The sequence below is a fragment of the Panulirus ornatus genome, chromosome 4, assembly GCF_036320965.1.
Source record: "Panulirus ornatus isolate Po-2019 chromosome 4, ASM3632096v1, whole genome shotgun sequence".
In the NCBI taxonomy this organism is placed as follows: Eukaryota; Metazoa; Arthropoda; class Malacostraca; order Decapoda; family Palinuridae; genus Panulirus; species Panulirus ornatus.
The window spans coordinates 74,550,127-74,662,883 of record NC_092227.1 but is presented as its reverse complement, the minus strand read 5'-3'; the positions used below and the strand labels follow the sequence as shown (position 1 = coordinate 74,662,883).

The 112,757-nt window shown below is 39.3% G+C and overlaps 1 protein-coding gene across 8 annotated transcripts; it reads right to left on the bottom strand.

Moving 5' to 3' along the window:
* Positions 1 to 9,894: 9,894 nt before the first annotated feature.
* On the bottom strand, positions 9,895 to 109,422 carry LOC139767500 (enoyl-CoA delta isomerase 2-like). 8 transcript variants are annotated; one of them, XM_071696983.1, is made up of 9 exons: positions 109,402 to 109,422; positions 98,492 to 98,621; positions 89,393 to 89,479; positions 84,945 to 85,063; positions 76,541 to 76,636; positions 47,137 to 47,254; positions 27,522 to 27,641; positions 17,712 to 17,879; positions 9,895 to 11,974 (listed from the first exon to the last, which is right to left on the bottom strand). In XM_071696983.1, exons 2-9 carry the CDS (start codon positions 98,516 to 98,518, stop codon positions 11,876 to 11,878), a joined length of 834 nt encoding a protein of 277 aa, XP_071553084.1. In that variant the 5' UTR covers positions 98,519 to 98,621; positions 109,402 to 109,422; the 3' UTR covers positions 9,895 to 11,875. The 8 variants fall into 8 exon arrangements, with proteins under 8 accessions (XP_071553084.1, XP_071553029.1, XP_071553079.1 ...); XM_071696928.1 differs by having other exon boundaries at positions 109,277 to 109,414; XM_071696978.1 differs by lacking the exon at positions 109,402 to 109,422 and adding an exon at positions 109,126 to 109,259.
* Between the last annotated feature and the right edge of the window lie 3,335 nt (positions 109,423 to 112,757).

Genomic DNA, 112,757 nt, shown 5'->3' with positions numbered 1-112,757 from the left:
ACAAAACATGAACGATTAAAGATGAAACCAATTGGCTCATACCTAAGTGAAGCATACTCGAAATGTATCCCTGTGCAAGCGGGCTGACACATGTGGATCTTTTGGAGATATTTTGTGCTGAGCCTGGATGGTAGCTGAGGTGGCAGTGAGCCATAATTTCTCCCCACAGTCGGTCATCCTCCAGTCATGCCAATGACAGCAGCTTTTCATGAGTTTCCTAAGAAAGTAATTGACTGGTGTTCATCTAACTTAGAGACCCAGGTAGATGATCTTGAATCTCTTCATAATGATGATCTAATCAAATCGTGTGAAGATAGATTTTATCAGTAATAAAGCTATCCAATTTGGGCAGCATTATTGTTGACAAAATCTGTAAATGGTTCCCTTTTCTTGTCCACAATAAATTTTGATACGCTTGTTACCAAGACTTGAAAGCACCCGACCTCCATTCGGGTAGTTACTTGTTTACCAAATGGAGCAATAGATAAGTCTTTTCATTGTACATCAAATGACATACTTCTTTCTTGTATCTCCCCTGATGATGCTATCATTACACGAAAGAGCACTTGGGAACTTATCGTGGTTTATTTCCCTGTGGGTAAAAAAGGAATTTAGTTGATCACGCGCTCAAATGTGATTTTTCCAATATATATATATATATATATATATATATATATATATATATATATATATATATATACATATATATATTTTTTTGCTTTGTCGCTGTCTCCCGCGTTTGCGAGGTAGCGCAAGGAAACAGACGAAAGAAATGGCCCAACCCACCCCCATACACATGTATATACATACGTCCACACACGCAAAATACACATACCTACACAGCTTTCCATGGTTTACCCCAGACGCTTCACATGCCCCGATTCAATCCACTGACAGCACGTCAACCCCGGTATACCACATCGCTCCAATTCACTCTATTCCTTGCCCTCCTTTCACCCTCCTGCATGTTCAGGCCCCGATCACACAAAATCTTTTTCACTCCATCTTTCCACCTCCAATTTGGTCTCCCTCTTCTCCTCGTTCCCTCCACCTCCGACACATATATCCTCTTGGTCAATCTTTCCTCACTCATTCTCTCCATGTGCCCAAACCATTTCAAAACACCCTCTTCTGCTCTCTCAACCACGCTCTTTTTATTTCCACACATCTCTCTTACCCTTACGTTACTTACTCAATCAAACCACCTCACACCACACATTGTCCTCAAACATCTCATTTCCAGCATATCCATCCTCCTGCGCACAAGTCTATCCATAGCCCACGCCTCGCAACCATACAACATTGTTGGAACCACTATTCCTTCAAACATACTCACTTTTGCTTTCCGAGATAATGTTCTCGACTTCCACACATTCTTCAAGGCTCCCAGAATTTTCGCCCCCTCCCCCACCCCATGATCCACTTCCGCTTCCATGGTTCCATCCGCTGCCAGATCCACTCCCAGATATCTAAAACACTTCACTTCCTCCAGTTTTTCTCCATTCAAACTCACCTCCCAATTGACTTGACCCTCAACCCTACTGTACCTAATAACCTTGCTCTTATTCACATTTACTCTTAACTTTCTTCTTTCACACACTTTACCAAACTCAGTCACCAGCTTCTGCAGTTTCTCACATGAATCAGCCACCAGCGTTGTATCATCAGCGAACAACAACTGACTCACTTCCCAAGCTCTCTCATCCCCAACAGACTTCATACTTGCCCCTCTTTCCAAAACTCTTGCATTCACCTCCCGAACAACCCCATCAACAACCCCCCCCATAAACAAATTAAACAACCATGGAGACATCACACACCCCTGCCGCAAACCTACATTCACTGAAAACCAATCACTTTCCTCTCTTCCTACATGTACACATGCCTTACATCCTCGATAAAAACTTTTCACTGCTTCTAACAACTTGCCTCCCACACCATATATTCTTAATACCTTCCACAGAGCATCTCTATCAACTCTATCATATGCCTTCTCCAGATCCATAAATGCTACATACAAATCCATTTGCTTTTCTAAGTATTTCTCACATACATTCTTCAAAGCAAACACCTGATCCACACATCCTCTACCACTTCTGAAACCACACTGCTCTTCCCCAATCTGATGCTCTGTACATGCTTTCACCCTCTCAATCAATACCCTCCCATATATATATATATATATATATATATATATATATATATATATATATATATGGGGCGGGAAGTTATCAGTTAGTGCAACCCCGGATAAAAACGAGGCACCTTTAAAGAACAATATTTATCCCGGCATTTTTTTGACAGACAAAACCATCAACAGCATCTTATTCAGTATCACTTGCGTTCTAAAATTACCGACTCAAACAGCAGTGGACAGCCCTCCTTGGCGTGACTCGTCCCCGTCCTCACTCTACTACAAAGGTAAGCTGAAGCATCCTGCTCTGGGAACCAAATTCTCCCGGGCGACGCCAAGCGTCTCGAACGAACATGAGAGCATAAAGGTCCGTCTGTCCCTCCATTATTGTTCTCCCACAGGGTTCTTTACACATTATATATTCTATAGATGCATTTCCCTACAAAAACACACACACACACACACAGACACACACACACACACACACACAGCGACAAAGCAAAATAAATAAATAAATAAACATAAAATTGAATACGACAGCATATTCACAGTTATTAATCTTTTTTATGTTCTCTAATTTTTCTCAGTATTATTCTCCCATTAGGTGGATGCTCAAACACCTATCTAATGATAGAATAATACTGAGAAAATCAGAGAACATAAGAAAACAGTAATAACTAAAAATGCTGTTGTATTCATTGCTATTTGCATTTGAAAAAACGTGCTCCTAGGTTATACACACACACACACACATATATATATATGAACATGCAGGAGGGTGAAAGGAGGGCAAGGAATAGAGTGAATTGGAGCGATGTGGTATACCGGGGTTGACGTGCTGTCAGTGGATTGAATCAAGGCATGTGAGGCGTCTGGGGTAAACCATGGAAAGCTGTGTAGGTATGTATATTTGCGTGTGTGGACGTATGTATATACATGTGTATGGGGGTGGGTTGGGCCATTTCTTTCGTCTGTTTCCTTGCGCTACCTCGCAAACGCGGGAGACAGCGACAAAGCAAAAAAAAAAAAAAAAAAAAAAAAAAAAAAAAAATATATATATATATATATATTTTTTTTTTTTTTTTTATACTTTGTCGCTGTCTCCCGCGTTTGCGAGGTAGCGCAAGGAAACAGACCAAAGAAATGGCCCAACCCCCCCCCCCCATACACATGTACATACACACGTCCACACACGCAAATATACATACCTACACAGCTTTCCATGGTTTACCCCAGACGCTTCACATGCCTTGCTTCAATCCACTGACAGCACGTCAACCCCTGTATACCACATGACTCCAATTCACTCTATTTCTTGCCCTCCTTTCACCCTCCTGCATGTTCAGGCCCCGATCACACAAAATCTTTTTCACTCCATCTTTCCACCTCCAATTTGGTCTCCCTCTTCTCCTCGTTCCCTCCACCTCCGACACATATATCCTCTTGGTCAATCTCTCCTCACTCATTCTCTCCATGTGCCCAAACCATTTCAAAACACCCTCTTCTGCTCTCTCAACCACGCTCTTTTTATTTCCACACATCTCTCTTACCCTTACGTTACTTACTCGATCAAACCACCTCACACCACACATTGTCCTCAAACATCTCATTTCCAGCACATCCATCCTCCTGCGCACATCTCTATCCATAGCCCACGCCTCGCAACCATACAGCATTGTTGGAACCACTATTCCCTCAAACATACCCATTTTTGCTTTCCGAGATAATGTTCTCGACTTCCACACATTTTTCAAGGCTCCCAAAATTTTCGCCCCCTCCCCCACCCTATGATCCACTTCCGCTTCCATGGTTCCATCCGCTGACAGATCCACTCCCAGATATCTAAAACACTTCACTTCCTCCAGTTTTTCTCCATTCAAACTCACCTCCCAATTGACTTGACCCTCACCCCTACTGTACCTAATAACCTTGCTCTTATTCACATTTACTCTCAACTTTCTTCTTCCACACACTTTACCAAACTCAGTCACCAGCTTCTGCAGTTTCTCACATGAATCAGCCACCAGCGCTGTATCATCAGCGAACAACAATTGACTCACTTCCCAAGCTCTCTCATCCCCAACAGACTTCATACTTGCCCCTCTTTCCAGGACTCTTGCATTTACCTCCCTTACAACCCCATCCATAAACATATATATATATATATATATATATATATATATATATATATATATATATATATATATATATATGCCCTAGGCTGAGCCAGGCACCCATTTTATCCACCAACTTCGTGGGATGGATGAACAGCCGAGTTGACTGTGGACCGACTGCCGCAACCAGAATGTAAATCTATGCGCTCAACCATGGGTGACCCGGGAATGCGTCACGGGCAGGAACATTAACCACTACACCAGAGTGTGAGGCTAATGTCAAGTATGGTCTCTGCAGTGAACACTCATTACTGGGTTTTCTGGATACTGTGGAGGGACTCGCACTGCTTGGTCCCTAGGGAGTCCCAAAAGGTGTGGATAGAAACCCAAAGTAGACCAGCATCAGCAGTCTTGCAATAGCACTGATGACATGATCAATCAGGCCATGAAGCTACTTATACTCAATGACACAGAGTTTCCTTTTTTTTTTTTTTTTAGGGAGAATATCTTTGGCAAGGCACAAAAGCAGTGCTTTGGGGAGCTGTAAACCAAAGATACAACAGAAGGATAGTGGTGTGGTGAGGTGCACACCCAAGGTTACCAACTGTGGTTACCATTTACTCAACTGACTCTGTACAACAATAGTATACTCATCCCAGAAACACTCGGGTACAATCAGGCATGCTTCTTGATAGTCTGTGACCCAACTGATGATACTGGAAACTTACATTGTGAGGTATGATGTATCCATGGAGCTCCAATACGATTATGATGTGAAATGCAGGAAGTATTTCGATATTTGGTCTCTTCTGTAACCTAATGAATTCATTGAATGATTCCCTGGTAGTTAGTATTAAAATGATGTCACAGTATTCAACTAGAACTGGTGCTAATACTGATGTCATAAAAGGATCCTCTGAAATTGGCTTAGGCAAATGTTTTTCTCATGGGATACTGAGCAGTCCCATTTCAATTCTGGTCTTTCATATAAATATTTCAGTATTCCCTTTGCTTCATGTTTTTTTCTACATTCTGGTTCTCTTGTTATCTCCTTTCATTATGCATTGTAGTATTGTGTATTATCTACTGAACTTGTATACCCTACGTGAATCCTCTATATGTATCTGAGGTTGCAACTATCATTACTGTAATGCAAGTACTTGACCATATTGTGGATGGATTCCCTTTTCTCTTGTGAATAATTTTTCAAAATCTAAAAGTCCTCTACCCAAAATCCTAGTTATCTCACCAGTTAGGAAGTCTTGCCTTTGCAAGTACCCATCTGAGTACTTGATGTCTGATCATCTCTAACCATGTTTTACAGTCTGCACTTGTTAAAAGGACTAGTCTAAAAAGTTCAGGTCAGTTTTTTGACCATTTGTTTTTTAGAGAGATACATGACATTTGCTCTCCTCCACTCCTTTGGCACTATGGCTTTCTCAGCTGTTCCACTATATAATATTTCAAGTGGCTTAGCAAGCATCTATGCACATTCACTGTGCACTTAAAAAGAGTTCATGAGGACCATCAGCCTTATATGATGGAAGGTTTTAATAGTCTAGTCATTTTTAGCCTTCTGCTACATCCTCATACTTTCTTTCTGGTGTCATGCCAATAGTGTCCAACACTAAAAATAGGTCATCCCTCTGAATGCCTTAGCTGGATTGTCTTTTGTCTTGCTTTTTTTTTTTTTCTTTTTTACAAAGTTTCTTTGCTCCCTTCACCTTGTCCTACAATACTCGTTTCTTACTTTCTGGCTTTTCAAATGCTGACTGGCTACACTGTCATCTACATCTCCATGGTATACATCCAAGTTCTTTCAATTCTTTGCATTTTTATTAAAATAATTTCTAAACATTCCTTGCTTCTTTTTCCTCTAGTTATACCAAATGGTACCAAAGTGTTAATTTGTAATTGTTGATTCCAAAGAAATCTTTTAAAGTCTTGGTTTACTTATTATAATACTCCCTCTCCCAGTATATTCTCAAGGAACTTATTAATTTCTACTCAGTTGCCATGTTTAAATCTCATCTCTCAATCTTGTCTTCCCTCATGTGTCCTCTTTAACCACAAAGTCAAGGTCAAGCAATACATGATCACTTTTTCAAACTGGTGTATCATATTTGATATATTCAGCTTCCATGTTACTATACAGATGGTGCATCATCCCATATGGTCCTCACAAGGTCTTTGACATACTGTTAGAGGAAGTTCTCCCAAAAATAGTTCAGGAATTTGTGTCTCCAGAGATTACTATAACTCCATAAGAGTCTACATTATCTCAGTCTCTTTGCTTTAGCTGAAATCCCTCGTTATCTGAACTTTATAGTTTACAAAGAGCGAGCGTCTTCCTTACTATCCTCACCATCCTGATTGCTCCTTCATTGTTCACTGTGCAGTTCTTCTAGGTCACTGTAGTTCCTTAGAGAATTGTAAACTAACAGTAAAATTATGTACTTCTTTTCTAGTGATGAAACACTGGTTGAATGAGCTATCCATCAGTATTTCCTAAAATCTAAGTGATAGTTGAGGGCGATCCCCTCCTATTCTATCTTCCCAATCAGTCAGTCAGACAGTCCTCTCGTTTTGCCTTTTGTTTAGTTTTTCTAGCTCTCTCTCTCACGATAAACATTCCTTTGAACTCGTTAGCATGGTGTGCATAATACTTGTGCTAAACCATTCAAGTGGAACAACATTTTATACACAAAATGTAAACTACTGTATTGATACATATGCTTACAATAAACTCAGTCATAGCAAGGGAAATTTACTTAGTCTTTTAGCATAATATAACAGACTACTGCACATCTGTCAATGCATTTTCTCTTCTAAGTCAAGCTATAAAGCTAGCCTATTTTGTTACCACCTTTACCGAGACTAATTCTTGCAAATGGGGAGCAAAGGAGTAAGGAGCATTCTTTCAACCATTTCCTCTGGAGATAAGAATACTAAAAATGTGAAGCATGGCACTATGTTCAGCATAAAAAAAAATTGTGACTAGTATCACCCTTGTGGAGGTGAAGGTGAAGATTTGTAGAGGTTTTCGGAAAAGAGGAGAAAATGTTGGGGAGAAGACAGTGGCAAGAGTAAGTGAGCTTGGAAAGGAGAATTGTGCGAGGAAGTAATAGGAGAGACTGAGTGTGGAAAAGCAAAAGGTGAGAGCAAATGAGATAAGAGGAGTGGGGGTAGAATGGGATGTATTTAGGGAAGCAGTGATGGTTTGCACAAAAGATGCATGTGGCATGAGAAAGGTAAGCAGATTAGAAAGGGTAGCGTGTGGTGGGATGAAGAAGTAAGATTGTTAGTGAAAGAGAAGAGAGAGGTGTTTGGATGATTTCTGCAGAAAAGTAGTGCAAATGACTGGCATATGTATAAAAGAAAGTGGTAGGAGGTCAAGAGAAAGGTGCAAGAGGTGAAAAAGAGAGCAAATGAGAGTTGGGGTGAGAGAGTATTACTAAATTTTCGTCTGTTTCCTTGCGCTACCTCGCAAACGCGGGAGACAGCGACAAAGTATAAAAAAAAAAAAAAAAAAAAAAAAAAAAATGTCATGGAAGGAGGTAGAGTGCGTAAGACAAGGGAACAAATGGGAACCTCAGTGAAGGGGGATAATGGGGAGGTGATAACAAGTAGTGATGAAGTGAGGAGATGGACTGAGTATTTTGAAGGTTTGTTGAATGTGTTTGATGACAGAGTGGCAGATGTAGGGCATTTTGGTTGGGGTGGTGTGCAAAGTGAGAGGGTCAGGGAGAATGGTTTGGTAAAAATAGAAGAGGTAGTGAAAGCTTTGCGGAAGGTGAAAGCCGGCAAGGCGGTGGGTTTGGATAGTATTGCTATGGAATTTATTAAAAAAAGGGGGTGACTGTGTTGTTGATTGGTTGGTAAGGATATTCAATGTATGTACGGATCATGGCAAAGTGCCTGAGGATAGGTGGAATGCATGCATAATGCAACTGTACAAAGGCAAAGGGGATAAAGGTGAGTGTTCAAATTACAGAGGCATAAGTTTGTTGATTATTCCTGGGAAATTATATGGGAGGGTATTGATTGAGAGGGTAAATACATATATAGAGCATCAGATTTGGGAAGAGCAGTGTGGTTTCAAAAGTGGTAGAGGATGTGTAGATCAGGTGTTTGCTTTGAAGATGTATATGAGAAATACTTTGAAAAACAGATGGATTTGTATGTAGCATTTATGAATCTAGAGAAGGCATATGGCAGGGTTGATAGAGATGCTTTGTGGAAGGTCTTAAGAGGTAAGCAGCTAGATGCAGTGAAAAGTTTTTATCAAGGATGTAAGGCATGTGTACGAGTAGGATGTGAGGAAAATTATTGGTTCCCAGTGAATGCTAGTTTGCGACAGGGGTGCGTGATGTCTCCATGCTTGTTAAATTTGTTTATGGATGGGATGGTTAGGGAGGTGAATGCAAGAGTTTTGGAGAGAGGAGCAAGTATGAAGTCTGTTAGGGATGAGATGGTTTGGGAAGCGAGTCAGTTGTTGTTCGTTGATGATACAGCATTGGTGGCTGATTCGGGTGAGAAACTGCAGAAGTTGGTGATTGAGTCTGGTAAAGTCTGTGAAAGAAGAAAGTTGAGAGTAAATGTGAATAAGAGCAAGGTTATTAGGTTCAGTAGGGTTGAGGGACGAGTTAATTGGGAGGTAAGTTTGAATTGAGAAAAACTTGAAGTGAAGTGTTTTAGAGATCTGGGAGTGGACTTAGCAAAGGATGGAACAAAGGAAGCAGAAGTGAGTCACACAGCAGGGGAGGGGGCAAAGGTTCTGGGAGCACTGAAGAATGTGTGGAAGGCAAGAACGTTATCTCGGAGAGCAAAAGTGGGTATGTTAGAAAGAATAGTGGTTCCAACAATGTTATATGGTTATGAGGCATGGGCTATAGATAGAGTTGTGCGAAGGAGGGTGGAGGTGGTTTGATCCAGTAAGTAATGAAAGGCTAAGAGATGTGCAGTAATAAAAAGAGTGTGGCTGAGAGAGCAGACAACGGTGTGTTGAAATGGTTTGGACACATGGAAAGAATGAGTGAGGGAAGATTGACAAAGAAGATATATGTGTCATAGGTGGAGGGAAGAAGGAGACTAAATTGGAGGTGGGAGGACAGATTGAAAAAGATTGTGAGCGATCGGGGCCTGAAGATACAGGAGGGTGAGGCGTGTATGGAATAGAGTGAATTGGAACGATGTGGTATACTGGGGTTGATGTGCTGTCAATGAACTGAACCAGGGCATGTGAAATGTCTGGAGTAAACCATGGAAAGGTCTGTGGGGTCTGGATGTGGAAAGGGAACTGTGGTTTAAGTGCATTACACATGACAGCTAGAGACTGAGTGTAAACGAATGTGGCCTTTTTGACTTTTCCTGGCACTACCTCGCTGGTAGGGGAGGGGGGGGATGTTATTTCATATGTGGTGGGGTGGTGACGGGAATGGATGAAGGCAGCAAGTATGAATATGTACATGTGTCTGTGTATGTATATGTTATGTATACGTTGAAATGTATATTCATGTATATATGCATGTATGGGTGTTTGTGTGTATATATGTGTACATGGGTGGGTTGGGCCATTCCTCGTCTGTTTCCTTGCACTACCTTGCTGATGCAGGAGACGCGATTAAGTATAATAAATAAACAAAATTAAATCACCCTTTCATTGCAGAGCAAATCCTTATACAATTCATTAATCCTAAAACTAAATAAAGGTTATAATATTTACAATATGTTGAGCAAAAAAGAACAAATCCTATGCATAACTGTGCTCTTTACAAATATTTGCCCTGAAATTAGTTACATGGGTGAGAAAGACTTGTCATAACCCACAAACTACCAAACTCACTCCCTAAGTATGGTCACATAACAAGACTCTTGTATTTCTTTGATATACAATATAACTAAAACTAAGGCAATATTTCTTTGATATACAACAAAACTATACAAACTAATCAAAATGTGATACAAACATACAAATCATTAACAAAGCTAAGAAAAATTTATCTCTATAACAAATGTATTAATGGATAAACGGTATTACAGATTTGCAAAAGGTGGTCCATAAATATCGTTACTCTGCTACAAGCGAGAAGAGGGCTCAGGTAGTAGTTTACTTGCCCATTCCAATACCCTAGCTAACTCGAGGATTATCCCATCCTTCGAGCAATCCATTAGGTAGTAGGCTGTTGACAGCAGCCACCCAAGGTGGTACTACTATACTGAATGATGAGCATTAAAGTGGTGCCTGAAACCATCTTACACTCTCTATGTTAGGATTGCTGGTCTTGCTTTCTGTCTCATCAAAATGGGACTACCAAGATAGTCCTGCCATCTTCTCCTTACAAGCACCATACACTTAACCCTCACTTGCTTTTTCACTCATGTACTCTAGCCGGTTCCTGTTTACCAGAATGATTTTAAGCATAATCATGATAGAGTCCAACAAATCTATGGCCCCTAGTCTCTGGCCTCATTGGCTGCTAAGAGTCTCTGGGTTTCTGTCCGAGTCTACTGCCAATGAGATGGAAGGCTCAGACAGTAGCAGTTGCAATATAACCGAGGCTGTATGAAAGGACTGTCCTAATGAGTCCTGACAGAGGTAATAAGAGGTTGTGTAGGAACAGCACAGAGGAGTGTGTGAAAGATGTCACAACCTGGGAGGGCAAAAACGAGATGTGAAGGTATCGTAGTCCCACTGGTGTTGTATGGATGCAAAGCATGCACTGCAAAGGAGAATGTGTTGGATATGAAATGTCTGAGGACAGTATGTGGTGTGACAATGGTTGACTGATTAAGTAATGACTGGATAAGAAAGAGGTACGGTAATAAAAAAAAAAGTATAGTTTGGAGAGCTGAAGAGGGAGTGCTGAAATGGTTTGGAAATACAGAGACAATGAGAGAGGAAAGTACAACAAAAAGGTTGTGTGTGTCGAAAATGAAAGGGACGAGGAAAAGGAGGAAACCAAACTGGAGATAGAGGGATGGAGTAAATAAGATTTTAAGAACTCAGGGCTTGAACAGACAGGAGGGTGAAAGATGTACATGGAATAGAGTGAATTGGAGTGATGTGGAATACAGGGGGAAATGTGTGGTCAATAGATTTAATCACAACACATGACACAGAGAAAAACCACGGAAAGTTTGTTGGGGCATGGTTGTCTGTAGGGGGCTGTGGTTTCAGTGTGTAACACGACAGCAAGAGAATGAATGCGAGCAAATGAAGCATTTTCTTCCTTTGTTTGAGGCAAAGTATGAAAAGAGGAAAGAAAGAACATATCACATACCCAATACATCAACCAATTCCATGGGTGAGGTTAAACAGCTGAGTGGACTGTGGACCAACTACTGAAACAAGATTTGAACCAGTGAGCCAGGCCTATGGTGGCTCACTTGTATGTCACAGTCAGTAATGATAAATGCTGCATCACGGAGGTCCAGTAATTATAGGTAAACAGGCTTTCTATATCTGTAAAAATCCACTGTGAACAATTATAATGCACATTAACAAAACAGTACCACTGTTACCTTTAACAAACATTTAACACCACGTACACTGCAAATTCCTGCATGAAATAACTTTGTTGGAGTAAAATATGCATTTCACTCTCTGCATTACAGCTGATGTTCCTTAAAGCTTTGACTTCTGACTGAAGAATTTCATCATGGCAGCAAAGAATTCACCATCTTGGATTCTTTCTACAAGGTGATCACATTCCATTGTATTGACCTGAAAAAATAAAAGTTTTAAAATGTAGGTTTTGAAATAAAAGATTTTTTTCTCTGGGGAGGTGTCCTGTGAGCCTAGAGAGACTCTAGGATCTCAAAGATTTAGAATTGTGTTTATCACCTGCCTTCTGGTGAAATAAATGCCTCTCACCCCTCGCTGTCTATCTTGTACTAGTGACCTAATGTGTCAGCCCAATCCTACTCACTATCCATTAGCAACTTCCTTTTGATGATGGCAACATTATTGCATACAGTAACCCAATAGTGGTCACCATTTCTGAAGACAAAGGTTTTATGAAACAGAAATTTTAATGGGAAATAATCTGGAAAATTGCTAACACATTAACATCCCAGAGTGAATGGTGTTTCATGCCTCTTAGCCTACAATTCTCTGCAGGGTCGGATCACCCTGTGATCCTTAAGATCATACCAATATGGAGGAGGAGGGTTATACAAAAAGTATCTCAAAAAGACACAGACACTACCTTAAGAGTTGTTAGGCACAACAGGGTCCATCTGCCCCAAAGGAGGTAACCTCAGCATTACGAAAGGCTAATCCTCAACACCCAGAGTAAGGCATCATAAGCAGATATATCTGGTTCCCAGTTAACACTGGAGATATATCTTCATTAATCATGATTTAATAACAGCACTAGGTATTGGATCACATTTTTTCATAGCATTCAAAGGGATAATGGTGGTCTACATTCCTTGGGCAGATTTCTTAAGCTAGTTTGCACACAAAAGTTGAATAAAATGCCTAAAAACATAGAATAATGCTGGTTTATCATAAATCTCAGTACCTAAATACAGAATAGAAGCTTAAAGGTGGGGTGAATAAGTGTCAACAAACTTAAGGGAGGATAAGAAAATGTTTTGAAAGGAGGTTAATAGAGTGAGGAAAACAGAATGGAAAGCTGTAACAGGCATGGTGTAGAGGAGATGGAGTATTTTGCAGAATAACAGAATGTGATTGATGATAGGATAGCAGGTGTAGGTTGTTTGCATTGAGTAGGTACTTTAGGAGAGAGATTCATGGCAGAGTTGAAGGAGTGGATGGTACTGTAGCCAAATTTCTCAAGAAAGGAGGTGACCGTATTGACTGTTAGGATTTTCAATGTATGTATGGCTTATGGTAAGGCACCTGAAATGGCAGAATGCTTGTACCTATGTCACCACATAAAGAGAGGAGGGACACAAGTGAATGTTCAAATTATAGAGGTATAAGTTTGCTTAGTTTACCTTGGTTTACCTTGCAAGTTGTATGAAAGAGTGGTGATCGAGAAGGTAGAGGCATGAACAAATCTTCAGATGGATGTAACAGTGTGGCTTCTGGGGTGGTAGATGATTTGTGAATCAGGCATTTCCTTTGAAGAATGTGCAAGAAAAACTTACAGAAAATGAGGGATTTATATGTGGCATTTATGAATCTAATGAAAGAATATGACAGGGTTGACAGAGATGCTCTATAGAAGTATTTCCAATATACAGTGTAATAAGAAAGCTGCTAAAAAGAGTTTATCAAGCCAGATGTGTGTGTGTAAGTATGAAGAGTAAAGGGTGGGTGGTTCCAGGTGAAGGTGGGTATGCAGTAGGGGCATGTGATTTCACTATAGCTACTCAATTTGTTTATGGATGGGATGGAGATGAACGTAAAGGTATTGGAGAGCAGAGCAGGTCTGCAGTGTCAGGGATGGGGGGAGAGAGAGATGAATCAGTTGTGTGCTGATAACACAGCAATGGTGGCAGATTGAAATGAGAAACTGCAGAAGTTGGTGCCTGAGTCTGAGAGAGTGTGAGAATGGAGAAAGTTGAGAGTAAATGTAAATAAAGGAATATTTATTATATTAAGCAGCATAAACAGTTTAGAAAGGTTAGATGAAGTGCGAGTTTGAATGGAGTGAACCAGGAGGAAGTGGAATGTTTTAGATACCTGGAAATGGACGTGACACCAAATGGAACTGTGGAAACTGAAGTAAGTCAAAGGGTGGATGAGTGGGGCTAAGGTCCTGGATGCAGTTAGAGTGTGGAAAGAGTTGTCATTGTTGGTGAGGGCAAAGACAGGCATTTTTGATGTAGTCCCGGCAGTGCTGTATGGATGTGCAGGGGGGTGGACTCTAGATGAGAAAGTTTGGAAGAAGGTGAATGTGTTGGAGATGCAATGTTCAAGGACAATTATGAGGTGTAAGGAGGGTTGTTCATATAAGAAGTGATAGGATAAGAGAGAAGTGTGGTAATAAGAAGAGTAAGGTAGAGAGTTCAAGATCATGTGCTGAAATGGTTTGGACATATGGAGAAGATGAGTGAGGAGATGTTGATAGACAGGGTATGTGTCAGAAGTAGAGGAAACAAGGAGAATGTCTAAACTGAATTGGAGATGGGCTTATGGAGTGAAAAAGATTATTAGTGCTTGGGGCATGAACATGCAAGTAGGGTAGAAGGTGTGAAGGGATAGAGTGGTCTGGAACAAAGTGGTATACAGGGGACAATGTGCTGTCCATGGACTGAACCGGGACACATGAAACAGTCAGGAAAAACCATGGAAAAGTCTTTAGGGCATGGTTGTGGATATGGGGCTATGGTTTAAGTGTTAAAAAATTGATATCAACAAAGTGAATGGGGTAATTTCGTTTGTTTGTTCCTAGTGCTACCTTGCTGATGTAACAAAGATGAAAGAGAATGAAAATAATGCTCTAGAAATAGCACTTGGGTGAAGTTGCTCTGGATCTGATAAGTGGAGGCTCTGGTGATAATAACACTAAACTCATCAGCATTTAAAAGTTACAAAATATCTAGTTTTACCTCTACATATAATAGTTTTCTTGCTCTTCTTCCTAAAGAGACAAGACTCACTGGGTGTATTTCTACAGGTTATCATGCAATATACATTGTAAATAATCCAGTCTGTATGTCCACCATAACACATGTAATTTACATCAGACTGGTTGCCCCAAGGATGGAACCAATTGCTAGTAAAGCATTACTCATCAGAGTGATCACTTGTTATTGCTATGAACTGTACTATTTTCTAAACTTATTCTAAACTATTACTTACTTGATCAAACCCCTTCACACAACATATTGTCCTCTACCAAACATGAAATTTCCAACTCGTACACCCTTCTCTACACATTCTCATCTATAGCCCATGCCTTGAAACCATACAACAACGTTGGGACCACTATGCCTCCAAACATACCTATTTTTGCCGTCCCACATATTTCTCAACACTCCCAGATCCTTTGCCCCTTCACCCATCCTATGACCTACCTTTGCTTAACTGGGTCCATTTGCTTCCTTGTCCACTCCTAGGTATCTATCACACTCCACTTTTCTTTTTTAAACTTGATCACTGTTTCCTGCATTAGCGAGGGAATGCCAGGAACAGACGAAGAAAGGCCACATCTGCCCACATCCATTCTCTAGCTTTCATGTGTAATGCATCAAAATCACAGCTCCCTATCCATGACCAGGTCCCACAAACCTTTTCATGGTTTGCCCAGGATGCTTCATACTCCCTAGTTCAGTCCACAGACAGGATGTCAACCCCCAGTATATGACACTGTTCCAATTCACTCTATCCATTGTTCCAATTCATTCTATCCTGTGCATGCCTTTCATCTTCCTGCATGTTCAAGACTGATTGCTCAAAATCTGTTTCACTCCATCCCTCTATCTCCAATTGGGTCTCTCAGTCCTCCTTGTTCACTAAATTATTTTGTGTGTACCAAAATGTTTCATTTCATCCTTACATCGCACAGTCTTCATATTCACTGGCACATGTATACATACTCATGCATACTTCACAATTCCAGTCTTTCACCCACAACATTCTGGATCCATTCTATCCACTCTTAGTAACACCCTCTCTGTAACAGCATAATTTCAATTCCTTCTTAAACTCATGAAAAATCTTACTGCTTCTGGAAGCTTTCCACCTTATCATATGCTTTCTCCAATTCCATAAATGTTTATACAAATCCATTTGTTTCTCCAAGTATTTCTCACACATTCTTTAAAACAAACACTTGATCCACACAACTTCTACCACTCCTGAAACCACATCGTTCCTCCGCTCTTTGATGCTATGTAAATACCCTCCTTCTCAATCACCACCCTCCCATATAACTTGCCAGGTATCTCTGTAGATCAAACACTTACCTTTGTCCCCCTTGCCTTTATACCATGGCACTAGATGTGCATTCTTCCAATTCTCCAGCAACTCGCAAAGATCCAAACATACAGAAATAATCCTAACTAATCAATCAACAACACAGTCACTCCCTTTCTTAAGAAATTCAACTGCAATACCATCCACTCCAGCTGCCTTCCTACATTTCATTGTGCAAAAGGCTTTCACCACCTCTTCTCTTCATCTGACAATTTTCAGTGACCCTCTCACTTCACATACGTCCTCCCTATCATCAAACACATTCAACAATCCCTTAAAATACTCTATCTCCTCAGCTCATCACTGCCTGTTACCACTTTCCTATTAGCTCCTTTCACCAGTGTTCCCATTTGTTATCTTGTTTTTCTCACACCATTAACCTCTCCCAAACATCTTATTCTCCCTGAATTTTACCAATTATCACTCACCCAATCTCTCATTTGCCCTCTTTGTAAAGTGATACACCTTCCTCTTGGCCTACTACTACATTCTCTTGTATTTGCATACCTCCCAATCATATACACTCCTACCCTGTAAAAACTGCCCGCATACCTCTCCTCTCTTTCACTAGCAACTTTACTTTGTCATCCTACCACTAACTATCCCTTCTTGCCTGCTCACATGCCACACTTCTTTTGCACAAACCAGTACCACTTCCCTATTCATTTCCCCTTGCTTTATTTACTTCCACCTTTTGCCAATCTACACCCAATGTCTCCTGATATTTCTTCACACATCTCCAAGTCCAGTCACTTTCACCACCCTCTTATCACTCATATTGTTTCCTCTTTTGAAAACATCCAACAAATCTTTACCCTTGCCTCCACCAGGTAACGATCAGACATCCCATTAGCTGTCTCTCTCAACACATTCACAAGTATCTCTTTTGCATGACTGTCAATTAGAATGTGATGCAATAATTCTCTATTACCATCTTTCCTACTCACCCATTCACCCATATATTCATTTGCATGTCCCTCTTTCAAATACATGGATAAGGAAATATTTAGCAAGCTTTTCATATCCCACATAAGGTGTAACTAGAATGTGCTATTCAAGTTTGGTCACCACATTTAAAGAAGCACAAAGAGCTGACGGAAAAGGTCTAGAGGAGGGCAACAAAGACAGTACCAGAATAAAGAGGTGAATCACAAGAAAAGGCTAGGGGTTTTAAATTTGCTTACTTTGGCAGACAGATGTGAGAGCAGTGACACAGACAGTGAAAAGGCATAGAGCAAACAGAGGACGTGAAAAAATCAAAGAAGAAATGTGTTAAAAAATGTGTACAGAAGTACATTTTTATTAAAATAGTAGTGGATGAATAAAATGAGTGAGGGCATGGGATAATGCATTGGACATACAAAGCTTTAAGAGGAATGATAGTAAAGAAAGTTTAAAAAACGGGACCCCACAAATGTTAAACTCCCTTCATGTAAAGTACAAACATGTAATGACAATCTTACTAAAGGTAACTTTTCCTAATTATCGTAACCATATGCAGGTGGACTCCAATAAGATATACATAGGATGTACCTTAATATTACAAGCATTATCAACAGTGACTAACCTTGCACAAAATGTCCTTCTTAGTAGTTTTAAGCATCCCTTTGGCACTGGTCAAGGTACTGGGTGGCAGCTGAGCCCATTCATAAATCTGTGACCAAACCTGATCAGGGCACGTATCAGGAAAAACGTCGGTTACTAAACGTGACTGGCATGCTTGCGCTGCATCTACCTGTAAAATTGGTAAATAGCATAGGTTTTCTAAATGGTAACTCTTCCTCAAGTTCTTGAAAAACTGAACATGCTGTTCTGCAACTTAGGTGATATGTATGTTCACTAAGAGACTTATCTAAATATATAACCATTCTAAAGGTATGAAAGCTAAATGGATAAATAACTAGGCTGTTCAGTTTGATATCAATAGTTTTCTGTTCCTGCCAGATATATATCTGGAAAGAGAAAATAAGAAACTGTGAGCACTTTTGTTTATTACATCCTCAGAGAGGGGAGATACAAGAAACTGTGGTCACTTTTGTTTATTACATCCTCAGAGTAGGGGAGATACAAGTTTTGAAGTCCTTAAAAGCACAGAGGTAGCGGTGATGCAAGACATCATTAATCCCTGTGGAGAGCAGATGCGCACCAATTATGTGATATGACATCTGATCTTCCTCTCTTTATGTGGTGTGTGGACAGGGTTATTCTGGTGGATACTTCTTAATAATTATTTCAGATAATAGTTTGTCACAAATGTGACAAAGATCAAACATGATTCAATTACATTTCTTTCACTGAAACACTTTAATTTAGCTATGGTTTTAGCTCCTTCCCAGACAATATGGGGATTAAAGACAGCTTTATGTTGAAATAAGCCATTGTTCTGTTGGGCTATCCCAACACTATAATTATGTTGCAAGATCCTAGCCACCAAATCTTTCCCCGATTGTCCAATAAAATTGGTTTGTCTTTGCATGGAGCTTCATAAACAACACGTGTATTAGCTGATAGGCTATTTTTGATGAGGGCATTCTTGATGGTGTAGTCATATTTGAATACTAATTGCATATCAAGTTTTTTGAGAATGTGAACACATTCGAGAAGAGAAAATTCTCATGGATGAGAAAAACAAGGATTCTTTGGTAACTTACATTTAGGCTTATCATTCTGGCCACTATAGAAACATATCCATGCATTATTCTGACACTGATTAAGTATATTTATTGAGTATCTTAGCTTCTGTCCAATGAACTGAATCATTTCAGTTCATCTAAAAATCCAGGACCTGAAATCCTATGTGTTCTCAGGTACATAAACATGAAAATCGATCTTTTTACCTCTATGCTTTTAATGACTTCAAACACTTGTATCTTCCCCTGCTCTGTCTTAAGATGTAATAAACGAAAGTACTCACTGTTCCTTATTTTCTCTTTCCAGTGGTCATTGTGTATATACCTCTTCATAGAACGTTCTGCGGGAGACCGGCTAAGTATCATAAATAATTATTTATCTATATTTCTTATACTCTGTCACTGTCTCCCACGCCAGTGATGTAGCGAAAGGAAACAGACAAAAGAATGGCCCAACCCACCCACATACACATGTATGTACATACATGTCCACACACGCAAATATACATACCTATACATCTAAACGTATACATATATATACACACACAGTCATATACATATATACACATGTATATAATTCATACTGTCTGCCCTTATTCATTCCCATCGCCAACCAGCCACACATGAAATGACAACCCCCTCCCCCTGCATGTGCACAAGGTAGCACTAGGAAAAGACAACAAAGACCACATTCGTTCACACTCAGTCTCTAGCTGTCATATACAATGCACCGAAACCACAGCTCCCTTTCCACATCCAGGCCCCACAAAACTTTCCATGGTTTACCCCAGACGCTTCATATGCCCTGGTTCAATCCATTGACAGCATGTCGATCCTGGTATACCATATCGTTTCAATTCACTCTATTCCTTGCAAGCCTTTCACCCTCCTGCATGTTCAGGCCTCAATAACTCAACATCTTTTTCACTCCATCTTTCCACCTCCAATTTGGTCTCCCACTTCTCCTCATTCCCTCCACCTCTGACACATATATCCTCTTTGTCAATCCTTCCTCACTCATTCTCTCCATGTGACCAAACCATTTCAAAACACCCTCTTCTGCTCTCTCAACCACACTCTTTTCATTACCATGCATCTCTCTTACCCTTTCATTACTTACTCGATCAAACTACCTCACACCACATACTGTCCTCAAACATCTCATTTCCAGCACATCCATCGTCCTCCGCACAATTCTATTTGTAGCCCACGCCTTGCAACCATATAACATTGTAGGAACCACTATTCCTTCAAACATACCCATTTTTGCTTTCCAAGATAACGTTCTCGACTTCCACACATTTTTCAAAGCTCCCAGAACTTTTGCCCCCTCCCACACCCTATGATTCACTTCCGCTTCCATGGTTCCATCCGCCGCCAAATCCACTCCCAGATATCTAAAACACTTCACTTCCTCCAGTTTTTCTCCATTCAAACTTACCTTCCAATTGACTTGTCCCTCAACCCTACTGTACCTAATAACCTTGCTCTTATTCACATTTACTCTCAGCTTTCTTCTTTCACACACTTTACCAAACTCAGTCAACAGCTTCTGCAGTTTCTCACATGAATCAGCCACCAGCGCTGTATCATCAGCGAACAACAACTGACTCGCTTCCCAAGCTCTCTCATCCACAACAGACTACATACTTGCCCCTCTCTCCAAAACTCTTGCATTCACCTCCCTAACAACCCCACCCATAAACAAATTAAACAACAATAGAAACATCATGTACCCCTGCCAAAAACCAACATTCACTGAGAACCAATCACTTTCCTCTCTTCCTACTCGCACCCATGCCTTACATCCTCGATAAAAACTTTTCACTGCTTCTAACAACTTGCCTCCCGCACCATACATTCTTAATACCTTCCACAGAGCATCTCTATCAACTATCATATGCCTTCTCCTGATCCATAAATGCTACATACAAATCCATGTGCTTTTCTAAGTATTTTTCACATATACTTTTCAAAGCAAACTCCTGATCCACACATCCTCTACCACTTCTGAAACCACACTGCTCTTCCCCAATCTGATGCTCTGTACATTCCTTCACCCTCTCAATCAATACCCTCCCATATAATTTCCCAGGAATACTCAACAAAGTTATACCTCTGTAATGTGAGCACTCACTTTTATCCCCTTTGCCTTTGTACAATGGCACTATGCAAGCATTCCGCCAATCCCCAGGCACCTCACCATTAGTCATACATACATTAAATAACCTTACCAATACAGTCATCCCCTTTTTTAAAAAATTCCACTGCAATACCATCCAACCCCACTGCCTTGCCATCTTTCATCTCTGTTTACCAAATCATTCTCCCTAACCCTCTCACTCTGCACACCACCTTAACCAAAACACCCTATATCTGCCACTCTATCATCAAACACATTCAACAAACCTTCAAAATACTCACTCCATCTCCTTCTCACAACACCACTAATTGTTATCACCTCCCCATCAGCCCCCTTCATTGATGATCCCATTTGTTACCTTGTCTCATGCACTCTATTTACCTCCTTCCAAAACATCTTTTTTTTCTCCCTAAAATTTAATGATACTCTCTCACCCCAACTCTCATTTGCCCTCTTTTTCACCTCTTGCACCTTTCTCTGCAAAAAATCATCCAAATGCCTCTCTCTTCTCTTTCACTAATAATCTTACTTCTTCATCCCACCACTCACTACCCTTTCTAATCTGCCCACCTCCCACGCTTCTCATGCCACAAGCATCTTTTGCACAAGCCATCACTGCTTCCCTAAATACATCCCATTCCTCCTCCACTCCCCTTACATCCTTTGTTCTCACCTTTTTCCATTCTGTACTCAGTCTCTCCTGGTACTTCCTCACACAAGTCTCCTTCCCAAGCTCACTTACTCTCACCACTCTCTTCACCCCAATATTCTCTCTTCTTTTTTGAAAACCTCTACAAATCTTCACCTTCACAAGATAATGATCAGACATCCCTCCAGTTGCACCTCTCAGCACATTAACATCCAAAAGTCTCTCTTTTGCGCGCCTATCACTTAAAACTTAATCCAATAACGCTCTCTGGCCATCTTTCCTACTTACATACGTATACTTACATATATCTCTCTTTTTAAAGCAGGTATTCCCAATCACCAGTCCTTTTTCAGCACATAAATCTACAAGCTCTTCACCATTTCCATTTACAACACTGAACACCCCATGTACACCAATTATTCCCTCAACTGCCACATTACTCACCTTTGCATTCAAATCACCCATCATAAATAAAATATATATATATATTGTTCTGTTTCCCCTTTTAGAAAGTTAAAATACAAGGAGGGAAGGGTTTCTAGCCCCTTGCTCCCGTCCTCTTTAGTCGCTTTCTACGACACGTGAGGAATGCGTGGGAAGTATTCTTTCTCCCCTATCCCCAGGTCTATGGATAGAGTTGTGCGCAGGAGGGTGGTTGTGCTGGAAATGAGATGTTTGAGGACAATATGTGGTGTGAGGTGGTTTGATCAAGAAAGTAATAATAGGGTAAGAGAGGTGTGTGGTAATAAAAAGAGTGTGGTTGAGAGGGCAGAAGAGGGTGTTTTGAAATGGTTTGGTCACATGGAGAGAATGAGTGAGGAAAGATTGACCAAGAGGTGAAGGGAATGAGGAGAAGTGGGAGACCAAATTGTAGGTGGAAAGATGGAGTGAAAAAGATTTTGAGTGATCAGGGCCTGAACATGCAGGAGGGTGAAAGGCGTGCAAGGAATAGAGTGAATTGGAACGATGTGGTATACCGGGATCGACGTGCTGTCAATGGATTGAACCAGGGCATGTGAAGCATCTGGGGTAAACCATGGAAAGCTCTGTGGTGCCTGGATGTGGAAAGGGAGCTGTGGTTTCGGTGCATTATTACATGACAGCTAGAGGCTGAGTGTGAACGAATGGGGCCTTTGTTGTCTTTTCCTAGTGCTACCTCGCACACATGAGGGTGGGGGGTTGTTATTTCATGTGAGAAACTGCAGAAGCTGGTGACTGAGTTTGGTAAAGTGTGTGAAAGAAGAAAGTTAAGAGTAAATGTGAATAAGAGCAAGGTTATTAGGTACAGTAGGGTTGAGGGTCAAGTCAATTGGGAGGTAAGTTTGATTGGAGAAAAACTGGACAAAGTGAATTGTTTTAGATATCTGGGAGTGGATTTGGCAGCGGATGGAACCATGGAAGCGGAAGTGAATCATAGGGTGGGGGAGGGGTCAAAAATTCTGGGAGCCTTGAAGAATGTGTGGAAGTCGAGAACATTATCTCGGAAAGCAAAAATGGGTATGTTTGACGGAATAGTGGTTCCAACAATGTTATATGGTTGTGAGGCTTGGGCTATGGATAGAGTTGTGCGCAGGAGGGTGGATGTGCTGGAAATGAGATGTTTGAGGACAATATGTGGTGTGAGGTGGTTTGATCGAGTAAGTAATAATAGGTTAAGAGAGATGTGTGGTAATAAAAAGAGTGTGCTTGAGAGAGCAATGAATTATGTACATGTGTATATATGTATATGTCTGTATGTGTATATATATGTATACATTGTGATGTATAGGTATGTATATTTGCGTGTGTGGACGTGTATGTATATACATGTGTATGTGGGTGGGTTGGGCCATTCTTTCGTCTGTTTCCTTGCGCTACCTCGCTAATGCGAGAGACGGTGACAAAGCAAAATAAATAAATATAGTATATTGTTACAAACGTGTGTGTGTGTGCCCACATGTTCGTCTATATATATGTGTAGATTTTTGTGTATGGTGTAAGTGCTATTTCATGTTAGGACGAGGGCCAGGGCCTTCCTCCACTAATGGCTCAGATTTCACTCCCCTGACCAAACCATCTGAGGAAAACCAGATGGCCGAGATTGAGAGGGTCACCGGACCATCAATCCAGTAAACCATAATACTTGGACCTTTCATCCGAGGCATCAGGTCAAGTTGGGAGGTCAGCCTACAACCTCCTGTACAGCGTCGTTGCTGTCAGGACAAGAGGAGGTTGAGCCTTAGGCAAGATGTGGGACAGACTTAGGATCCTCCAGCCAACCAGCAGTTTCACGGATAGCCCCTCCTCCAATCACAGCCGGACCTGAGGCCCTCCAGCCAAGTAGGGGTGGTACTTAGGAGCCACCCTCCTCCAATCACAACTAGACTTTTGACCTAGAGCCAATCAAGGGTGGCATTATAGGGTAATAGAGCAGATCCAAGTTGTTTCTACTGTAATAAAAACCTCTGACACCCGCTGAGCCTCAATTCCTCTCTAGCCCAGCGAGGTAAGTGGTTTCCTCTGTCTCAAAGCCTGTAGCCCGAGTGAAGTGCACGATGTAAATTTCAAGGTGCTAAACTGCCTCTGTCATTTAGTTTCAAATGTCCCAAGCCCGTAGCCCGAGTGAAGTGCGCGATGTAAATTCTATGGTGTTGAACTGCCTCTGTCAATTAGTTTCAAGTGTCATAGAGTATTGTAACTTGTCATATAAGTGTTTAACAATAAGTGTATTTTGAATCATGTTACTGAAGACAAAGTGTCAAAGGAAAGAGATCTGGTTTGAAATCTTACCTAGACTGTTAAACTCATGTTCAGCATTAACATAAATGATTTGTGCCTAATTCATACGTTTCTGTTATTTTGTGCTCTTTAGTTTTTTTATTATAAGTAGTTTTAATGCTGTTGTTTGATTTAATCCCATGACTTTAAGATAGTGTTAGCCTGTGTTGTATAACAAATTTGGCAACCCTGCTTGCCAGGATTAGAATTCATAACATATCAAAATTAGCATCCTTGCCAGGATAGGATAGAATTTGTAACACTGTTTATTTATTATATTTAACCGCCGTCTCCCAGGTTAGCAAGGTAGCACAAGGAAATAGACGAGGAAATGGCCTAACCCACCCACATTCACATGTGCCCACACACGCACATATATATACATTTACATTTCAATGTATACATACACAGACAAATCCACATGTACATATCCATACTTGCTGCCTTCATCCATTCCCGTTGCCACCCTGCCAAACACAAAATAGCATTCAATGTATGTATGGACCATGGTGTAGTGCTTGAGGATTGGTGGAATGCATTCATAGTGCCACTGTACAAGGGCAAAAAGGAGAGTTCAAATTATAGAGGTATAAGTTTGTTGAGTATTCCCAGGAAATTATATGGAAGGGTATTGATTGAGAGGGTAAAGGCATGTACAGAGCATCAGACTGGGGAAGAGCAGTGTGGTTTCAGAAGTGGTAGAGGATGTGTGGATCAGTGTTTGCTTTGAAGAATGTATGCAAGAAATATTCAGAAAAACAGATGGATTTGTATGCAGCATTTATGGATCTGGAGAAGGCATATTATAGGGTGGATAGAGATGCTTTGTGGAAAGTTTTAAGAGTATATGGTATGGGAGGCAAGTTACTAGAAACAGTGAAAAGTTTTTACCAAGGATGTAAGACATGTGTACAAGAAGGAAGAGAGGAATGTGATTGGTTCCCAGTGAATGTCGGTTTGCGGCAGGGGTGCATGATGTCTCCATGGTTGTTTAATATGTTTATGGATGGGGTGGTTAGGGAGGTGAATGCAAGAGTTCTGGAGAGAGGAGCAAGTATGAAGTCTGTTGGGGATGAGAGGGCTTGGGAAGCGGGTCAGTTGTAGTTCGCTGATGATACAGTGCTGGTGACTGATTCGAGTGAGAAACTGCAGAAGTTGGTGACTGAGTTTGATAAAGTGCATGAAAGAAAAAAGTTGAGAGTAAATGTGAATAGGAGCAAGGTTAGTTTCAGTAGGGTTGAGGGACAAGTTAATTGGGAGGTAGGTTTGAATGGAGAAAAACTGGAGGAAGTGAAGTGTTTTATATATCTGGGAGTAGGCTTAGCAGCAAATGGAGCCATTGAGGCAGAAGTGAGTCATAGGGAGGGGAAGGGGCAAAGGTTCTGGGAGCATTGAATAATGTGTGGAAGGCGAGAATGTTATCTCAGGAAGCAAAAATGGGTATGTCTGAAGGAATAGTAGTTCCAACAATGTGATATGGTTGCGAGGCATGGGCTATAAATAGGGTTGTGCGGAGGAAGGTGGAAGTGTTAGAAATGAAATGTCTGAGGACAATATGTGGTGTGAGGTGGTTTGATCAAGTAAGTAATGAAAGGGTAAGAGAGATGTGTGGTAATAAAAAGTGTGGTTGAGAGAGCAGAAAAGGGTGTGGTGAAATGGTTTGGACACATGAAGAGAATGAGTAAGGAAAGATTGACAAAGAGGATATATGTATCAGAGGTGGAGGGAAGAAGGAGCAGTGGGAGACCAAACTGGAGAAGGAAGGATGGAGTGAAAAAGATTTTGAGAGATCAGGGCCTGAACATACAGGAGGGTGAAAGGTGTGCGAGGAATAGAGTGAATTGGAATGATGTGATACACTGTGGTCGATGTGCTGGCAAAGTACTGAACCAGGGCATGTGAAGCATCAGGGGTAAACCATGGAAAGTTTTGTGGGGCCTGGATGTAGAAAGGGAGTTGTGGTTTTGGTGCATTATACATGACAGCTAGAGACTGAGTGTAACACTACCTCGCACGTGCCGAGGTGTGTGTGTGTGTGTGTGTGTGACGTATGGCAGGGTGGTGATGGGAATGGGTGAAGGCATCAAGTATGAATATGTGCATGTGTATGTCTGTGTATGTATACGTATGTATACGTTGAAATGTACAGATATGTGTATGTGCATGTGTGGGCATTTATGTATATGCATGTGTATGTGGGTGAGTTTGGCCATTCTTTGGTCCGTTTCCTTGCGCTACCTCACTAACATGGGAGACAGCAACTAAGTATAATAAATGAATATAAATATATATTTTTTTTCGTACATATTCATCATTTCCCGCATTAGCAAGGCAGCATTAAGAACAGATGACTGAGCCTTAGAGGAAATATCCTCACTTGCCCCTTCTCTGTTCCTTCTTTAGGAAAACTGAAAATGAGAGGGGAGGATTTCCAGCTCTCCCCTCCCTCGCTTTTAGTCATCTGCGATACACAGGGAATATGTGGGAAGTGTTCTTTCTCCCCTATCCCCAGGGATTTAATGACACATCCACAGTCTTTTATGGATAACTTCTGTAACAACACACCCCTAGGCAATTAAGTCTAGAAGAACTGATATACCATCAAAGCAATAATGCAGTGCTTCCAGGTGAATATGTGTTAAGCAAGTGCTAAAGGAAAGAGAACAAATCTCAGCTGAAAGAAAACAGGAAAAATGAAATGCTAAACTTCTTTAGGGACTTTTACAAGGAGGCAGAAAACATCAATGGATTACTTTGAACTGTTCCATGAATTCAATTGGGCAAACTACAAATCAAGGATCACACAATTTCACTATAAAATACAGATGAAAATGTTATCAAATATATGAAAGTTCAAATGTTAAATTTCAAAGCATGAATACACAGAGACCTTCCAGACCCAACACAAGATGAGTGATGGGAACTTGTTCAAATTTGCCACAATAGCAAGTGTGTTTGACAAGGACCAGTAAAAGTTACAATTTTGAGCAATTATAGTAAAATGGGTCTCCCTTGAGCACTTTCATTTAATTTCAATTTCTTCCCAGCTCATGCAACAACCTCAGCAACCTTTTAAAACTGAAATTTACTACAAGGGTAGGAAAGTCTTCATTTGTGTGTATTACTCTAAATACAGTATAATAGTATTAGATGATGAACTGCTAGAAAATCAATACAACATGTCTGAGTTTTACTTACTTTTTTACCAAAGAAGATCATCTCTGCAGCTTTCCCTGGTCCCATTATTTGAGGAAAGGTGTAAGTAGAGCAACCCTCTGGAGCCAGGCCTAATTTTACAAATGGTGTTTGGAAGGTTGCCTGTTTGGGAAAAATGGGATCATTGCTTATACTATCTTGCAATACTAATTTTTTACGTAAGATACGTACTTATGAAAATAACATTTTGGTAAAGCATACAATGGCAAAGTGGTTATGAAATATAATCCAAATAGTCTTCAAGACAGACAATCAAGGAAAATATCAGTCTTATCAACAACAATGGAAAGGTCTGTGGGGCCTTGTTATGGATAGGGGTCTGTGGTTTTGGTGCATCTGCACTTGACAACTAGAGAAAGTATGTGCGTAAATGTGGCCATTTCTTCATCTGTTTCTGGCGTTACCCTGCCAGCACTGGAAATGGGAATCAAGTATTTGAAAAAAGTTTGCAATTTCCTGTGTCAACAAGGTAGCACCAGGAACAGACAAAGAAACAAAATCATTCATTCACATCTACTCTCCAGTTGTCATGTATATTGCATCAAAACCAAAGCTCCTAGCCACAGCCAGAACCCACAGACCTTTCTGTTTTTACTTTAACTGCTTCATATGTCCTGGTTCAGCTCACTCCCTGTAAACCACATCTTTCTAGTTCACTCTAACTATTGCATAGCTCACACCTTCCTGCATGTTCAGATCCTAAGCCTTCAAAGCATCTTTCAATCTATCCTTCCACATCCCCCTTAGTGTTCTCCTTTTCCTTCCACTTCTATATATACCCTCTTAACCATCCCTTCCTTACTTGTCCTATCACTATGTCCACACCATTTCAACACACCCTCATAAGCTCACTCATACATACTCCTCTTATTACCACACCTTTCTCTTACCCTGTCATTTCTTATTCGATCAACCCTCCTTACACCACATACTGTTCTCAAACATTTCATTTCCAACACATTCACTCTATCCTTTAAATTTCTGTTTCTGGCCCACACTTCACATCATATACCACCATTGGGACTACTCTTTTATAAAATACTCATCGTAGCCCTTACAGACTGTGAACACTCTCTTTCCACACGTGTGATTCCTCAATGCACCAAAGACCTTTGCCTCCTCACCCACCCTATGGCTCACTTTAGCTTATATGGTTCCATATGTTGCCATATCCATCACAAGGCAAATAAAACATCACTCCTTTCCTTCAAGTTCTCTCCATTCAAACTAACACTCAAATAATCCCCCCTCTTTTCACTGCTAAACCTAATAACAGTTTTTATTCACATTTACTCTTAACATAATCTTTTCACACACTCTCCTTAATTCAGACAGCAGCTCCTACATAGTCTGACTCGAATCTTCCATTAGTACTCTATCACCGGTAAACAATCAAGGGCAACCTCCCAAGCCCAGCAGACTGCATACCTGCCCTTCTTTCCAAGACCTTCCATTCACTTCCCCTTACATGTCTTCCATAAACAGCTTAAACAACCATGGTGACATCACACAGCCCTATCGCAGTTCCAGCTTCTCCTAGAAACACTTACCCTTCTCTCTAACCACTTATACACATGCCTTGCCCATCTATCTATCTATCTATCTCTAACCACTCATACACATGCCTTACCCATCTATCTGTCTATCTATATTTCAGATGCCCATTCCCTATAAGAACTCCTACCAAGGGGGTGGCCACAGTAAAAGATCTTTGTCTTCACTTATCCCTGTCCTTACATGCCTCCTTCAAACACATCACTCTATGCATTCTTCCACCAATTTTCTCCCTCCAGTGCTATTCCACTCTTTCTCTCATCAAACCCTTTCATTGCACTATCATACAAATTATCACTCAATCTCCTTATAAACTCCCTGTCTTGCATTCTTTCCACAAGACCAAACCACCTGAAAGTATTATATTCTGCCCACAGAACCACTCCAGAACTCATTCCTTGTGCATTCCCTGCCATACTAAATCTGTCATATGCCCCCTCATTACTTTCTTCATTCCACCATATGCTCCTCTCAAATAACTCATTTCCACAGCCTGGATTCTTGATATCTGGGACTCATTCCATGTCCATGTTTCCACTGTAGAGGTCAGGGTTGGGAGGATTATGCTGCCCTTTAATCCCTTCTTCACTTCCATACTTAAACCTTTACCCTTCATTATTTTATTCTGGGACCCAGTTATTCCTCTACCCTGTACTACTCTCTCATTTCTCTCTCCTTCCATATCACCAAACTTACTCAAGATAGCACCCAAATTCTTAAATTCTTTCACCTCTTTCAGTCTTTCTCCCCTCCCCATAACTATGATGCAATTCAGTACAATCTCTGCTCTCGCTCCACAGAGCTTTGCAAAATATATGCTTTTACTCAGTTTCCTTTCAAACACCATTACTTTACTTTTACTTGCATTTACCTTCAACTGCCTACACTTGCACACATCAAACACATTTTCAACTTTCTGCAACTCTTCTTCACTCTCGGCAAATAACATAGTATCATCCACAAACAGGCATGTCAATAGCCACTATACTTCACTACCACATTCCATCTCTATACCTCTTTTCCCTAGTTTTGCTTTCACCTCCCTTATCTTTCTATGCACAATAATATATATAATAATCCCATGGTGACATCACACAGCTCTGCCTCACTCCCACATGTATATCAAAACTTTTGCTCTACTCTCCATCCACTCTTACACATGCACTTGTTCTTTACAGAAGGCTTTCACACCATCCAACAGATGTCCCCCTACTCCACACATCCTAAACATATCCCATAAAACATTCTACTCAACTCTATATGAGTTCTCCAGATCCATAAGAGCTGCATATGGGTTCTTATATTTTGCAACATACTTTTCCATGATCATCCTCACCACAGAAATCCAATCCACATATCCCCTATCTCTCCTAATGCCCCCTTACTCCTAACTTATGAAGCATGTAGTAACTTCCATCACTCTATCAACCAATAATCTTGCATAAACATTTCCTAGTATACTTATTCCCTTATAACTGCTACACATATCCTTAGTTCACATTTATTGTATCTCATATTTGTTCTGTTAGCCTTCTAGCTTATTATGGGCATCTATTACCCCATCCCCTTGTTTAAATTTATTTCTATCTGCTCTGAACATTACATACTGTTCCAAGCTTGGCTCTTCTTTCAATTTTTCATTAAACCAAGTTTCTGGTATATTAATTAGGACTGTATTGTTATCTTTGTGAATTCACAGATGTAATTAATGTTGATGCTAGAGCTCTTACCTGTGAGACATAATATGTTTATATATATCAAAGGATTCTGTTTCTTTATTAGTTGCCAGCTGATTTTTTGGTTGTCAAATCTTGCCTTATATCTCTTATTTTCTGATATGTAGTTACATTTTTCCAAGTTTTCTCCATTCAAACTTACATACCAACTAACCTGTCTCTCTACATGGCTAAACCTAATGATGTTGCTTTTATACACATTTACTCTGAACTTTCTCCTTTCACACATATGGGGTTAGTGAGAAGGTGAAAGTTAAAGAATGAACGGCACTACCACAGAAGCAAGAGTTGTGGGAATAGACCTATTTGGGTAAAAATGAAAGAGGGTTTGAAAAGATGGCCATACAAAGAAAGATAATAAGCAAATGTTGGGAGCAGCTGAGTGAAAGTGTCGGCAATTTTGATGCAAGAGACTGGGTATTTGTAATGAGTAATTTAAATGTGAAAGTGAGTAATGTATTAATGTACTAATTTTATTATACTTAATCGCTGCTCTTCTGTCAGCGAGGTAGCACCGGGAAACAGAGGAAGAGAGACCCATCCACTCCCATACACATACATGAATACATGCATATACTGGACTGAACCAGGATATTTGAAGCTTCTGGGGTAAACCATGGAAAGTTTTGTGGGGCCTGGATGTGGAAAGGGAGCTGCATTACACATGACAGCTAGAGACTGAGTGTGTGTGAATGAATGTGGCCTTTGTTGTCTTTTCCTAGCACTACCTCGCACACACGCGGGGGAGGGGGGTGCCATTTCATGTGTGGCGGGAATGGATGAAGGCAGCATGTATGAATATGCACATGAGTATATATGTATATGTCTGTGTATGTATATGTTATTATTTTTATTTTGATATATATATATATATATATATATATATATATATATCCCTGGGGATATATATATATATATATATATATCCCTGGGGATAGGGGAGAAAGAATACTTCCCACGTATTCCCTGCGTGTCGTAGAAGGCGACTAAAAGGGGAGGGAGCGGGTGGCTGGGAATCCTCCCCTCTCGTTTTTTTTCAATTTTCCAAAAGAAGGAACAGAGAAGGGGGCCAGGTGAGGATATTCCTTCAAGGGCCCAGTCCTCTGTTCTTAACGCTACCTCGCTGATGCGGGAAATGGCGAATAGTACGAAAGAAAAGAAAAAGAGTAATGTGGCAGATGAAGGTATAACTAGGGGAGATGGGGTATTCAGAAAAGTGGAGATACGTGCTGAAAAAGGACAAGTGGCTGGAAATACCTGATTTGAACAGAATGCCAATCATGCATTTAAAGGCGAGTATTAAAGACGGTAAGTGGGCATTATTGCATTACAAATTTACTGATAGGCGAGGCAGGTACCCAGAGGGATGTTTGGTCACTACCTATTGGAGGCAAGGGTGAAGATTTAAAAAAGGTTTATGGAAAAGAGGAAATTTTATTGGAGAGAAAATGGTGGTGTAAATCAATTAGCTTGAAAAAGAGGTATGTGAAGACATACCCGGAGAGACCAAGAGTAGAATGGCAAAATATGAGAGTAAATGAAGCTAGGAGAGTGCATAAGGAATGGGAGATATTTTGGGAAGCAGTACTGGCATGTGCAAGAGAAGTGAGCAGCATGTGGAAGGTAGACAGGTGAGAAAGGGTATTGAATATTGGGAAGATGAAGTAAAGTTGCTAGTGAAAGAGAAGAGAGAGATGTATGGGCAGTACGTACAGAGAAGAAGGAGGTCTCAAAAAAAAAAAAAGTGCACAGCTAAAATAAAAGAGGACAAATGAAAGTTGAGGTGAAAAAGTATCTGCAAACTTCAGGGAATATCAAATGTTTTGGAAGGAGGTTAATAGTGTAGGAAAAACAAGAGAAAAAATGGGAATAAAACTGAAGTGGGCAAATGGGTAAGTGGTAAAAGGAAGTGATGAGGTAAAGAGATGAAGCGAGTATGATGATAGGGTGGTATATGAAGGGTGTTTGTTAAAGAGGTATGCAAAGCAAAAGTCATTGCAAGTGGTTAGGTGAGGAGAGAAGAGGTGGAGGAACCCTTGTATATGATTAAATGTAGCAAAGTACCTGGAGTGGATAGTATTACAGTTGCATTCCATAATAAAAGTGGTTACTGTGTTTATAATAGATTATTGAGGATTTTCAATGTATTTATGGATCATAGCAAAACTGAAGGTATGAGAAAAGTGAATGCTTGAATTACAGAGGTACTAGATTGTTTAGTACACCCAGTAAGCTGTATGGATGAATACCAATTGAGAGGGTGGTGGTATGAGAGAAGTGTGCTAATGAAGAGTGGTTGAGAGAGCAGAAGAGTGTGTGCTGAACCAGTTTGGTCATATAGAAAGAGAATGTGTGAGGAAGGGATGACAAAGAGGATATATGTGTCAGAGGTGGAGGGAACAAGGAGAAGTGGGAGACCAAATTGGAGGTGGAAGGAATGAGCAAAAAATATCTTGAGCAAGCAGGACCTGAACATGCAGGAGGGTGAAAGGTGTGCATGGAATCGAATGAATTGGAACGATGTGGTACACTGGGGTCGATAAGCTATCAATAGACTGAATCAGGGCAGGTGAAACATCTAGGGTAAACTATAGAAAGGTCTGTGAGACAGTGATGTGGATAGAGAGCTGTGGTTTTGGTGCATTACAAATGACAAAATGTGGCCTTTCTTCATCTGTTTCCTGGCAGTACCTTGCTGATGCAGAGGGTGGCGATGCTGTTTCCTGTGGGGTGGGATGTCATCATGAATGGATGAAGGTGACCAAGTATGAATATGTACATATATATTTATTCATTTTTATATTTATTTATTTATTTTGCTTTGTCGCTGTCTCTCGCATCAGCGAGGTAGCGCAAGGAAACAGACAAAAGAATGGCCCAACCCACCCACATACACATGTATATATATACATGTCCACACATGCAAATATACATACCTATACATCTCAATGTACACATATATATACACACACAGACATACACATATATACACATGTACATAATTCACACTGTCTGCCTTTATTTATTCCCATCGCCACCCCGCCAGACATGGAATAACAACCCCCTCCCCCCCTCATCTGTGCGAGGTAGCACTAGGAAAAGACAACAAAGGCCCCATTCGTTCACACTCAGTCTCTAGCTGTCATGTAATAATGCACCGAAACCACAGCTCCTTTTCCACATCCAGGCCCCACACAACTTTCCTTGGTTTACCCCAGACGCTTCACATGCCCTAGTTCAATCCATTGACAGCACGTCGACCCCGGTATACCACATCATTCCAATTCACTCTATGCCTTGCACGCCTTTCAGCCTCCTGCATGTTCAGGCCCCAATCACTCAAAACTTTTTCACTTCATCTTTCCACCTCCAATGTGGTCTCCCACTTCTCCTCGTTCCCCCCACCTCTGACACATATATCCTCTTGGTCAATCTTTCCTCACTCATTCTCTCCATGTGACTAAACCATTTCAAAACACCCTCTTCTGCTCTCTCAACCACACTCCTTTTATTTCCACACATTACATTACTTACTCGATCAAACCACCTCACACCACATAGTGTCCTCAAACATCTCATCTCCTGCGCACAACTCTATCCATAGCCCACGCCTCACAACCATACAACATTGTTGGAACCACTATTCCTTCAAACATACCCATTTTTGCTTTCCGAGATAATGTTCTCGACTTCCACACATTCTTCAAGGCTCCCGCAATTTTCGCCCCCTCCCCCACACTATGATTCACTTCCGCTTCCATGGTTCCATCCGCTGCCAGATCCACTCCCAGATATCTAAAACACTTTAATTCCTCCAGTTTTTCTCCATTCAAACTTACCTCCCAGTTGCCTTGACCCTCAACCCTACTGTACCTAATAACCTTGCTCTTATTCACTTTTACTCTTAACTTTCTTCTTTCAAACACTTTACCAAACTCAGTCACCAGCTTCTGCAGTTTCTCACATGAATCAGCCACCAGCGCTGTACCATCAGCGAACAACAACCGACTCACTTCCCAAGCTCTCTCATCCACAACAGACTGCATACTTGCCCCTCTTTCCAAAACTCTTGCATTCACCTCCCTAACAACCCCATCCATAAACAAATTAAACAACCATGGAGACATCAGACACCCCTGCCGCAAACCTACATTCACTGAGAACCAATCACTTTCCTCTCTTTCTACACGTACACATGCCTTACATCCTCGAGAAAAACTTTTCACAGCTTCTAACAACTTGCCTCCCACACCATATATCCTTAATACCTTCCACAGAGCATCTCTATCAACTCTATCATATGCCTTCTCCAGATCCATAAATGCTACATACAAATCCATTTGCTTTTCTAAGTATTTCTCACATACATTCTTCAAAGCAAACACCTGATCCACACATCCTCTACCACTTCTGAAACCTCACTGCTTTTCCCCAATCTGATGCTCTGTACATGCCTTCACCCTCTCAATTAATACCCTCCCATATAATTTACCAAGAATACTCAACAAACTTATACCTCTGTAATTTGAGCACTCACTCTTATCCCCTTTGCCTTTGTACAATGGCACTATGCAAGCATTCCGCCAATCCTCAGGCACCTCACCATGAATCATACATACGTCAAATAACCTTACCAACCAGTCAACAATACAGTCACCCACCTCTTCTCTGTTTACCAAATCATTTTCCCTAACCCTCTCACTTTGCATACCACCTCGACCAAAACACCCTATATCTGCCACTCTATCATCAAACACATTCAACAAACCTTCAAAATACTCACTCCATCTCCTTCTCACATCACCACTACTTGTTATCACCTCCCCATTAGCCCCCTTCACTGAAGTTCCCATTTGCTCCCTTGTCTTACGCACTTTATTTACCTCCTTCCAAAACATCTATTTATTCTCCCTAAAATTTAGTGATACTCTCTCGCCCCAACTCTCATTTGCTCTCTTTTTCACCTCTTGCACCTTTCTCTTGACCTCCTGTCTCTTTCTGTTATACATCTCCCAGTCATTTGCATTTTTTCCCTGCAAAAATTGTCCAAATGCCTCTCTCTTCTCTTTCACTAATAATCTTACTTCTTCATCCCACCACTCACTACCCTTTCTAATCAACCCACCTCCCACTCTTCTCATGCCACAAGCATCTTTTGCGCTAGGCCATCACTGCTTCCCTAAATACATCCCATTCCTCCCCCACTTCCCTTACCTCTTTTGTTCTCACCTTTTTCCATTCTGTACTCAGTCTCTCCTGGTACTTCCTCACACAAGTCTCCTTCCCAAGCTCACTTACTCTCACCACTCTCTTCACCCCAACATTCTCTCTTCTTTTCTGAAAGCCCATACAAATCTTCACCTTCGCCTCCACGAGATAATGATCAGACATCCCTCCAGTTGCAACTCTCAGCACATTAACATCCAAAAGTCTCTCTTTTGTGTGCCTATCAATTAACACGTAATCCAATAACGCTCTCTGGCCATCTCTCCTACTTACATACGTATACTTATGTATATCTCACTTTTTAAACCAGGTATTCCCAATCACCAGCCCTTTTTCAGCACATAAATCTACAAGCTCTTCACCATTTCCATTTACAACACTGAACACTCCATGTATACCAATTATTCCCTCAACTGCCACATTACCCACCTTTGCATTCAAATCACCCATCACTATAACCCAATCTTGTGCATCAAAACCACTAACATACTCATTCAGCTGCTCCCAAAACACTTGCCTCTCATGATCTTTCTTCTCATGCCCAGGTGCATATGCACCAATAATCACCCATCTCTCTCCATCAACTTTCAGTTTTACTCATATCAATCTAGAATTTACTTTCTTACACTCTATCACATACTCCCACAACTCCTGTTTCAGGAGTAGTGCTACTCCTTCCCTTGCTCTTGTCCTCTCACTAACCCCTGACTTTACTCCCAAGACATTCCCAAACCAATCTTCCCCTTTACCCTTGAGCTTCGTTTCACTCAGAGCAAAAACATCCAGGTTCCTTTCCTCAAACATACTACCTATCTCTCCTTTTTTCTCATCTTGGTTACATCCACACACATTTAGACACCCCAATCTGAGCCTTCGAGGAGGATGAGCACTCCCCGCATGACTCCTTCTTCTGTTTCCCCTTTTAGAAAGTTAAAATATAAGGAGGAGAGGGTTTCTGGCCCCCCGCTCCTGTCCCCTTTAGTCGCCTTCTACGACACGTGAGGAATGCGTGGGAAGTATTCTTTCTCCCCTATCCCCCTATCCTATTTGGTCTCCCGCTTCTCCTCGTTCCCTCCACCTCTGACACATATATCCTCTTGGTCAATCTTTCCTCACTCATTCTCTCCATACACGTCCACACACACAATATACATACCTATACATCTCAACGCATACATGTACATACACACACAGACATATACATATATACACGTGTACATAATTCATAGTCTGCACTTATTCATTCCCATCGCCACCTCGCCACACATGTAATAACAACCCCCTCCCCCCTCATGTGTGCGAGGTAGTGCTAGGTAAAGACAACAAAGGCCCCATTCATACACACTCAGTCTCTAGCTGTCATGCAATAATGCACCGAAACCACAGCTCCCTTTCCACATCCAGGCACCACAGAGCTTTCCATGGTTTACCCCAGACGCTTCACATGCCCTGGTTCAATCCATTGACAGAACATTGGCCCCGGTATACCACATCATTCCAATTCACTCTATTCCTTGCACGCCTTTCACCCTCCTTCATGTTCAGGCCCCGATCACTCAAAATCTTTTTCACTCCATCCTTCCACCTCCAATTTGGTCTCCCACTTCTCCTCGTTCCCTCCACCTCTGACACATATATCCTCTTTGTCAATCTTTCCTCACTCATTCTCTCCATGACACCATACCACTTCAAAACACCCTCTTCTGCTCTCTCAACCACACTCTTTTTATTACCACACATCTCTCTTACCCAATTATTACTTACTCAATCAAACCACCCCACACCACACACACACACACACACACATATATATATATATATATATATATATATATATATATATATATATATATATATATATTTTTTTTTTTTTTTTTTTATACTTTGTCGCTGTCTCCCGCGTTTGCGAGGTAGCGCAAGGAAACAGACGAAAGAAATGGCCCAACCCCCCCCCCATACACATGTACATACACACGTCCACACACGCAAATATATATACCTACACAGCTTTCCATGGTTTACCCCAGACGCTTCACATGCCTTGATTCAATCCACTGACAACACGTCAACCCCTGTATACCACATCGCTCCAATTCACTCTATTCCTTGCCCTCCTTTCACCCTCCTGCATGTTCAGGCCCCGATCACACAAAATCTTTTTCACTCCATCTTTCCACCTCCAATTTGGTCTCCCTCTTCTCCTCGTTCCCTCCACCTCCGACACATATATCCTCTTGGTCAATCTTTCCTCACTCATTCTCTCCATGTGCCCAAACCATTTCAAAACACCCTCTTCTGCTCTCTCAACCACGCTCTTTTTATTTCCACACATCTCTCTTACCCTTACGTTACTTACTCGATCAAACCACCTCACACCACACATTTTCCTCAAACATCTCATTTCCAGCACATCCATCCTCCTGCGCACATCTCTATCCATAGCCCACGCCTCGCAACCATACAACATTGTTGGAACCACTATTCCTTCAAACATACCCATTTTTGCTTTCCGAGATAATGTTCTCGACTTCCACACATTTTTCAAGGCTCCCAAAATTTTCGCCCCCTCCCCCACCCTATGATCCACTTCCGCTTCCATGGTTCCATCCGCTGACAGATCCACTCCCAGATATCTAAAACACTTCACTTCCTCCAGTTTTTCTCCATTCAAACTCACCTCCCAATTGACTTGACCCTCACCCCTACTGTACCTAATAACCTTGCTCTTATTCACATTTACTCTTAACTTTCTTCTTCCACACACTTTACCAAACTCAGTCACCAGCTTCTGCAGTTTCTCACATGAATCAGCCACCAGCGCTGTATCATCAGCGAACAACAACTGACTCACTTCCCAAGCTCTCTCATCCCCAACAGACTTCATACTTGCCCCTCTTTCCAGGACTCTTGCATTTACCTCCCTAACAACCCCATCCATAAACAAATTAAACAACCATGGAGACATCACACACCCCTGCCGCAAACCTACATTCACTGAGAACCAATCACTTTCCTCTCTTCCTACACGTACACATGCCTTACATCCTCGATAAAAACTTTTCACTGCTTCTAACAACTTGCCTCCCACACCATATATTCTTAATACCTTCCACAGAGCATCTCTATCAACTCTATCATATGCCTTCTCCAGATCCATAAATGCTACATACAAATCCATTTGCTTTTCTAAGTATTTCTCACATACATTCTTCAAAGCAAACACCTGATCCACACATCCTCTACCACTTCTGAAACCGCACTGCTCTTCCCCAATCTGATGCTCTATACATGCCTTCACCCTCTCAATCAATACCCTCCCATATAATTTACCAGGAATACTCAACAAACTTATACCTCTGTAATTTGAGCACTCACTCTTATCCCCTTTGCCTTTGTACAATGGCACTATGCACGCATTCCGCCAATCCTCAGGCACCTCACCATGAGTCATACATACATTACATAACCTTACCAACCAGTCAACAATACAGTCACCCCCTTTTTTTAATAAATTCCACTGCAATACCATCCAAACCTGCTGCCTTGCCGGCTTTCATCTTCCGCAAAGCTTTTACTACCTCTTCTCTGTTTACCAAATCATTTTCCCTAACCCTCTCACTTTGCACACCACCTCGACCAAAACACCCTATATCTGCCACTCTGTCATCAGACACATTCAACAAACCTTCAAAATACTCATTCCATCTCCTTCTCACATCACCGCTACTTGTTATCACCTCCCCATTTACGCCCTTCACTGAAGTTCCCATTTGCTCCCTTGTCTTACGCACCCTATTTACCTCCTTCCAGAACATCTTTTTATTCTCCCTAAAATTTACTGATAGTCTCTCTCCCCAACTCTCATTTGCCCTTTTTTTCACCTCTTGCACCTTTCTCTTGACCTCCTGTCTCTTTCTTTTATACATCTCCCACTCAATTGCATTTTTTCCCTGCAAAAATCGTCCAAATGCCTCTCTCTTCTCTTTCACTAATACTCTTACTTCTTCATCCCACCACTCACTACCCTTTCTAAACAGCCCACCTCCCACTCTTCTCATGCCACAAGCATCTTTTGCGCAATCCATCACTGATTCCCTAAATACATCCCATTCCTCCCCCACTCCCCTTACTTCCATTGTTCTCACCTTTTTCCATTCTGTACACAGTCTCTCCTGGTACTTCCCCACACAGGTCTCCTTCCCAAGCTCACTTACTCTCACCACCTTCTTCACCCCAACATTCACTCCTCTTTTCTGAAAACCCATACTAATCTTCACCTTAGCCTCCACAAGATAATGATCAGACATCCCTCCAGTTGCACCTCTCAGCACATTAACATCCAAAAGTCTCTCTTTCGCACGCCTGTCAATTAACACGTAATCCAATAACGCTCTCTGGCCATCTCTCCTACTTACATAAGTATACTTATGTATATCTCGCTTTTTAAACCAGGTATTCCCAATCATCAGTCCTTTTTCAGCACATAAATCTACAAGCTCTTCACCATTTCCATTTACAACACTGAACACCCCATGCATACCAATTATTCCCTCAACTGCCACATTACTCACCTTTGCATTCAAATCACCCATCACTATAACCCGGTCTCGTGCATCAAAACCGCTAACACACTCATTCAGCTGCTCCCAAAACACTTGCCTCTCATGATCTTTCTTCTCATGCCCAGGTGCATATGCACCAATAATCACCCACCTCTCTCCATCAACTTTCAATTTTACCCATATTAATCGAGAATTTACTTTCTTACATTCTATCACATACTCCCACAACTCCTGTTTCAGGAGTATTGCTACTCCTTCCCTTGCTCTTGTCCTCTCACTAACCCCTGACTTCACTCCCCAGACATTTCCAAACCACTCTTCCCCTTTACCCTTGAGCTTCGTTTCACTCAGAGCCAAAACATCCAGGTTCCTTTCCTCAAACATACTACCTATCTCTCCTTTTTTCACATCTTGGTTACATCCACACACATTTAGGCACCCCACTCTGAGCCTTCGAGGAGGATGATCACTCCCCGCGTGACTCCTTCTTCTGTTTCCCATTTTAGAAAGTTAATACAAGGAGGGGAGGATTTCCGGCCCCCCGCTCCCGTCCCCTCTAGTCGCTTTCTACGACACGCGAGGAATACGTGGGAAGTATTCTTTCACCCCTATCCCCAGGGATAATATACATATATATATACATATACACACACACACACATACACACACATACGCACATACACACACACACACACACATACATATATATACATATGAAAAATGTAAGAAACAATTTAGAAAACAAACTTTTAGCTTGAAATGAATGAAAAAAATGAATGTCACATAATGGTTCAACCTCTGGCTATGGAAAAGGAAATGTACAATTTATTCACACAAACGTCAATAGCAGTTCTCATCAATTTCACCACTGTATCAATAAGCTTCAATGTCTAAGCTACATTTTTCTCCAACTTCACTATTTTCTTGTCAAAAACACCACGCATGAAAACTATCACTCCATTAACACAACTATAAACATTTACTTCCCCTTTAAAAGTTCTGGGGAAGTCTGTCTCGATACACTGCGGCGAGGCGACGCGACGCTGACACAATCACTGTCACAATATCACTTCTGCCTCCTCAAGTCAATCTCTCAGCCACATATATATATATTTTTTTTTTTTCCTTTGTCGCTGTCTCCCGCGTTTGCGAGGTAGCGCAAGGAAACAGAGGAAAGAAATGACCCAACCCACCCCCATACACAATGTACACACACACATGCCCACACACGCAAATATACATACCTATACATCTCAATGTACACATATATACACACACAGACACATACATATATACCCATGCACACAATTCACACTGTCTGCCCCTATTCATTCCCATCACCACCTCGCCACACATGGAATACCATCCCCCTCCCCCTCATGTGTGCGAGGTAGCACTAGGAAAAGACAACAAAAGCCCCATTCGTTCACACTCAGTCTCCAGCTGTCACGCAATAATGCCCGAAACCACAGCTCCCTTTCCACATCCAGGCCCCACACAACTTTCCATGGTTTACCCCAGACGCTTCACATGCCCTGATTCAATCCACTGACAGCACGTCAACCCCGGTATACCACATCGATCCAATTCACTCTATTCCTTGCCCTCCTTTCACCCTCCTGCATGTTCAGGCCCCGATCACACAAAATCTTTTTCACTCCATCTTTCCACCTCCAATTTGGTCTCCCACTTCTCCTCGTTCCCTCCACCTCTGACACATATATCCTCTTGGTCAATCTTTCCTCACTCATTCTCTCCATGTGCCCAAACCATTTCAAAACACCCTCTTCTGCTCTCTCAACCACGCTCTTTTTATTTCCACACATCTCTCTTACCCTTACATTACTTACTCGATCAAACCACCTCACACCACACATTGTCCTCAAACATCTCATTTCCAGCACATCCACCCTCCTGTGCACAACTCTATCCCTAGCCCACGCCTCGCAACCATACAACATTGTTGGAACCACTATTCCTTCAAACATACCCATTTTTGCTTTCCGAGATAATGTTCTCGACTTCCACACATTCTTCAAGGCTCCCAGGATTTTCGCCCCCTCCCCCACCCTATGATTCACTTCCGCTTCCATAGTTCCATCCGCTGCCAGATCCACTCCCAGATACCTAAAACACTTTACTTCCTCCAGTTTTTCTCCAATCAACCTTACCTCCCAGTTGCCTTGACCCTCAACCCTACTGTACTTAATAACCTTGCTCTTATTCACATTTACTCTTAACTTTCTTCTTTCACACACTTTACCAAACTCAGTCACCAGCTTCTGCAGTTTCTCACATGAATCAGCCACCAGCGCTGTATCATCAGCGAACAACAACTGACTCACTTCCCAAGCTCTCTCATCCCCAACAGACTTCATACTTGCCCCTCTTTCCAAAACTCTTGCATTCACCTCCCTAACAACCCCATCCATAAACAAATTAAACAACCATGGAGACATCACACACCCCTGCCGCAAACCTACATTCACTGAGAACCAATCACTTTCCTCTCTTCCTACACGTACACATGCCTTACATCCTCGATAAAAACTTTTCACTGCTTCTAACAACTTGCCACCCACACCATATATTCTTAATACCTTCCACAGAGCATCTCTATCAACTCTATCATATGCCTTCTCCAGATCCATAAATGCTACATACAAATCCATTTGCTTTTCTAAGTATTTCTCACATACATTCTTCAAAGCAAACACCTGATCCACACATCCTCTACCACTTCTGAAACCACACTGCTCTTCCCCAATCTGATGCTCTGTACATGCCTTCACCCTCTCAATCAATACCCTCCCATATAATTTGCCAGGAATACTCAACAAACTTATACCTCTGTAATTTGAGCACTCACTCTTATCCCCTTTGCCTTTATACAATGGCACTATGCACGCATTCCGCCAATCCTCAGGCACCTCACCATGAGTCATAACTTTTTTAATAAATTCCACTGCAATACCATCCAAACCTGCTGCCTTGCCGGCTTTCATCTTCCGCAAAGCTTTTACTACCTCTTCTCTGTTTACCAAATCATTTTCCCTAACCCTCTCACTTTGCACACCACCTCGACCAAAACACCCTATATCTGCCACTCTGTCATCAGACACATTCAACAAACCTTCAAAATACTCATTCCATCTCCTTCTCACATCACCACTACTTGTTATCACCTCCCCATTTACGCCCTTCACTGAAGTTCCCATTTGCTCCCTTGTCTTACGCACCCTATTTACCTCCTTCCAGAACATCTTTTTATTCTCCCTAAAATTTACTGATAGTCTCTCACCCCAACTCTCATTTGCCCTTTTTTTCACCTCTTGCACCTTTCTCTTGACCTCCTGTCTCTTTCTTTTATACTTCTCCCACTCAATTGCATTTTTTCCCTGCAAAAATCGTCCAAATGCCTCTCTCTTCTCTTTCACTAATACTCTTACTTCTTCATCCCACCACTCACTACCCTTTCTAAACAGCCCACCTCCCACTCTTCTCATGCCACAAGCATCTTTTGCGCAATCCATCACTGATTCCCTAAATACATCCCATTCCTCCCCCACTCCCCTTACTTCCATTGTTCTCACCTTTTTCCATTCTGTACACAGTCTCTCCTGGTACTTCCCCACACAGGTCTCCTTCCCAAGCTCACTTACTCTCACCACCTTCTTCACCCCAACATTCACTCCTCTTTTCTGAAAACCCATACTAATCTTCACCTTAGCCTCCACAAGATAATGATCAGACATCCCTCCAGTTGCACCTCTCAGCACATTAACATCCAAAAGTCTCTCTTTCGCACGCCTGTCAATTAACACGTAATCCAATAACGCTCTCTGGCCATCTCTCCTACTTACATAAGTATACTTATGTATATCTCGCTTTTTAAACCAGGTATTCCCAATCATCAGTCCTTTTTCAGCACATAAATCTACAAGCTCTTCACCATTTCCATTTACAACACTGAACACCCCATGCATACCAATTATTCCCTCAACTGCCACATTACTCACCTTTGCATTCAAATCACCCATCACTATAACCCGGTCTCGTGCATCAAAACCGCTAACACACTCATTCAGCTGCTCCCAAAACACTTGCCTCTCATGATCTTTCTTCTCATGCCCAGGTGCATATGCACCAATAATCACCCACCTCTCTCCATCAACTTTCAATTTTACCCATATTAATCGAGAATTTACTTTCTTACATTCTATCACATACTCCCACAACTCCTGTTTCAGGAGTATTGCTACTCCTTCCCTTGCTCTTGTCCTCTCACTAACCCCTGACTTCACTCCCCAGACATTTCCAAACCACTCTTCCCCTTTACCCTTGAGCTTCGTTTCACTCAGAGCCAAAACATCCAGGTTCCTTTCCTCAAACATACTACCTATCTCTCCTTTTTTCACATCTTGGTTACATCCACACACATTTAGGCACCCCACTCTGAGCCTTCGAGGAGGATGATCACTCCCCGCGTGACTCCTTCTTCTGTTTCCCATTTTAGAAAGTTAATACAAGGAGGGGAGGATTTCCGGCCCCCCGCTCCCGTCCCCTCTAGTCGCTTTCTACGACACGCGAGGAATACGTGGGAAGTATTCTTTCACCCCTATCCCCAGGGATAATATACATATATATATACATATACACACACACACACAACACACACATACGCACATACACACACACACACACACACATACATATATATACATATGAAAAATGTAAGAAACAATTTAGAAAACAAACTTTTAGCTTGAAATGAATGAAAAAAAATGAATGTCACATAATGGTTCAACCTCTGGCTATGGAAAAGGAAATGTACAATTTATTCACACAAACGTCAATAGCAGTTCTCATCAATTTCACCACTGTATCAATAAGCTTCAATGTCTAAGCTACATTTTTCTCCAACTTCACTATTTTCTTGTCAAAAACTATATATATATATATATATATATATATATATATATATATATATATTTTTTTTTTTGCTTTGTCGCTGTCTCCCGCGTTTGCGAGGTAGCGCAAGGAAACAGACCAAAGAAATGGCCCAACCCACCCCCATACACATGTATATACATACGTCCACACACACAAATATACATACCACACAGCTTTCCATGGTTTACCCCAGACGCTTCACATGCCTTGATTCAATCCACTGACAGCACGTCAACCCCGGTATACCACATCGCTCCAATTCACTCTATTCCTTGCCCTCCTTTCACCCTCCTGCATGTTCAGGCCCCGATCACACAAAATCTTTTTCACTCCATCTTTCCACCTCCAATTTGGTCTCCCTCTTCTCCTCGTTCCCTCCACCTCCGACACATATATTCTCTTGGTCAATCTTTCCTCACTCATTCTCTCCATGTGCCCGAACCATTTCAAAACACCCTCTTCTGCTCTCTCAACCACGCTCTTTTTATTTCCACACATCTCTCTTACCCTTACGTTACTTACTCGATCAAACCACCTCACACCACACATTGTCCTCAAACATCTCATTTCCAGCACATCCATCCTCCTGCGCACAACTCTATCCATAGCCCATGCCTCGCAACCATACAACATTGTTGGAACCACTATTCCTTCAAACATACCCATTTTTGCTTTCCGAGATAATGTTCTCGACTTCCACACATTCTTCAAGGCTCCCAGAATTTTCACCCCCTCCTCCACCCTATGATCCACTTCCGCTTCCATGGTTCCATCCGCTGCCAGATCCACTCCCAGATATCTAAAACACTTCACTTCCTCCAGTTTTTCTCCATTCAAACTCACCTCCCAATTGACTTGACCCTCAACCCTACTGTACCTAATAACCTTGCTCTTATTCACATTTGCTCTTAACTTTCTTCTTTCACACACTTTACCAAACTCAGTCACCAGCATGTATGTATGCATGTATGCATACATGTGTGTATAAGAGTGGATGGGTCTTTCTATGTCTGTCTCCTGGCACTACCTTACAGATGCATGAAACAGTGATCAAGTATAAAATAAAAAAAATAAGACACTTTCAACATCAGAAATCTTTTTGATCTTAAACTATGTTACATATCTAAAGTACAAATGTTTCATCCCTTCTCAAGGGGAAATGGCATTATATGGTCTTACAAACCTAAGGAGAAATCTGTGACTTCACAAACCAAGATGGTCAGTCACAAGTAGTTCATTTACATTACAAAAATGAGAAGGTGATTTTTGGAAATTCTTTAGCAACTGAAGTGTGACCCTGCACTCCCAGGAAGTGTTAATTTAATAAGACCTTGACAAAACATTTTATAGGCTATGAAACTATAAGGAAACAAATTTTATAAAAATGGCCTGAATAATATTTCAAATAGCCCTCAAATAATATCAAATTGTCATAAAATTAATTTCCCTCTCTGGATGTTACTGCATTATTTGGTTGTCCTTTGGAGGTAGAGGGAATGGTACATCATCATTAAGAAATAACCATACATCTCAAGAGACTAAATGTGTTGAGGTGTTATAGCATACCTTGTCTGAAGCATATACAATATCGCAGAGTCCCAACATTGTAACTCCAATGCCCACTGCATGGCCATTCACAACAGCAATCAATGGCTTTGGGAAGTCAATCAATGATAAAACAAATCTATGGATGAAAGAAATACAGATGTTGGCTTGATTTTTACATTCAAAACAAATGTTGGGTGCTGTACCAAAGGTTTAAATAACTGAATGAAGCATCTCAAAACATATATACATATATATACATATACACACATGTACATAATTCATACTTGCTGCCTTTATTCATTCCCGTCGCCAAAATCCACTCCCAGATATCTAAAACACTTCACTTCCTCCAGTTTTTCTCCATTCAAACTTACCTCCCAGTTGACTTGTCCCTCAACCCTACTGTACCTAATAACCTTGCTCTTATTCATATTTACTCTCAGCTTTCTTCTTTCACACACTTTACCAAACTCAGTCACCAGCTTCTGCAGTTTCTCACACGAATCAGCCACCAGCGCTGTATCATCAGCGAACAACAACTGACTCACTTCCCAAGCTCTCTCATCCACAACAGACTGCAAACTTGCCCCTCTTTCCAAAACTCTTGCATTCACCTCCCTAACAGAACCATCCATAAACAAATTAAACAACCAAGGAGACACCACACACCCTTGCAGCAAACCTACATTCACTGAGAACCAATCACTTTCCTCTCTTCCTATATGTACACATGCCTTACATCCTCCATAAAAACTTTTCACTGCTTCTAACAACTTGCCTCCGACACCATATATTCTTAATACCTTCCACAGAGCATCTCTATCAACTCTGACATATGGCTTCTACAGATAACTATAATTATATTAATATGCTAATTACTCGACTAATTACACGAATTTTAAAGTTTTGACCACAGATTCTTATTCAGCACCCGTAAAAACATCTATGCTGAAAATTTTAGGAAAATCTATTGTTTCAAAAAAAAAATCAAGAAAAATCCTAGGATAATATTTTGCTCAGATTTTCAACTTCCTCAGATTTTACTGAAAATCTGGGAATATATCGTATTCTATATGATGATTAAGGATATCGAGTCAAAATACTGCATTTCATAAAATTAAGGACTTAATTACATAACATTATTATAATTATATTAATATGCTAATTACTCGACTCATTACACGAATTTTAAGGTTTTGACCACAGATTCGTATTCAGCAGACGTAAAAGCATCTATTCTGAAATTTTCAGTAAAACCTATTTTTTCAAAAAAAATCAAGAAAAATCCAATCTAGGATAATATTTTGCTCAGATTTTCAACTTCTTCAGATTTTAATGAAAATCTGGAAATATGTGGAATTAAATTGGTGATTAAGGATATCGTGTCAAAAGACTGCATTTCGTAAAATTAAGCGCTTAATTACATACTTAATATTAATTATGATATTAATATGCTAATCACTCGACTAATTACACGAATTTTAAGGTTTTGACCACAGCTTCTTATTCAGCAGACGTAAAAACAACTATGCTGAAAACTTGAGGAAAATCTTAAAAAAAAATCAAGAAAAATCCGAGGCTATAGCCTTGGATAATATTTTGTTCAGATTTTAATGAAAATCTGAGAATGTGTGGTATTCTATATGGTGATTAAGGAATCGAGTCAAAAGACTGCATTTCGTAAAACTAAGCGCTTAATTACATACTTAATATCAATTATAATTATATTAATATGCTAATTACTCGACTAAATATATCAATTTTAAGGTTTTGACCACAGATTCGTATTCAACAGATGTAAAATAATCTATGCTGAAAATTTCAGGAAAATCAATTTTTTCATAAAAATCAAGAAAAATCCAAGGCTCAGATTTTCAACTTCCTCAGATTTTAATGATAATCTGGGAATATGTGGAATTCTGTAAGGTGATTAAAGATATCCTGTGAAAAGACTGTATTTCGTAAAATTAAGTGCTTAATTAAATACTTAATATTAATTACGATTATATTGATATGCTAATTACTCGACTAATTACGCGAATTTTAAGGTTTTGACCACAGATTCTTATTCAGCAGACGTAAAAACATCTATGCTAAAAACTTCAGGGAAATCTATTTTCTCAAAAATCAGATTTTCAAATTCTTCAGATTTTAATGAAAATCTGGGAATATGTCGAATTCTATAGGATGATTAAAGATATCGAGTCAAAACACTGCATTTCGTAAAATTAAGCGCTTAATTACATACTTAATATTAATTATAATTATATCAATATGCTAGTTACTCGACTAATTACACGAATTTTAAGGTTTTCACCACAGATTCTTATTCAGCATATGTAAAGGCATCTACTCTGAAATTTACAGAAAAATCTATGTTTTAAAAAAAATCAAGAAAAATCCAAGCCTTGGATAACATTCTGCTCAGATTTTCATTTTCTTCAGATTTTAATGAAAATCTGGGAATATGTCGTACTCTATATGGTGATTAAGGATATCGAGTCAAAAGACTGCATTTCGTAAAAGTAACCGCTTAATTACATACTTAACATTAATTATAACTATCATTATGCAAATTACTCGACTAATTACACGAATTTAAAGGTTTTCACCACAGATTCGTATTCAGCAGACGTAAACCCATCTATGCTGAAATTTGCAGGAAAATTTTTTTCAAAAAAATCAAGAAAAATCCAAGGCCTTGGATATCATTTTGCTCAGATTTTCAACTTCTTCCGATTTTAATGAAAATATGGGAATATGTGGAATTCTATATGGTGATTAAGGATATCGTGTCAAAAGACTGCATTTCCTAAAATTAAGAGCTTAATTACATACTTAATAGTAAGTATAATTATATTAACATGCTAATTACTCGACTAATTACACGAATTATAAGGTTCTGACCACAGATTCTTATTTAGCAGACGTAAAAAACGTGTAGGAAGAGAGGAAAGTGATTGGTTCTCAGTGAATGTAGGTTTGCGGCAGGGGTGTGTGATGTCTCCATGGTTGTTTAATTTGTTTATGGATGGGGTTGTTAGGGAGGTAAATGCAAGAGTCCTGGAAAGAGGGGCAAGTATGAAGTCTGTTGGGGATGAGAGAGCTTGGGAAGTGAGTCAGTTGTTGTTCGCTGATGATACAGCGCTGGTGGCTGATTCATGTGAGAAACTGCAGAAGCTGGTGACTGAGTTTGGTAAAGTGTGTGGAAGAAGAAAGTTAAGAGTAAATGTGAATAAGAGCAAGGTTATTAGGTACAGTAGGGTTGAGGGTCAAGTCAATTGGGAGGTGAGTTTGAATGGAGAAAAACTGGAGGAAGTGAAGTGTTTTAGATATCTGGGAGTGGATCTGTCAGCGGATGGAACCATGGAAGCGGAAGTGGATCATAGGGTGGGGGAGGGGGCGAAAATTTTGGGAGCCTTGAAAAATGTGTGGAAGTCGAGAACATTATCTCGGAAAGCAAAAATGGGTATGTTTGAAGGAATAGTGGTTCCAACAATGCTGTATGGTTGCGAGGCGTGGGCTATGGATAGAGTTGTGCGCAGGAGGATGGATGTGCTGGAAATGAGATGTTTGAGGACAATGTGTGGTGTGAGGTGGTTTGATCGAGTAAGTAACGTAAGGGTAAGAGAGATGTGTGGAAATAAAAAGAGCATGGTTGAGAGAGCAGAAGAGGGTGTTTTGAAATGGTTTGGGCACATGGAGAGAATGAGTGAGGAAAGATTGACCAAGAGGATATATGTGTCGGAGGTGGAGGGAACGAGGAGAAGAGGGAGACCAAATTGGAGGTGGAAAGATGGAGTGAAAAAGATTTTGTGTGATCGGGGCCTGAACATGCAGGAGGGTGAAAGGAGGGCAAGGAATAGAGTGAATTGGAGCGATGTGGTATACAGGGGTTGACGTGCTGTCAGTGGATTGAATCAAGGCATGTGAAGCGTCAGGGGTAAACCATGGAAAGCTGTGTAGGTATGTATATTTGCGTGTGTGGACGTGTGTATGTACATGCGTATGGGGGGGGGGCCATTTCTTTCGTCTGTTTCCTTGCGCTACCTCGCAAACGCGGGAGACAGCGACAAAGTATAAAAAAAAAAAAAAAAAAAACTATGTTGAAAACTTCAGGAAAATTTATATTTTCAAAATTAGATAATATTTTGCTCAGATTTTCAACTTCTTCAGATTTTAATGAAAATCTGTGAATATGTGGAATTCTATATGGTGATTAAGGATATCGAGTCAAAATATTGCATCTCGCAAAATTAAGCGCTTAATTACATACTTATCATTAGTTATAATTACATTAATATGCGATTTACTCGACTAATTACATGAATTTCAAGGTTTTGACTACAGATTCGTATTCAGCAGACGTAAAAGCATCTATGCTGAAATGTTCAGGAAAACATATTTGCTCATAAAAATCAAAAAAAAGAAATCCTAGCCTTGGATAATATTTTCCTCAGATTTTCAACTTCTTCAGATTCTAATGAAATTCTGGCAATACGTCGTACTATATATGGTGATTAAGGATATAGTGTCAAAAGACTGCATTTCGTAATATTAGGCGCTTAATTACATACTTAATATTACTTAGGATTATACTAATATGCTAATTACTCAACTAATTACACGAATTTTAAGGTTTTGACCACAGATTCTCCTTCAGCAGACGTAAAAGCATCCATGCTGAAATTTTCGGAAAATCTATGTTTTCAAAAAAAATCAAGAAAAATCCAAAGCTCAGATTTTCAAATTCATAAGATTTTAATGAAAATCTGGGAAAATGTCGTATTCTATTTGGTGATTAAAGATATCGAGTTAAAAGACTGCATTTCATAAAATCAGGCGCTTAATTACATACTTAATATTAATTATAATTATATCAATGTTAATTACTCGACTAATTACACAAATTTTAAGGTTCTGACCACAGATTCTTATTCAGCAGACGTAAAAACATCTATGCTGAAAACTTCAGGAAAATCTATTTTTCAAAAAATTCAAGAAAAATCCTAGCCTTGGATATATTTTGCTGCTTTTCAACTTCTTCAGATTTTAATGAAAATCTAGCAACACGTCGTACTCTATATGGTGATTAAGAATATCGAGTCAAAAGATGGCATTTCGTAAAATTAAGCGCTTAATCACATACTTTATTTTAATCGTAATTATATTAATATGCTAATTAATCGACTAATTACACGAATTTTAAGGATATGACCACAAATTCTTATTCAGCAGACGTAAAAACATCTATGCTGAATACTTCAGGAAAAACTATTTTTTCAAAAAAATAAAGAAAAATCCAAGGCTATAGCCTTGGATATTTTCCTCAGATTTTCAACTTCCTCAGATTTTAATGAAAATCTGGGAATAAGTGGAATTCTATATGGTCATTAAGGATATTGTGACAGAAGACTGCATTTCGTAAAATTAAGCGCTTAATTACATAAATAATTTTCATTATAATTATATCAATATGCTAATTACTCGAATAATTACACGAATTTTAAGGTTTTGACCACAGATTCTTATTCAGCAGACGTAAAAGCATCCATGTTGAAATTTTCAGAAAAATCTATATTTAAAAAAAAAAAACAAGAAAAATCCAAGCCTGGGATAACAATTTGATCAGATTTTCAACTTCATCAGATTTTAATGAAAATCTGGGAATATGTGGTATTCTATATGGTGATTAAGGATATCGTGTTAAAAGACTGAATTTCGTAAAATCAGGCGCTTAATCACATACTTAACATTAATTAAGATTATATCAATATGCTAATTACTCGACTAATTACACGAATTTTAAGGTTTTGACCATAGATTCTTATTCAGCACAAATAAAAGCATCTATGCTGAAAACTTCAGGAAAATCTATCTTTTCAAAAAAATCAAGAACAATATTTTGCTGATTTTCAACTTCTTCAGATTTTAATGAAAATCTGGCAATACGTCGTATCATATATGGTGATTAAGAATATCGAGTCAAAAGACTGCATTTCGTAAAATTAAGCGCTTAATTACATACTTTATTTTAATCATAATTATATTAATATGCTAATTACTCGACTAATTACACGAATTTTAAGGTTTTGAACACAGATTCTTATTCAGCACACATAAAAACATCTATGCTGACAATTTTAGGAAAATATATTTAAAAAAAAAAATCAAGAAAAATCCAATAATATTTTCATCAGATTTTCAACTTCATCAGATTTTAATGAAAATCTGGCAATATGTGGTATTCTATATGGTGATTAAGGATATCGAGTTAAACGACTGCATTTCGTAAAATCAGGCGCTTAATTACATAATATTAATTAGGATTATATGAATATGCTAATTACTCGACTAATTACACGAACTTTAAGGTTTTGACCAGAGATTCTTATTCAGCATACGAAAAAGCATCGTCAGGAAAATCTATCTTTTCAAAAAAATCAAGAAAAATATTTTGCTCAGATTTTCAAATTCTTCAGATTTTAATGAAAATCTGGCAATATGTCGTATTATATATGTTGATTAAGAATGTCGAGTCAAAAGACTGCATTTCGTAAAATTAAGCGCATAATGACATACTTTATCTTAATAATAATTATATTAATATGCTAATCAATCGACTAATTCCACGAAGTTTAAGGTTTTGAACAGAGATTCTTATTCAGCACACCTAAAAACATCTATGCTGAAAAGGTCAGGAAAATCTATTTTTTCAAAAAAATCAAGAAAAATCCAAGGCTATATAGCCTAGGATAATACTTTGCTCTGAGTTTCAACTTCTTCAGATTTTAATGAAAATCTGAGAATATGTGGTATTCTATATGGTGATTAAGGATATCGAGTAAAAAGACTGCATTTCATAAAATTACGCGCTTAATTACATACTTAATATTAGGTTTTTTTTTTTTTTTTTGCTTTGTCGCTGTCTCCCGCGTTTGCGAGGTAGCGCAAGGAAACAGACGAAAGAAATGGCCCAACCCACCCCTATACACATACCTTGATTCAATCCACTGACAGCACGTCAACCCCGGTATACCACATCGCTCCAATTCACTCTATTCTTTGCCCTCCTTTCACCCTCCTGCATGTTCAGGCCCCGATCACACAAAATCTTTTTCACTCCATCTTTCCACCTCCAATTTGGTCTCCCTCTTCTCCTCGTTCCCTCCACCTCCGACACATATATCCTCTTGGTCAATCTTTCCTCACTCATTCTCTCCATGTGACCAAACCATTTCAAAACACCCTCTTCTGCTCTCTCAACCACGCTCTTTTTATTTCCACACATCCCTCTTACCCTTACGTTACTTACTCAATCAAACCACCTCACACCACACATTGTCCTCAAACATCTCATTTCCAGCACATCCATCCTCCTGCGCACAACTCTATCCATAGTCCACGCCTCGCAACCATACAACATTGTTGGAACCACTATTACTTCAAACAAACCCATTTTTGCTTTCCGAGATAATGTTCTCGACTTCCACACATTCTTCAAGGCTCCCAGAATTTTCGCCCCCTCCCCCACCCTATGATACACTTCCGCTTCTATGGTTCCATCCGCTGCCAGATCCACTCCCAGATATCTAAAACACTTCACTTCCTCCAGTTTTTCTCCATTCAAACTCACCTCCCAATTAGGTATAATTACATTATGCTAATCACTCGAATAATTACACGAATCTTAAGGTTCAGACCACAGATTCTTATTCAGTAGACGTTAAAACATCTATCCTGAAAACTTCAGGAAAATCTATTTTTCAAAAAAATCAAGAAAAATCCTAGGCAATATAGCATTGGATAATATTTTGCTGATTTTCAACTTCTTCAGATTTTAATGAAAATCTGGCAATAAGTCGTACTCTATATGGTGATTAAGAATATCGAGTAAAAAGACTGCATTTCGTAAAATTAAGCGCTTAATTACATACTTTATTTTAATCATAATTATATTAATATGCTATTTACTCGACTAATTACACGAATTTTAAGGTTCTGACCACAAATTCTTATTCAGCAGATGTAAAAACATCTATGCTGAAAACTTTAGGAAAATCTATTTTTTCAAAAAAATCAAGAAAAAATCCAAGGCTATAGCCTGGGATAATATTTTCCTCAGATTTTCAACTTCCTCAGATTTTAATGAAAATCTGGAACTATGTGGAATTCTATATGGTCATTAAGGATATCGTTTCAAAAGACTGCATTTCGAAAAATCAGGCGCTTAATAACATACTTAATATTAATTAGGATTATATTATCATGCTAATTACTCGTCTAATTACACGAAGTTTAAGGTTTTGACCATAGATTCTTATTCATCAGACGTAAAAGGATCTATGCTGAAAACTTCAAGAAAATCTATCTTTTCAAAAAAATCAAGAAAAATAATTTGCTGATTTTCAACTTCTTCAGATTTTAATGAAAATCTGGCAATACGTCGTATTATATATGATGATTAAGAATATCGAATCAAAAGACTGTATTTCGTAAAATTAAGCGCTTAATTACATACTTTATTTTAATCATTATATTAATATGCTAATTACTCGACTAATTACACGAAGTTTATGGTTTTGACCACAGATTCTTATTCAGCAGACGTAAAAGCATCCATACTGAAATTTTCAGAAAAATCTATGTTTTCAAAAAAATCAAGAAAAATCCAAGGCCTGGTATAATAATTTGATCAGATTTTCAACTTCATCAGATTTTAATGAAAATCTGGGAATATGTGGTATTCTATATGGTGATTAAGGATATCGAGTTAAAAGACTGCATTTCGTAAAATCAGGCGCTTAATTACATACTTAATATTGATTAGGATTATATTAATATGCTAATTACTCGACTAAATACACGAATTTTAAGGTTCTGACCACAAATTCTTATTCAGCAGACGTAAAAACATCTATGCTGAAAACTTCAGGAAAAACTATTTTTCAAAAAAATCAAGAAAAATCCTAGGCTATAGTATATAGAGCCGTGGATAATATTTTGCTGATTATCAACTTCTTCAGATTTTAATGAAAATCTTGGAATATGTGGTATTCTATATGGTGATTAAGGAATCGAGTAAAAAGACTGCATTTCGTAAAATTAAGCGCTTAATTACATACTAAATATTAAGTATAATTATATTAATATGTACAGAGCATCAGATTGGGGAAGAGCAGTGCGGTTTCAGAAGTGGTAGAGGATGTGTGGATCAGGTGTTTGCTTTGAAGAATGTATGTGAGAAATACTTAGAAAAGCAAAGGGATTTGTATGTAGCATTTATGGATCTGGAGAAGGCATATGATAGAGTTGATAGAGATGCTCTGTGGAAGGTATTAAGAATATATGGTGTGGGAGGCAAGTTGTTAGAAGCAGTGAAAAGTTTTTATCGAGGATGTAAGGCATGTGTACGTGTAGGAAGAGAGGAAAGTGATTGGTTCTCAGTGAATGTAGGTTTGCGGCAGGGGTGTGTGATGTCTCCATGGTTGTTTAATTTGTTTATGGATGGGGTTGTTAGGGAGGTAAATGCAAGAGTCCTGGAAAGAGGGGCAAGTATGAAGTCTGTTGGGGATGAGAGAGCTTGGGAAGTGAGTCAGTTGTTGTTCACTGATGATACAGCGCTGGTGGCTGATTCATGTGAGAAACTGCAGAAGCTGGTGACTGAGTTTGGTAAAGTGTGTGGAAGAAGAAAGTTAAGAGTAAATGTGAATAAGAGCAAGGTTATTAGGTACAGTAGGGTTGAGGGTCAAGTCAATTGGGAGGTGAGTTTGAATGGAGAAAAACTGGAGGAAGTGAAGTGTTTTAGATATCTGGGAGTGGATCTGTCAGCGGATGGAACCATGGAAGCGGAAGTGGATCATAGGGTGGGGGAGGGGGCGAAAATTTTGGGAGCCTTGAAAAATGTGTGGAAGTCGAGAACATTATCTCGGAAAGCAAAAATGGGTATGTTTGAAGGAATAGTGGCTCCAACAATGTTGTATGGTTGCGAGGCGTGGGCTATGGATAGAGTTGTGCGCAGGAGGATGGATGTGCTGGAAATGAGATGTTTGAGGAAAATGTGTGGTGTAAGGTGGTTTGATCGAGTAAGTAACGTAAGGGTAAGAGAGATGTGTGGAAATAAAAAGAGCGTGGTTGAGAGAGCAGAAGAGGGTGTTTTGAAATGGTTTGGGCACATGGAGAGAATGAGTGAGGAAAGATTGACCAAGAGGATATATGTGTCGGAGTTGGAGGGAACGAGGAGAAGAGGGAGACCAAATTGGAGGTGGAAAGATGGAGTGAAAAAGATTTTGTGTGATCGGGGCCTGAACATGCAGGAGGGTGAAAGGAGGGCAAGGAATAGAGTGAATTGGAGCGATGTGGTATACAGGGGTTGACGTGCTGTCAGTGGATTGAATCAAGGCATGTGAAGCGTCTGGGGTAAACCATGGAAAGCTGTGTAGGTATGTATGTTTGCGTGTGTGGACGTGTGTATGTACATGTGTATGGGGGGGGGGGGTTGGGCCATTTCTTTTGTCTGTTTCCTTGCGCTACCTCGCAAACGCGGGAGACAGCGACAAAGTATAAAAAAAAAAAAAAAAAATATTAATATGCTAATCACTCGAATAATTACACGAATCTTAAGGTTCAGACCACAGATTCTTATTCAGTAGACGTAAAAACATCTATCCTGAAAACTTCAGGAAAATCTATTTTTCAAAAAAATCAAGAAAAATCCTAGGCTATATAGCCTTGGATAATATTTTGCTGATTATCGACTTCTTCAGATTTTAATGAAAATCTGGCAATACGTTGGATTCTATATGGTGATTAAGAATATCGAGTAAAACGACTGCATTTCGTAAAATTAAGCGCTTAATTACATACTTTATTTTAATCATAATTATATTAATATGCTATTTACTCGACTAATTACACGAATTTTAAGGTTCTGACCACAAATTCGTATTCAGCAGACGTAAAAACATCTATGCTGAAAACTTCAGGAAAATCTATTTTTTCAAAAAAATCAAGAAAAATCCAAGGCTATAGCCTGGGATAATATTTTCCTCAAATTTTCAACTTCCTCAGATTTTAATGAAAATCTGGGAATATGTGGAATTCTATAGGCATTAAGGATATTTTTCAAAAACGCATTCGAAAAATCAGGCGCTTAATAACATACTTAATAAAAAATTAGGATTATTTTTATTGCTAATTACCGTCAATTACACGAATTTTAAGGTTTTGACCATAGATTCTTACCCTCAGACGTAAAAGGATCTATGCGAAAACTTAAAGAAAATCTTTTTTTTTCAAAAAAATAAAGAAAAATAATTTGCTGATTTTCAATTTCTTCAGTTTTTTAAGAAAATTGAATAGTGTATTTATAGGTTTAAAATATCGAATCAAAAGACTGTATTTCGTAAAATTAAGCGCTTAATTACATACTTTATTTTAACCCTTTATATTAATATGCTAATTACCACTAATTACACGAATTTATGGTTTTGACCACAGATTCTTATTCAGCAACTAAAACACCCATCTGAAATTTTCAGAAAAATCTTTTTTCAAAAAAATCAAAAAAAATCCAAGGCCTGGTAAATAATTTGATCAGATTTTCAACTTCACAGATTTTAATGAAAATCGGGAATAGTGGTATTTATATGGTTTTAAAGGGATATCGATTTAAAAAGACTGCTTTTCGTAAAATCAGGCGTTTAAAATTACATACTTAATATTAATTAGGATTATATTAATATCAATTACTCGACAAATACACAATTTTAAGGTTTTGCCCAAAAATTTCTTATTCAGAAGTAAAAACATCTATGCTGAAAACTTCAAAAAAACTATTTTTCAAAAAAATCAAGAAAAACCTGGGCTATTAATAAGCCGTGGAAAATATTTTGCTGATTATCAACTTCTTCAGATTTTAATAAAAATTTTGGAATATTGGTTTTCTATATGTAATTAAGGAATCGAGTAAAAAGACGCTTTTCGAAAAAATTAAGCGCTTAATTACATACTAAATATTAAGTATAATTATTTTAAATATGTACAAGCATCAGTTTGGGGAAGAGCAGTGCGGTTTCAGAAGGGGTAGAGGATTTTGGGGATCAGGTGTTGCTTTGAAGAAGTAGTGAAAAATATTTTAGAAAAGAAAAAGGGATTTGATGTGCATTTAGGGATCTGGGAAGGGATATGATAAATTGATAGAGATGCTCTGTGGGAAGGGATTAAGAATAATGGTGTGGGAGGCAAGTTGTTAGAAGCAGTGAAAAATTTTTATCGAGGATGTAAGGCAGTTTTACTGTAGGGAAAAGAGGAAAATGATTGGTTCTCAGTGAATGTAGGGTTTTTGGGAGGGGTGTGTGATGTCCCATGGTTGTTTTAATTTGTTTTATGGATGGGGTTGTTGGGGGGTAAATGCAAGAGTCCTGGAAAGAGGGCAAATAGAATCTGTTGGGGATGAGAGACTTGGGAATGAGTCCCGTTTTGTTCACTGATGATACACGCTGGTGGCTGATTCCGTGAGAAACTGCAAACTTTCTGATTTGGGAAAGTGTGTGGAAGAAGAAAGTTTAAAAGTAAATGTAATAAAGCAAGGTTATTAGGTACAGTAGGGGTTTAGGGGCAAGTCAATTGGGAGGTGAGTTTGAATGGAGAAAAACTGGAGGAAGTAAGGTTTTTTTGATATCTGGGATATCTGCACGATGAACCATGGGGAAACGGAAAAAGGGCATAGGTGGGGAGGGGGCAAAATTTGGACCCTTGAAAAATGTGTGGAATAGAAAAATTATTTCGAAAGCAAAAAATGGGTTTTGTTTGAAGGAAAAGTGGCCAACAATGTTGTATGGGTTTCGAGGCGTGGGCTAGGGTAGAGTTTTTGCGCAGGAGGGTGGATGTGCTGGGAAAAGGATGTTGAGGAAAATGTGTGGTGTAAGGTGGTTTGATCGAGAAGTAACGTAAGGGTAAGAGAGATTTTGGAAATAAAAAGACTGGTTGAGAGAGCAAAGAGGGTGTTTTGAAATGGTTTGGGCACATGGGGGGGGGGAAAAAGGGGGAAAGGGGGGGAAAAACGAGGAAAAAGGGGCCAAAAGGGGTGGGAAAAGTGGGGGTGGAAAGGGAAGGGGCCAAATGAGGGGGGGAAAGAGGAAAGGGAAAAAGAATTGGGGATTGGGGTAACAGGGGGAGGTGAAAAGGGAGAATAAGGCATTGAAACGTGGGGGAAACCCTGGGGGCCCGTGTGGATGTAGGCTGTTTGGGCGTGGTAAAAGGAATTTGGTATGGGGGGGGGGGGTTGGGGGGGCCCTTTCTTTTTTTCTGTTTTCCTTGCGCTACCCGCAAACGCGGGGGACAGCGACAAAGATAAAAAAAAAAAAAAAAAAAAAAATTAATATGCTAACACTCAAAAAATTAACGAATCTTTAAGGTTCAACCACAGATTCTTATTCAGTAGACGAAAAACACTATCCTGAAAACTTCAGGAAAACTATTTTTCAAAAAAATCAAGAAAAATCCAGGGTATATACCTTGATAATATTTTGCTATATCACTTCTTCAGATTTTTAAAGAAAAACTGGAATATTGGGGTTTTAATGGGGATTAAAGAAAATCGAGAAAACGACTGCATTTCGTAAAATTAAAAACGCTTAATTTCATACTTTATTTTAATCATAATTATATTAAAAAGCTATTTACTCGACAATTACACGAATTTTAAGGTTTACCACAATTTTTTATTCACAGACGAAAAACATCATGCGAAAACTTTAGGGAAAAACTATTTTTTCAAAAAAATCAAGAAAAAAACCAAGGCTATAGCCTGGGATAATATTTTCCTCAAATTTCAACTTTCCCCAATTTTAATAAAATCTGGAATAGTGGAAAATTCTATAGGTCATTAAAGGGTATCGGTTCAAAAGAAATGCATTTGAAAAATCAGGCGCTCAATTACATACTTAATATTAATTAGGGTTATAAAGCTAATTACTCGTTTTAAATTTCACGGATTTAAGGTTTTGACCACATACTTATTCAGCAGACGTAAAAAGGGCTAGCGAAAACTTTAGGAAAATCTATCTTTTTAAAAAAAAACAAGAAAAAAATTTTGCTTAGATTTTCAACTTCAGATTTTAATGAAAATCTGGAATATGAAATTCCCCAAGGGATTAAGAAAATCGATCAAAACTGCATTTCATAAAATTACGCTTAATTACATACATTAGTTTAATAATTATATTAAATGCTAAATTCTCGACTAATTCACAATTTTAAGTTTTGACCACAATTTTTATTCAGCACACTAAAAACATCTATGCTGACAATTTTAGGAAAATCAAAATTTTCAAAGAAAATCAAGAAAAATCCAAGGAATAACATTTTGCTCAGATTTTCACCTTCCTCAGATCTTAAAGAAAATCTGGAAATATGTGGAATTCTATATGTTGATTACGGATATAGTGTCAAAAGACTGCATTTCGTAAAATTAGGTGCTTAATTACGTACTTAATATTAATTAGGATTATATTATGCTAATCACTCGACTAATTACACGAATTTTAAGGTTTTGACCACAGATTCTTAATCAGCAGACGTAAAACCATCCATGCTGAAACTTTCAGAAAAATCTATGATTGCAAAAAAATCAAGAAAAATCCAAGCCTAGGATAATACTTTGCTCAGATTTTCAACTTCATCAGATTTTAATGAATATCGGGAATAGGGTTTTTCTAATGGGGAATAAGGATATCAGTTAAAAGACGCATTTCGTAAAATCAGGCCTTAATTCATACTTAAAAAATTAGGATTTTATTAATATGCTAATTATCGCAATTACCGAATTTTAAGGTTTTTACCACAAATCTTATTCAAGACGTAAAAACATCATGCTGAAAACTTCAGGAAAATCTATTTTTTCAAAAAATAAGAAAAACCAAGCTAATATAGGATAATATTTTCCTCCCGATTTTCAACTTCCTCAGATTTTTAAAGAAAAAACTGGGGAAAATGGGAATTCAAAATGGTCATAAGGATACGTGTCAAAAGACTGCATTTCTAAAATTAAAGCGCTTGATTACAAAATAATTTTTATTTTAATTTTATTAGGGTAATTTAAATCGATTTAAATTTCCCGAATTTTAACTTTGCCCATATTCTTATTCGCAGATGAAAACATCCATGCTGAAATTTTAGAAAAAACATTTTTCAAAAAAAACAAAAAAAACCAAGGTTTTTAGCCTGGGAAATAATTTGTCAGATTTTCAGCTTCATCAGATTTTAATGAAAATCTGGGAATATGCAGCATTCTTTATGGTATTTAAAATATCGGTAAAAAACGCATTCGTAAAATTAGGGGCCCTTAATTCTACTTATTTTAAATTTAAATTTTAAAAAGCTAATTACTCTCAATTACACGAATTTTAAGGTTTTGACCACAGATTCTTTTTCAGCAGACGTAAAAGGATCTATACTGAAAACTTGGGAAAATCTATCTTTTTCAAAAAAAAACAAGAAAAAATTTTGCTGAATTTTCAACTTCTTCAATTTTAATAAAAACTGGCAATACGTCTATCTCTAGGGGATTTAAAAATCGATTTAAAAAACTGCTTTCAAAAATTAACCCTTAATCACATACTTTATCTTAATAATTATATTTTGCTAATTACTCGACTAATCCAAAATTTTAAAGGGTTTTTAGCACGATTCTTATTCAGCACACGTAAAAACATCTATCTGAAAATTTTAGGGAAAAACTTTTTTTCAAAAAAAAAACAAGAAAAATCAAAACATATTTTGCTCTGATTTTTCAACTTCTTCAGATTTTAATGAAAATCTGGGGAAAAGTGGTATTCTATATGGTGATTTAAAGGGTATCGATCAAAAGACTGCATTCGAAAATTAAGCGCTAATTAATACTTAATTTAAAAAATAAAATTTCTAAACTGACTAATTACAACGAATTTTTAAAGGTTCTGCACAATTCTTATTCAGCAGACGTAAAAACTCTATCTAAAAACTCAGGAAAAATCTATTTTTCAAAAAATCAAGAAAAATCCTGCTTGGATTTTTTGCTGTTTTTTCAATTTCTTCAGTTTTTAATGAAAACGGCAATCGTCGTATTCTCTATGGTGTTTAAAAATATCGAGTCAAAAACTGCTTTTTCGAAAAATTTAACGCTTAATTACAACTTTTTTTAAATCATAATTATAAATCTTCTTTTTACCAACTAATCAAACGAATTTTAAGGTTCTGACCACAAATTTTTATTCAGCAGATGTAAAAACATCTATGCTGAAAACTTCAGGAAAACTTTTTTTTTTCAAAAAAATCCTGATTTTTAATTTTTCATCAATTTTAATGAAAACCGGGGAATATGGGCCATCCAAAATGGTAATTAAGGATATCATGTAAAAGACTGCATTTCGAAAAAACAGGCGCCTAATTACATACTAAATTTTTAATTTACATTATTTTATCTAATTACCGACAATTACACAAATTTTAAAAAAACGTTTTGGCCCCCACAGTTTCTTCAGCACACGTAAAAGACTATGCTGAAAACTTAGGGGAATTATGTAAATTTCAATAGGCATAAAGGATATCGTGCCCAAATACTCATTTCGTAAAAAAAAGCGTTAATTACAAAATTTTAAATTATAAAAAATTAACATAACTAATTACTCGACAATTACACATTTTAAAGGGGGGATTTGCCCCACAGATTCTTTTTTTCAGCAACATAAAAGAAATCCATGCTAAAATTTTTCCCAGAAAAATCTATGTTTTCGAAAAAATCAAAAAAAAATCCATAATATGGGGATAAAATTTTTCTAAATTTTTTCAACTTATCAGATTTTATTGAAAATCGGCAATTTTGGTATTCTATATGGTGATTAAGGATATCGATAAGGACTGCTTTTCGTAAAATCGGGCCCTTTTAATTAAATACTAATTTTAATTGGGAAATATATTAGCTAAACGTGCGAAAAAAGCGACTAGAGGGGAGGGGACCCAGGGGGGCCAGAATCCTACCCTCCTTGTATTTTTAACTTCAAAATGGAAACAGAGAAAGGAGTCCCGGGGGAGTGCTCATCCTCCTCGAAGCTCAGACTGGGGGGTCAAAAATTGTGGGGGATTTAACCAAAAATTAAAAAAAGGGAGAGACAGGAATAGGTTTAGGAAAGGAACCGGGAAATGTTTTGGCTCTGAGTGAAACAAGCTAAAGGGTAAGGGGAAAGTGTTTGGGAATTTTTGGGGAAATAAATCAGGGGTTAGTGAGAGGACAAGAGCAAGGGAAGGATTAGCACTACTCATGAAACAGGAGTTGTGGGAGTAGGATAGAATGTAAAAAGTAAATTCCCATTAAATGGAAAAACCCAAAAAGTGATGAGAGAGATGGGTGATTACTGTGCTTTATCACCTGGGCAGGAAAAAAAGATCATGGAAGAAGTTTTTTGGACAGCTGAATGAGGTGTTAGTGGTTTTGAAGCACGAGACCGGGTGTTTGAATGCAAAGGTGGGGTAATGTGGTTGTAAATGGAATGGTGAAGAGCTTTTAATTTAAAGGGGCCGAAAAAGGACTGGGATTGGGAATACCTGGTTTAAAAAGCGGATATACATAAAATTACCTAAGTAGTAGAGAGATGGCCCCGAGCGTTTTGGATTAAAGGTTAATTTACAGGCGCGAAAAAGGACTTTTGATGTTAATGGCGAGAAGGCAACTAGGGATGTCTGATCATTATCTTTGGGAGGGTAAGGTAAGATCTGTATGGGTTTTTTAAAAAGAAAGTGGGAAAGTTGGGGAAAAAAGGGGGTGAGAGAAAATGAGCTGGTAAGGAGGCTGTTTGAGGAAGTACCAGGAGAGACTATACAGAATGGGAAAAAGGTGAGACAAAGGAAGTAAGGGGAAATGGGGGAGGAAAGATGTATTTAGGGAATCAGTGATGATTGCCAAAAGAAGCTTTTGGCATGAGAAAGTGGAGGTGGGTTATAAAAGGTAGTGAGTTGGGGATGAAGAGTAAGAGTATTTGTGAAGAGAAAGAAAGGCAAGTGACGATTTTTTCAGGGAAAAAATGCAATGAGTGGGAGATGTATAAAAGAAAGAGACAGGAGGTCAAGGAAAGGTCAAAGGTGAAAAAGAGGGCAAATAGAGTTGGGGTGAGAAGTATCTTAAATTTAGGAGAATAAAAAAATGTTTTTTTGGGAAAGGGGGTAAATAAAGTGCTAAAAACAGGGAGCAAATGGAACTTTAGTGAAGGGCCAAATGGGGAGGTGAAAAACAAGTGGGGGTGATGTGAGAAGGAGATGGGGTGAGGGATTTTGAAGGTTTTTTGAATGCGTTTGAAAGATAGAGTGGCACTATAGGGTGTTTTGCTCGGGGTGGTGGGGCAAAGTGAGAGGGTTAGGGAAAAGGGGATTTGGTAAACAAGATAGGTAGTAAAGCTTTGCGGAAGATAAAAAGCCGGCAAGACAGCGGGTTTGGATGGTATTGCAGTGGAATTTATTAAAAAAGGGGTGACTGTATTGTTGACGGGTTGGTAAGGTTATCTAATGAAATGTATGACTCATGGTGAGGTGCCTGAGGATTGGCAGAATGCGTGCATAGTGCCATTGTACAAAGGCAAGGGGATAAGAGTGGATTTCTAAAAATTACAGAGGAAATAAGTTTGTTGAGTATTCCTGGAAAAAATCATATGGGGGGGTATTGAATTGAGAGGTGAAGGCATGTCCCAAGCATCAGATTGGGGAAGAGCGAGCGGTTTCAGAAGGGGTAGAGGATTGTTGGATCAGGTGTTTGCTTTGAAGAATTTAATGTGAAAAAATACTTAAAAAGCAAAGGGATTTGTATGTAGCATTATGGGTCTGGAGAAGGCAAAAGATAGAGTTGATAGAGATGCTCTGTGGAAGGAATTAAGAATATAAGGTGTGGGAGCAATTGTTAGAAGCAGTGAAAAGTTTTTATCAAGGGAAATGTAAGGCATGTGTAACGTGTAGGAAGAGAGAAATGGATTGGTTCTCATGAATGTAGGTTTGCGGCAGGGGTGTGTGATGTCTCCATGGTTTGTTTAATTTTTATGGTTTGGGTTGTTAGGGAGGTAATGCAAGAGTTTTTGGAAAGAGGGCAAGTATGAAGTCTGTTGGGGATGAGAGAGCTTGGGAAGTGAGTCAGTTGTTGTTCGCTGATTGAACAGCGCTGGGGCTGATTCCTGTGAGAAACTGCAGAAGCTGTACTGAGTTGGTATAAGTGTGTAAAGAAGAAAGTTAAGAGTAAATGTGAATAAAGAGCAAGGTATATTAGGTACAGTAGGGTTGGGGTCAAGCCCAATTTGGGGAGGTAATTTGAAGGGAGAAAAACTGGAGGAAAAGTAAAGTGTTTTAGATATCTGGGAGGGATCTGGCAGGGGAATGGAACCATGGAAGCGAAGTGGATCATAAGGTGGGAGGGGGGCAAAAATCCAGGGGCCTTGAAGAATGTGGTGGAAGTCGAGAACATTATCTCGGAAAAGCATAAATGGGTATGTTTGAAGAAATAGTGGTTCCAACAATGTTGTAGGGTTTTGCGGGGCCCATGGCTATGGAAAAGAGTTGTGCGCGGGAAAGGGGATGTGCTGGAAATGAGATTTTGAGGACAATGTGTGGTGTGAGGTGGTTTGATCCGAGTAAGTAACGAAGGGAAAGAGAGAGAGTGGAAATAAAAAAAGCGGGGTTTTGGGAGAGAGCAGAAGAGGGTGTTTTGAAATGGTTTGGCACATGTAAAGAATGAGTGAAGAAAGATTGACCAAGAGGATTATAGTCGGAGGTGGAGGGAACGGGAGAAGGGGGAGACCAAATGTGGAGGTGGAAAGATGGAGTGAAAAAGATTTTGTGTGATCAGGGCCTGAACATGCAGGAGGGTGAAAGGTGGGCAAGGAATAAAAGTGAATTGGATCGATGTGGTATAAACCGGGGGTTGAGGGGCTGGGCAGTGGATTGAATCAGGGCAATTTTAAAACGAACCCCCCCCCGGGGTAAACCATGGAAAGTTGTGGGGGCCTGGATGTGGAAAGGGGGCTGTGGTTTTTTGGGGGTTATTGTGTACAGCTGGAGACTTTAGAGTGAACGAATGGGGCCTTTTTTTGTCTTTTTCCCAGTTTCTACCTCCGCACACATGAAAGGGGGGGGGGGGATGGATTCCATGTGTGGGAGGTGGCGATGGGAATGAATAGGGCAAACAGTGGAATTGTGTGCAAGGGTATTTTATGTATGTGTCTGTGTGTGTAATATATGTGTACATTGAGATGTTTTAGGTATGTATATTTGCGTGTGTGGGCGTGGGGTGTGTGTACATTGTGTATGGGGTGAGTTGTGCCATTCTTTCGTCTGTTCCTTGCCTACCATCGCAAACGCAGGGAAAAAGCGACAAAACAAAAATAAATATAAAACAATATGCTATTACTCGACTAAAATTTCCGAATTTTAAGGTTTTTTACCACAAAATTTTATTCAGCAGACGTAAAAACATCTATGCTGAAAACTTCAGGAAAATCTATTTTTTCAAAAAAATCCTGATTTTCAATTTCATCAGATTTTAATGAAAACCTGGGAATATGTGGCATTCTATATGGTGATTAAGGATATCATGTTAAAAGACTGCATTTCGTAAAATCAGGCGCCTAATTACATACTTAATATTAATTACGATTATATTATTCTAATTACTCGACTAATTACACAAATTTTACGGTTTTGACCACAGATTCTTATTCAGCACACGTAAAAGCATCTATGCTGAAAACTTATGGAATTATGTGGAATTCTATATGGTCATTAAGGATATCGTGTCATAATACTGCATTTCGTAAAATTAAGCGCTTAATTACATAATTTTCATTATAATTATATTAACATACTAATTACTCGACTAATTACACGAATTTTAAGGTTTTGACCACAGATTCTTATTCAGCAGACATAAAAGCATCCATGCTGAAATTTTCAGAAAAATCTATGTTTTCGAAAAAAATCAAGAAAAATCCATAATATGGGATAATATTTTCATCAGATTTTCAACTTCATCAGATTTTAATGAAAATCTGGCAATATGTGGTATTCTATATGGTGATTAAGGATATCGAGTTAAAGGACTGCATTTCGTAAAATCAGGCGCTTAATTACATACTTAATATTAATTAGGATTATATTATGCTAATATGCGTGTCGTAAAAGGCGACTAGAGGGGACGGGAGCAGGGGGCCAGAAATCCTACCCTCCTTGTATTTTTAACTTTCTAAAATGGGAAACAGAAGAAGGAGTCACGCGGGGAGTGCTCATCCTCCTCGAAGGCTCAGACTGGGGTGTCTAAATGTGTGTGGATGTAACCAAGATGTGAAAAAAGGAGAGACAGGTAATATGTTTGAGGAAAGGAACCTGGATGTTTTGGCTCTGAGTGAAACGAAGCTCAAGGGTAAAGGGGAAGAGTGGTTTGGGAATGTCTTGGGAGTAAAGTCAGGGGTTAGTGAGAGGACAAGAGCAAGGGAAGGAGTAGCACTACTCCTGAAACAGGAGTTGTGGGAGTATGTGATAGAATGTAAGAAAGTAAATTCTCGATTAATATGGGTAAAACTGAAAGTTGATGGAGAGAGATGGGTGATTACTGGTGCATATGCACCTGGGCATGAGAAGAAAGATCATGAGAGGCAAGTGTTTTGGGAGCAGCTGAATGAGTGTGTTAGTGGTTTTGAAGCACGAGACCGGGTGATTTGAATGCAAAGGTGAGTAATGTGTTGTAAATGGAAATGGTGAAGAGCTTGTAGATTTATGTGCTGAAAAAGGACTGGTGATTGGGAATACCTGGTTTAAAAAGCGAGATATACATAAGTATACATATGTAAGTAGGAGAGATGGCCAGAGAGCGTTATTGGATTACGTGTTAATTGACAGGTGCGCGAAAGAGAGACTTTTGGATGTTAATGTGCTGAGAAGTGCAACTGGAGGGATGTCTGATCATTATCTTGTGGAGGCTAAGGTGAAGATCTGTATGGGTTTTCAGAAAAGAAGAGTGAATGTTGGGGTAAAGAGGGTGGTGAGAGTAAGTGAGCTTGGTAAGGAGGCTTGTTTGAGGAAGTACCAGGAGAGACTGAGTACAGAATGGAAAAAGGTGAGAACAATGGAAGTAAGGGAAGTGGGGGAGGAATGGGATGTATTTAGGGAATCAGTGATGGATTGCGCAAAAGATGCTTGTGGCATGAGAAGAGTGGGAGGTGGGTTGATTAGAAAGGGTAGTGAGTGGTGGGATGAAGAAGTAAGAGTATTAGTGAAAGAGAAGAGAGAGGCATGTGGACGATTTTTGCAGGGAAAAAATGCAATTGAGTGGGAGATGTATAAAAGAAAGAGACAGGAGGTCAAGAGAAAGGTGCAAGAGGTGAAAAAGAGGGCAAATGAGAGTTGGGGTGAGAGAGTATCATTAAATTTTAGGGAGAATAAAAAGATGTTCTGGAAGGAGGTAAATAAAGTGCGTAAGACAAGGGAGCAAATGGGAACTTCAGTGAAGGGCGCAAATGGGGAGGTGATAACAAGTGGTGGTGATGTGAGAAGGAGATGGAGTGAGTATTTTGAAGGTTTGTTGAATGCGTTTGATGATAGAGTGGCAGCTATAGGGTGTTTTGCTCGAGGTGGTGTGCAAAGTGAGAGGGTTAGGGAAAATGATTTGGTAAACAGAGAAGAGGTAGTAAAAGCTTTGCGGAAGATGAAAGCCGGCAAGACAGCAGGTTTGGATGGTATTGCAGTGGAATTTATTAAAAAAGGGGGTGACTGTATTGTTGACTGGTTGGTAAGGTTATCTAATGTATGTATGACTCATGGTGAGGTGCCTGAGGATTGGCAGAATGCGTGCATAGTGCCATTGTACAAAGGCAAAGGGGATAAGAGTGAGTGCTCAAATTACAGAGGTATAAGTTTGTTGAGTATTCCTGGTAAATCATATGGGAGGGTATTGATTGAGAGGGTGAAGGCATGTACAGAGCATCAGATTGGGGAAGAGCAGTGCGGTTTCAGAAGTGGTAGAGGATGTGTGGATCAGGTGTTTGCTTTGAAGAATGTATGTGAGAAATACTTAGAAAAGCAAAGGGATTTGTATGTAGCATTTATGGATCTGGAGAAGGCATATGATAGAGTTGATAGAGATGCTCTGTGGAAGGTATTAAGAATATATGGTGTGGGAGGCAAGTTGTTAGAAGCAGTGAAAAGTTTTTATCAAGGATGTAAGGCATGTGTACGTGTAGGAAGAGAGGAAAGTGATTGGTTCTCAGTGAATGTAGGTTTGCGGCAGGGGTGTGTGATGTCTCCATGGTTGTTTAATTTGTTTATGGATGGGGTTGTTAGGGAGGTAAATGCAAGAGTTTTGGAAAGAGGGGCAAGTATGAAGTCTGTTGGGGATGAGAGAGCTTGGGAAGTGAGTCAGTTGTTGTTCGCTGATGATACAGCGCTGGTGGCTGATTCATGTGAGAAACTGCAGAAGCTGGTGACTGAGTTTGGTAAAGTGTGTGAAAGAAGAAAGTTAAGAGTAAATGTGAATAAGAGCAAGGTTATTAGGTACAGTAGGGTTGAGGGTCAAGTCAATTGGGAGGTAAGTTTGAATGGAGAAAAACTGGAGGAAGTAAAGTGTTTTAGATATCTGGGAGTGGATCTGGCAGCGGATGGAACCATGGAAGCGGAAGTGGATCATAAGGTGGGGGAGGGGGGCGAAAATCCTGGGGGCCTTGAAGAATGTGTGGAAGTCGAGAACATTATCTCGGAAAGCAAAAATGGGTATGTTTGAAGAAATAGTGGTTCCAACAATGTTGTATGGTTGCGAGGCATGGGCTATGGATAGAGTTGTGCGCAGGAGGGTGGATGTGCTGGAAATGAGATGTTTGAGGACAATGTGTGGTGTGAGGTGGTTTGATCGAGTAAGTAACGTAAGGGTAAGAGAGATGTGTGGAAATAAAAAGAGCGTGGTTGAGAGAGCAGAAGAGGGTGTTTTGAAATGGTTTGGGCACATGTAAAGAATGAGTGAAGAAAGATTGACCAAGAGGATATATATGTCGGAGGTGGAGGGAACGAGGAGAAGTGGGAGACCAAATTGGAGGTGGAAAGATGGAGTGAAAAAGATTTTGTGTGATCAGGGCCTGAACATGCAGGAGGGTGAAAGGTGGGCAAGGAATAGAGTGAATTGGATCGATGTGGTATACCGGGGTTGATGTGCTGTCAGTGGATTGAATCAGGGCATGTGAAGCGTCTGGGGTAAACCATGGAAAGTTGTGTGGGGCCTGGATGTGGAAAGGGAGCTGTGGTTTTGGGCGTTATTGTGTGACAGCTGGAGACTGAGAGTGAACGAATGGGGCCTTTGTTGTCTTTTCCTAGTGCTACCTCGCACACATGAGGGGGGAGGGGGATGGTATTCCATGTGTGGTGAGGTGGCGATGGGAATGAATAGGGGCAAACAGTGTGAATTGTGTGCATGGGTATATATGTATGTGTCTGTGTGTGTATATATATGTGTACATTGAGATGTATAGGTATGTATATTTGCGTGTGTGGGCGTGTGTGTGTGTACATTGTGTATGGGGGTGAGTTGTGCCATTTCTTTCGTCTGTTTCCTTGCGCTACCTCGCAAACGCAGGAAACAGCGACAAAGCAAAATAAATAAATATAATCAATATGCTAATTACTCGACTAATTACACGAATTTTAAGGTTTTGACCACAGATTCTTATTCAGCAGACGTAAAAGCATCTATGCTGAAAACTTCAGGAAAATCTATCTTTTTAAAAAATCAAAAAAAATATTTTGCTCAGATTTTAATGAAAATCTGGAAATATGTGGGATTCTATATGCTGATTAAGGATATAGTGTCAAAAGACTGCATTTCGTAAAATTAAGCGCTTAATTAAATATCTAATTTTAATTATAATTATATTAATATGCTTATTACTCGACTAATTACACGAATTTTAAGGTTTTGACCACAGATTCTTATTCAGCAGACATAGAAACATCTATGCTGAAAACTTCAGGAAAATCTATTTTTCAAAAAAATCAAGAAAAATCCTAGGCTATATAGCCTTGGATAATATTTTGTTGATTTTCAACTTCTTCAGATTTTAATGAAAATCTGGCAATACGTCGTATTCTCTATTGTGATTAAGAATATCGAGTCAAAAGACTGCGTTTCGTAAAATTAAGCGCTAAATTACATACTTTATTTTAATCATAATTATATTATGCTAATTACTCGACTAATTACAAGAATTTTAAGGTTTTGAACACAGATTCTTATTCAGCACACGTAAAAACATCTATGCTGACAATTTTAGGAAAATCTATTTTTCAAAAAAAAATCAAGAAAAATCCTAGGATAATATTTTGCTCTGATTTTCAACTTCTTTAGATTCTAATGAAAATCTGGGAATATGTGGTATTTTATATGGTGATTAAGGATATCGAGTCAAAAGACTGCATTACGTAAAATTAAGCACTTAATTACATACTTAATATTAAGTATAATTATATTAATATGCTAATTACTCGACTAATTACACAAATTTTAAGGTTCAGACCACAGATTCTTATTCAGCAGATGTAAAAACATCTATGTTGAAAAATTCAGGAAAATCTATTTTTCAAAAAAATCAAGAAAAATCCTAGGCTATACAGCCTTGGATAATATTTTTCTGATTTTCAACTTCTTCAGATTTTAATGAAAATCTGGCAATACGTCGTATTCTATACGGTGATTAAGAATATCGAGCCAAACGACTGCATTTCGTAAAATTAAGCGCTTAATTACATACTTTATTTCAATCATAATTATACTGATATGTGGGAATATGTGGAATTCTATATGGTGATTAAGGATATCGTGTCAAAAGACTGCCTTTCATAAAATTAAGCGCTTAATTGCATACCTAATTTTAATTATAATTATATTAATATGCTAATTACTCCACTAATTACACGAATTTTAAGGTTTTGACCACAGATTCTTATTCAGCACACGTAAAAACATCTATGCTAAAAATTTTAGGAAAATCTATTTTTTCAAAAAAAGCAAGAAAAATCCAAGGCTTTAGCCTTGCATAATATTTTGCTCAGATTTTCAACTTCTTCAGATTTTAATGAAACTCTGTGAATATGTCGTACTGTATATGGTGATTAAGGATATCAAGTCAAAATATTGTATTTCGTAAAATTAAGCGCTTAATTACATACTTAACATTAATTATAACTACATTAATATGCTATTAACTCGACTAGTTACATGAATTTTAAGGTTCTGACTACAGATTCATATTCAGCAGACGTAAAGCATCTATGCTGAAATTTTCAGGAAAACCTATTTGTTCATAAAAATCAAAAAAATCCTAGGCTATAGCCTGGGATATTTTCCTCAGATTTTCAACTTCTTCAGATTTTAATGAAAATCTGGCAATACGTCGTATTATATATGGTGATTAAAGATATCGCGTCAAAAGACTGCACTTCGTAAAATTAGGCACTTAATTACATACTTAACATCAATTAAGATTATATTATTATGCTAATTACTCGACTAATTAGACGAATTTTAAGGTTTTGACCACAGATGCTTATCCAGCAGATGTAAAAGCATCCATGCTGAAATTTTCAGAAAAAATTTGTTTTCAAAAAAATCAAGAAAAATATTTTGCTCAGATTTTCAACTTCTTCAGATTTTAATGAAAATCTGGCAATATATATATATATATATATATATATATATATATATATATATATATATATATATATATATATATATATATATATATATATATATATATATATATATATATATATATTTTTTTTTTTTTTTTTTATACTTTGTCGCTGTCTCCCGCGTTTGCGAGGTAGCGCAAGGAAACAGACGAATGAAATGGCCCAACCCCCCCCCACACACATGTATATACATACGTCCACACACGCAAATATACATACCTACACAGCTTTCCATGGTTTACCCCAGACGCTTCACATGCCTTGATTCAATCCACTGACAGCACGTCAACCCCGGTATACCACATCGCTCCAATTCACTCTATTCTTTGCCCTCCTTTCACCCTCCTGCATGTTCAGGCCCCGATCACACAAAATCTTTTTCACTCCATCTTTCCACCTCCAATTTGGTCTCCCTCTTCTCCTCGTTCCCTCCACCTCCGACACATATATCCTCTTGGTCAATCTTTCCTCACTCATCCTCTCCATGTGCCCAAACCACTTCAAAACACCCTCTTCTGCTCTCTCAACCACGCTCTTTTTATTTCCACACATCTCTCTTACCCTTACGTTACTCACTCGATCAAACCACCTCACACCACACATTGTCCTCAAACATCTCATTTCCAGCACATCCATCCTCCTGCCTCAACTCTATCCCTAGCCCACGCCTCGCAACCATACAACATTGTTGGAACCACTATTCCTTCAAACATACCCATTTTTGCTTTCCGAGATAATGTTCTCGACTTCCACACATTCTTCAAGGCCCCCAGAATTTTTGCCCCCTCCCCCACCCTATGATCCACTTCCGCTTCCATGGTTCCATCCGCTGCCAGATCCACTCCCAGATATCTAAAACACTTCACTTCCTCCAGTTTTTCTCCATTCAAACTCACCTCCCAATTGACTTGACCCTCAACCCTACTGTACCTAATAACCTTGCTCTTATTCACATTTACTCTTAACTTTCTTCTTTCACACACTTTACCAAACTCAGTCACCAGCTTCTGCAGTTTCTCACATGAATCAGCCACCAGCGCTGTATCATCAGCGAACAACAACTGACTCACTTCCCAAGCTCTCTCATCCCCAACAGACTTCATACTTGCCCCTCTTTCCAAAACTCTTGCATTTACCTCCCTAACAACCCCATCCATAAACAAATTAAACAACCATGGAGACATCACACACCCCTGCCGCAAACCTACATTCACTGAGAACCAATCACTTTCCTCTCTTCCTACACGTACACATGCCTTACATCCTCGATAAAAACTTTTCACTGCTTCTAACAACTTTCCTCCCACACCATATATTCTTAATACCTTCCACAGAGCATCTCTATCAACTCTATCATATGCCTTCTCCAGATCCATAAATGCTACATACAAATCCATTTGCTTTTCTAAGTATTTCTCACATACATTCTTCAAAGCAAACACCTGATCCACACATCCTCTACCACTTCTGAAACCACACTGCTCTTCCCCAATCTGATGCTCTGTACATGCCTTCACCCTCTCAATCAATACCCTCCCATATAATTTACCAGGAATACTCAACAAACTTATACCTCTGTAATTTGAGCACTCACTCTTATCCCCTTTGCCTTTGTACAATGGCACTATGCACGCATTCCGCCAATCCTCAGGCACCTCACCATGAGTCATACATACATTAAATAACCTTACCAACCAGTCAACAATACAGTCACCTCCTTTTTTAATAAATTCCACTGCAATACCATCCAAACCTGCTGCCTTGCCGGCTTTCATCTTCCGCAAAGCTTTCACTACCTCTTCTCTGTTTACCAAATCATTTTCCCTAACCCTCTCACTTTGCACACTACCTCGACCAAAACACCCTATATCTGCCACTCTATCATCAAACACATTCAACAAACCTTCAAAATACTCACTCCATCTCCTTCTCACATCACCACTACTTGTTATCACCTCCCCATTTGCGCCCTTCACTTAAGTTCCCATTTGCTCCCTTGTCTTACGCACTTTATTTACCTCCTTCCAGAACATATATATATATATATATATATATATATATATATATATATATATATATATATATATATATATATATATATGTGTGCTTTTATTCATATCTAATATTTTTTTCCTTTGACACACTCTTCCAAACTCGTCACCAACTTCTTAAGTTTCTCACTCGAATCAGCCGCCAGTGCTATATCATCGGCAAGCAACTGATTCACTTCCCAAGCCCTCTCATCCCAGGCCTTGATTATGGCCTCAGTTGCCTGAGCAGTCTCAGAGGAAAAAAAAGTTACACCCACACACACTCTGACATTCCAGGCTGTGCCTTTGAGGACGATGAGCATTCCTTGCATGTCTCTTCCAAGAGAGAGAGAGAGAGAGAGAGGGGGGGGGTTTCCTGCCATCTGCCCTAGTCACCATCTACAACATACAGGAAATACATTGGAATACTTTCTTTCTTCCGTATCCCAAAGGATATGATTAATATATGTAGTACAAGAGTAATATATGTAATATGTGAATAACATATATAAGGTAGCTTAAAAAGGTACCAAAAATACCACTAAATTCATTTCTTAGCTCAATAAATTTGTAAGCAAACTATTCCCCATGGTATATCAAATGATATTTTCTTTACATCTATATTAGTAATTAAAATAAATCTAGATGGTAATTACCTGTGGAATGTGTTCCTAATAGAATGAATTGCATTGGACAATTTCTGCTCTACATCAGTTTCGGTGTCCATTGATGTCATAGATGATTGGCCAGCCCTGAAAACATTATATATTATTGTAGAAATGTCTCAGTATTTTTCTCCTAATATTCCCAAAAACAAGTCCATACATTTATATCTATTTCCAGGAAGGAGATTGTACTCGACTCTAACAACAACAACACATCTCTTGCAAGTCACAAGCCTTGAATCTCTAGACTTTAATGTCAGTTGGGTCATTATTAGTATCTTAAATACTACCATAAATATTCTTCATCTTTTTTCTTTTTTTATGTTGGAGGCTCTACTCATGGACAAAAGTCCATATCAAGGCTGGGCCTTACTCGAAATATAAAAGGGATTATGATAGGGAAAAAGAAGAGACAAGAGAAAGCATTTACAAATTTTAAGGAAGTGAAAGACCTGTCTTTTAAAATGTGCCAGGCTATAGATATTTGGAAAGACATGAGAAGATAGAGAGCTCCAAAGCTTCGAGGTGTAAGGAGAGAAACGTTTATCAACATGACCCACCCTTGAGTTACTAACGGCCAAACAGTAATCATGCAACACAGCTGTGTGGTCTAGCCAGTGGTGGGAGCATACAAGCAGCCATGTCTTAGGAGAAAAAACCACAGTAATACCTACAGAGGAGGGAAAGTGAACCAACATTGCAGTGTAAGACAAGCGGGTCAAGTTTTGAAGTTAGCCTGGGAGAGTTTATAAGTCGGATTGCTACTGACTTAACTCTATTAAGTAAGGATGCAGAGCTGGAACCACCCTAGATGTGAGAGCAGTACTCCATATAGGGATGGATCAAACCTTTATATAAACGGAGCAACTATTTAGATGAAATTTCTTAGAAGAAGATGACTTAGATATTTCTGTAATGTTGGGTTTCCAAGAAAGAGGGGATTTTACAGTAATACCAAGTATGTTCATTTAGTCAATAGGTGTAATTACATATCTGTCAAAGCAGAGATGAAAGCTGAGAGGAATGTTAGAGAGAGAGAGATGGGTAGAAACTAGGTCTTAAAGGAATCATACTTAACAAGATTTCATTTACCCCACAGAGAAATCCTGTCCAAATTTGAGTTTACAGAGGAAGTCAAGATGAGATGTAGATTGAGTTAGAGAAGAAGAAGCAGAATTGAAGGATATGGAGGATGGCAGTGTTGAGTCATCAGCATATGAGCACATTTGGTTATTTATGTAAGAGAGGAAATCATTGATAAAAAGGAGAAAAAATCTGGGGGACAGGACAGAACCTTGAGGGACACCTCTGTTGATGGAGGAAGGGGTTGAGGATGATCCATCAACAACCATGGAGATAGATCAGCCAAAGAGGATGCTAGAAATGAGGAAGTAAAGTGAGGGAGGGAAGCCAAAAGAAGGGAACCAAACCCTGTCAAAAGCTTTGGATATGTCAAGGGCAACTATAAAGGATTCCCTGAAATCTTTCAAGGATGATGACCATACATTAGTTAGATATGTTAGAATACCACTAGTGGATCTTAGCTTATGGAAACCATCATGGTGAACAGAGAGAAGACTGCGAGTTCCAAGATGGCTGAGGATACAGGAGGCGAAATATTCAAAGGCTTTGGAAACGGAAAAAGTCAAAGTAACAGTACGACAGTTCAAGGGGTTAGAATGGTCACCCTCCAAGATGGAAAAGTTTGGGTTTTTATACAGAAAAGGAACAGATGAACAAGCACAGGTGCAAGTTCAGAGCCACAATCTTTCAGTACACAGGGATGGATGCCATCAGGACCATAAGCCTTGCTTGTGGCCAGAGAGAAATGCTTTTCAGGCAGTCCAAAAGGAGATTACAGAGATGGACATAGAATATTAAGAGGAGTATCAGGGAATGTTAGAGTCATCCAAGGCAGAGGTAAAAAGGAAGCGAGAACCAAAGAGAGTTGCTCTGTCTATCAGAGAGATGGTTAAAGTACCATCAAAATGGAAAAGTAAAGGAAAGGTGGAGCAACAGTTGTTTGCAATGCCCTTAACTAAAAATCAGAAAGGCCTATCTGTGGATGGCAAAGAAAGGTTATCGCACTTCTTTTGAATAAAGGAATGCTTTGCCTCTTGGATAACATACTTGCAATTATCATGGGCAGCGATAAATCGTGCATGGGAGTTGGAGGAAGCAGAGTTTTTCTCTCCATCTCTCTGACACCTGTTCCCACCTGAACTCCCTCATGGAGGTGACCATGGGAATAGTGTACATAACTAATACTAATAAACTCCAGTGCCACTTTTTGGCTTTTAGTGACTCACTCTTAACAGGCCACTGGCAGATGGCAACTCTAATGCAGTGTCTGTAGAGGTTCCTATCCAATGTTTGTAATGACTACTAATACCTAATGTTCCTAGCTACTACTTCTACAAGATGTTTCTACCTAATGCTCCTGCTTAAATGTTCCTACCTACTCCTTCTATCTATTGTTCCTACCAGTTTGCCAAAAGACAGGGATAGTATATAGTGCTCACCATAGGAAAATCTAAAGGTATGAAGAATCAGTTGCATGAGTAGTGTTACGTATGAAAAGGAAAGATTGCAAGTTTGCGGACATAATGCCAGGAAAATTGTTTGTTTGTTGACAGAATGTCAGTGGTCCACATGAGGGTGAGGCACAAAAAAAGAGCTACCTGGGTTAGAGGAGTGCAGCTTGACAACCACTGAGGTGCTGGCTAGCTACACAGTCATTGCTAACCCTCCCAATACCAAGGTGGGTAGTACTGGTAATATACCTCTCTGGTGGTTGCCTGATCCCTTGTCTGAATGGCCTCAGAACAGGAACAGCTGAACCATGGGTTGGAAGAAGTCATCTTTGAGGAATAGGGGATAAATGCTTCCACTCCCGCAACAATAACCTCTGTTACTCATTTGGCAGACAGAAGCATCACCACATGAGATACAGTATTATACCCAAGGTAAGTCAGAAAAGAATTTACGCTTAAAAGGGACTGCTGGAGGGGGAGGCGATGTTAGAATGGATATACTTCACGAGTGTGTAATTAATTGAACCAATTGGGGACAAAGTTTTATAGTCACAGTGGGATGGATTTGAGGTTAGAAAAGATCCAGAATATCTGGAGAGTGTTCATCATGGTCAGGAATATGGGTAGGGTGGGAGATAATTTGTTCAAGATCACCAAGAATGGAGAATATGAGGGCTTCAATCCTACCATCTTCCATATGGGAAGAATTCAACCACTTTCTATAGCGAATGCTGAAATCCCGTAAGAAGAGAATCTTGGCTTGCACATGAGTAGATGCTACAGTACCATGGCAGGAGTTTAGATAGTCAAAGAAAGATCATAAAATTTGTAGAATCAGGAGAGTAAAGGAAACATGTGATATTTGGGATACAAACTTTGAGCCCGATAACATCAAAGTTTGGTGACTCGAGGTCCTTGAGGCATGCAACAGGAATGTTGATGTTAGAATAAGTACAGACACCATCTGGAATCGTAAGTGCAGATCATAAATGGATATGAAAAAGGGGCAAGCAAGAACATCATTAAACAACTGGGTCTCACAGAGAAGCAAGATATTAGCTGAGGTACTACAGAGATGGTGTACAACAAAAGAGAGGTTATGAGAGAGACCACATATGAAGGTATACTGAAGAGAAAAAAGCAGAAAGCCTATCAGAAAGGGAAAGGTCATGAGAGGGGCCAGTACTACTACTGTCTGAGCCCTCCCTCTCATTGGCAGTGGAGTCTGGCAAAAACCAAGAGATCTTAGCTCTCCATAATACTGGGGACTATGGGTCATAAATGTGAGGGACTATCATTATTATTTCTAAAAATTATTGTGCAGACAGGGGTAGGAAAAGAACTAATATGAAAAAAATATGAGAGGTATGAGTAGGTGATGAGAGTATATGTGAATAAGAGCAAGGTTATCAGGTTTAGTAGGGTTGAGGGACACGTTAATTGGGATGCAAGTTTGAAGAGAAAAACTGGAGTAGTTGGAGTGGTTTAGATATCCGGGAGTGGACTTCACAGAAAATGGAACCATGGAAGCAGAAGTGAGTCACAGGGTGAGGGAGGGGCAAAGGTTCTGGAAGCGGTGAAGAATGTGTGGAAGGAGAGAATGTTATCGTGGAGCAAAAATGGGTGTGTTTGAAGAAATAGTAGTTCCAACAATATCATACCATTGTGAAGCATGGGCTATAGATAGGGTTGTGTGGAGGAGGGTGGATGTGTTGGAAATGAAATGTTTGGGGACAATATGTGGTGTAAGGTGGTTTGATTAAGTAAGTAATAAAAGGGCAAGAGAAATGTGTGGAAGTAAAAAGTGTGTGGTTGAGAAAGCAGAAGAGGATGTGTTGATATGGTTTGGACATATGGAGAGAATGGGTAAGGAAAGGTTGACAAAGAGGATATATGTGTCAGAGGTGGAGGAAACAAGTAGTAGGAGACCAAATTGAAGATGGAAGGATGGAGCGAAAAGGATTTTGAGCAACTGGGGCCTGAACATACAGGAGGGCGAGAGGCGTGGAAGGAAGAGAGCAAATTGGAACAATGAGGTATACTGGGGTCAATGTGCTATCAATGGACTGAACTAGGGCATGTGAAATGTCTGGGGTAAACCATGGAAAGGTCTGTGGGGCCTGGATGTGTATAGGGAGTTGTGGTTTCGGTGCATTAGACATGACAGCTAGAGACCGAGTGTGAACGAATCTGGCCTTTTTGTCTGTTTTCCTGGCACTGCCTCACTGAAGCAGGGTGGTAGTGATGTTGTTTCCTGTGGGGCAGGGAAATGGCGATCAAGTAGAAAAAAAAAAAGAGTAGGTGTATGTATGGTGCTTGTAAGGGAAAGATGATTCGACTAGCCTAACTCTAAAAACTTTAGAACATTCTTTGACTTAAATTTTATGCCACGAGGCCATAATATCCTTTCTTCTGCAAGCTAAGAAACCATGTTTAGGCAACTTCAACATAAACTGCAAGGAATAGCTGAAATTCTACATATTTAATGACAAAGATGGGGGAGGGTGAAGTCACTATGTATTCCAATCATAATGATTAGGAGCACATTACCGATCATGTTGGTCATGCTTCAGACCTTCAATATCAATCTCCCATCATTGTGGATTTCATTCTCACCTATGATACCTCATGCTGTAAGTACATTAATTCAACCACAATTGATCTATCTGAAGACATACTTATAGAAGTCTCTTCTATCATTTTGTTTCTATGTTACTTATCCTCTCCGAAAGATTAGATAGGTAAAAATAGTAGAAGGGAACATTAGGCAAGAGCATTATGTAAAAATAGTCGGTAGGAAAATCAGGTGGGAGCTTCTGCAAACATTGTGCTAAAGTTGCCCTCTGCCTGTGGCCTTTTAAAGGCAAGGCACTAAAGGCTAAGCAGCACTGGACTTTAATTCAATAGTTTTGGAGACTATTGCTGTGGCCACTCACTTAAGGGAGTTCCGGGAGGGAACAGGCATCATAAATAGATAAAAAAGATTTTAGGGAACCTTCTATTGTAACTTTAGATATCATGATAGATAATAAGGTGTGACATATGGGTCCAAGCTCCCTTCTTATGATTTGCCTTCTTCACATGCTCTCTTAAATCTAGTTTTCCCAATGGTCAGTCCATTTCTGTAATTGCTTTTGGTTCACCCTCTCTTCACCTTGTCAATAGTCATGTTCCTCATGGTTCTGTTCTCTCATATTTTCTTCCTACTCTTCATCAACACATCTTCATGAATGTTATGAGCCTAGGTGGTGACTGGGGTGGGAGTGTGTGATAATTTCACCCCACAGTCAGTCATCCTTCAGTCTTGTCAATGAAAGCACAATTGAGCAAGTTCTCTTGGAAGGAAACTCACAGGCTTTTAGCTAGACCTAGAGGACCAGGCACATGATTCTGAATGATCCGATAATGATCTGTCTTCAGATAATGTGGAAATTGATTTAATGGACACTCACTCTTTCTGCATCAAAAATCCAGCAGCACTACCAGGATTCTGACAAGCACAATTAAATTATATTTCCTGTCCAACACACTAATCTATCCTTTTAAAAATGATTCTCCTATTGTAATTGGGAAGGAAGATATCACCGAAAGCCTACTTGGGGTAAGGCAGCAAGGCCTGATAAAATAAGTGGTAATGTACAGATTCTTGGTTAGACATCAGTTCCCAAACATTCTTTGTAAAATATTTCAGCAGTCATTCAATATGTCTTGTATACCTAAAATAAGGAAAATGTCAGAAATTGTACTAATGGAAAAAGAAGACTAGCAACAATCATCATTATAAGCCTGTGGCAATTACTTTAATATGAAATTCCTTGAACACATTGATAAGAAGATAATGAATGAATAAGTATCTAATTTCATGGATGAGGTACAATTTGCATACAAAGAAAAAAGATGTGGAGGATGCTACTTTGTTATTGATTATATATGTCTTGCCTACATCTACCAATTCTCTTTGGCTCTTCTTATCTCTAGAACTGCATTCAAAATGTCTGTACCTTCTTATGGTTCTTGATATTCTTCCTATGCTACTCTTTCTTCATTTATCAAAATATGGTCTTACAACCAAAAATCAATAATTTATATTGATCAACCTCTTACTTCATTAACTCTAAATTTTGGTAATCCACTGATCTCATAAAATCTTCCATAGTAATTTGTCCACTTTCTTGTCACTTGCCCCTTCTACAATATTCATTTTTGCCACAATAATGATACCAAATTTTCTATAGTTTCATGATCTTTCCGTCTAACATTCCATAGATTTCCTTACAATCTATCCATAATTACCTATTTTTACTGTACAGGGAGGGAATTTTAAACCTGTTGGGACCCCATCTCAAGAACACTAATATCACAGAACCTCAAATATATGCATGTCCTCAGTCATTCTGTTCCATTCATCCATCACTCTTATACTTTTTAACAAGTCTCTTCCTTAATTTCAAGTTAACTCCTTTGGTTGCTCTAACCCTACACCTCTTGAAAAACTGTTCACTAAACACACCATCGACCTGTTCTAAAATCTTAAAACTACGATCTTGCCACCCCTAACTCTTACCTCTTCCAAAATGAGTCATGGTTCCATCTTTGTTGCCATTCCCTGGACCTTCTCTTTTAGCTCTGCATTTCTTTAGATAAGGGGACTGTACCTGAGAAGCGTATTCTAGTTATGGCCTTATGAAGGATATGAAAAGCTTACTAATCCATATATCTGAAGGCTATTCTAATATTTACAAGCAGACAGTGTGTCTCCTAAACTATTCACCTATCATGAGACTCTGGTGGAAGGTTAGGGATATGATGACCCCCCTCCCCCCAAATTCTTCCCACATACAGAATCCTAAAGCTGCTAGATAACACTCATATTGAGGCCATCTTTCAATCTGTCCCATTTACACTACTTTACATATACTTAAGATGAATTTCATAAACCATGTTTCAAACCAAGCTTGCAGTCTTTAGTTGATGCAGTTCTCTTATTTTTCACTTCCCCTAATAACCCTTGTATTATCTGCAAACATATTCAGGTTGGAATCAAAACCTTCAGGCAAGTCATTTACACAGATCAAGAAGAGTGATGGTACCAGAACTGAACCCTGTGACACTCCACTGGTCACCTCAACCCATTTGGATGGAACTCCCCTAAAAATCTTCCCTTATTCCATCCCATGGAGATAATCCATCCAAAAACGCAATCATCCCATTATTCCTGCCCAGTGATCCAGCTTCTTTATCAGCTTCCTATGCAATGCAGTACAATGTCAAATGCTTTCTTGCAGCTCAGATGTGAGTGTGTGTTGCATGTGTGAGAAGTAAAGATTTGTGTTGTATGCATATTTATTGTATGCTGCATAATGACAATAGTGCACAAGAAATATATGACTATTTTCTTCATATATGAGGAATAATCTTTTTACATGCATTTAAAAATTATTGATATAGAAAAAGACTTACAGTCTTACCCTGCATCATCACTAAAGCCATAAGAGTAATGATACCGGAACCGAAACCTGTGGCACTCTGCTGGTCATCTCAACCCATTTGGATAAGGCTCCTCCAAAATTTTTTCTCTGTTCCCTCCCATTGAGATAATCATCAAACCAAAGAAGATATTTCCCCTTATTCCTGCATGGAAATCCAGTTTCCTTATCATCCTACTATGTGGTACATTGTCAAATGTTTTCTGGCAGTGTGTGTGTGTGAGTGATAGGCATGTACTGTATGCATGTTTGTTGCATGCTACATAATAATAGCAGTGCATTAAGAAATGTATTAATATTTTCTTCAGATCCATGTCAATCATTTTAAATGCATTAAAAATGATTGATATCACATTAAAACAACTGGATTCTTACCTTGTATCTTGGAGCTGCATTCCTGAGGTAAAGTAATCTCCAGTACCTGTCATAACCAAGATAAGAATGTCTGGATCTGATGCAGCTTCCTCTAATGCCAAGCTAATTTCTGTCATCATCTGCAAAAGAAAATTACATAAACATCTCTCATTTTTAAACACATTTGAGAATCAGCATGAAACTCTTTAAAAGCTAGAGATATTTCCAAATAAATAAGATCAAGTAAACACCTTCCCTTTTCAAAATTCAGTTATATTAACTTTATATTTTCATATGTACTAAATGACATCAAGTACCTTCTTAATGACAAGCACTTGTGCCAATTTCCACTTCTGAACATCATCCTTAAATTTCTTGCTTATTCTGAGGTGAAACTTCAAGAGGAGTGGGAGCAAGAATTACAGATCACAAGAATGACATTAGAAACCACCATACTTGAAACTTGTTGGTGTTACACATACTCTCATGGGCACTTGCCCAAGTGGCAAGATCACAAACTTTGCATAAGGGTCATTAGAAAAAAAAATACAAAAAGAAATTGAGGCCGTTCTCATTGCTACAGGAGATATGCAACTACAGAGAAGGATTTGAGAATCTAGCCAATGTTGCAGGGCCACTGGTGGTTAGCATGGCAAAAAGGGCAGTCAGCATGAGTACTCAGCCAATCAAGAGGATGTATTCTCAAACCCATGAAATAATCCACAAGGGGGTATATAACATGCTCCATGTATTTATTATGATTTGAATGCAAAGGTGAGTAATGTGGCAGTTCAGGAAACAATTGGTGCACATGGGGTGTTCAGTGTTGTAAATGAAAATGGGGAGGAGCTTGTAAATTTGTGTGCTGAAAAATTACTGGTGATTGGGAATACCTGGTTTAAAAAGAGAGATATACATAAGTATATGTATGTAAGTGGGAGAGATGGCCAGAGAGTGTTACTGGATTATGTGTTAATTGATAGGCGTGCAAAAGAGAGACTCTTGGATGTAAATGTGCTGAGAGGTGCAACTGGAGGGATGTCTGATCATTATCTTGTGGAGGTGAAGGTGAAGATTTGTAAAGGTTTTCAGAAAAGAAGAGAGAATGTTGGGATGAAGAGAGTGGTGAGAGTAAGTGAGCTTGGTAAGGAGACTTGTGTGAGGAAGTACCAGGAGAGACTGAGTACAGAATGGAAAAAGGTGAGAACAAAGGAGGTAAGGGGAGTGGGGGAGGAATGGGATCTATTTAGGGAAGCAGTGATGGTTTGCGCAAAAGATGCTTGTGGCATGAGAAGCATGGGAGGTGGGCAGATTAGAAAGGGTAGTGAGTGGTGGGATGAAGAAATAAGATTATTAGTGAAAGAGAAGAGAGAGGCATTTGGACGATTTTTGCAGGGAAATAATGCAAATGAGTGGGAGATGTACAAAAGAAAGAGGCAGGAGGTCAAGAGAAAGGTGCAAGAGGTGAAAAAGAGGGCAAATGAGAGTTGGGGTGAAAGAGTATCATTAAATTTTAGGGAGAATAAAAAGATGTTTTGGAAGGAGGTAAATAGAGTGCGTAAGACAAGGGAGCAAATGGGAACCTCGGTGAAGGGGGATAATGGGGAGGTGATAACAAGTAGTGGTGATGTGAGAAGGAGATGGAGTGAGTATTTTGAAGGTTTGTTGAATGTGTCTGATGATGGAGTGCCAGATATAGGGTGTTTTGGTCGAGGTGGTTTGCAAAGTGAGAGGGTTAGGGAAAACGATTCGGTAAACAGAGAAGAGGTAGTAAAAGCTTTGTGGAAAATGAAAGCTGGCAAGGCAGCGGGTTTGACAGGGGGTGACTGTATTGTTGACTGGTTGGTAAGGTTATTTAATGTATGTATGACTCATGGTGAGGTGCCTGAGGATTGGCGGAATGCGTGCATAATGCCATTGTACAAAGGCAAAGGGGATAAGAGTGAGTGCTCAAATTACAGAGGTATAAGTTTGTTGAGTATTCCTGGTAAATTATATGGGAGGATATTGATTGAGAGGGTGAAGGCATGTACAGAGCATCAGATTGGGGAAGAGCAGTGTGGTTTCAGAAGTGGTAGAGGATGTGTGGATCAGGTGTTTGCTTTGAAGAATGTATGTGAGAAATACTTAGAAAAGCAAATAGATTTGTATGTAGCATTTATGGATCTGGAGAAGGCATATGATGGAGGTGATAGAGATGCTCTGTGGAAGGTATTAAGAATATATGGTGTGGGAGGCAAGTTGTTAGAAGCAGTGAAAAGTTTTTATCGAGGATGTAAGGCATGTGTACGTGTAGGAAGAGAGGAAAGTGATTGGTTCTCAGTGAATGTAGGTTTGCGGCAGGGGTGTGTGATGTCTCCATGGTTGTTTAATTTGTTTATGGATGGGGTTGTTAGGGAGGTGAATGCAAGAGTTTTGGAATGAGGGGCAAGTATGAAGTCTGTTGGGGATGAGAGAGCTTGGGAAGTGAGTCAGTTGTTGTTCGCTGATGATACAGCGCTGGTGGCTGATTCATGTGAGAAACTGCAGAAGCTGGTGACTGAGTTTGGTAAAGTGTGTGAAAGAAGAAAGTTAAGAGTAAATGTGAATAAGAGCAAGGTTATTAGGTACAGTAGGGTTGAGGGTCAAGTCAATTGGGAGGTGAGTTTGAATGGAGAAAAACTGGAGGAAGTGAAGTGTTTTAGATATCTGGGAGTGGATCTGGCAGCAGATGGAACCATGGAAGCGGAAGTGGATCATAGGGTGGGGGAGGGGGCAAAAATTCTGGGAGCCTTGAAGAATGTGTGGAAGTCGAGAACATTATCTCGGAAAGCAAAAATGGGTATGTTTGAAGGAATAGTGGTTCCAACAATGTTGTATGGTTGCGAGGCGTGGGCTATGGATAGAGTTGTGCGCAGGAGGATGGATGTGCTGGAAATGAGATGTTTGAGGACAATGTGTGGTGTGAGGTGGTTTGATCGAGTAAGTAACGTAAGGGTAAGAGAGATGTGTGGAAATAAAAAGAGCGTGGTTGAGAGAGCAGAAGAGGGTGTTTTGAATGGTTCGGGCACATGGAGAGAATGAGTGAGGAAAGATTGACCAAGAGAATATATGTGTCGGAGGTGGAGGGAACGAGGAGAAGAGGGAGACCAAATTGGAGGTGGAAAGATGGAGTGAAAAAGATTTTGTGTGATCGGGGCCTGAACATGCAGGAGGGTGAAAGGAGGGCAAGGAATAGAGTGAATTGGAGCGATGTGGTATACCGGGGTTGACGTGCTGTCAGTGGATTGAATCAAGGCATGTGAAGCGTCTGGGGTAAACCATGGAAAGCTGTGTAGGTATGTATATTTGCGTGTGTGGACGTATGTATATACATGTGTATGGGGGTGGGTTGGGCCATTTCTTTCGTCTGTTTCCTTGCGCTACCTCGCAAACGCGGGAGACAGCGACAAAGCAAAAAAAAAAAATATATATATATATATATATATATATATATATATATATATATATATATATATATATATATATATATATATATATCCCTGGGGATAGGGGAGAAAGAATACTTCCCACGTATTCCCTGCGTGTCGTAGAAGGCGACTAAAAGGGGAGGGAGCGGGTGGCTGGAAATCCTCCCCTCTCATTTTTTTTTCAATTTTCCAAAAGAAGGAACAGAGAAGGGGGGCCAGGTGAGGATATTCCCTCAAAGACCCAGTCCTCTGTTCTTAACGCTACCTCGCTAATGCGGGAAATGGCGAATAGTATGAAAGAAAGAAAGATATATATATATATATATATATATATATATATATATATATATATATATATATATATATATATATATATGTATACCTTTCTTTTCTTTCAAACTATTCGCCATTTCCCGCGTTAGCGAGATAGCGTTAAGAACAGAGGACTGGGCCTTTGAGGGAATATCCTCACCTGGCTCCTTCTCTGTTCCTTCTTTTGGAAAATAAAAAAAAAACGAGAGGGGAGGATTTCCAGCCCCCACTCCTTCCCCTTTTAGTCGCCTTCTAAAACATGCAGGGAATATGTGGAAAGTATTCTTTCTCCCCTATCCACAGGGATAAATAATAATAATAACTCCACACATTCAAGCCCTGATGGGTCGCATGTAATACTGAGTAATTCCTCCTACAGTATACTGGCCATTACTTCAGTGAAATAGCTAAGCATTGACAGCCTGAATCAAAATAAAATTGAGGTGTATCTTCAATAATCAAAAAACACTGAAAAAATTACATTTAGGTAATCTGATCTCATACTATTCAGCAGATTTTCATTACGAGTGTGTTAAATGAGAGAACCATCAATGCAAGCGAAAAGATCATGAAAAGTTCCCTTTAAAAAAAACCTTCATTTTCAAAATAAAAAAATTCCCAGCATGTCAAACCAAAATATTTTTCATAAACTTCTCAACCATTCCTATAATAGTCTAGCTATAGCTAAACAATAAAGAAGTAACTTACCTCTCTACTAAAGCAGTTTTTAATATGTGGACGGTTGAATCTGAGAATACATACTTTGTCCTTCACAGTTACTATCAACTCTGGTTCCTGTAAAATAACATTCATTATATCAGGTAATAATCAGCTTTTCATGCACAAAATTTGAAAACTTAAATACCTCTTCTCCTACAGTATATTACATCAAGCACATGCCAATGGGAAAGTGAGGCAGTGCACAAAGTCTTTTCAAAACATCTCTGAAAAATGAACATCACAAACATTTTCAGTATTCAAGACCAACTAACTTGAATTATCAAGTGGACAAACCTGAATGCTAATTACCTACCATTTGCACTCAGAAAAAAAAAAGATATGTATGAAGAGACTATGATCTTCTTTAACAAGTATCTCAAGAACACAGACCTTTAAATCCAAGTTATGGCACTATAATGTAATATGAGCTACAAGTATATCAATTTTGAGGGTACTACCTCTTGTGTCAAGTATAAGGTATAATGAGTTAAGAATTCATAAGAGTGATTAAGTTTTCACTTAGTCATAACAGCAAAAGGATAAAATTGGAAGAAGTAAACAATGAGTAGTCCACAATACAATGGCAATTGCTTCTTTGCAGCAGATTAGCAGAGGACTGAGAGAAAGAGGAATGTGCAAAACTTGACTAAAGATGCACTCAAAATATGCAGCTGAGACATACTAATAATAAGCAAGTGCCAGAGGTCTGAACTTAAAATGGAAGATGCTCCCTTTATAAAGGGAAGAGACTAGTTGCAGACCTGAAATAGGTCTGCCCAGCAAAGGAGAGCAAACAAGTGAAATGAATTGGAAGGCCTAGAGCAAAAACTCAGAAAAAATCATAAACTAAGGAGTAAAAGAAGAAAAGCCATGAGCAAGACAGAAAAAGACAAATTATCTCTGTTCACATGCCATATGTAAATTAAGAACCATTTGTTCCAATGGCCTACAAAGAACAGAAGACATGACATATACAGATGATAACCATGAGATGAACAAGGTACTAAAAAAATATGAATCAAGTGTTCAGTAAGCTGTCCTAACTGAGGAGCATTAAAGTGGTGACTGGAACCATCTTACACTCTCCATGTTAGGATTGCTGGTCTTACTTTCTATCTCATCAAAATGGGACTACTGGACAAGTCCTACCATCTTAAAGGCCCCATACACCTACTCAAACCTTGCTTATTTTCTTCACATAAGTGCTCTTGCCAACTCCAGTCTACCCAAACATTTTTAAGCATAATAATGATAGAGTCCAACATATCTTTGGCTCCTAGTCTTCAGCATCATGGGGTGTTAAGAATCTCTGGATTTCTGCCCGACTCTAATGCCAATGAGAGTGAAGGTTCAGACAGTAGTTGTACCAGCCCCCTTCCTCAACTTTTCCCTCACCATTAGACCTTCCTTTTTTTCTATTCATTATACAAACATCTGTGGTCCCTCAAGCAGCCTTTTCCATGTTAAACATCACTGACTAGTAACTCCCATATTATCTCACTCCTCTCCAAGACACAGTAGTCTAATAATGTTCTGACTAGTGTTTTTTCATACCCATCTATAACCTCCACTTAAGGACCTTGTGTCCCCAAACTTTGACATTATGTGGCTCAAGATCTGTCTCCCAACTACCACACTCTTCCCTGTTTTGGCTATTGCTCTCCTAATTCTCCACATTTAATATCATTCTTTGATTATCTAAACTCCAGTCATGAGACTGTGGCATCCCCTCACCCACAAGCCAAGATCATCTTCTTTGGAGTTTTTCATTGTTCATCATAATGAACAGCTGAATTGGAGGAGGGATTGAAGCCCTCATGTTCTCCCACTCTCCCAATATTTCTGACCATTGTGTACACTCTCCAAATATTTTGGAATGGTTTTTCACCTCTAATCCATCCCGCTGTAACTACACATTGTTGCCCCAATTGATTCATCTGATCACACTCATGAATGTATCTATTCTAATGGCACCTACAGCAGCCCCTTCTAAAAGTAAAGACAGGCACATCAACAAAGCTGACTGGAGTAACTTATTTAACTTCCTTGGGTGAGTAACTGTCTCTTATGAGGTGATGCTTCTGTCTCCATCAAATGCAAAGCTGAGGCTATTCTTGCAGGATTGGAAGCATTCAACCCCTCTTCCTCTACGACACCCTCTTCTATCAATTCTTGGTTCAACCATTCCTGTTCTAAGGCCATTCAGGCAAGGGATTACGCATATCTGGCTCGGAAAAACTTTCCTTCCTCTGACTCCCATTCAGCTTGTATCGCTGCTCATAATCATTGTAAGTACGTTGTCTGTGAGGCAAAGCATTCCTTTATTCAAAGGAAGTATGATAAGCTCTCCTCATCATCCACTGATACGTTTTTCTGGTCTTTAGCTACGGGCATCTCTAACAACTTCTGTTGCACTAACTTTCATTCACTTTTCTGCTCTGAAGGTACTATAGCTGTCTCTCCGGTAGACAAAGCAACTCCTTTTGGTTCCCGTTTTTCCTCTAACTACACCTTACATGACAATATTCCTTCACCCCCTAATGCTCATCTTACTAATCCTATGCCACTCACCATAATCTCTTTTCAGAATGTCTGAAAAGCACTTCTCTCTCTGGACACAAGCAAGGATTATGGCCCTGATAGCATCCATCCCTGTGTACAGAACATGTGCCTCTGAACCTGTACCTGTGCCTGCTCATCTGTTCCGTATCTGTTAAGAAACCAGAATTTTTCCTTCTTGTAAGCATGCATTGATACATCCCATCCCTATGAAGGGTGACCGTTCTGACACATCTATCATCCTATTGTTTTGACATTTGCCATTTCCATTGTTTGAATCCCTCCAATTCCCATATAATCACACACTTTGAATCTCAATCTTCTCTCTGATCATCAGTATGGCTTCCATAACGTGAGATCCACTGGCGATGTTCTTTACTATCTTGCTAATGTCTGGTCATTATCCTTGAAAGATTTTGAAAAGTCTTGTGTAGTTGCCCTTAACATAATCCCTAACTTTTGACAAGGTAAGGCATTGGGGTCTCATCTCTAAGCTCCCCTCCCTCATTTTGCCATTTCATATCTAGCTTTCTTGATGGCTAATCTATCTCTATATTGTTGACGGATCAGCCTTCCCCCCATCTCTCAAAAGCAGTGTCTCTCAAGGTTCTTTCCTAACCCCTACACTACCCATTTCTCAATCAGTAGTGATGTCCCTCATGGTTCTGTCCTGTACCCTACACTATCACCTTTTCATCAACAATTTCCTCTTCCACAAATAACCAAATGTACTCATATGCTGATGAATCAACATTGCATTCATCCAACTCCTTAAGATCTGCTGCTCCTTCTCTCACTCAGGGGAGGGTTTCTAGCCCCACACTTATGCCCCCTTTAGTTGCCTTCTACAACACGTGGGGAATACGTGGGAAGTATTCTTTCTCCCCAATCCCCAAGGATACACATGTAAGTGAGTGGGTTGGGCCATTCTTTTGTCTGGTGCTACCTTGCTAATGCGGGAGACAGCAATTAAGTAAAATAAAATAAAATATATTTTTTCATTCATATTCACCATTTCCCGCATTAGTGAGGTAGCGTTAAGAACAGAGGACTGAGCCTTAGAGGAAAATATCCTCACTTGGCCCCCTTCTCTGTCCATTCATTTGGAAAAATAAAAACTGGAAGGGATACATATCCCGAGTTGAATTAGCTGTAGTACGCTCAACTGGCAATACAAAGGTCTTACTTTTTTTTGTAACTGGAGGGTCCATTCAGAAACGAAATTCCACATCAAGGTTAGCCTATCCTGGCTTCACCTTAACTGAAATATGAAAGGAATTAAGGAGACGAAGAAATGAGAAGGTAAGACGAAATGTATTCTAAAACACTTTTGGAAGTGGAAAAGCTGGCACTTTTATATATATATATATATATATATATATATATATATATATATATATATATATATATATGGATTGAATCAGGGCATGTGAAGCGTCTGGGGTAAACCATGGAAAGCTGTGTAGGTATGTATATTTGCGTGTGTGGACGTGTGTATGTACATGTGTATGGGGGGGGGGGTTGGGCCATTTCTTTCGTCTGTTTCCTTGCGCTACCTCGCAAACGCGGGAGACAGCGACAAAGTATAAAAAAAAAAAAAAAAAAAAAAATATATATATATATATATATATATATATATATATATGCCTTTGTACAATGGCACTATGCACGCATTCCGCCAATCCTCAGGCACCTCACCATGAGTCATACATACATTAAATAACCTTACCAACCAGTCAACACAACAGTCACCCCCTTTTTTAATAAATTCCACTGCAATACCATCCAAACCTGCTGCCTTGCCGGCTTTCATCTTCCGCAAAGCTTTCACTACCTCTTCTCTGTTTACCAAATCATTTTCCCTAACCCTCTCACTTTGCACACCACCTCGACCAAAACACCCTATATCTGCCAGGAAACAGACGAAGAAATGGCCCAACCCACCCCCATACACATGTATATACATACGTCCACACATGCAAAATATACATACCTACACAGCTTTCCATGGTTCACCCCAGACGCTTCACATGCCCTGATTCAATCCACTGACAGCACGTCAACCCCGGTATACCACATCGAGCCAATCCACTCTATTCCTTGCCCTACTTTCACCCTCCTGCATGTTCAGGCCCCGATCACACAAAATCTTTTTCACTCCATCTTTCCACCTCCAATTTGGTCTCCCACTTCTCCTCGTTCCCTCCACCTCCGACACATATATCCTCTTAGTCAACCTTTCCTCATTCTCTCCATGTGCCTAAACCATTTCAAAACACCCTCTTCTGCTTTCTCAACCACGCTCTTTTTATTTCCACACATCTCTCTTACCCTTACGTTACTTACTCGATCATACCACCTCACACCACACATTGTCCTCAAACATCTCGTTTCCAGCACATCCATCCTCCTGTGCACAACTCTATCCATAGCCCACGCCTCGCAACCATACAACATTGTTGGAACCACTATTCCTTCAAACATACCCATTTTTGCTTTCCGAGATAATGTTCTCAACTTCCACACATTCTTCAAGGCTCCCAGAATTTTCGCCCCCTCACCCACCCTATGATCCACTTCCGCTTCCATGGTTCCATCCGCTGCCAGATCCACTCCCAGATATCTAAAACACTTCACTTCCTCCAGTTTTTCTCCATTCAAACTTACCTCCCAATTGACTTGACCCTCAACCCTACTGTACCTAATAACCTTGCTCTTATTCACATTTACTCTTAACTTTCTTCTTTCACACACTTTACCAAACTCAGTCACCAGCTTCTGCAGTTTCTCACATGAATCAGCCACCAGCGCTGTATCATCAGCGAACAACAACGGGCTCACTTCCCAAGCTCTCTCATCCCCAACAGACTTCATACTTGCCCCTCTTTCCAAAACTCTTGCATTCACCTCCCTAACAACCCCATCCATAAACAAATTAAACAACCATGGAGACATCACACACCCCTGCCGCAAACCTACATTCACTGAGAACCAATCACTTTCCTCTCTTCCTACACGTACACATGCCTTACATCCTCGATACATACTTTTCACTGCTTCTAACAACTTGCCTCCCACACCATATATTCTTAATACCTTCCACAGAGCATCCCTATAACTCTATCATATGCCTTCTCCAGATCCATAAATGCTACATACAAATCCATTTGCTTTTCTAAGTATTTCTCACGTACATTCTTCAAAGCAAACACCTGATCCACACATCCTCTACCACTTCTGAAACCACACTGCTCTTCCCCAATCTGATGCTCTGTACATGCCTTCACCCTCTCAATCAATACCCTCCCATATAATTTACCAGGAATACTCAACAAGCTTATACCTCTGTAATTTGAGCACTCACTCTTATCCCCTTTGCATTTGTATAATGGCACTATGCACGCATTCCGCCAATCCTCAGGCACCTCACCATGAGTCATACATACATTAAATAACCTTACCAACCAGTCAATAATACAGTCACCCCCTTTTTTAATAAATTCCACTGCAATACCATCCAAACCTGCTGCCTTGCCGGCTTTCATCTTCCGCAAAGCTTTTACTACCTCTTCTCTGTTTACCAAATCATTTTCCCTAACCCTCTCACTTTGCACACCACCTCGACCAAAACACCCTATATCTGCCACTCTATCATCAAACACATTCAACAAACCTTCAAAATACTCACTCCATCTCCTTCTCACATCACCACTACTTGTTATCACCTCCCCATTTGCACCCTTCACTGAAGTTCCCATCTGCTCCCTTGTCTTACGCACTTTATTTACCTCCTTCCAGAACATCTTTTTATTCTCCCTAAAATTTAATGATACTCTCTCACCCCAACTCTCATTTGCCCTCTTTTTCACCTCTTGCACCTTTCTCTTGACCTCCTGTCTCTTTCTTTTATACATCTCCCACTCAATTTCTTTTTTCCCTGCAAAAATCGTCCAAATGCCTCTCTCTTCTCTTTCACTAATAATCTTACTTCTTCATCCCACCACTCACTACCCTTTCTAATCAACCCACCTCCCACTCTTCTCATGCCACAAGCATCTTTTGCGCAATCCATCACTGATTCCCTAAATACATCCCATTCCTCCCCCACTCCCCTTACTTCCAGTGTTCTCACCTTTTTCCATATAAAATATATATATATATATATATATATATATATATATATATATAGAGAGAGAGAGAGAGAGAGAGAGAGAGAGAGATGCTCTGTGGAAGGTATTAAGAATATATGGTGTGGGAGGAAAGCTGTTAGAAGCAGTGAAAAGTTTTTATCGAGGATGTAAGGCATGTGTACGTGTAGGAAGAGAGGAAAGTGATTGGTTCTCAGTGAATGTAGGTTTGCGGCAGGGGTGTGTGATGTCTCCATGGTTGTTTAATTTGTTTATGGATGGGGTTGTTAGGGAGGTAAATGCAAGAGTTTTGGAAAGAGGGGCAAGTATGAAGTCTGTTGGGGATGAGAGAGCTTGGGAAGTGAGTCAGTTGTTGTTCGCTGATGATACAGCGCTGGTGGCTGATTCATGTGAGAAACTGCAGAAGCTGGTGACTGAGTTTGGAAAAGTGTGTGGAAGAAGAAAGTTGAGAGTAAATGTGAATAAGAGCAAGGTTATTAGGTACAGTAGGGTTGAGGGTCAAGTCAATTGGGAGGTGAGTTTGAATGGAGAAAAACTGGAGGAAGTGAAGTGTTTTAGATATCTGGGAGTGGATCTGGCAGCGGATGGAACCATGGAAGCGGAAGTGGATCATAGGGTGGGGGAGGGGGCGAAAATCCTGGGAGCCTTGAAGAATGTGTGGAAGTCGAGAACATTATCTCGGAAAGCAAAAATGGGTATGTTTGAAGGAATAGTGGTTCCAACAATGTTGTATGGTTGCGAGGCGTGGGCTATGGATAGAGTTGTGCGCAGGAGGATGGATGTGCTGGAAAAGAGATGTTTGAGGACAATGTGTGGTGTGAGGTGGTTTGATCGAGTGAGTAACGTAAGGGTAAGAGAGATGTGTGGAAATAAAAAGAGCGTGGTTGAGAGAGCAGAAGAGGGTGTTTTGAAGTGGTTTGGGCACATGGAGAGGATGAGTGAGGAAAGATTGACCAAGAGGATATATGTGTCGGAGGTGGAGGGAACAAGGAGAAGAGGGAGACCAAATTGGAGGTGAAAGATGGAGTGAAAAAGATTTTGTGTGATCGGGGCCTGAGCATGCAGGAGGGTGAAAGGAGGGTAAGGAATAGAGTGAATTGGATCGATGTGGTATACCGGGGTTGACGTGCTGTCAGTGGATTGAATCAAGGCATGTGAAGCGTCTGGGGTAAACCATGGAAAGCTGTGTAGGTATGTATATTTGTGTGTGTGGACGTATGTATATACATGTGTATGGGGGGGGGTTGGGCCATTTCTTTCGTCTGTTTCCTTGCGCTACCTCGCAAACGCGGGAGACAGCGACAAAGTATAATATAAATAAATAATAATATATATATATATATATATATATATATATATATATATATTTTTTTTTTTTTTTTTTTTTTTTCCAAAGGAAGGAACAGAGAAGAGGGCTGGATGAGGATGTTTCCTCAGAGGCCCAGTCCTCTGTTCTTAACCCTACCTCGCTGACGCGGGAAATGGCGAATAGTATGAAAGAAAGAAAGATATATATAAAGGTACCAGATCATAAATTATGAAACATAGGAACATGTACAAAGCCCCAGAGCTTCCAGAAATAGGGAAATCAGATATAACAGCCAAAGGCCACATAGTAAGCATGGCATGCAGTAGCTTGCCAAGAAACATGGGGTCTAGCAAATGATGAGGGCAGAGAAGTGGTTAACCCTTATGACTAAAATTATAAGGACAGATTGGGCAGTTAATAAATTACACTGCTTAAGACCTGACTCTTTCTAGTATGTATGCAGAGCTAGAATTTTTCCTTGTGACAGAAGCACTCCATACAATGATGGAATACATCTTCTGTACATCAGAGGAACTGCTCAGGAGAATATTTTTCAGCATCTGCACAAAAATTTCAGTTTCTTAGATGCAGGCTTAGCTAATAGTGTAACAAAGGATTTCAAAAATAGGTCAAATGTTCTAGCAATGCCAAATATACTCACTGTAATGAGTGATGGAATTACAGATCCATGACAAGGAAGCTATGTGGGATTTTAGAAAGGCAGATGGGTAAAGGTATTAAACTTAAATGGGTTGAATCTCTACATCAGTTGAGTCTCCTCTCTGTCAGAATGTTTTGACAAAAACAGTTTCTTACCTATTCACTCTAGCCACAAAATTTAGGGTTTTGTAAAATAAACCACTTTAGAGTACCTGTACAAGTATTCATCTCTCCTCTTACCCATACAATAATAAACTGCAGAGCTAGTCCTCGAGCATAAAACTGCAAAACTAGCAAATGCTTATATTCTAATATCACATTCTTTACAATGATATCTTCTTTAAAAAGGGATACAAAAATGTAAAATAACATAGCATTTGCATACATTTACCAATACTGAATGAACAGTACCTGATCAGCCATTGCTGGGTTTGGCATTTGCTGGACTGTGTGCACTGACTTTTATAGACACACTTTCCTAAAAGTCATTTGCAGCTCAGTAGATGACCCTTCTCGAAGAGTTTATGTGCTATTTTTGTCACTGAAAAATATGAAAACTTTGTCTGAACTCAATCTTGGAAAAGTCTCCTGGAACACATATTTACACACAAGAATCCACCATAAATTAGTATAAAATATCAAGATTCCAATCAATTAAGCAAATCAATACAAGCAACTCCAGTAAAGAAAAAATAGCTTTCACCACCAAGAATACAAGAAAACACTCATATTCACAATTACTATCATGGATTAATATGTTTGCATCAGTCATGTAAAATATTTACCTATGCCTATCAGGTGCATATCGACTGTGGTAATGGAATCTATGACATGTTGTGATAGAGTTTTCCATTCACATACAATTCTTTTGCATATGAAATTCCGTCTCATCTACAGCCATGACCTTCTGTATAATTCAATTCAATTTCAACTCAATTTTGCTTTTGCTTGTTTAGGGAGACCATGCCATCAATTTTTTGTCTAAATGTTAAAATCTTGTATGTCTCTCTTGGACTCATCAATTTTTACTTCAAGATCTTCAACCTAACCACTTAGCTTTTGTTTGTATCTCAACAACGACATTGGTGGCTCTACAATGAACATTCTCCAGATAAACAATACCCTTCTTGTGGTAGAATTACAAAGCTCGTACATGCTTTTCAAGGAGTAGAATGATGAATGTTTTATAAAATATCCCAAATCCTTTTCTTCTTATCAAACTGAAAGTTTCTACTTCCTTTCCAGGCAACTTTGATAACAATGCTTTGTTGATTTCATGTCCTTTTCTCCAACCTCATCCAGCATTCTTCAATCACTTCTATCTTTCATCATATATCTATATTTCCTAATTCTTCTCCCACTGTGAATCTGTGTGTATTTTCCAAAAAAAATGAACAGTTATATGTGAGAAACTGCAGAAGCTGGTGACTGAGTTTGGAAAAGTGTGTGGAAGAAGAAAGTTAAGAGTAAATGTGAATAAGAGCAAGGTTATTAGGTACAGTAGGGTTGAGGGTTAAGTCAATTGGGAGGTGAGTTTGAATGGAGAAAGGCTGGAGGAAGTGAAGTGTTTTAGATATCTGGGAGTGGATCTGGCAGCGGATGGAACCATGGAAGCGGAGGTGGATCATAGGGTGGGGGAGGGGGCGAAAATCCTGGGGGCCTTGAAGAATGTGTGGAAGTCGAGAACATTATCTCGGAAAGCAAAAATGGGTATGTTTGAAGGAATAGTGGTTCCAACAATGTTGTATGGTTGCGAGGCGTGGGCTATGGATAGAGTTGTGCGCAGGAGGATGGATGTGCTGGAAATGAGATGTTTGAGGACAATGTGTGGTGTGAGGTGGTTTGATCGAGTGAGCAACGTAAGGGTAAAAGAGATGTGTGGAAATAAAAAGAGCGCGGTTGAGAGAGCAGAAGAGGGTGTTTTGAAGTGGTTTGGGCATATGGAGAGGATGAGTGAGGAAAGATTGACCAAGAGGATATATGTGTCGGAGGTGGAGGGAACAAGGAGAAGAGGGAGACCAAATTGGAGGTGGAAAGATGGAGTGAAAAAGATTTTGTGTGATCGGGGCCTGAACATGCAGGAGGGTGAAAGGAGGGCAAGGAATAGAGTGAATTGGAGCGATGTGGTATACCGGGGTTGACGTGCTGTCAGTGGATTGAATCAAGGCATGTGAAGCGTCTGGGGTAAACCATGGAAAGCTGTGTAGGTATGTATATTTGCGTGTGTGGGCGTATGTATATACATGTGTATGGGGGGGGGTTGGGCCATTTCTTTCGTCTGTTTCCTTGCGCTACCTCGCAAACGCGGGAGACAGCGACAAAGTATAATAAAAAAAAAAATAATAATAATGTAAATAAATCACATTAAAAGAAGTTATACAGTAAAGGAACACTGTAAAGTATTCACAAAAAATAACAGAACTTAGTACTATGAATTATGAAAATAATGGGGTTCTGGCTAGCCCCTTTAGTGCTGTCTATTCCATGCAATTTTGGGCGTAAATACATAAAGTACTACAGGCATTGCTATTGCCATTCAATGTAATTATTGATGTTCAAAAATATATTCAATATTGTCTGGTGCCGTTAAAATGAAAATATTGATTTCTATCAGTACCATTAATTATCTAAGAATTACCCTCCTCTAGATTCAGTAAGCTGTTTAGGTCACATAAACCTCACACTTTCTCCAATTTTCACAACCCTCACTACTATCACTTTCTTTCATAAAATAATGAAATCTAGAGCATCAATTCATACTCCACAGCTGATGTTCAGATCTATGAACACTACAACACAATTGCATAACAAGATAATTTCAAAATATCTAAATACATATGTTACATAGAATAACCTTACTTGACTGCCCCAAGAGTCCCTCCTATCCTTAAAAGGCTCCTGCAGCACTTGGGGAGCTTGCCACATCCATCAGTTGGGACCATAGGCCATAAAGTGTTATATTTACCAATTTGAACAGTATGGGGAGGGAGTTCTACATTAGTGGGATCCCATCTCTTGAACATTTTTCTACCGACATAAAACTTCTTAAATTCATGTATAGTGTCTGCATTAATCATGTCTTCATCTACACTATTCCATTTACCCACTATTCCTATACTGTAAAAGTCCTCTACATCTTTACTAACAAGTTTCTTGCTTAATTTCATGTTATGTACTCTAGTTGCTTTATCCCTAAATCTCTCACAGAACTGTTAACTGTCCATGTCATCAATCTGTCTTAACACATTAAGGTTGTGATCTGGTTAACCCTCACTCTTGTTTCTTCCAAGGTGGGCAAATTAAAAGCCTTTAGCATCTCCTTGTAACTTGGCTCTTCACTTCTCTTTACTGCCCTCTTCTGGACCTTCTCTATTAGTTCTTTGTTCTTATTTCAGGTGAGGTAACCAAACTTGAGTTACATAGATATACAGACCACACAGACCTAAGGTCAAGTGATAGTCTGGCTTTAACATCACTTAAAAAAATATAAAATAAACTGCAGTCCCATTAAAGGCAGTAGAAAATAAATGGATAGCAAAGCAAAGGCTCTTTCCCCATCTTCCAATCACTTGAGCAACACACCAGATGAAAAACAGAAAATGTCTTGCAGGGTTAATATGCCTGATGGAAATTTTTACATCAAAGTCAAAAGATAGAATGAACATGATTATGTCATGCATCCCATCACCAAAGAAATGCATCCCTTCTGTTATAAACTTGAGCTCCAGCCTTTCAACTTACCATGCCTATATCATTCCTGATATTGAAGAATGATACAATAATTCTTACTCTCTCAAAACAGATGACATGGGTTAATCAATGTTGGCATGTTAACACAGCATGGTCAAGAAGAAGGCAGCATGAGATACCATTACGTTATGATAACCAATTAAATGAATCATTTGGAGCCAGAGGGACAAGTGATGATCAAGCCTAATTTTCAAGATATTAAGGCTTTTGCTCTGAACATTTTGTTGGATTCTTTAAGTATTTCAAAACATTCAAGTTGCCTCAGAGATACCTCTTGCTTAGGGAGAAGAAGTCTAATTCTTGCAATCTCTCCTCATATAGTTAGTTATGCTAGGAAGGAATCAACTTAACTGCTCTTCCCTAAACTGCTTCCAATCTAAGAATATCCTTGCTTAAGTGGGGGCCCTTAACTGCAATGCATATTCAAGGTGTGTTTTAACTACTTAGGTATGGTGGTAATATCACATGTAAAGTTTCTATCAACAAATCCTAACACCCTATTTACTTTCTTTGAAGCTTCATTACAATGCAGAGAGAATTTGAAGTTGTTGAGTCAGTGACCCTTAGATCTCTCACACTATGAGTGTCCTTTTATCTTGTGGTGCATCAGTTCATCATCAAATTTTTTGTCAAGGTTTCCTACTTGTAACAGCCATCACTTATTGATGTTAAATGACATATGCCATTTTCTACACCATTCAGTAATTCTATCTTTATCCTGGGCATGTAATCTTAGCCTATCTTCTCCAGTCAATATGGGGACTGATGATCTTTATGTCATCTGCAAATATGGACACCAAGTTTTCAGCCACACATCAATATTGTTAACATAAATGATGAAATGTATAAGCCCAAGTGTAAATCCCGGGAGAACCCTAGTTTTGGCCTAACAGAAGAGAGTTTGCCGCCTTTGCTATTTTCTTACCGAGAGAGACAGGCTACAAAATGATGCCGACTCCCAAGTCCTTCTTACATAAAGAATCTTGAAGCTTATTTCTTGCTAGTTAATAATCTTATTGTGGCTTTCTTTCACTATCATATTACTTTAGATTTGCCCAACTTGAATCTCATGAGCCATGTATTTGACCAAGTCTGGAATCTGTTTACATCCCCTTGCAAGATGTTACAATCCTCCTTGCTTTTAACTTCCCTCATGACTTTTGCACCATCTTCAAACATATTCAGGAGGAGCCCATACCTTCAAGCAAGTCATTCACATAACTCAACAAGAGTATCAATCTAAAAACAGAACCTTGGAGCACTCCAATGGTAACCTCAATCCATTACAAGATGGCACCTATGACATGCCAGACATGCATCTTTGAGGATAATCTTCATCAACTGAATCTTCCCCTTAATCCTGCCTGTTATTCCAGCTTCTGAATTGGCCTCCAATGCAGTTCTGTGTCAAATGGCTTCTGGTAGTCAAGAAATAAACAATCCATCCAGCCTTCCCTTCACTCTAAGAAACCCAAGAGCTTTGTTACGCATGACTTCCTTTTCCTTAAAGTATGTTGCCTTTCACTTAGGTAATCTATCCTTTGCAGAATGTCATCCATTTGCTTTCACATCAATTTTTCCAGTTACATACAAATGACACTTATCAAGGAGTCTGGTCTGCAGTTCAGATCTCCTTGGTCTTCTCTCTTACAGACATGTATGATGTTGCCCTTTTTCACTCCCTTGGCACTTCGCCTTTCTCTGGTGACATCTTCAACAGTATTTCAAGATGTATGTATAATGTACCTGCAGGTGAAATTTCATCAGGACCACAAGCTTTTTGTGGGTCTAGACATTTCAGTATTTTGTTAATGTCTTTTGTAGATATCTGAAAAGTATCTAAAGCCTCCTACCAATCCCATCTCATTAACGATGGAGATGTAGTAACTCCCACTTCAAAAACATTTTAAAACAGTTATTCACTTCCTCATGTATGCTTTGATCATCCCCTACTTTTTTCCCTCAGAACTTTTTTATCTGATTGGCTGGTTTTTAACTGAATCTATTTCTGAAAAATTTATGGATAAGATTTTCATTTCCACCTACCTTAGCCAAGTTATTCTTTTCAAATTTCTTTTCTCCTTTTATCTCGTTATACTCATCCCTTGCCGTTTTATATCTTGTATAAGAAAGATGGCTGGAGTGTCATCTATATCTCTGCCATAACTCTAAACTCCTTTGCTTTTTGACATCTTTGATCAAACCACTCTTCCCTATTTTTTTTTTTTTTTTTTTTTTTTTTTTATACTTTGTCGCTGTCTCCCGCGTTTGTGAGGTAGCGCAAGGAAACAGACGAAAGAAATGGCCCAACCCCCCCCCCATACACATGTACATACACACATCCACACACGCAAATATACATACCTACACAGCTTTCCATGGTTTACCCCAGACGCTTCACATGCCTTGATTCAATCCACTGACAGCACGTCAACCCCTGTATACCACATCGCTCCAATTCACTCTATTCCTTGCCCTCCTTTCACCCTCCTGCATGTTCAGGCCCCGATCACACAAAATCTTTTTCACTCCATCTTTCCACCTCCAATTTGGTCTCCCTCTTCTCCTCGTTCCCTCCACCTCCGACACATATATCCTCTTGGTCAATCTTTCCTCACTCATTCTCTCCATGTGCCCAAACCATTTCAAAACACCCTCTTCTGCTCTCTCAACCACGCTCTTTTTATTTCCACACATCTCTCTTACCCTTACGTTACTTACTCGATCAAACCACCTCACACCACACATTGTCCTCAAACATCTCATTTCCAGCACATCCATCCTCCTGCGCACAACTCTATCCATAGCCCACGCCTCGCAACCGTACAGCATTGTTGGAACCACTATTCCTTCAAACATACCCATTTTTGCTTTCCGAGATAATGTTCTCGACTTCCACACATTTTTCAAGGCTCCCAAAATTTTCGCCCCCTCCCCCACCCTATGATCCACTTCCGCTTCCATGGTTCCATCCGCTGACAGATCCACTCCCAGATATCTAAAACACTTCACTTCCTCCAGTTTTTCTCCATTCAAACTCACCTCCCAATTGACTTGACCCTCAACCCTATTGTACCTAATAACCTTGCTCTTATTCACATTTACTCTTAACTTTCTTCTCCCACACACTTTACCAAACTCAGTCACCAGCTTCTGCAGTTTCTCACATGAATCAGCCACCAGCGCTGTATCATCAGCGAACAACAACTGACTCACTTCCCAAGCTCTCTCATCCCCAACAGACTTCATACTTGCCCCTCTTTCCAGGACTCTTGCATTTACCTCCCTAACAACCCCATCCATAAACAAATTAAACAACCATGGAGACATCACACACCCCTGCTGCAAACCTACATTCACTGAGAACCAATCACTTTCCTCTCTTCCTACACGTACACATGCCTTACATCCTCGATAAAAACTTTTCACTGCTTCTAACAACTTGCCTCCCACACCATATATTCTTAATACCTTCCACAGAGCATCTCTATCAACTCTATCATATGCCTTCTCCAGATCCATAAATGCTACATACAAATCCATTTGCTTTTCTAAGTATTTCTCACATACATTCTTCAAAGCAAACACCTGATCCACACATCCTCTACCACTTCTGAAACCGCACTGCTCTTCCCCAATCTGATGCTCTGTACATGCCTTCACCCTCTCAATCAATACCCTCCCATATAATTTACCAGGAATACTCAACAAACTTATACCTCTGTAATTTGAGCACTCACTCTTATCCCCTTTGCCTTTGTACAATGGCACTATGCACGCATTCCGCCAATCCTCAGGCACCTCACCATGAGTCATACATACATTAAATAACCTTACCAACCAGTCAACAATACAGTCACCCCCTTTTTTAATAAATTCCACTGCAATACCATCCAATCCTGCTGCCTTGCCGGCTTTCATCTTCCGCAAAGCTTTTACTACCTCTTCTCTGTTTACCAAATCATTTTCCCTAACCCTCTCACTTTGCACACCACCTCGACCAAAACACCCTATATCTGCCACTCTGTCATCAGACACATTCAACAAACCTTCAAAATACTCATTCCATCTCCTTCTCACATCACCACTACTTGTTATCACCTCCCCATTTACGCCCTTCACTGAAGTTCCCATTTGCTCCCTTGTCTTACGCACTTTATTTACCTCCTTCCAGAACATCTTTTTATTCTCCCTAAAATTTAATGATACTCTCTCACCCCAACTCTCATTTGCCCTTTTTTTCACCTCTTGCACCTTTCTCTTGACCTCCTGTCTCTTTCTTTTATACTTCTCCCACTCAATTGCATTTTTTCCCTGCAAAAATCGTCCAAATGCCTCTCTCTTCTCTTTCACTAATACTCTTACTTTTTCATCCCACCACTCACTACCCTTTCTAAACAGCCCACCTCCCACTCTTCTCATGCCACAAGCATCTTTTGCGCAATCCATCACTGATTCCCTAAATACATCCCATTCCTCCCCCACTCCCCTTACTTCCATTGTTCTCACCTTTTTCCATTCTGTACACAGTCTCTCCTGGTACTTCCCCACACAGGTCTCCTTCCCAAGCTCACTTACTCTCACCACCTTCTTCACCCCAACATTCACTCCTCTTTTCTGAAAACCCATACTAATCTTCACCTTATCTTCCCTATATTTAAGGATAAAGGTGCACATATTCTCACTTCAGGGTAAATTTCACAGAACCTCTCACCATAATACTCTAGTTCCTGGCTACTGAACTCCACATCACAATCAAGTGTTACCATGGAAATTGTTAAATGCTGTGCAATTTCCATTAATTATTTCCTCAAGTCCTGTACATCATTTCTCTCAACTTTCTTGTTTACCACAGTCAAACATGCATTACATGACCATTTTTTCCAAGTGGTGTATCACATATGATTTTTCAATGTCCGTGCTAGTCTGTGCGAAGACAAAATCTAATAATGAGGATGAATCAGTTCCTCAAATGGGAAATAAAAAACTGTAAATCCATCAGAAACAAAAAGAAGTATTAGCCACCTGGGTATTGGAAGGGTTAGTGATGGCAGTGCAGCGATCCAACACTTTAGTAGTTGTCAAGTTGCACACCTCTGACCCAGATAGCTGTCTGTTCTTTCTTCCTCGCCCACACGTGACTACTGGCATTCTGTCCACAAACATATAATCTCTTCTAGTCATACATAGCATTTAACAACATCTAACCTGCTTAGCTTTCTCCTTAATTCTGGATTTTCCTGCAGTGAACATTATGCACTAACCCTGCCTTTTCGCAAAATGGTAGGAGCAATAGATAGAAGCAGCAGTTAGGCAGGAGCATCAGGCAGAAACACTAGACAGAAGTAGGAACATTAGGCAGGAGCAATATGCAGAAATAGTATGCAGGAATATTAGATAGGAGTTGCAATATGTTTAGCTTGTTGTTGGGGTTCTGTGGAGTAAAAGGCTTTGTTTGTGAAGGCAGAGAGTGTGCATTCTGTGATGTTTGCAGGGTGTTTGTGGTACGAGATGCAAGCTGTTCTCACATTTTCCACTAATATCGACAAGTATTTAACATACTTTTCTGGTGATCAACCCCTCTCTTCCCTGACCTTCTTAGTCCTTCCCCTTATCATTTAGTTTACACCAAAAAAAGAAAAACACTCTAAATCATACACTATAGTATAAGTATAATGAATGTGTCAACAGCACTTTAGTCCAATTACCAAGAAAAATAAAGAGGCAGGACTACATTGATACTCTAATAAGCTGAACAACTAGCCTAGAATACTGCAAAAAAAAAAAAAATCTTCACCCTTAAAAGGTGGTTGACCTCATATGAGGAATGCTTAAGAGTGGGTGACTTCATATGAAAATTGATCTGAAAAAAAATAGGCCCAATAACACTAATAAAGACGTCCCATGCATAGTTTCCTGAATGTACATCCTGTGCAAGATCTGCAGCCATGTGTTACTTAACATTTCTTGTTGTGTCAAGGAGACACACATTTCTCATGTAAAACCATTACAAATCATATTGATAAAAGAAATCACTAGAAAACTCCCTTGGTATACATGAAAATACTCATATTCTCATAACTTTTTTTAGATGTTGAATAATATCCTACTTTATATATAAAATAAATTGATTTTCAAAGCTTTTTTTTTTATAAACCAGTTTTCTAAAATATGTTTTGAATATTTCTTTAACACACCTACAGAGAAAACAGGGGTTATTAAACTATACCTTAGGAATCTTTTTTTAATAATTTCCACTTTACCACTTCCCATGCAAGCCAATCAGTGCCAACAAACAGCCTCAAGTAAAGTCTTTAATATGAACAAGTGTTTTCATGGGTTATGATCCACTCTAAAGGAACTGTTGACACTGTGAAGCGTGATTTGAAAAATCTTTTTTTTTTCAATCTTCTGAACACACTATATTGTACGAAATACATTGATAGTAATTTCATTAAATTCTGTTATCTGGAAAAAGCTCATCTGAATTCTTCTACATTTTTTTACCACTTTTCTATCACCATACATTACTCTCGTTTCCCTTGACTACATATGTACATTTAATCTGAACCCTATTCTACCCGATCACTTCACAAGGGCTCGATCAATCCAAGTTCCATGGCTTAGTAGCATCTTACTTTTCTTCAACTTTGTTATCTGTAAATATTACCAAAACCCAAGCAACCTATAACTCTACCTAGTGATCCTACAGGTGTAACAGGTCTTTTAACAAACAGGCTGTTGGTATGATTTTTGCCAAATACTTTTCAGGCATCATTAAACTTATCAGCAGTACAATTCCATTTTCCAAACTTCAGATAGAAAAATGCATTTTCAACTATCACACTTTTTGGTAATTTACAGTTTGGCTCCGCAATGAAGCTTGCTCTGAGCAATGGCTACTTATTTTAGGCTATATATATATATATATATATATATATATATATATATATATATATATATATATATATATATATATCAAATAATTCACGTAGATTCCCCTAACAGTGGAGATCTATCTCAGTTTTGAACATTCAATCGAGTCAGGCCAGTCGGGCTTCTGTAAAGCATGGCCAACATGTTAACGTATGTCAACAAACAGACGACACACGCCGACCCAGCTGACCAGTACCCGAAACACCCGAAATATTAGCGGTAATTTTCCACAACACATTTCGATACCGAGTTAAATCAATGATTTTCAAAATCATTAAATCAAGTGATAAAACGAGAAATAAAGAGCAAGACAAATTCTAGTCGGTATTCTAATAATTAATCGTAATACAAAGGCTTACTCTTCCACATCAATCATCATCTTGCAATTGAAAAAGTCCATAAGGCTGGCTCTAAGGTTCCCATTTCATATCAAAGTCTCCCTAACTCTGGGGAAGCACTAAAACCACCATCATCATGTTCATTATCTACCTATGGTTAATGCTTGTTTACCTTGCTAGCCCAGGCCGGGGGTTAGGAAGACTCATGAGCCACACATCTTAATATTTCACATATCATAAAGCAATGCCATTAGTTATATGACACAAGTTCCTCATCACACACGAAATTCAACTCACACGTTATGTTAGGAAGGTTATACATAATAAGACAGTACTGCTCGCTTTTCAATCATATCTGTAATTGGTGATGAAGTTAATGCCAATAGTTCTCTCATATATTACTGAGGGCAACAATATCAAAGAAGAATGGTGGCGATACTGAAAATGACAAAATATTACACAATTATCAAGATGTTTAATATATGTTATTAGATAACCTCCATTGTACATTGTGCTTTCTCACGATGATCAATGGACAGCGTAAGAATTTGACAAGACTGAAAGATATCATTTATTACTTGCACTTCTGATCATGTAATGAAAACAGCTTTATTAATTTCGTATACCATAATACTGTCAATATACATGCTAGCATATGTGAAGTTATCTAGATATGGTGGTGTACAAGTTTCTCTCTTAATAGGGTGCTCCATGACATGATTAAACATGAAACTTTCCTGTATACACTTTAATAAAACTTGTCTCCATGATCTCCCTGTCTTAATGAAAAGACAAAATCCCCCAGTCTGTTTCTTTATAATTGAAATCCCCATTACCAGTGCTTTACCATTTCTAATCGAGTTTCCTTCATGCATGTACAATCCTGGTTGTTCCTTGGTTGTCAGTGTATATTTGTTCTGGTTCATTGCAATATTTTGGATTATATAGTAATATCATCACAATGTTCTTCCCTACTTTTTACTGCACTTACGAATGATTCATTTCCCACTATTTCTTGAAAGTTTAGACTGATTTTATTAAGGGGTTAACTCTCCCTCTCCATTATCTTCTCTTTCCTTTCTTACTATCATGTACCCGTGTCTTGAAGACAGTAAAGAATAAGAGTTCATCTCAGGTAAATTTAGTTTCCTCGACTCCATCAATATCAGGTGCACCTTCCCCTACACGATCCTTGAATTCCAGTTCATCATCACTAACTATTAATAAAGCAGTATCTAAATAAATGACTGTCAAACATTACCATCTAACACTATCTCTCTCCACTTCTAGTGGGCTGCTCCAATCCTTTGCCACGTGTAGCATCTCCATTTTTTTTTTTTATCTAACTTTAATCTTGCTTTACTCTTTTTTCCTCAGACTTTTCACACTGGTAGACTATGTCACTTCATCCCATCATGCCTTTAAGATTGTCTTTTCTAAGTACTTTTTGACTTGATGATTCCAAGTCAAATGTAACCATAAGTTGCCCCTTCGTCTTTGTTATAAACGACCATTCTTTCCTCCACGGAAATCACCTCTGGCAGTCCCATAGCCTCCTGCAATATTTTACATGCATTTCCTCATTTTCTTCCTCATCTGTTGTACCATCCTCAAAGCCAAAAATATATAAATAAATAAATCGGCGATTTCCGTCTATCAACCTCCTTCTTTACTAATCTTCCTCATTTTGGTTTAATCTGCTTTTCATGTAGATTACTCAGAGGTAGTGTCAGCATCTGTGCCTCTGACATTTTCCATAATTTCTCTCTGGCTCGCAAGCAGCGTTCCTGTATTCTAGACCTTCCATCAACCAGCCCATATATTTCTTTGATTGCTCCACTCAGTTTCCCGTGTCATTCCGGTTCTTCCACTGCCTCACTCTTCATGTTCAGTTGATCTACTTCTTAATATGCTCCTGGTCTTGCCTGCCCCCTACTTTCGTCCGTCTGCGCGCGTTTGTCCTTTACCTGAACAGCCTTCGATATTATTACAATAGATTCAGTACGCGTTTTTATCATTTCCTGTTTGAAAGGCTCCTGGTAAATTCCGTAACCAATTTTATTAACAGATGGTTTCCTCTGCCCGCACACCTTCTAATACATCAGAAAACACTCGATCAAACTTCGTGTGCCATTTAATGGCTTCATCTTCTTTCTTCCGATTCTATATTTCCTAAACCCCCTTCACTAAACGGTATTTCTGTTCCCCTCTCGTCTCATGACTCCATGATCCTCAAAATGCTTCCTGTATTTTCAACTCTACCTCTACTTGTGTTACCCTTTGATCTTTCTCCACCACCAAGTACCCATACCTTCCCAAACATTTACTCTCCGGTGCTTTCATCTCTAACCTTTTTCTTGCTTATATCTTCGGCTCTCTTTGCAGATCTAGCTTTAACTAGTTTTGGTACAGTCCTTTAACAGAGTCCATACTAGCCATTTCTAGCTCAGGCTGTGTTAGAGGTATCAGATTATCCCAACAGTAATACTAGTACCAGTAATAAAGTTTGCTAGAGTACAATACCCTACAAGCTAGAATCTTCATCCTAAAAAAGAAAAAAATGACAATTCTCAAAACTAACTTCTAAAAAATCCCAAGATTCTAATTTCAAAATGGAAATTCATATCAATGAATAAGGTACACATCTTACCTAAGCAAGATGAATTAGAAGGTTGACGCTTCGCCATCACTGGGATCCTGAACACTGCAGAAAAGTTGCCATGTCTCTTATCTTGTCAGCCTCCAGATCCACGTACCGCTTGTGACACTGCTCACCCTTAACTTCTTCCACAAGTGATGTCGAGGACTGCCACCGATAACAAGGTACCTCCTGTGCAGAGATAACCTGCTGTGCAAGGCGGCGATTGACTGCAGTACACACAGACAGTATATATATGTCCATTTAGTCTTAGGGCGAGCTGGGGAAACTCGATCTCAATACATGCAGTCATTTATGAACATAATTCCACCAAGAACGCTCGACAGTCAAGGCGAAATCTTTTCTCCTTACCTCCTCTCATCTACCACCAACATTACGGTCACTGACTTTGTTGCATGCAGGAGCATCATTAGGGTCACCGGCAGCTGGTTCCCTCGACTGAATTGGATTATAGAAGTCAGGCTTATGAGCCAAGCACCGGAGCTTTTTAGGCTAATCAACGCTCTTAACAGATTAAAATATTCTGTTCTAGAAATTCATTAATAAAAAATGCAAATATCCATACACACATACATATCCATACATACATATATACACAATGTATATTAGAAAGGATCACAATTTTGCGCGTGATCAAATATATTCCTATGAGTTCACGGTAAACTGAAACACGATAAGTTTCCAGGTGTATTTTCGTGTAATAATCACATCAGGGGAGACATAAGAAATATGTCAGTTGATATACAACAAAGAGACGTAGCTAAGACGTCATCTGGGGAGCAAGTGATTGTCATGGACAATCACATGTTTATCAAATGGCGTTCTAGCTACGTCTCTTCGTTGTAAATCAACTGACATATTTTTCTTACATCTCCCCTTTAAAAAACTAACCTGTCAATATGAAGGTTATCGCCCAGCAAATCATTTATGGACCTGCCATATGATGAATTTGCTGTCCGCTGATCCTGTTGAGTATTACTTCATCACGCAAAAA

Excerpts from the sequence above, each read along its gene's own strand:
- LOC139767500 (XM_071696983.1), bottom strand. The coding sequence starts at position 98,518 with ATGCCAAACCCAGCAATGGCTGATCAG. Across the intron at positions 85,064-89,392 it reads AAAACTGCTTTAGTAGAGAG|ATGATGACAGAAATTAGCTT; the intron begins GTAAGTTACTTC and ends TTTCTTTTGCAG. Across the intron at positions 27,642-47,136 it reads TTGTATATGCTTCAGACAAG|GCAACCTTCCAAACACCATT; the intron begins GTATGCTATAAC and ends TTTCCCAAACAG.